Raw genomic sequence first — 142164 nt, 5'->3', positions numbered from 1 at the left:
GGGGTTCTGAATAGCTATCATATAGACCTCTACCTTCTATATCCTCCTCATTCACCATTTATAGGGAGAATCTTACTATATTTTTATAGGTGTAGTAAAAATAAAATTGGTAGTGTAACTGTAAAGTAAAACAGGTGAAAATTCGATTTTTTTAATATTTCAATGACCTATGCCCTCTTTTCACAGATAATCCAGAATTGGTCCTGCTATAATCATTGAGGTTGAGTGCCCCTACCAGGAATGGTGGTATTTGTTAGCGCATGAGAGGGGACAGAAACAACACAAATCAACTGCCAGAACATATTAAAATAATAGACTTTAAAGAATAATTGAAGTAGAGAAATAAAAGACTGATGCTATTTGTTCTGCTGTATGTAACTCATTTTCCCTCACTATAACTTCTACATTCTAAGAGAAAAATGGAGATCCACTGTCTGAACTTCACCTTCTGTGGGTTTTTCTGGGTATAAATAACAAATGATATTGAACTTCAGGGCTTCCATTATTTCACAGGCTTCAGCTTAATGGATTTCCAAATCGCACTATTTTTCATGGTGTTTGCTTTAAGTCTTTCAACCAACAAATCCTCTAGCACCATGCAAAATTTGTTCTCATGTGTAACCCTTAACATCCACACGTTTAAAAGCTTTACAAACATTACAATTCAATAGTGGGGAAAAATCTTGTTTTCCCTAAAAGCATTGAAATCTTTTTCCAAGCTAAGAAAGAAAAGGTCTGCCACCCCAGTAAAATATGAAACTGATGGCATGGCTGAAAAGTGGGCTGTTAGTTTTCAGGCCTTTCATTGTCTTCCTGCATCAGAAGTGCATGTCTAGCATATCGTTATAAAATCCCCACCAAAAGGGACAAACTTGCCTGGTGCACGAACATCTATATCCTCAGTCTCAAAATTGTGCTTTTAAAATTTACTCTGTAGAACCAGGCCTGATGAAGTGATCTTTAAAATAAATTATTTAAAATCATATGTAATCACAGCTACAAATAATCCCTGAAGGAGATGATCAGATTTTGCACTGAAGCTGGAACGAAGCTACCTGGAAACAGAGCACAGTTGCTCTACTGGTCCAGGCAGCAGATGCAAGCAGACAGACAAGTTTCAAGAAGTTGGCGAGTAAGAAATACGATGGTTATCCGTGCGCACGAGAGAAACAGGGGCTTCCAACTTCTGGCCTCCTGTTTCACCGACGGCACCTTTCCTGCCTTCGGGAGCAGGAAGGGCCTGTCAGCTCTGCAAAAAGTCAAACAGTCGTCTGGGAGACAATTGTTGGTGGGGAGGACAGATTCCTTGGTTTTGTTTTGCAAGACACCCCCGGAGGGCTGCCAGGAGACGCTGGACCCTGGAGGCAGGGACGCCGCCGTAGCTCTAGGGTTTGGGGCGCGACAGTGCCCACCCCTCCCGGGCACTCGGGGGCCATTTCTTCCCTCTGTCTCTTTCAGGTTCTCGTTTTGTTTTGGTTTAATTTCCCGCACCCCGTGCTCAGCTCCCGCCCCAGTGCTGGTTGCATACCTGCCTAGGCGGTGGCTGGGGCCCGCCACACCCTGCAAAGGGGAGGCTCACCTGCGCGCTCGGCCGCTGCAGGAAGACAGGCAGGCAGGCGAGAGGCCGGGGCGGCCCGACGGGGCTGCGTGGGAGCCGGACCTGCAGAGCTGCGCCGAGCGGCCGTGGGAGCCGAGCTGGTGCGGGGCAGCCTCGCCCCCACGCCCCCAGCGCGGGCGGCAGCGACCACCTGCGCCGCGGAACGGGCGGCGTCCAGGCCCAGCCGAGCTGCGGGCGTCGCGCGCGCGCCCAGCCCCGCGCGCTCCCGCCCCGCCCTGCCCCGCCCCCTCCCCCGGCGGAGCGCGCGCGGCGCAGGCGCCCGAGGTCGGCGGCCCCCAGGGGTGCGCGGGGCCGGGGCGCGGGCAGGAAGCGGCCCCGCCCTGGCGCGCGGCCGAGGGGGCGGGGCCTGGGCGCGCGCTTGGCCGGCGCCGCAGGTTTTCTGTTCCAGGCGCCGTGGGGTTTGGGCTGTCACGCGGGGCGGGGGCGTTAGGCGCTCACGATCCCAGGACCTTTGGCCACCTTCTCGTCTTCCACCGAGCCCGGGAGTCGTTTATGTCCTTTCCCTGCTTAGCCCGTGTGTCAGTCACAAGAACAATGGGAATGTTATAAGCATTTGCCGAGGGCCGATTGCTGCGTAAAATGCGCCGTGGGCTTTGCGGGCTTCGCTTCACTTAACCTCACGTTGCGCAGCCAGCTGGATATTATTATCCGCGTTTAGAGACGAGGGGCTTCCACTTGCTTAATTTACAGACGAGGGGGCTTCCACGTGCTTAATTTAGACACGAGGGGGCTTCCACGTGCTTAATTTACAGACGAGGGGGCTTCCACGTGCTTAATTTAGAGGCGAGGGGCTCCCACGTGCTTAATTTAGACACGAGGGGGCTCCCACGTGCTTAATTTAGACACGAGGGGGCTTCCACGTGCTTAATTTACAGACGAGGGGGCTTCCACGTGCTTAATTTAGAGACGAGGGGGCTCCCACGTGCTTAATTTAGACACGAGGGGGCTTCCACGTGCTTAATTTACAGACGAGGGGGCTTCCACGTGCTTAATTTAGAGGCGAGGGGCTGCCACGTGCTTAATTTAGAGGCGAGGGGCTGCCACGTGCTTAATTTAGAGACGAGGGGGCTCCCACGTGCTTAATTTAGACACGAGGGGCTCCCACGTGCTTAATTTACAGACGAGGGGGCTTCCACGTGCTTAATTTACAGACGAGGGGCTGCCACGTGCTTAATTTAGACACGAGGGGGCTCCCACGTGCTTAATTTAGACAGGAGGGGGCTCCCACGTGCTTAATTTAGACACGAGGGGGCTCCCACGTGCTTAATTTACAGACGAGGGGCTCCCACGTGCTTAATTTACAGACGAGGGGCTTCCACGTGCTTAATTTTGAGACGAGGGGGCTCCCACGTGCTTAATTTAGAGACAAGGAGGGCTTTCACGTGCTCAATTTAGACACGAGGGGGCTCCCACGTGCTTAATTTAGACACGAGGGGGCTCCCACGTGCTTAATTTACAGACGAGGGGGCTCCCACGTGCTTAATTTACAGACGCGGGGGCTCCCACGTGCTTAATTTTGAGACGAGGGGGCTCCCACGTGCTTAATTTACAGACGAGGGGCTCCCACGTGCTTAATTTACAGACGAGGGGCTTCCACGTGCTTAATTTTGAGACGAGGGGGCTCCCACGTGCTTAATTTAGAGATGAGTGTATCCACGTGCTTAATTTGGACGCGAGGGGGCTTCCACGTGCTTAATTTAGAGAGGAGGGTTTCCACGTGCTTAATTTGCCTGACGAATGGCCGCTAGTGGGAGCCCCGCGGTAGAGGCGGCCCGTGGGTGGGCAGCTCCTCGTCCCGGGTCCTTACCCACCGTGGATTCTGCCGCCGCCCCTCCTGGCCTCCCCGCTGCCCGCTCCACCCGTGTCCAATATGAATAACGCTTCGAGTTTCAGATCTTCCCTCCCCCCACCGCACCCCGTTTGCAAAACACTTTCCTCCCACAATCTTGTTTCGTTCTCACAGAAGCCCTTGGAGTCAGTGGAGCATAATTACGCTCATTTTACAAAGTAGTAGGACTGGGGCTTTCTTTGGTAGATATTATTTTATTATTTATTTATTTATTTACAAGACTTCTGGACCAAGCCTGGGAGAGAGCCTGTGGTCCTTCCCTTAGTCCACAGAGAGGGAAACAGACACAGAACAGGAAAGGAATTTGCCTTAACGATGTGCAGTGGGAGGAAAATCAGATCTGCCCCGCCCGCCCCGCCCCCTCGGAGTCCAAGTGAAGCAAATAGAAGGTCAAAATGAGGGAGGCAGTGTTGTCAGGCACTTAGCACCTGGGGCATGATCCTGAACCATCAGAAACTTATGTCCAAGGATCTCCCCATCCCCCCAGCCCCCGCCATTTATTCTTCCTGTTGTTTCTGTTGCTTCCAACTTGGCAGCCCCTGCTCCCCACCTTGACCTAATCCAGTAATTCTCTTTCATTTACTTAACAAATATTTATTGAAACCCACTTCTTCCGTTAAGGTCACCCTAAGAACCACAGTCATTTTTCTTCTCTAAATTCCTCTAACACAGCAACTTTAGCAAAAATCGAGTTTTTCGGTCAAATGAGTTTGGAGACTGCAGCATTCTGTACCTGTGACTAAGGCTCCATGATGCACATTAACAGAAATGGCTCTGAGAAGTGCCAAAATATAAAGACTGGTGTAGCCTTAACTCAGAGGTTCCCAGAGGTATTAGGCCCTGTGCTGGGCACTGGGCTTGCAAGGAGGGTGAGGCCGAACACAGATCTACCCCTTCAGGTGCTCACAGCTGGGGGAGACAGGTAAGTAAACAGCTAATTGCAATACGATTGTATACATGCACTCATAGAGGCATTTGTAAAGTGCTGACAAAGCAGAAGAGGAAGTGAGTTCTACCTAGAAAATTAAGGGAAGGCTTTGCAGTTGAGACTGAGTAGGAGTTTTCTAGATGGAGAATATGGGAAAGGGCATTCCATAGAAGTAACAACATACAGCATATTTGAACATATAAGTATACCTTTGTGTTGGGCTTTGTGGTATTATATATTGTTCAAGTTTTCATTTGTTTCTTTTGCATGCAATATACCACTCAAACTGGGTTAAGCAACAATGGAATTCATTGACTCATGTAACAGAAAAGTTATGGACTTTAGGCATGGCTGGATCCAGGGGCTTAAATTGTGACATCAGGATGTAGTCTTTGTTCTCCATTTCCCGACTGTTTTCTTTTTGTTGACTTTTCATTCTCAGAGTGCCTTTCCCAATGAGATGGCAGGATGGCTGCTTACAACTTCCAGTCACATCCCTACCAGCAGAAAAGGAGTTTCTTTTCCTCGATGCTGTCAATAAAAGTCCTGGGACTACTACTTATTGGTCTAACTTGGTTACTTGTACATCACTACACCACTGTCTTGAGAAGGGGCATGGAATATTCTCACAACCCAGGCCTGGATCATGTGCTTACCTCTGGAGTTGGGGTGAGGTCAGCAGCTCTCAGTTCTCATGGGCTGAGAACTGGGGAGAGGTAGTGTCCTGTGCAAGGCATTTTATGTTGGTCCCCTCAGATCTACTCTCCACCCTTTTCCTTCCTGATTTGTGCCTTAGGAAGCCAGTCTGCACGGATGGCTTTAGTTGGTGCCTCTGGCTTACAGTTTAATTTATCCAATAGAGACATCTGGAGGGGATCAGAAGGTTGGAGGAAGAAATAAGGGGATTATTCCACAGGCCCCCTCCCCTTCCGAGGGACTCTGTTCATCCAGGTCTCTGTCCTAGTCGGATATAGCCTCCCGTCTCTTGCCTAGAGGTGGTGATGGCTCCTCTGTGTTGGAAGCTCGGTATCATACCATTATTCCTCCTCGTTTCCCTCAACCCTGTCCACACATTTGTTAACCTTTACCAAGCTCCCCTCAGATTAACCTTCTGCTGGAACCCTGATGGCAACACTTATCAAAAGCAACTCAAGTTTCTATTACCAAAAGAAAGGGAAATGATAAAGAGCAGACACCAGCAGTGAGGCAGCAATACTGGTTTGGTAGAGCTGTTGTAATAATGCAGACCAGAGATGACAGTGGCCTGGACAGCAATCACAGGGGAGGAAGTGGTGAAAAATAGTATGACTCTGGCTATGTTATAAAAGCAAAGTGAACAAAATTTACTGATGAGTCGTATGTAAGTTATGGGCATTTGAGAGGAGTTGAGGATGGAAGTAGTTGGAAAACAGCTCTGGAGCCTAAGAGTGAACTCAGCCCAGGTGTAGTGATCAGGGAGGGAGGAGTGGTGGGTAGTTGAAACCATCTCCGATGAGATGACCCGGGAAGAGCATGTGGAACAGACTACAAGAAGGGCAAAGGGCAGAATCCAAGAGCATATCAATCTTGACATAGTGGGCAGAGGAAGGGTTTCCATCTTGTATCCATCAACTGGGCTATGAGAAACTCGAGAACAAGAGTGGAATCTTCCACATCTCTCCTCTTCACCACTGTGTCCAGCAAAGTGCTGGGCACACAATGTGTAATAAATGCTTGTTATGAATGAACTTTACACAGCGTCACATTTCTAACCCTCCCTCCCTCTCCTCCTCATCACTGTGAGGTTTGAGTTTCAGGCAGAGAGAAAAAGAGACAGAGAAATGGATCCCTTGTGGCTTGATCCACTTGAAAGCTGTGCCAAGGTTGATAAGTGTTTTGCTGTCCTGGAAAACTCAAGTAGAACTTGTCAGATGATGCTACAGATCTTGAGTAGCTCATCTCTTGCCTTTCAGGAGAATTTCCAGACAGGTGATTTCATTTCAGATTTTGTCTGTCTTATTTGAGTAGATTTAAAAGCCAAGACTTTAAAATGTCAGTATTAGATTTGTGCTAGGGAAGTAATAGAAGTGATAAAAGATCTCCATCTCACATTCAGGCGCTGCCGGTGGAATGAAAACGGAGATGACCGTTTTTGGAAACTGTTTGCCAGTTTATCAAGCTAAATGTACACCTACCCTATGACCCAGAAATTCTACTCCTAGATATATACTCAAGGGAAATTTAAGCAAATGTCCACCAAAAAAAAAAAAAAAGTTTTTGTACAAGAATGCCCTTTATTCATCATATCCTCAAACTAGAAATATCCCAATTGTCCATCAAAAGAAAAATGGATAGACCTGGCCGGTGTGGCTCAGTTGGTTGGGTGTCATCCTGTGCACTGAAAGGTTGCTGGTTCGATTCCCAGTCAGGGCACATGCCCGGGTTGTGGGCTTGATCCTGGGATAGGGGGAGACAGCTGATTGATGTTATGCTCTCACATTGATATTTCTCTCTCTCCCTCTCCCTTCCTCTGCCTCTAAAAATCAATAAACAACAAAAAAAGAATGGATAAACAAACTGTTTATTCAAACAATGGAATACAACACAGCCTGAAGGAGCTGCTCTTTAAATGCTGCAATCAGCAAATTTGTTAGGAGGAGATATTATTTCCTAATTAATTTGAGCTACAGATGGGTTGAAAAGAGCCAAATGACCAATCAGGATGGAAGGGGTGCAGAGAGAGCCAAGGAGAAAATGGAACACTAAAAATGGGCAGCTGGCTTGGCTGATGTGGCTCAATGGTCGAGCATCGACCTATGATTCCAGAGATCAGGTCTGATTCCTGGTCAAGGCACATGCCCAGGTGTGGGCTCGATCCCCAACAGGGGGCGTGCAGCAGGAAGCTGATCAATGACTCATCATTGGTGTTTCTATCCCTCTCCCTCTCCCTTCCTCTCTCTGAAATCAATAAAGACATATTTTTAAAAAGGGCAGCTGTATGAATAGCCCAGGGATTCAAATTATTTTGATTTTTCTTGACTATCAGTCAGGATTGGGTCAGGAGACAGGAATCACACTGGTGATTTGAACAGGAAGAATTTAATATAAAGAATTGTTACCTAGATAGTTATAAAGTTATTAACTAGTAACTGAACAGGTAAAAAGAACTCTGAGGGATGATGGAGTAGCTACCACTCCCAGGAGGAAAGGAACCAAAGGAAAAGGTTGCAATTATTGAAACTTTAAAGATAAGAGGCTATTCAGCCATAAAAAGGAATGAAGTATGGATACATGCTCGAGCTTGGATGAAATGTGAAAACATTATGCGAGGTAAAAAGCCAGACATACAAGTCCACATGTTGTATGATTCTATTCACATGAAAATCCAAAATGGGAACTCTATAGAGACAGAAAGTAGGTTAGTGGTTACCAGAGGCTGGGAGGGTGGGATGGGGGTATAGGGAGGTGATAGCTAAAGGGTGCGGGGTTTCTTTTTAAAAGATGTGGTAAAATATACATAAAAGTTCCATTGGACAGCACTGCTCTAGAAAGTATTAGCCAACTAAAAGACACAAATTCAACAGATATCACACGGGTTGTTTTAAAATTAAATACCACTTTATAATTTTATTTGCACCTAGCACACACATTTTTTGAAAACTAAGACATGCCCTATTAGTCAAGAAGTTAACAAAATATAAGCATCCACATAGAATATATTCTAAGGTGACTTCATTTACATAGCTTCTCAGAGAAACACACAGTAAATTCTTTTTGCTTATAGGCCAGTGTTGGACCAGATTTAGAATTCACAAGGCTGCGGGGAGGTTCCACAACACTACCCTGATGGATGACTTGTATCCACACAGCACCATCAAGCCGGCTGGTTTCCACCAGAAAACTAATGGAGCTGCTGGTCCTCCCTTCCCTACCCAGCATTCATTTCCATGCTGCAAAAGCCCCACAGGATCTGAAGCTTAATGGGATGGCATCATTAGACCTGGAGCTTCATGCGAGGGGTCAAGGGAAGGGGGTGCTGAACTTTTGTCTAAACCGGCAGGCACCAGTCTTCAAAGAACTGGTTCTAATATCTGATAAGGAAACCCAGAATCCCCTGAATAGCAGCGAAACTGGATTTTAATTCCCGTTTTGTGTTCTGTTCTTGCAGGATTGCAGCTTGGCCTTGAAAAGGGACATTTATTATCCCTCCAGATCTTTCCTCCATACTGCATAAGGCCTCCTTTCCAATCAGTGCTGATCCTGCTATTCTCTTCCTCATGAGCCATCGATGACTCCCATGCAATAACTTTAAACCCCTCCGCCAGGCATTCGAGGCCCTCTGATTCGGCTTCCACTGCTTATTTTTCCAGGTTCATCTCCCACCACCCTCCCTGGCTCTCCCTGTGATCTCCCCCTCTCTATTTCTGTCTTGCAAATGCTGCCTCCTCTGCCCAGGGGATGGTGGGGACGGTGATCACCTGACTTTCTATGCTTTGTCCAAAACTTAGCTAGATTTGCCACTCATCGATGAGTGGAGCCAAAATCACTTCCATTTTGAACACCTCGTTCTGGGCTCAGGGCCTGACCTTGAACAGGACCTCCATAACTGATATTTTCTGTGGTCCACTATTGCACTTGGCCTGTCCGGCCAGTTTCCCTCCCATTTCTGGGTATTTGTGTCTCCCTGTGCTGGCCTAGAGGGCAGGAACCATTCTTGTTCTTCTTGCCCTCATCATCCAAATGCCTAACAAGTAGTAAATGCCTCATAAATATTGCCGCATTGAGTTGATACCTATCCTGAAGGGGGAAGGTCACTCAGTGTCTGCTGCCTCTTAGGCATGTAAGACACAATACACAAGTGGTTTAGATACAATACAGAAATGGTTACCACAGGCAACAGAGTCAGTTTTGAAGTCAAGGTACTAAATCAGTATTAAGCGCAATCCATAAAGGTTAATGATTTATCAACACTGATCTACTAACACTGTTATCTTGCCAGTTAGTTAAAGGCTGTCAAAGGCTGTCGAGGGAAGCAGTAAGTGTAGCTCTAAGTAGTAATCAATGAATGGAGAGGTGCCTTTGATCCTATGTGACCTGCCGAATGAACCACAGGGAGGAAACTAGGAATGGTAATTCTAACTTCCCAGTAGGAGTGTGTCAGCCCCTGGGGGTTTTAAAGCAAACCGGCTCTCTCAATTATCAGGTGTCTCTCTCAATTACTAGGCTTTCAAGGTGTGTGATCCTTGGGTTACCTGCAATAGCATCACCTGTGCTGTAAATTAAGCATGCAGACTCTTGGGCCCTGCCCCCGTCCCACTTAACCAGAGCATCTGTGGTTGGGGGTAGGAATCTGCATTTTATATAAACTCCCTAGGGGATCTTTATGCTCATTAAGGTTTGCAAACCTTTACCCGCCATTCTTGAAAATATAGTCAGTCTAGGGGAAGGAAGAACGCAGCCAGAAAGAAGGCAGCAGCTCCACTTCTGAGGATGCTTGTGTCTCCCAGACATATGTGCAAAGGGATGGGACCCAAACAGTCTCTACTGACTCCAAGAAAATTAACCAGTAACTCAGGCTTGGGTTGTCGACCTATAATGGAGAGAATGGAGGGGAGGGGAGCAACTCGGTCTCTGGAATGAGCACCCCTGATCTTCCCAGAGGGCAGTGGTGTGCAGGAGACTACATGTCAAACAGCCAGACTTCCTGTCTAGCCTAAGTGATGCAATCACCTTGTATAAGATGCGGTAGGTTTCTTCCTCCATCATGGGCTGAAGTGTCAGCATCACTCTGCCCCTGGCCTTATTCTCACCCCTCTTCTCTTAACTTCCTAGTTCCTTTGGGGGCTGGGGGGAAGCAATCAAGTAGTTCACGGAACCAAAACCAAATCAGAATTCAGAGTAGATCCAATATAAACACATCAAGCACATCTTCACTGGGAGGGTGCAGACAACAGGAAGGCAGAGCACATTTCCTACAGGCAAATGACAGAATGTTCCACCCACAGCCGGCCCGCTAGGCAACGTGAAGGCGACACGAATGTTATCTCAACTAGGGAATCACGAGCGAGAGGGGTAGGGATCAGGCCTGCACGTGAGGCGGGGAAGACCAGACTCGGCGGCCTCCAGCCTTTCACTGGATTTGGAGAGGACAAGCAGAGTCTCTGCCTGGCTTTAGCTCCGAAGGACGTGGCAACCTTTGGTCGCTGAGGAAGCTCAGTTACCAACGTCAAGGGTGATAAAGGCTTTCCCAATCTACTGGGCCAACCAGGCAGAGGCTGGGTTCCCAGCTGGGACACTGCTTTCGTCTTCTCCCTCAGCTCCACACCTGAGATTTCCAAGACCAAGATAGCTTATCCTCTGCCAGAGACAAAGCCTTTTTCAGATCCCCATCCAGACAATTCTCGGTTTAAAAAATAAGACTTGAAAGGCAAGTTTTAAAATTAAGAATTGAACCACCGTCCAGCCAGTATGGCTCAGCAGTTGAGCTTCCACCCAAGATCCAGGAGATCATGGTTCGATTCCCGATCAGGGCACATGCCCGGGTTGCGGGCTCAATCCCTAGTCGGGGGCCTGCAGGAGGCAGCCGATCAATGACGAGACGACTTTCTCATCATTGATGTTTCTATCTCTCTCTCTCTTCATCTCCTTGAAATTAATAAAAATATATTAAAAAAAAAAAAAGAGTTGAACTACTGTCTGCACGCTTGAGCAGCTGTAAGTGGAGGGAAGGTGAGTCTCCTTCAGGGTGCACTCATTCCTTTTTGTTGTGTTCCAGGACTCGGTAGGGAACCCCAGAGGCGCTTCTGGAGCTGTGTTCTTCTTGCATGACAGGCAGTGTGGCCGGAGCATAGATCTCAGAAATGTTGTCATTGTTTTCCAGGGCCCCGTAGGAAAAAGAAGCTTTGAGGTCGGGCTGGACTACCATCCCTTTGTCATGCATGTTCTGCATACCTGAAATGAAATCCATTTTCCCCAAATCATTATGTGGTGAGGGGGCCAAAGGAGGTGGCACTTTTCTCTATCCCGCCACAGACTAATTATAGTGCTTGAGAGCTAATCATGTGCATTGTCAATTTCCTGAATGCTTTAGATTGAAAAAAGAACACCCATAAATATATACTAGAAATGTTATATTATGGTTGCTAAGCAAGGAGGGAGGCATCTTCAGGAAATATGCACACAGACCAGCCACTATCAAGGGAAACCATCGGTTGGCCTGGAATGTGGTGGGAAGGTCTGTTTGGGCCACAGGAGGAGTAGAACCAGTGCTGTGCCTGGAACATGGTAGATGCCATCACTTTTCTGCTGACTGAGATCAGGATCTAGAAAATGTCACTATATTGTTGACAGAAGAGGGTAAGTTTTGTGTCATGGACACGTCACGGTGACAGATGCATCACGACGCTCAGAGGGAGCGTTTTGACCTTACCATTAACATCCCCGATTCACATAAGTGGTGAGGTGTGACTTAGCTTATTACTTCTGGGCACACTGATGTTTGATTTCTACTTACATTTGAGAGGAAAACTTTAGTCATGAATTCCTTTAACCTTACTCGACAGCTCCCCTAGTCAGGTAGGACCTGGTCTTTTCTGAGGCCAACTCTTACCATGTAGGAATTAAGACTCTTCAAAGTCTCTTGTCCCCACGCTGAGTCATAAGAAACCGAATGCAAAGTGTTTTCTAGGAAAGCCTGATGATGATTATAACAGCTGACATCTCACTGCTTAATAGGCCTTCGACACTGGGCTAAGTGCTTTAAAAAGTAATAGTAACAGCAGCAGCAAAAATGATAATAGCTGACTCGTGCTGAATGTTTAGTTGGTGGCAGACACTGTTGCAAACAGCTATAAAGTTTTATCTCATTTGATCCTTACAGCTAGCAATAAGGGAAACCAGGCAGTTGGCGGTCACAGAGCTATGAAGTGGCAGTGCCAGGATTCAGGCTCAGGTGGCTTAAACTCTGAAGCCCACACCCGTACCTGGAATGCTGTGTGGGCCGCCCTATACACCTGCACTCAATCTCCAAAAGTCCTGTGACAGAGAGACGCTACTATCCTCATTTTCTGGACAAGAAAACAGGTTCAGAGAGGTGAGGTGAGGTAACTTGCCAAGGTCACACAGCTAAGACAGAGCTGGGTTCGGACACCAAAGCCCGTGCTCTTATTTACTCTGCAAACAGGCCAGGAAGACCCAGTTTGTGGAAGGCCCTTTGCTCCCACATTGCATAAGCCTTAGTTGACAGTCATTTGAAGGATACAGCTTAAGAGTCTGCGCTTTGATTTTTGGTCGGGGATGGGGGAAGATGAAGGGATGCTTTTTCCTCAGGGAAGAGACTTGCCTTACTGGGCATAGTTTAGCTTCTGGATTTTTAAATTTGGGTTTACTGACTCATTGCAATGAGGGAGATGGACACCATGGGGAAGCGTGGGGTGTTTCAGTAAAAAAGTATTAAGTTAGAAAGGACTTACTATTTGGGTTTGCATTAGGTGATTTGGGGGAAGGTTTAGGGAAGCAGGGCTTTGCTTTGGACTAGATGCCGTAGGGAAGTGGGGATAGTTCTATAACTGAGGATCTTAATTGTTATGTAGGAGAGAAGATCAGACTGAGGCTAATCTGTGATTGGTAAAGAGCAGCCATCACTCATGTTAGGGGGATGGATGGTTGGCTCTTTGTGGTCTGGACAATGTTCATGTGTCGTCTGTGTTCAGGCATGATTCTGGAGTGGTCCTGTTTGTCTTGATCCATCAGGGTCACAGGGTGGCCTTGTCTGAGGTGAAATTGTTTATGTTCAGCCAGGGACACCAAGGCACAGCTCCCACCTATCAGGGACTGCTTTTCTCTCTCATTCTTTAGAAGTCTTTTAGATGCTAGAATTACTTTAAACCTCTCCAAATTGTGATGTGTAGTAAATTTGGGGGATTTGAATGCTCTGTGAATAGTATGGTCCTGGTCTGTTGTGAAGATACCAGTCTAGGGAGACCAAAAGCAAGGCCCTGATGCAAACCAGGGAAACCAAACAGCTAGAAAAGCTACTGTGTTTAAGCAGTTTTATTCTTCAAATTCTACCTGGCATCAGGTCAAACAAGTGTTTAAAATTTCCGAAGCTTTTTTTTTTTAAAGCAAAAGGGAAGTGAAACCAAATTTAACCAGGCATCTACCACGTCCCAGACACTGTGCAAGGGGTCCTTTAACACGTTATCCCACCACCCTGAAAGGAGTCCCAATTTACAGGTCACGGTCAGAGTCCGTGGGAGGTCCAGGCCCAAGGTTGCTGAGTGGGTAGCGGGAAGAACTGGGACTTGAATCCAGATCATCTGAACTCTAAGCCCATGCTCTTCATAATGCAGTACACAGGTCTACTCGGAAGTGTCTGGCATGCCACAGCAATAGGGCGGGGTCTCCTTTCTTCAGCACCCACTTCCCACTGGTCACAGGGTACAAAGAGGAAGCAAGAGCCACATCCACAAACAGGGCAGAATGCTGATCTTTAGGATTCCCTTAGGTTACCTTCTATTTTCTACCAGAAAATACATCTGTATATGTGCGTATACAAATAGTTATACAGGTATAAACACATACACAGTTTGTCAACACACAAACACACAGATACATACACATACTTGCACACACACGGGGTTGACACCTCACCTATCTGGAACTCAGCTATCCAGCGCCCTCATCTATCCGGAACACAGCCGAGACCAAGGAAGTAAGCAAAAAAGGCATCTGAGCAGCCCGGTTAGATGTTTAAAAAGTCCATGCACTAAGGCTCATGCACGTAACTCCTAGGAGAAACCTGAAGGCCCCAACTCAGAGCTTATGCATTTTAATTTCATACACAAGTCAAACAGGTTGGGTCAAATGAGAAGACTGACACGGTGTGGCTATGCTGGTAACAGCAGAAATTGCAGGCTAGAATGACACACAACGGCTTAACAGCAAGAGATAGGAAATAATGTGAAAAGTAGACACGTAAACAATGGGGTCACTTGAGGCAGGAGAACCTCCGTCAGCTCTGAGAACAAACCTACATCACAGAGTTATGGATTAAGCAGCACTCTATGCCATCAGTGTGATTATATTTTGTTCATTAGACTGTCTTAATGAAGCGTGGGAGAGTTCTATCTATTATATTGAAAATAAAAATTGTGAGTTAAAGAGGGAAAACTAGTGGTCACCGGCAACTCATAGAATTTAGGTCAGCAAACCTAGCCGGGGCTGGCCCAGTGTCCTAACTTTTCTAATCTGGATCCCTCAGGCTGGACAGATACTCTCCAGTTCTCCACAGGCCCCACCACTCCCTTTTGTGCAGTACTTTGCTGATTTGCACAATTATGTTACTGTTAGGCCTTAAGGGCATTCGAGCTTGTGCTTCTCAGCATGAACCCTCAACTCCCTGGGGGAATTAGGCTTTCCAGAACAATCCACTCCTTTGTGGCCTAAGGAGTGAGGTTAGAGTACTTGAATTTCATTCATCCTACTTTCCTTCCCCTCTCTGATCACTTCATTCCAACTAGACACATGGGTTTTTCCTTTTGCAGGCATGAAGCCTGGGGCTGAAGACCATAATTAATTACATCCATTATGAATCAGGATTGTCTTTAAAAGATCCCAAAATAGAAATGGGGACTGGCACGATGTGCTCAAAACCAACTGAGGTTCTTCAGCCATTGCCTCCTCTTTTGCACACCAAGATTTAAAAAAGAGAGAGAGACAGAGAGAGACAGTCACACCATAATGGCACAGCACACCTTCCCTGTTCAAACCCAGCAGCTGGCCGTCTCTTTTTAAACAGGAAGCAGTCATTCTATATGGATGAGCTGGCCGGCTGGAGACACGGGATTTTAACGTTACCTGGCATGGCATCCATGGAAATATAGGGCTCGAATGGAACGGCCTTCTTCCTGTTCCGTGTGATCAAGAAGACGCCCAAGAATGCGATGAGGCACCTGAGGGACAGAGAGAAGGGAGGAAGAGATATGAGGCCAGAGTGAGGCTGGGAGGGGGCCTTTCAAACCCAGGGAATGGAAAAAAGGTAGAAAGAAGGCTGCAGGCTGCAGAGGGGGGCATTCACTGCGGAGCAGGCCTAAGGGGCTGCTGGGTCTGAGACCTGCGGGGCGCAGACGTGACATGAATAACAACATCCCCACGCGCTCTCCACTCTGCACAAGTCTTAATGGGAATAAATTAGGCTCTCCCAGGCAAAACTCCACGGTCCTTCACTTCCACTTAGCCCGCGTCTCAGAACTTTGCCTTTAAAAATATGTTTCAATTTAAAATGTTCCTTATAGTCTACATTTAATCAATGCAGGAGTAGAGAAAGTAAAAATTGGAAAGTCCCTGTACTCCCCCAGTCCTACTCCTCCAGGGAGGTGTATATTCTTCCAGAGTCTTTTTTTTTTTTTTAAATCCTCACCTGAGGATATTTTTTTCATTGCTTTTCAGAGAGAATGGAAGGGGGAGAGAGAGAGAGAAAGAGAGAGAGAGAAACATCGATGTGACAGAGACACATCAATTGGTTGCCTGCTGCACACGCCCAGACCCGGGCCGGGGACTGAGCCTGCAACCCAGGTACATGCCCTTGGCCGAAGGGTCCTGGGCCGACCCTCTAACCACAGAGCCAAGACAGCCAGGGCCCAGAGTCTTTTTTGTTGTTTTCTTTTCCCTGGATCTTAGATAAACAAGCTCTCTTTCTAAAAACCGAGGCATGATTTTCATGTAGTAAAACACACAAACCCTAGATATAGATGTCCATGAATTTTATCTGTGCACACACACGCGTGATCGCACCAGGTCAACAGAGAAGACGTTTCCATCCCCTCCACTCCAGAAAGTGTCCCTGGGCCTCTTCCCAATTCGCGCAACCCTTCCCCAGAGGAAGCCATCATTTTGACTTCTCTCACCACAGATTCGATTTGCCTGTTTTTGAGCTTCTTGCAAGCTACAGCATAGTGTGTCTGACTCTTTTATGGCTAGCTTCTTTCACCCAATAAATGTTTTTATGATTCATCCACTTTATTGTGTGTATTCACTATTTTTTGAAATATGTTTTTACTGCTTTCAAAGAGAGGAAGGGAGAGGGAAAGAGAGATAGAAACATCAATTGGTTGCCTCCTGCACACCCCCTACTGGGGATCAAGCCAGCAACCCAGGCATGTGCCCTGATGGGGAATCGAACCGGGACCTCCTGGTGCATGGGACAACTCTCAACCAACTGAGTCACACCCACCAGGCATTTTAGTTCATTACTTTTAATTGTCGTGTTGAGTCCATTGTCTGAATATAGTATAGTTTGTTTTTTAGTCTCCTATTGATAGACATTTGGGTTGTATCCAGTTTGGGCATATTATGAATAAAACTACTATAAATATTAATGTATAAGTAATTTTGTCAATAAATATACTCATTTCTTTTGGGAATAGGTCCATAGGTGGAATTGTGAGATCTTAGAATAGACTATACATTAAAAAAAAATAACTTTTTCCATCTAATGTATCCTAGGCATGTCAGTACCTACAGACTGGCCCTAAGGTATTTTTTTACACAAACATGCTATAATTTAACCTGTTTCTACTGCTGGGCATTTACGTTGCTTCCAATTACTTGCTTTCTAATTAGTTTTAAAATTAGCCTCATACATGTGTTTTTGTGTCCCATTTCAATTATTTTCCCAAGATAAATGATTAGAAATAAAATGCTACATCAAAAATATGCTCATTTAAAATTTTTACTGCTATGGCCAAACCGTCCCTTTCCACATTAAAGAGCTTCCCAGTCTTCCCATCCTCTTGCCAACATGGACTATTATCAATCTATTAGTTTTTGTAAAATGATGGCATCTCATGTAGTTTCAATATGCATTTCTTTGATCTGAGGTTCAGGATGCAAGGCCTTTCATGTGTTAAAATGTGATTTTTTAGAAATGACAAGAAGTTAAAGCCCAAGGGGAAGAAAGGGGAAGGAAATAAAGCCCTTGGAGGAGTCAAGTGCTCACCTCCGGGGACAAAGCTCCAATCCCGGCTGCTCCACTGGCTCTCCAGGGTTGCCTGAGAGGCCGAAGCAACAACGGGAAGGGAGGCAACCCGCCAGGAACTGTGCATGCAAGGCCCTGGGACCAGAGAGGAGGGCAGGACTCACCCCAGGGCAAACATGCAGATGTGCAGCGCGTCCTCTGCGATGAAGTCCAGGTAAAACACTGCACCTGCAGCAAATAACAGAAAATTTCAAACCACCTACTTGCCAGTCTGTCTGGGACTTGGCTAAGCTCTCTTCCCTGCAGGAAACCGAGGCGATCAAAAAATATTATGACCACACCTAGTAAAATATTAGAACGGAATCAAAGTCATTTAAGGCAACAGACTGTGTCTTCTTTCTCCCCCCCACCCGGGCTCCTCTTATCGCCATCTTTTTTTTAACTTTGTATTTTGAGATAATAGTAGACTCACAAAAATAGTACAGGGTTCCCGTGCACGCTTCCCCCAATGAAACAATACCATGAACTCAACTACAGACGTATTTACCAGTCTTTTACATACTCCTTTTCCTCATCTTTTTTTGGACATAGAAGCTACACTTTGTGTTTAAGCTGTCGGAGCGTTCAGATGTCAAGCCTGGGAGCCACACGGGCCTGCCACCCTCACCCTACGGCAGCATCTGTCTGGACTCAGGCAGAGTTCCTGAACTCCTGATTCCCTGCCCAACTTCTGACTCAACCATGGTGTTTGCTCTTCCTTTCAACCGTGGCTGGACCGAAGTTCTTGACCGTGATGTGTCTTTGCTTTAGGATAGCTTTCAGGCTGCTCTGGCCAGTGCCCCACTCGATCCCTGGTACCGCCGAGAGCACAGGCCCTGGTGGGTGTGTGGCCCTGCTCCTTCCTACCTCTGTGAGCGGGACTGGGGCACCGCTCATCTAACATGCAGTGCAAAGCATACGGCTTCATGGCCAGGCGTTCCTCAAAGGCAGGCACATTGGTTCTTACTGGCCTTTTTTACTCTGAAGGTTTTAGTCGCCAATGCCACTTAAAAACAAACTCTGCCCTGGCTGGGTGGTTCTGGTTGAAGCATGTCTCATACACCAAAAGGTTGCAGGTTCGATCTCCAGTTGGGGAGTATAGGGGAGGTAATCAATCAATGCTTCTCTCCCACATCAATGTTTCTCTCAATCTCTCCTCCCACCCCAAAATTAATAAAAACATATCCTCAGGTGAGGATTAAAAAAACAACAAAAACAAAAAAATCTCTGACGTGCTTTCAGCCTCTAAAGCCACCTCAGAAAGAAAATGAAAAAAAAAAAAAATTAGGGGTGGAGTGGAAGAAAAGGGGAATATAATAATAATAATAATCATTGACTGACTCCTACTATCTTGTAGATGCTTCATATACTCATGATCTCTAAAATTTATATAAAAGAAATCTGTGGTCAGTTGTCCAATGGAGGCTGTGGAGCTAGCAGGTGACGGCAAAAATTATTAAAGAAACCTTGCATCAGCTCTATAAAGTAGGGGCCATTTGGGTTGTACATACTTCAGTTTTAGGAGGTAAGTGTTATTACCTCTATTTTATGAATGTAGAACTCAGGCACAGAGAGGTTAAGTGATTCTCCCAGAGCCACAGAGTTCTGTGTCTGTGCTGGGGTGCAAACCCAGGTCTCTCTGCCTCCAAAGCCTGTGCTTTCTCCACAGGCAGAACCAGTCAGTGGAACTGGCCTTCGGACCAAGGTGGAGCCTCCTCCCTCCACCCTGGAGTACTGTCCCTGCTGCTAGCACTCGGCCACCCTTACCTGCTGTGATGGCGACCGTTGTGGATAGAATGTAGCCCACACTGGCAATCAGAGATGAGTCGTACATCTGTGAGGCCTGACTTAAAAACCTGCAGTACAAAAGCACTCCGGTCAGCGGGCTGTGGGGGTGTCGGAAAGGCCGAGGTGAAAGCCTGGTCTGGCCAGGGTGAATCAGCCGCATGCATCACACTGAGACCTGTGCAGTTCACCCTCCTGTCCCCACACAGGATCGTCACATTCCCTTCCAGGCCCACTGCTGGGCACCAGGTCTCAGATGTGAACAAGGCCCAGGCCTGCCCTCAGACCGGTTACTTCTGACTTAATTCTTATGCTTAGAGAGAGAGTGATCACCTTGCTCTTCCACTTGGGGAGATTTGAGAGAGATTTCTTGAGGACACGAAATGACACTGTTTTGTTTTTCACCTAGCTGACAAAAGGGTGCCTTGTGGGGATGGCACAACTCGAGTCCCCGAAACAGACGCCTGCCTCAGAGCAGACGGGAGGTGAGGCAGCCTCTGATCATGCATTTCTCACACTGTGACGCAGAGGGTCAAACACACCCACTCCAGGCTTTGTCTCTCAAGCAACAAGCCCCTACACGGGGCAGCTCAGCAAATTAACAGCCCCGCTCTCCACAGCAGGTGCCGAGCCCTGGCAGTAGGCTGCACCCGAGTGCTCGGCCTTCCCTCGGCTTCACAAGCAATGCAGCGAGGCCCAGCAAATGGAGGGGCCCCACGTGCCAAGGCCCAGAAGGAAAAGTACTTGCAACTCACGCGGCTTGATAGATGGCAGTTGCCACCATGCACACGAGCATCACGTAGAAGATGGGGTAGTCCAGCTGCAGGTTCCCCTGGATGGACAAGACAAGCATCCCGGCCACTGCCTTCACCGTCACCACCGTCATCGAGCCTGCCAAGGGTGGACACACATGCTGGGGCCTCAGGAACATGCAGGGAGTCAGACCCCGAACGTCAGTTTATCACCCCAAAGCGCTTGGGGAGAAAGGATGGAGGGAACCCTGGCACAGTCAACCCAGCGATTCATGTGGTGAGCGGGCGCTGTTTGTCCCGGATCTCTGGGACCTCTCCCTTGAGCTGCCCGCTGTCTACGCTGCTACGTCAAGGACATGAGGAAAGTAAAGCCCTGACAAATATTTCCAAATGTTGCTTCAAAACTTCTAAAAGCAATGGGTTCAGGTCCCTGTGCCTGGAACACAGTGGGCCTATCTTTGAATGGATAAATAACCCTCTTTTGAGTATCATTCTCATGGCAATCACAGGAATATCATGTAATGGGCAAAGAGCTCTTTTTTAAGATCTCAATTATATTTTTAAAAACATGTCTCTGGCCCGGCAGGGCGTGGCTCAGTGGTTGAGCATCGACCTAGGATCCAGGAGATCGCAGTTCGATTCCCAGTCAGGGCACATGCCTGAGTTGTGGGCTCGATCCCCAGTTGGGGGTGTGCAGGAGGCAGCTGATCAATGACTCTCTCATCATTGATGTTTTTAGCTCTCTCTCTCTGTCTCTCTCTCTGAAATCAATAAAGATATATTTAAAACAACAACAACAAACATGACTTTGGACAGATGTCCCGAAATGTTTTGGAACCCTACCCCTAATGCACATGCACATGCTTTTCCAATATACATATGTGCTTATGTATTCTAAAATAGAGTCATGCAACACTGCGTTTATATGTATGTACATTATGAAATGTGCAGGAAATACCACTTAAAAGGGCACTTGTACTTGTCTCATTGAGTCCCCTCCCTCCAAGATCTGGGTGCTCTCTTAGGCCCACTATTAGAGGACAGTGCAGCTTAAACAGGGAGAGTCCTGGGAGGCAGCAGCAGGGTTTCCCTGACCCCCTCCCTCCTTCCCCGGGAAGCACAGGTCCTTACCAAAGCTCTAGTTAGTAACCAAACACTATGCGGGGTTAGAGCCTTGCCCCAACCTGATTTAGGAACCATTTTCCCCATGGCACCCATCCCTCTAAAAGGAAAGGAAACTAAAGAGAGAACAAGATCAGTTCTTGCCTTTGAATCCAGAATTACTTCCTAGACTCTGATTGGTTTTGCACGGACCCTTAAGGACTCAATTGCTGAAACCTCTGACTTCTCTGAAATGACATCCTAACCCTCCTCACCCCTCCTCTGCGCTGTCCTTCCTTGCAGCTGTGTATATAAAGTACTCGTCCCCTTGCTAACTGCCATTTCCTCCCTTCAGAATGGGACACCCCGGGGGTCAGTCTGTCCTGTGCGTCGCTGTAGTGTTTCCAGCACCACTCCTGGCACTTGGGAGACTCAGTATTTGAACACGAGCACTGAACGCAGCCAGCAGTGTGACGGATCACACGCAGGGGAACCGCCTCCAGCCAGCAGGGACCTCCGGGCGCTCCTGGGGACGGCAGAGCTCTGCCGCCCAGACCCTCCCTTACCGAGTAACGCCACCAAGAGAAGAATCACGACGATGTTGTTGGTGCCCTTCTCCTTGTAGAAGTACAGCAGCAAGCAGAACAGAATGATCTCCACGAGCTACGGAAAGCAGCAAGAGGGGGTCAGCGGGGGGCAGAGACAGGGAGACCGGAGACCCTGGTGGGCTGGGCTGGGGGTGACGCTGCTGACTTCATTAGTCACAGACCGTCGGAGCTGAAAGGGCATTGAAACACCCAACACTCCCTGAACTACTGATAGGATCCTGTGGAAAAGGAGGGAATACTGCGTGGTTCTCTCAAATCCCCAGACAACACTGAGAAGGAGTTTGCTTCGTGGCTGAGCTTTGAGGGTGAGGGGCTGGCCCCACATCCACATGGACAAGATTCATTAGGCTGAGACAATCTCTTCCTACTTCACTGCTCCATGGGTAACCCCACTAAAACTGGGGGTCGGTCAAAGAGGGAGACGCTTGTTCACAAAGAAGAGCTCCTTGGTGAAGCAGACAAGTGCACACGCCCCTTGCCCCCTGGCCAAGCCTCCAATGTGTGCGGCTTAGTAGAGCAGGGAGAACAGGACACTAGAGTCAGGGAGGCCCAGGTCTGAACTGGGATCTGCTCTTAAACTAGTTGTGTGGCCTTGGGCAAGTCACTTAACTTCTCTAAACCTCAGTTACCTCCTCTGTGAAATAGGGATAACAGTAATTCTTACCTTATAGGGCCATAATCACAGCTCAAACTTAACGAACACATAAATAAGCCAGGTACTACTCTAAGCATTTTATCTATACTCAAGTAATTAGATCAGCACAATAATTCTATGAAATAGGTACCGTCACAACCCCAAGCTAGTAAATGGCAGGATTTGAACCTGGACAGTCTGAGAAGCTCCCCCGACTTGGATCAACAACTCATCTTTTCTACGCCTTAAAGGCCCAGACATTGGCAATACTTCCCCAAGAAGTGAAGCCAGCCCCAGCCGCCGGCAAAAGGAAAGCAGAAAAATCTGACAATGGTTCAGCTCCGTTTGCCTACCCCAACCTTCTACCAATGTTTATTTATTATAAAAACTGATGCAGAAACATTAACGGGCATCTTGAAAAGAAAATTTTAGAAAATGCCTCATAATGAGAGACCACAAAACACAGCTGCTTTCATCTCTGTTTTTGTCGCAGTGAATACATATTTTATCTATTCGTCATCGTTGCCAACGCACAATTTTGCATCGGGCTGCTTTTAGTTACCATAAACAATTTTTGTGTTTTATGAAGTTGTCATAATTATCTCTAATGGCTGCAGAATAGTCCATCAAGCAGATGGACAGTTATTTATTTAACACTCCCAACCATCGGGCGTGCATCCAGGGGGGCCCCATTTTTCAGCCATTCTTCCCGATGCCTAAATGCTGCCTGGAACAGCACGTGGCGTTCCCATGAGATGGCTGTGTAGAAGCTGGTGCCTCCTGATAGATCAGTTCTGTGAGCACGTCTCATTTATTTTTTTAAAATCCACAGTGTCTGGCATATAACAGACAAAAATATTTATTGAATTTGATTTGGCCAGATCTCTCTAGCTGGCAGCACTGTCTCAGTCACAATGAAAGAAGATCAGCTGACTCGGTCACTGAGCATCTTGCCAAGTGCTAGATGGTTTCCATGTCACCTTGTGCCTCTCCAAACAACCAGCCCAGGTCCAGTGACTCCCACCAGTTTAGAGGAGGCAGAGCTTCCAGTTAAGTGACTTGGCCAAAGTCACACGGCATATAATGGATTTGAAACTTTTCCTAAAGAGCTGGGTCTCTGGCTCTGTCCTGCACACATTCCTCCATGTCCATCAGGTAAATGCTGGGGCTGGCTGGTGGTAGGGAGACGACATAGCGCCCAGCTTGGGAAAGCTTTCTTCTGCCTTGTGGGTAAACTGAGGAAAAGCATGTTCCAAGGCCTCTAGAGCAGTCTGAGCTGCTCACATCAGAGGGGGCACAGTGAATACCTGTGTCAGTGGGCCATGGTGAAGGACGGTGGCACTTGAGGCCAGGCAGGCCAGGCTTCAAGTCCAGTTCTGCTCTCATGGGACTCAGAACAAGTTAGCTAACCTCTCTAAGCCCTGGTTTTCTCATCCAGAAAATGGAGAGAAAAATACTTATAGGGTTGTTGAGAGAATACATAAAAAAGTGGTTAGCACAATGCCAGGCATGGAGCAGGACTACCCCTGTAGCCTTAGCCAACACCTTGCATGTTTCCCTTGATTAGTTTGTTTGCAGACCTAACACTGGATGTAAATGGGGCAGAGGGAGGACTGACTTCTCGCTGGGTGTTCAGGAGACAAAGTTTCCAGTGTCTACTGTGTTTCTATCAGCTGTGTGATACTGGGCAAAAATAAGTAAATAACATTTTATAATTGTTTAAAATTTCATCTTTCCTTCTTCCCATAAAAGTGATAAATGCTCCCTGTAGAAATTTTGGATGATACATAAAGACAAAGACAAGATAAAAACTCAGTCATAATTCTATCTCCTAGAGAAAACTACTGATGGAACGTATTTTTACATCTAGTCTTTTATAGGTACATTAGATGTGCATGAACACCTCTAAAAATAAATTTATCACATTCCTCGGTTTTAGACATTCCTCAGGACCTAAGTGAAGAAAGCACCTCCCTGTGAACTATGTATCCTGCACAAGCATGGTCTTCGGTGCTATGAAATACATCATGGTTCACATGCATCCCCTAATGCTGGGTATTCAGGTTTCTGGTTTCTAAGACTCGATCCCCCCTCCCAACATCTCAGGAGGAAGGACCAGAGGCTTCTCTTACCATGTACAAGAGAAAAGGCCAGCTCACGAGGTGCTTGGTGATGTTCTCGCCAGTCATCTTCTCATGGCTGTTGGGTGCGAATGTCACCAGCAAGTAGGTGCCCACAATGGCCAAACTGCAGCCGACAAAGGACAAGACGTAGCGCCCTGCAGGGAAGGGAAGCTGTCACAGGCTGAGGCACAGGCCCTGGGCCAGTGCTTGCTTCTAGTGTAACACAGCTGACTCGTTATAGTTTGTATTTTTGGTTTTCCTTTCTTAAAAAAAAATAGATTCTCTTTCCTTAATGTTATTTTTTAACGAGATATAGCAGGCACACGAAAAACTGCTTGATGAATTCTCACCAAGTGAGCACACTCATGTAACCGGCACCCAGATCAAGAAAGGGAACATTGCCCGGCCGGGCGTGGCTCAGCGGTTGAGCATTGACCTAGGATCCAGGAGATCGGGGTTTGACTCCCGGTCAGGGCACGTGCCTGGGTTGAGGGCTCCATCCCCAGTCGGGGGCGTGTAGGAGGTAGCCAATCAATGACTCATCACTGATGTTTCTATCTCTCCCTCTCCCTCTCCCTCTCCCTTCCTCTCTCTGAAATCAATAAAGATATATTTTTAAAAAAGAAAGGGAACATTAGCAGGACCGCCAAATCCCCTCTGTGTCTGCTCCCAATCGCTAGATCCCACGCCCAGGGTACCACTTTGACGTCGCCAGCACTAAGAATTTGCCTGGGTTACTCTTTATACAAAGGTGCTCGCGCAAGATGATGCCCGTGAGATGCGCCTGTCTCGCAGGCGCAGTGGTACGTCCCTCATTCTCGCCGCTGGGCAGCGGTCCACTGTGCTCATGGGACACAGTTTACCCATGCTACTGCTGATGGGCACGTAAGCGGTCTCCAGGCTCGGGCTATAACACACACGGTGCTGTGAACATTCTCGTACATGTCATTTGGAAAACATACCTGTGTATTTCTGCTGGGTATAAAACTAGGATTAGCATCCCTGGTATGTGAATGCTCCGTTTAGTAGTTACTGTCAAATGGTTTTCCAAAGTGGCTGAACCAATTTATACTCCCACTAGCGGAGGACAAGAGTAGAACTACATGTTTTCTCTTCATTTTGGCCATTCTGGTGTTGCGCTGTGGTTTTAACATACATTTTACAGGGAATATTTTATTTTTTTAAATATATCTTTATTGATTTCAGAGAGAGGGAAGGAGAGGGGGAGAGAGAGATAGAAACATCCATGATGAGAGAGTCCTTGATCGGCTGCCTCCTGCACGCCCCTGACTGGGGATGGAGCCCACAACCCTGGCATGTGCCTGGACCAGGAATCGAACCACGATCTCCTGGATCCTAGGTCGATGCTCAACCGCTGAGCCACACCCGACTGGGCTACAGGGAATATTTTAAACTAGAATCGCTTTATGGGCAAGATAAAAAAATCAAATAAAACAAAACCTCAAAAGCAAACCTTCAGAGCCAACCACGTACCTTTAAAAATTACCTCATCCTTTCTCAACTGGCTTTTTAACCTACTCCCAAAGAAGCTTTCTAAATACTATCAATAGTCTAACCCACAGGCCTGTCAGAGACTGTAAGTGGCCCAGCAGGCATACTCAAGGGGAAAGGACGAGTCTCGTGACTCTTCCCCAGGGTCTCGTCGCAATCCAGTTGAACCCTGGGAAGCTGGTGAAAAGCCCAGGCCTAGGCAAGTGCAAAGGGCTGTGAGTTCTGAGCTGCACATGTGGTGACCGCAGGCCTCTGGGTTTTTCTGGCATAGAACTAACTACACCTATTTCGTTCCTGCTGTCTCTAGAAAATGTGATACTGTACTGCATTCAATGTCTTTTATTTTCATTCGAGGCCTCATAAGGTGCTCAAAATCCAGTTGAGCAACTGTTCCATGAATGAATGAACCACGGTTAAACTCCACAGAGTAAGTTCTATGCTGAGATACACAGCCTGCTGTCTTAAGTTTCTTTCAGGCAGGGACAGGTCTTACTCATTTCCAAGCCTGTGGTATCCAGCACAGGTGGCGCTGGGTAAATGTTTGCTGAATTTAATGGCGCTTTAGGCAGGGCAGCCATGTACAGCTAGATGTGAGGTGGACTGCAATCTAGCCCGTGCTCTGCTTACTAAGCCATGTGCCCACACAACCACAGATGCCCAGAGGAGCCATGGTTTTCCAGTCCATGTGGGGCACTGCCTGGACCAGTGTGCCTCTCAGTCCAGGACCTGGAATGACCCTGGAAGGAACATAATGCAGAACTGTCCCCCCCATCAGGCCTACTGCAAATCACTATAAGTCTGTTGGTCTTCTTGGTGTCATTTGTTTGCTAAGTAGTACTTTTGCTTTTTTTCAGTGTAAGAGTCTTTCCTTTTCCAGCCTCCTGGCCCCATCTTGCTGTTATGCTACACCAAAGATTCAGAACAGTGGTTCCCAAACCTCCTTATGTTTCTGCAGCATCTTGGGAGTTTCTTCTCCCTGACATCTTCTTTTAAAAAATTTGCAGATGCACAGAAAAGTTGAAAGAGTTGTATAGTCAGTATGCACTCTTCCACCACCTAGATTCTAAACTGAAATTTTATTATACTTGCGTTATCATATATCAATCTGTTCTCTTCATCCCTCCATCCATCCCTCAAGCCATTTTATTTTTTTGATACGTTTCAAAGCATGTTGCAGGCAAATATACTTCACTCTGGGTAGCTTGATAAGAATACAAATGCCCAGACCCCAGATGAGATTCAAAGTCTCCTGGGATAGAGCCTGGGCCACCATCGTGTTACTCCTGAACTCCTTAGCACAGCTTATAAAGCCTTGCACCACCCAGTCCTCCATGCCTCCCTGCTCTCATGTCCTTCCCCCTTTACTCATCTCTCCAGCTACACTGGCCTTACTGATACTGGACACACCAAGCTTATTTCTGCCCCAGGGCCTTTGTACCTGCTGTTCCCTCTACATGGAACACTCTGCTCACAGATCTTGGCATAGTAGTCTCCTTAGTATTAGGTTTGGGCTCAACGATCACCTCTTCAGAGAGTCTAACCCTGACCAGTCTAGGTAATGTATCACCCATTTCCCCTATGCCTCATCAAGAAGCATTCCATTTTCTCTGAAGCACTCACTAAGATTTAGAATTATTTTGTTTATTAGTTGTTTACTTGTTTATTGTATGCCCTCCCCCCAACACACACACATATTAGGCTGTAATTTCCATGAGAGCAGGAACCCCATCTGTCCTACTGTTATATCCCTGGCACCTAGAACAGAGCAGGTATTTTGGGGGAACATGTCTTCCCCACTCCTTGGGTTTCCATGTGGGGGGGCCTCCCATGGACCGACACGTCTGCCTCTTGCCCCACTGTCTGCATTTCTCAACTGAGTGGAGCCAATCTATCAAAAGGATTTACACACTGAGGCTTTGTTCTTTTTCCTTCCTTTTCTGCCCCAGACTACGTGAGGCAGTAATTCTGGGTAAGGGTTCCATTCTGTAAAACCAAATGCTTTCTTGGGAGACTGGCCCAAGGTCTAGCTGGGAAATGGGGAGAAAGTCCATTTGGCTGCACACCTAAGCTGCATGCTCCAATTTAGCTTTTATTGGTAATAAAGTGCAGCTGCCGGTCTCCTGTGTTTGACTTCTGTGTTTATTTCCCACTGCTTTAGAACGCAGTTAGGGAAAGTGGGTGCCTTTTATTAGGCTTTCTAAAATCCCAACGGTACATGCTCAACACATATTGACTGAACGGCTTGGGAACCACTGACTTCAAAACCCAGCTCTCAAGATGGGAGTGGAATATAGAACCGCTCTGGGGAGCTGGGAACAGGCGATCTCTAAATTGGGGCGTGCTGGTTTTATAATGAGAAAAAGCACAAGCACAATGAACAGCAGGGGTTCAAATCAGTGAACTTACTCAGAAAGTCCTTAGGTTTCCATTTTTCTTTGATGAAAATGATTCCTATGATGGCGCTAGCTATGAAAGGAAAAACACAGGAAAGGAGACTTGAGGCCGCCTTCAGTCAAAAGGAGTCCCTGCGCCCATGCCCTTTGGGTTGGCCCATCTGCGCTGGAGCTTCTGCTTCCTGTCCTCTCACTCGGGCTCCCAAGGGTTCAGTCCCTTCTGGTTTCCCTGATATTCCATCTCGGAAAGGGAGGTTCCTCTCCCAGCCTTCCTGAGGATTTCCTACAAGCCCAGGAGCACTGTGTGTTGAGCACTTGCCGGGCAACAGGCAATTTACTCAAGTTATTTCTGGTATGTTTACCCTTAGAGGTGTGGTTGCTATTTGTTCTCATTTGAAAAATGGGGACACTGAGGCTAAGAGAGGTAGGGGACCCACTCAAGATCATGCAGCTGGTAGGCAAAGGCTAGACTTGAACCCACGACTGTGGGAGGCCAGGGCTCTATCTCTTTGTCTTACAGAGTCTGATACTGTGAGGGAAAGACCAAGTTTGAGGACCTCATTCATGTTGCGGGCTGCTGGTTTACCAAGCCTGGTCAAGAAAACGAGGGTCTTATCATAGGGTCAGCAAAAGCAAGTAGGTTTCCACTCCTTTGTCAGCTCCTAGTAGCTGGCAGTGGCGGCCTGAAGCTCTGAGAACTCTGAGGGCCCATCGAGCCTCTTAGGAAGGAATGCCATGACTGATTAACGACGTCTGCCTTGGGTGCAGGAGGGCCTGCAGCTGCCATGCATATGTCATCCCTGGTGTAGAAGAGGCCCTCTTAATTCCTGGCAGGATTAGATTAGAATATGACTTTTTCTTGGAGAGCAGGGAGGAGCTTCTAGGCAACATGCACTGCTTGCCAGCCAGACGGAAGGAAGCATTTCAAAGCAAGTTCATTGTCCTTGCGCCTATGTACAAAAAAGCTATTGACCAATAGGCTACTAACATCTTTTATTTAAGAAGGAAAGAATTATTTTCTATTTTACTCGTGACCTCACGGATTTTAAAGCTCCTTTGTCTTTTAGTTGGTTCAAATGTTCTGAGACACTGGGTCAATGATTACAGATGTCATAGAAAAATGGCAGGTGAGAAAGTTAATGATGTTTTTAAAGTGATATCAGTTGAAGTAAAAAAGACCAGAGAACACGCTGAATTTCTTAGACGTGTAAGATATCTGAACTCTATAAAAGCTTAATGATCTTATGATGTTAGGGTGAATAGGTTAAGGTTTATCTTCCTTCCCCCAGGAGGATTAGAAAAATTAATATCTGTAAAGGGCTTACAGCAGTACCTAGAGTGTACGAAGCCCTTTGTTAAGTGCTAGCTTTTATTATCAAGGCAAAAGATGATAGGTTTAACGTGCATCTTTGATCCTGGTGGTGACACTGTGGTCACACAGGCAGCTGAGTCCCAGGGAGGGATGGGGGACCCTGGTCTTACCTATCACGGAGACTGCGCTGAGAGGCACGATCAGTGAGAGTGGAGCGAAGGCATAGGAGGCAAACACTCCGAGCTCGCCCAGCAGCATCAGGAACAGGCCCAGCCACCATGTCTTGGTCTTGAAATAGGCCCGGGGGTCCTTGGAGCCCGCCAGCCGGATGTGACAGTATTTCTAGAACAGTAAGTAAAGCAGAGGAGGTGTGGGTGAAGCCTGGAAATGTGCATTTCTAACCCACATCACAGGTGTGTGCAGTCTGGGGTGGGAGCCGTGGTCTCAGGACTCCCACTTTAGCCTGGCCTCAGGCTGACCTTCTCCCTCTGACTGCAATGCCCAGGAGTCCCCATGTTCGGGGTGCCTGCTCGGCTACACCCTCTTCTGTAGGAGTGTCCGCAGCTCTGCTGGGCAGCCCTGTGGGTATCAGTGGGCCCTGCCCTCTCTCGGGTGGATACTTGGCCCAACTATGGCTGATATCCTTTGCTCTGGAAGTGTGAATTTGGGGCACAGACACTGAGGCAGTGACTAAGGGACACTAAAAAGGCCACACTGCCTTTTGGGTAGGATCATGAGCGGGGCTCCAGAGGAGTAGATATGCAAGCAGAGATGCTGGTCTGTAAAAAGAAGAGGCATGAACCAGACAAGCAGCTAAGAGATCATGCTCCTCAGAAACATGCCCACACATATGTGTACACGGGAGCCGAGACGTACATGCCACCACCAGGGAAAGGGAGTTGGCCGCCCTGCTGCAGGATTATTCTGTCCACAGATGTCTGTCAAGTCTTAGCCTGGGTTTCCCAGAAGCAGTCTCTGAAACAAGGGCTTGGGAGCAGGGAGGTGGTGATTTGGGAGGTGATTCCAGGAAGCACTAGTAAGGGAGTGGAAAGTGAGACCGGGAAGGGGGAAGAGCCAATGAGGAGGGTACTCATGGGTGAGTTAGTGCCTGAAGCAAGTGGGGCTCAGTCCCACTGTGGACCCTCTGAGAACCCTGTGAACTCACCACAGAACCATCCCACCCGAGGATGGAAGCCTGGAGCATTAACCCACTGATTCCATCCCCCACTGGCTGAAGGCTGCCCCCAGGGGCATTAACCACCACACCACAACCCAGTGCAGCCACCAAGCTTCCCAGTTACACCTGCATGCCAGAGATTTTTAAGTAATGGAGAGCGTTGGTCATCAGAGTTGAAGGATGATAGGTGGGTCAAGTTGGGGCAAAGAACCAAGAGATTCTGGAAAGACCCACAGGGTATTGTCCCAGGCCCTGTCCAGGGATGAGTGGGCAACATCACAAAGAATGGAGGCAGCGGGGCCTGCACCAGACACCCGGGCTTATCGGCTGTGCCTCTGCCCCATACAGTGTTGGCGGCTGAAACTCACCTGGAGGTTAAGCGCAATGCTGACCACAAGGTGCCCGAAAATTGCCAGGAGGGCGCCGATTAAGTTTTCCTGTAAGGAAAGTTCACAGAGGCAGATATAACTGGGCCCAAGCTAAGGCCCCAGGACCACTTCCCAACTGTTTGAACTGGTTCTCAATACTTCCAGATAAAAACCAAAACTTGCAACAGAACTGATGCTAAACTCTCATTCTAGCAAATTGTAATATTTGTCTTGAGTATTGAAAGAACAGCCCCACTCTTCTCATTCAGATATTCATTCCTAAAGAATTGTTACTTTTTACTTAATAATCATTGCAGAACGTTATACTGCATTAATCAATCGTATCAATTAAAAAACTCTGGATCCAATCAAGGTTTATGAACATGCTATCAAAGGAACTTTTTAAAAATGAAATTTGATTACCTACTCTACATTCTTTCCTGCATAGCAGCATCATAGATGTTCATAAAATGTTTAAGTGTTAAAAGATAGACACACATTTGTGATAAAATTCTGTGGGGGAAACAGAAAAACAAAACAAAAACAAAATCAAGGAGAAAAAGAAATGATATAAAATTTCCACCTGTTAAAGAAGAGCTTTTCCAGAAGGCTGATGGTTGGTATCAAGTGGTCTTTATGTTTCACGGACTTCAGTTAAGTGCATAAGAGGGTTTTTGTTTTTTTGCTTTTTAAATTAGTATTTAGATGTGCCAGGAATGACATACTTTGCAAATATTTAAGCTTGTAGTGGAAAGTTCTAAGTTTTAGATGTCAACTTGTAACAGTATAGGGACTTGGGCTCACGAGTGAAAATATCCCTGGTGGCCAGGAAGCCAAGTTAAGGCCAGGTGGCCAGAAGGAACACTGGATACACTGACCACAAGAATGTCACCACCTCTCCACTCCCTGCTTTTTAAAAATGCAAAATTTTATCTCCTTTTTAACCGCTTGCTTCTCCTACCCTGATGTGGAAAATCCCACAAGCCTGCTCTTTTTCCAAAAGGCCCGTGTCTTCTGCAAGCCCGCTTTACCCCCAGCTTATAAAACAGCCAAGCAGAGCCAGCCCTGAGCAAATTCACTGAGGACCTGCCTTTCCTCTGTGCTGCCTGCCTTGTGCTCAAGCATAAGCTTAATGAAATCTGTCTGGAAATTTCTCTGGGGTTTCCTCTCGACTTCTATCTTGGGGAACCCATGAACCCCAATGCCGGTAACCAACTAAAAAATGTGAGGAAATACACAGTACTTCTTTAGAAGGTCTGGCTTGAGGACCTCAAAGGAAGCCCTTCATTAAACATGCACCTAAAAAGATACAAAGCAAAAACCTCAACCTCCACCTGCTGAGGGGCAAATAAATGCCAGGTGACCAAGCATGTGCTCCGCCTAGTAATTTAGTATACTTATGCTAATAAGGAGGAGACATTGTTAAAAAGAGTTAACTAGTAGATTCTACAGGAACTGCCTTGGGCAGGTAGGAGACAAAAGGACTCTGGTTCCAGTTGAAACAACTCAAAGCTGCTTTATCATCTTTATGGCAGGTGAAGGAGAGCTGGAAATAGCCTCCAGGAGTTGTACAAAAACCAGAGACCTGAGCAAGGGCTTTTCAAAGAACCTGCTGGGGTCTGGGGTCATAGCCAGGTGAGATTTGCTTGCTTCAGCCTAGGTTCCTATCTCCCTGGGGAATGACAGGGCCCCTCAGGATTGGTGCAAGAACTTCCTGAGATAATCTAGAGAAAGGTCTTAGTATTAGGGCAAACCATATGAAACTCAATATTCAACTGTCTTTGACCTATGGTTCATTCAACTTACAACTGGTAGCTGCTCTATTATTTTACCCAGAGAGACCGAGCTGATGCCTAAATCCACCTGGATGCCTGAGCGCGTGGTGTTAACTTGCCAAGTGGAAGTGAAGAGATGCCGGGAAACAGGCTGCCTCGTGGCCACATGGACAAATGAAAACTATTTCAGGGAGGGGTGTGTGAGGGGGTGAAACCTAGAAATGAAAACTGTAAACTTCACAAGGATAAACCAATCTAAGCAGCAAAAACAGTGTTAAAAGGTTACTATGATAATAAAGGGTGGTATTTATGGAGCATTTACCTATGTCTGGCTTGGCGCTAGGCCCTTGCTATGCATCATCACCCCTGGGCCACAGACAACCCTCTGAAATGGGTTCTACGATAAGTCCTGGTTTTTTGTTCATTTGTTTGTTTTTTAAAATATGTCTTTGTTGATTTCAGAGAGAGGAAGGGAGAGGGAGAGAGAGAGAAACATCAATGATGAGTCACTTACTGGCTGCCTCCTGCAGCCCCCTACTGGGAGTCAAGCCCGAAACAGGGCTTGTGCCCTGACCGGGAATCCAACTGCGATTTCTTGGATCCTAGGTCAATGCTCAAACACTGAGCCATGCCGGCTGGGCTGTTTTGTTGCTTTTTTACAAAAATTATATTTTATTGATTTCAGAGGGAGGAAGGGAGAGGGAGAGAGCTAGAAACATCAATGATGAGAGAGTCATTGATCGGCTGCCTCCTGCACACCCCCAACTGGGGATCGAGCCTGCAACCTGGGCATGTGCCCTGACTGGGAATCGAACTGTGATCTCCTGGATCCTAGGCTGATGCTCAACCACTGAGCCACACCGGCCAGACTGAGTCCTGTTTTTAGCACATAAGTTGAAAGGAGTTTATAGATGAACAAAGTAAAGTTCAGGGAAGTATAACAACTTCCTCAAGGTGAGGACCAAAGGATTTGAAGCTGGAGGTCTGACTTCCAGTCTCCTGGGGATACCTAGTCCTCCATGCTGAGGCTTGAAAATAAATTAGGAAAAAAATACACCACCCCCCCCGGGTAAATGCAACCTTCCCACTAATGACACTGCAGCTGAGGTGGCTTTAAAAAGCCATGTCTATAAGCACATTAATCTCTACAAATAATAACTGGCTAAGGACATGTTAGTAACAGCGCAGTGTAACTAATGCCCTGTCATCCAAGAGGTTCAAAGGGCTTCATCAACACTAATTAGGCCCCAAACCCTTGTGAAGTGGTGGCTGGTACAATTTTACGAGAATTTAAAGTCAAGCAAAGAAGTTGCCTCGGGCCCAGGGGTTACAGTTTGAACATACACCTATTAGCCGCCCTCCAGTGTCTGGCAAAGGGCAATTCTGAGCGGAGGCAACAACCAGCAGGACTCCTGGCATTGAGTTCCTCCTCCAAGTCTCAGAGCTTGAAAACTGTAACGTGGGGGTGTCCAGGTCTGCTGGCTGGAGGGAGGTGAAGGGCGGTGCCTGGGCAGCCTCCACCCCTGGACACCAGTGGGAACTTTCTCAGTCTACACTGCTCCTCTTTTTGGCTGAGGAATACTCTAGGCGTTTTCATGGGAGTTATTTAAAGTGTTAAGTGTTCCTAAGTAGACACAGGGATCTGACCCTGGAATCAGTGACTCTGTCCCGTAAGAAAAGATGAGTGAAACAATGGTGGTCCCACTGCCGGCAGGTCTCGTGGCAGCCTCAGGTCACCGTCTTCACCTGCGGTATCTTTGGTTCCTGAGTCCTGCAGCCACAATACCAGATGGAGAGGATTCTTCTGAGCAACACCCAGTTGGATATCAATTGAGGTGGAAGGGAGGGGTGGAGGGGAGGAGGGCTGCCCTCATTTTGAAGGCAAATACCTGGGTGGGTGGGGGGAATCTCAGTTACCTAAGGCCCAAGACTCAGCCAAAGTGACAGAGTGAGCAAGTGGCAGGACCAGACCTGAATGCAGGTCTCTTAACACTTTGGTTAGCAATACGTTATAGGAGAGGAGGTAGTGAGGCCTGCCAACTATCAGGGCCCTCATATTTAGGATATATCTAGTCCAAACCGGGATATTTTAAGGATAGGGGGCTTTGCTAATACACACAAACATGAGGCACAAACCAGGACTTTTGGTCACTGTACTCATAGTGCAGTGTCTGAATGGGGAGTGTTACTGGTGAGGGAAGTGGGGTGAGGGCAAAGCTATGCGCAGGCAGCTGGATTTCAGACTCAGCTGTTTCTAACCATGGCATCAATAGGCCCAAATATCAAGTGGGGTGGGGAACCAAAAGCCACTTCTCTCTTTGCTTCAGCTTCCTTGTGTGGGCTTTGAACTTTGGAAAACAGCAGACCTGGGCTGGGGTCCCACCTCTGCCACTGACTGCTGTGTGACTTCAGGGAAACTGCCTTAACTCTCAGAGCCTCAGCTTCCCCTCTGAAAAATGGAGCTGACTGTAGACCCTCATAAGATTGTCATGTTATATGAAATAAGGCACATGTTGAAACAGTACATGACATATAATAAACACAAAAACAATTCTAGCTGTTACTATTATTTTTACAATTTTCATTTTTATTGTTATCATTATGATTAGCAACAGTTCTAAGGAACCTACTGGCTCTGATATTCTCTGATCCAAGAATTGATCTTTTACCAGCTACAGCTCTGAAAGTAAACTGTTCCCAGAAAAGCAGCCAAAGGTCACAGAGGCAGGAAACTTTGCTTGGATATTGGTATCCAAGTGAAACCTCAGCTCCAATCTTCTGTTCCCAGGTCTGCTTTACATTTGCCAACAACAGCCTTTATTCAGATCCCATGATGACAAGACCAGCAATCACTTGTTATTTAAACTGAATTCCCACAATCCCTTGGACTTAAACTGCTAACAGTTGAGTATAAGCATTCTGGCTTGCTCTGAGGGTTACTCACATTCAAATACAAGAGATACAGCAGTCCGGCTCACCAGGCTCTACTACACCTGCAACCTGGTTTCAGGCCAGCGCCTGTCGCTTGCCTTCTCCAGCAGGTGAGGCGTTGCCATTTCAACACTTAATAACCAGTGCCAGGGACAGAAGGGGCGTCCCAGAGTGCAAACATAATGCAGGCAGCAGGGAGTGGTGCATAAAACCAAGGGCCTTGACAGTGCACAGACTCCATTCGAACCCCAGCTTTCCTATACCTACTGACCGTGTGGCCTTGGGCAAGTTAATTAACCTCTCTGTACCAATTTCCTCATATGTAAAATGGGATTGTAATAGTAGCTGCCTTATGGGGGTTTTATGAAGATTAGCACAGTCCCTGTCATAGTAAACACTCAACAAATGTTAGCTGCTGTGATGATGACTACGGTATTTGTGAATTGGCTGTGGAAGTGCAGATCAAGGACCAACTGTTTCTTGCCAGGAAGACTGACAAAGGCTTCATGGAAAAGGTGATACCTGAGTTGCAGCTGGGAGGATGGGTAGGATTTCCAAAGGAAGAAATGGGATGGGGCAGGTAGCTTCAATTCCCTTTATAAATACAGGTCATCCTCATAACCACCCTATAGGATGGATCTAAAACTGACCTGCAGCCCAGATGGGCGTGGCTCAGCAGTTGAGCATGGACCTAGGATCCAGGAGATCAAGGTTTGATTCCCAGTCAGGGCACGTCTGGGTTGTGGGCTTTATCCCCAGTAGGGGGCGTGCAGGAGGCAGCCGATCAATGATGACTCTCTCATCAGTGATGTTTCAACTCTCTCTCCCTCCCCCTCCTCTCTCCGAAATCAATAAAGACATATTTTAAAAATAAATAAATAAAACTGACCTGCAGAGGAGTTACATGGCTTTCCCTAAATTAAAATGCTAGAAAGTGACAGAGCTGGGATTTGAAGCCAGGTATCTCTGATTCTAAAGGCCATGTTCATAATACCCTGTTATATCTTTATTTTGCACAAAATTCTGTTCTGAAGGGTAGGTACTCGTGGAAATAGCTTCCCCCACCTCCCTCTAGAATGTAAGCTCCTTCAGGGAAGTGGTAACTCAATAATATACACAGCTCCCACCGCACCCAGCGCAGGCCTAGATACAAACGCTCAATTGAAATGCCTATTTGCTAAGTGGAAGAAACTGAGGCCTGACTTTTCTGGGTTGAGCCCCAGCCTCCAATGTCAAGGACTAGATGCCATGCTGCCTCCTGGGAAGCTCAGCCTGTTGGTCTGTCTTTCACAGACCACTCTGCCCCAACAACCAGAATCTACTCCCCATTGGGTAGGGCAGAGGGCAGGGCTGCAACTCCAGGCAAACTGCTTGCTCCTAACTTCATCCCACTGATCAAGCTGGACTTGGAGCCTCTTAATGCTTTCCTTGCCCCAAAGGAAAGAGAGGACTTGAGGGCAGCCTGCCCAGCCCACCTGACCATTTCTCTCTGAGTTTCCCAGTGTGGAGCCCCAGAAACCACATTGGCTGGGTGACCCCACCCTTCTCACCACCACTGATTGGACCAATGTAGACACCTGACCCAAGCTGGGCCACTCAGATCTTCCCTCCTTTGAAGGTAGATGGAAAAGTCTAGCACCTCCCAAGCCCCACTGCCCTTCCTGCTCTTGGGTTTCATGAGCTATTCTGCCTCATAATAATTTCTCCGTTTGCCTTAGCTTTTCTGAAATGGGTTTGTATTCCTTGCAACAAAAATAGCCTAAACAAAATCAAAGGAAGGAGACAGCTTCCCTTAAAGCCCCTTTTCCTTACTCTCAGGCAAAACTGACCACACCTTCCTCGGCTCTGTGCACCTTAATGTTCTTTGTGACCATGAGGCATTTCTGAGTTAAGCACCTCCTTCATGCCCAGTACTGGGCTGGGTGCTCTTTCATTGATCCACACAGCCCTGGACGGGTGAGGGATAAAGGGAGGTCTCACCATCACCACTCAAAACATAACAGAAGCTCTGATGGTTAAGCCATTATGTCCAAGGTCACTTAGTTAGGAAGGAGCAGAGTAGGGACTCGAACCCAGGTGTTCTTCCATTTACCCTACCTGGTACTTTGGTTAATTCAAACCTCTTTGTTCATATGCTTGTCTCCCACCTTAATTCTTAAGTACTTTGGTAGAATCACCATAAATTATTTGTTGCTGCTCTGGCACAAAGATTTTTCTATAATAAGTAACTGAATTAATTTGTGATTAAAATGGAAGCTGATTAGAAGTCTCATCAGGGAGTGTTGTGTTTTCTTTGGTTCTGCATTTGTCTGTTTGGCATCCACTCATTATGGGGCCAACTGCATCTTATTTTCTTGATGCTCTGGCATTTGTGGCCTCTGTCTAGAGACAGTCTGCCTCTCACAGGCCTAGACAATTCTTAGCATTGCAAAGGAACACACACTCTAGGATGTTCACTGCAGTACTGTTTACAGTCACCCCGGGTTAGAAACAATCTGAACATCCAATGAGGGGGGATCTGTCCAGGGAGTTTTGATATAGAAGCTCACCAGATTATTAGGCAATCATTGCAACAGCATGCCTTCAATCACTACTCAGTGACATAGGGAAATACTCCACAAACAAGGTTAACTGAAACAACCAAGATACAAAACTTCAGGACGATCGGACTACAAATCTGTAATGCTGGAGAAAGACAGGAAGCAAATAATACTGAAGTAGGAACCAAGGTTGTGTATGAGTAATGGGATAGGTGATTTTATAAAAAAACCAAACCTCCTAAGTGGGACTGCATTACTTTAAAAATATTTCTCTACCTCCCTACTTTTGTATCTTTTGTATTTGAAGGAGCGATTCTTTTTTTTTGATTACACATTCTCCTGTCTGTGGGGAGGGCCTGCCCATGTCTGCCAATGATAGGCATGCGGACCCTGGACATCTCCGCCAGCCAGTGCTGCGCTGGGTCCCTCTCTTGTTAGAGAAATACGAAATTCCCAAACCATAAACAGCTCTTGCCTTGTAGGAGAAGGAGCCCTGGCTCCCGGAGTCGGCGCTGCTGGTGGGCGGGAGCTGCTGCAGCTGCAGAGCTGCGCCCGGGGCTCCGTCCATGGTGCTTCTAGGGGCACATGCCGGGATGGCTCAGGGGCTGGGGCTGCGCTCGGCGGGCCCGACGCGGGGAGCCATGCTCCCTCCTGGTGTTCCCCTCCTTCCACCAGCCATCCGTCTTACGCCGAAGCCGGACTTCAAGGCTCTTCTGGCTGATTCACAGACTTTTCCTCATCTTCACTCAGAGGAGTGCCAATCTGTGTCTCCCAAGCAGACACAGGGATGCGGTTTCTGATTCTTGTGGTGCTCTGGGGGTGGAGGAGGGGGGGGACATTAAAAATGCATGTACACGGAGACAGAGCCCAGCTTCCTTACCTGAGAATACCACTGGGACAAAGGACAAACTGCCCTGAGAAGTGAGGCCGTTTAAAAAACTGTATCATGCCTTTGGTCCCCTTAATAAAGATCTGGCTCATTTACCTCAAAATCATTTTCCTTGGCCCTTAAAAATCCCCTTTCCTTTGCCCCTCTGCTTCCTTCCTCCCATCATATCCTAATTTAAGTCCTACCTTTCCCATAGGCTCCTCTACCTAGTAGAATACTGCTTATGTCTACTTTTCAAGGCCTCAAAAAAAAAAAAAAAATCCCACTGCCAAAAAAAGGGAACCACCTGCCGTTATCCTCATGGAAAAGGGAAGAACTGAGCTGCGCTGGAGGACTGGGATGTGGAAGATCTTTGTCAGCAGATCACTTAGCCTCTGGGAGACTCAGTTGCCTCATCTGTAAAGTGGGGGTAATAATTTGACCTCGACTGAAACCAGCAATGATGGTAATTCCTGTTAACTTCATTGGACTGATATTTTCAGTGGTTTTCAAACTTTTCTACCAAATAGAGAAGAGGAAGTATGCCCTCATGTTTTGGGAGGCATGGCCTAACCCCCACTAACACAAATGTTAAGAGTTCTTTGAGGTCCTCTTATATTTAATAAAAAAGTCATACAAATTTGGATTGTACGGCAAAATCTAGGGTTAGGGTTAGAAAAATATTTTAAATTGCTTTTGATCTGCCGTGTGCTACTGGTTTTACCTTGGGCAAGTCATTTAACTTCTCAGCCAGTTTCCTCTGCTGTAAAACAGAGATAATAACATTCTTACCTCACAGGACTGCAGTGAGAATTTGCTGAAATCATGCATGTAAAATGCATGTGCAGTGAGTGGTCAATGAATGCCAGCTGTTATTAGTATTAATTTTACTCTTATTAGTTTAATTTACCCATGAATAGTCCTTTATTTCATGTATTCATGCAACAAATATTTATTGAGGGCTTACTATGTGCCAAACAGACAGAGTCTCTGTCATTCCTCCAGGCTTCAGAAGGCTGCCTCTTGTCTTTTCTGTAGCTTCCAGTTTCCTCTGTTATCTAGCCCTAGGCCCAGGAATGCTGGTTCCTCTTGTGAATAGCACAGTCATATGTCACAGGGCTAATGCTGTGTCCAGCATCTAGGAGATACCAGATGCAAGACTTAGCACAGGGGCAGCCATGAACACCATTTGGCTCAGGTGTCACTTTATCAAAGGGCCTTCGGATGGGAGAGATATATATAAAACACTCATCAATTTTATAACTTACATCCCATAACCAGACCTCCCAGAGTGTAAAGCCCTATGAATGTTTGTAATCTTGTGAATTCATAATTATTCATCATTTTTATGTATGTGTGAAAAGATTATATTGAATTTATGTATCCCAGTTTTAAGGTTTTAATACAATAGCTTTAGGAAGAAAGACTGGCCCAGGGCTCTTTCTACCTCTGCAAGACCCTTAAAGGCTTTCGCCCTGGAGCTGAAGGGGCACTGGAGCACAAACTCTGGAAAGAGATTTGCTGAATCCCCTGTTCAGTTGCTCCCTCCCCAGATCTAGTCCAGACCCTGGCACAGTGACCTCTGGCTACATAGGCAGGCCTATTAAGCATCTGCTGCAAGGTGGCTGTTTCTGGTCAAGAGTGGTCAAGAATGGTGCACAATGGCAACTCCAGAGATTAAACAGATACACCCAGCCCCACCCACAGGATATCATAGAAAGCAAACAGGCCTCGGGGAAACGCCACAGGGGTGATGGGAACCCAGGCCTGTTAACCTCCTCTAGACCAGCTGGTTTGCCCAGACAGATGTGTTTTTGCTTTTGTTTGTGGTGGTGGTTGTTGCTGTTATTTAATTTGCTTCTAAAAAGCAGCTTCCCTCTCTGCCTCAGGAACCCCAAGGCTTCTGAGGCATTGCCTACAAAAATAGGCTCGCTCTTAGCTGGTAGGGATTTGGACTTAAAAGCCCTGGAAGGACACATTGCAAGTTGTCCTTCCTTATAAGGCACACATTCTTTCCCTAATGACTCTCTTTCCCTTACTTCAAAGCACTTTCCCAGGACTAACAGATACCCAAGAGGCAAGTAACCAGCTCTGTGTTGCCAACCATCCCTTAATTCTGAGGCCCTCAGTCACTGGTGAACACAGGGTCCCTGCTCAAGAAAGGAAAGTTAATTCCCTAGGTGCTTTTCACTCCACCCCATCCACCTTATCTCAGAGAATTATTTCCCCAACCCACAGAGCAGGTTTTACAGATGAGGGAACTGTAGCTCGTAGCTGATAAGAGTAGGGTCTGTATTAGAAATTGGCTCCGTCTAAAAAAAATACAACACGCCTGTCCCGCCTGACGATTCAGCCCCTTGCTGGTGAGCGCCAGTTAGGTGCTAAGCGCCTTTCCTCTCCTGGGCTTTGGCTCACTAAAGGGTTACACTCCCACATCCCCTCCCACTGAGCTGGAAACTACAACTTCCAGCAGGCAGCGTGGGTCAAGGGTGCTTCCTCGGTTTCCACCTGCTAACCCACCGCCTGCTGTTGCCAGCAAGCCCGAGCCGGCGTGCAGAGGAATGAGCCTGGCAGTCACTCCATCTCACTTCCTGATTTGATAAAGCCTGTCGTCACCTGTATTTAGAGGAAACCCTTGCCCCCGTCCTCTCACCCTCGATGCAAAAATGGAAAAAAACATCGGAGGCAGCGAGACCCACACTGACGAGCCTGGTGACAGCAAGAAGGAAGGGTATTTCCACTAGGGGACCCTGGATGATTACAAATGCATTCGCTTTTCCAGAAATGAAGGCTGAATTCAAGTCCCCACTCCCTCGGCCTCAATCATACTCACCGGTGGCGTTTCCTCTAGGGCCCACCTATCAGGTTTCTGAGAAACGACTTAGCGTCTTCGCGCAATCCGGAGGCACAGCCTCCTTAATTCCTTCCCCAACTCCGTGATGCCCCCGGTCCGGCTGTGTTTTGCTTTCAAAGGCCGCGACTTGATTTGTCCGGCCGCCTGCCAGTCAGAAGCTGGAGGGCACTTCGCTCAGACCAGTGGCTGCGAGGAGGGGGGGGTAGGCGGGACATCTCTGCTATTGGCTGCGCCGCAAGGCTTGGTTGAAGCGTACGGGGGTGGGGGGTGGGGTGGGGAGAGACTTGGGGCGGTGACACCCTGCAGGGGCGTTGCGCTTGCTTTGAGCCGGTCCCCTCTAGCGGCCACAGGAAGGCCTTGGGACACACCCTGCTCCCCGTAACCCGCTGCCCTCGAGAACTCAGGTGACCGCTCACCTCCACCTGCCGGACAGGTGGGCAGCTTGCCAGGTGTTCTCCCTCGGTATCCACAGAGCCACCCCTCGGACTTGGCTCCTGCTGTGCGCCAACCCCACGCTCTCCCCACGGTTCAAATCCTACACATCCTTAAAGACCAGGTTCCCCCCCCCCCCCCCCAATTCTTGAAGGATGTGCAGGATTTGAATGGTCTGCCTGCCCTCCCCCAACACCTGTCGGGTGCACTATATACCCACCGTCCCAGCACGTCCACAGCTCAGCAACTCTCAAGGCCTCCGACGAGCCCAGCGCCCACGTCTCCCTAATGCACGGCTGTAATAATGAACACGAGCATGGAACTTACCCTTTTTCACTTAACACGCATGTCATTTTAGATCCTCAACACCCCTCTGAGTGTGAGACCCTGAGCTCCTCCCATTGTACCGATGAAGACATGACATTTGGGCAGAGGCCTCCGTGATGACAAAGCCAGTGATTGGGGGGGGGGGCTCAGAGGGAACACCTGGGAGCAGGTCGAGGCTGCTTCCTATAGGGGCTGCCCACAGCCCCGCGTGGCTGGGGCGAGAATCTTCCGGAGCGTGGGTGGGAGGAGCTGCCTTTAGAGGGCCGGGGACGACTTCTGTTAAGACGTTTGGGGTTCATGGTAAGTTTAAAGGGAGGCTGGGGGGGGGGGTTTCTAAGCAGGGGGGTGGCGAGAGGACCGCGACCGCTCTGAAGCGGGTAACGAGGGGCCCGTGGAACTACAAGGCTGATTTTGTATAGGCGCCGGTATCAGTCTTTTTTTTTTTCTTTTGTTATTATAAACAAGAGCTTGGGGGGGGGGGGATTGTTAGTTCTCTAAGGTTTGCTCCTTGAAGTAGGATTTCTGGGTGGGCCAAGTGGTCAGCCTTCGGTCTATCACAGGAGCTTTGAGGCGCCGCCTAGATAAGCCCCTAGGAAGTTTCCCGGCGGGTCCTGGGCGCTTAAAGCCGCAGCCGAACATCCTGGCAGCTTCCCAGCAGCCTTTAAAACGCCTCTGACTATTGGCCAACAACTTATCGCGCTAAAGAAACAGAGGACGCCATTGGCTGGCGCTACTCTCGCGGACTCTACTGTGTTAGGCGCTCGGTTGCCATCGCGACGGGGAAGGTTGGGCGCGGCCAGACCCAGCCCAGGGGGACCCGAGGAGGTAGGAGGCAGTTCCTGTCGGGACAGCGGTCCCGGGGTCATGGGAGGACGACCCGGCGCACCCTGTGGGACACCCACTGAGACTCCGTCCTGCTGGGTGCTGGGTACTACTAGGTGCTGCCCTGAGCGCGGGAAGAAGCCGCCGTTGGAGGCGCCCCTCCCTGGAATTGTGCCCTCAGAGGCCCCCCTGAAACACGGTGACTATATCCACGGCCTGCCTCCCCCACGGAGCCTCTCCCAGGGGCGCGGGCACCCGACTCCCCTGCCTCAGCCCCGAGAGCGTGCAAACGCCCAACCCTAGCTCCCCGGGCGTCCCTCTGCCAGCAGCCTTCCTGCTCCCGCCTCAGGTTAGCCGCCTGTGAAACGAAAGGGTGAGATTGGAACCTAGTGGGCATAGCCGGCTGGGAAAGTTTCTGACATGTTTTTTTTCAGTTTATGAAAAATATCAAATGGGCTATTTACCTGAGACTGCTTTGAAAAATGTAAAAAATAGGATGTACTGTAGCATTATAACTGAATGGATAAAAAATCTTAAAACAGTCAAAACCACTCATGCAAACCCCATAAACTAAGAGTATACATGGTTTATTATATACTGATAAACCCTATACAGTAACGTATGTATAAATGCATAAAATATGTGATGATAACTATAACATAAATGATAAAGCTTTTTTTAAAAAAACATAGAATGAAATGAAACATAGGCAGAATGAAAACATGCCTATAGCTGTAGTCATGCGAGGTAACTCTTTATAGAATATAGTTCCTGAAGGAAAGAGTTGTATTATGAGTACATCTATATACATTATTGCAAAAATGTGAATGAGCATTCACTCATTCATTCCACAAATATTTATTGAGTAACTACTATGTGCCAGGAAACAGACTGGGGATTCCATGATGAACATTCTATTGGGGGAGATCATAAAGAAATACACATAAAATATGCTGTAGGGTAGTGAAAAATGTTATGAGAAAATCAAGGCAGGGTCCCGGGCTAAAAAAAAGATGGAGTGGGGCTTTTTGAGTGGTCAAGGAAGTCACCCTTAAGGTTTGAGCAGAAACCCAGATGAATCCGGTGACAGGGCCAGAAGATGATGCCTACTGTAGTGAGGGGGACAATCCCATGCAGTAAGGAGGTATTGCAGAAGATGAAGAGGCCCCTTGTGGAGAAGAGGAGTCATCAGTAGGTGGTGGGGTATGACAGCTGCCTCCAAATACTCGAAGAATAGTTGCATAGAACAGTGGCTTTCAAATTTTTTGACCAGGGTCAGAAATGCAGCACACATATGTATATAACAAACAAGCTTAACAAAAGACTACAGGCTGTGGTGTGCATTTTATTTTATTTTATTATTTACTTTATATTTTATTATTTTAAATCCTCACCTGAGGATACTTTTTTCCCCCATTGCTTTTTAGAGAGAGTGAAGAGAGATAGAGATAGAGATAGAGATAGAGATAGAGATAGAGAGAGAGAGAGAGAGAGAGAGAGAGAGAGAGAGAGAGAGAGAGAGAGGCAAAGGGAGGGAGAGAGGGATCAGCTTTGATACAGACAGGGACTTTCTACCAGTGAGAACTACCTAACCATGAACTGCCTCAAGAATTTTCAAACTGAGTTCTAGGGAACCCTAGCATTCTGTGAAAATTCAAGACAGCCTCAAATATTAACAAAATGAAAAGACAAGCCTCAGACTGGAAGAGAATATTTCCAAAACATATATATGATAAAGGGCTTGTATCCAGAATATATTAAAAACTTTAACAACTCCATGATAAGGTTTCTCAATTGTTTAAAAAAGGGCAGAAGATTTGAACAGAAAGATACTTTACCAAAGAAGGTAAACAAATTGCAAATAAGCACATGAAAATGTACAAATGAAAATGACAATGAGATATCACCATAGAACCACTAGAATGACTAAAATTAATCAGATTTACCAGACAAGTGTTAGTGAGGATGTGTAGCAACTGGAACAAACTACTGATACATGTGACAACACAGGAGAATCTCAAAAGCATTGCACGAAGTGAAAAAAGACAGGTACAAAACAGTACATACTGTATGATTACATATATATGATATTCTAGAAAAGGCAACTATTGTGACAGAAAGAGCGGCGGTTGACAGATGCCAGGGTTGGGAGGATGTTGACTGCAAAGAAATACAGAAAATGTTTTGGGCTGCTGGATATATTTATATCTTTATTGCAGTGGCATTCAACACAATTGTAAACATTTGCCAAAATTTAGAATTGTACATGTAGAACTGCTGAATAACGTATCGTATGTGAGTTTTCTCAGTGAAGATACATTTATAAAATTCAAGCCTTTGACAGCTCTGGAAGCAACATCAACTATGAACACTCACAAAGTTCCTGCTACAGGCAGTGAGAGCAACGTGCTTGTGACTTGAGGTCCTAGATTCTGGTAAATCTCAGCCTCTACCCACAGGATTTCTTAGTCTATCTTGCAGAGAGAACAGAATTCAATCAACATAATTTTAAAAAATGTGAAATGATCCCTACAAATGCTGTATTTTGCTGTTTCAGGTGCTTGGAAGAACATGTAGTAGAGTTTTTCATCAAACAAATGAAACACATCACAGAACTTTACTAAGATGGACAACTCTGCACGAAAAGACCAACAGGCTCGCAAAAAGTATTCCAGAATTGTCAACCAAGTACAGAGAGGTCTAGTGAATTTAATAACAGATGTCTTTGTGGGGAGGACTTAAATTTTATATTTATGTCTAAAGGTATCCATTTATATTCACAATTCTATATTTTATATTTACCCACACATTTACTATTTCCAGAGCTCTCTATTCCTTCATGTAGATACAGATTTCCAACTGGTGTCATTTATCTTCTGCCTCAAGGACGTCCTTTCACATTTCTTATCGTTCCAGTTTGCTGGTGATCAGCTCTTTCAGCTTTCGTGTATATTTAGAAGTTTTTGCTTTTGTTTTTGAAAGGTATTTTACTGGGTACAGGATTCTAGGGTGACAGTTGTTTTTTTCTTCTCTTACCTTAAACATATTATTTCCAATGGTAGTCTGCTGTCTCTGTTTGTTCCCTTTGTATATAACATGTCTTTTTGTGTGTGTGTGTGTGTGTGTGTGTGTGTGTGTGTGTCTGCCTGATTTTAAGATTTTTCTCTTTATCACTTAAAAATTGGATTATTTTATGTGCCACGGATATGGTTTCATTCTTGTTTCATGTGCTTGAAGTTCATTTACTTTCTTGGATCTGGGGCCTATAGTTTTTAACCAATTTGAAAATTTTTAATTTTTAATTTTTCCCCTTTCCCCACATCTCTTCTTTGGAGAGCCTAATTGTGTGTATATTAGCCTCCTGGAAGTTGTCACGTAGCTCACTGATGCTCTATATTTTTTAATCCTTTCTCTCTGTGTTTTATTTTGGATAGTTTCTATTTCTATATCTTCAAGTTTACTAGTCTTCACCCCCTCCCCCCACCAACCCTGCAGTGTCTAGGCTACTGTTAGTCTCATCTGGTGTATTTTTAAATCTCAGATGTCTCAGTTTTCATCTATAGAAGTTTGATTTGGATCATTTTTATATATTCCATGCCCCTACTTAATATATGTTAAGCTTTTCTCTAGCTTCTTGAACTTATCAAATACGGTTATTATAGCGATTATAATACTCTTGTCATTCTCATCTGTATCCCTTGAGTTGGTTTTGGTTATTTCTCCTTGTTATAAATTGTCTCTTCTTCCTTCTTTGCATGCCCATGACGTTTCCATTGGATGCCAGGTATTTGAACTGGGTCTCTATTTTTTTGTAGTCCTATCAGTTCTTGTGCTTTGTTCTGAGGTGTCCTTAAGTTACTTGGAAACAGTTTGATCTTTTGAAGTCTCACTTTTGAGCGTTTTTTCTTTGGAACCAGAGCAGCATTTACCCTAAGGATAATTTCACCCTGTTTCTGAGGCAAAACCCTTCTGCATACACTACTCTAGGTCCTATGAATTATGAGGTTTTCCATTCTGACTTGTGGGAACAAGAACTATTGCTGGCCCAGTATGCACTTCAGGTATTATCCACCCTAATTCTTTCAGTTGATTCTCTCCCCAGCCTTGGGTAGTTTTCTCCTATGTATGTGATGACCAATACTCAGGACACAGCTCAAGGGGGAACCATGCACATCCCCGGAGCTCTCTCTCTGTGTCACTCTTTTCTGGTTCTGCGTCCCGTGAAGTCTAGCCATCTGACCTTCCTGGGCCCTCAGATCCATTTCCTCAACTCAGGAAGACCGCCAGGCTCTACCTGTGTTCCTTCTTCCTGTGCTGTGGCCTGGAAACTTCTCCAGTAAGCCGTAAGCTAGGGGCAGTCTTATTGCAAATCCTAAATGTTTCCCATCTCCAGGGATCCCTAGCCTTTGTTGCTTGATGTCCAGTGTCTTGAACATCATTGTTTCATATTTTTTGTCCATTGTTAACTTTTTTTTTTTTTTTTTTCAGTTAGGAGGGCAAATCCAGGCCCATTTTGGTTGGAAGTTTAAGGTGTTATCCAGAGTGCTTTATAAAAATCCCATTTTTAGGTGGTTCGCATAGAGTGTTTCTTTGATACATGCCATTCCACCACAGCCAGAAGCCAAAGTGTTTCATCTCCTTTTTAGTCAAGGACAAACCTTTCCTTCCTTCAGGGGAATGTCCTCCCCTTTAAAAAAAAATAACCCCCCTTTCTTTACTGCCTTCTCTGCAAACTCTGTTATTCTACTGACTTGGGCTTTTAGAAACAAAGCTAGGAAGCCTTGCATCTACTGTTTTCTGATTTGCTGCCTAGCTCCCTTAAAGAAAAAATACATAACCATCTACCTATTTAAATGGGGAGGGAGGGGAGATGGTAGGAAAAGAAGAAATCTGCCATCGGCAAAATCAACCCAGGAAAATTCGGCTAGAATGCCCCCCTCCCCATCATTTCATTCATTTGTTTATTGAGTCTTTATGAGCCAGGCTGAGGAAGAGGGAGCACAGCTTAGAGTTTAAGAGCCTGAGCTCATCAGACAAACTGTGTTTGAACCTCAGATGTTGCACTATTAAGTGTTGCTGTGAGATTTACATGAGCAACCTAATCCTAAGCCTCAGTTTCCCCATCTGTAAAGCTTGTTGGTAATAGTACCTCTTGAAGGGGCCCCTGTTGGCAATTGGGCTTTCCTCTCTGAAAAACAGGGTTTTTTTCTCAAAAATTTGGAGACTAAGAAATGGGCCTTAAAGACAGTTGTCATGTGTTAGCCTCGCCCCCTCCCTAACACATCCCTTCTTCCTTCTCTTGGTTGTGCTTTTCCACTATGGCACACATTTTCCCTCTGTGGGTGAGGACACCGCTATTGAGATAACACTTGGCTCACTGCAGTGGACATGTGGCAGTCAGAATGGACCCCCGTCCCCACCAAATTTGGCTTGGATGCCAAGACTGATGATGCCACACACACATCCAGGGGCTGTAATCAGCGGGTGTGCAGACAGATGCTGCCTGAGGAATCAATACTGTTGCCATTCTCCCACATGCGGGGAGTGGAAGGAGGGAAAAGGGAGATTTCATATATCATTTATACATCACAACTCAGATGTATAAAAATTTAACTTGATTTCCTATAAATGATGATTTTCCCTGAAAAGTGAAAGCCCCACTCTGGGATTTCCCTGCCTCTCTGGATCTTTATGGCGCTTTGCTGATGTATGACTCTGGGCTGTAGATGAGTGATGGTTTTGTGTCCAGTTGGCTTTGTGTCCACCTTCCCTGTCAGATCCTCCCCCTTCCCTGGGACAGTTCAGTTCCATTGTGTTACCAAGTCTCACTAGTTTTTAGAGCTAGAGGGGGAAATCCCAATAAATCACCAAGAGGGAAAGAAAATAAAGCGGGGAATAGTTTTTTAAAAATCCAGCTTTGTGTTTATCTCTTGTCAAAAGGCAAGGTTCTCTCCTATTCCATTTCAGATGAAATGTTACTATACAGCTCTGTGTTTTCTGCATTTGCTAGTTCTTTGTTCGGTGCTACATTTTGTTTTATTTTTGTTGTTTAGGTTTTACCGCTGCATATCCAACACAATCCAGCATTCCTTATAAATATCAGTCTGCGAAATTTTCAGAATCAGAAAAAAAAGGATTTAACAGTCAAGCCAAGAGATTTTATCATAAAAAGGTAACGACATTGTCTTAGAGATGCTTTACTTTTTTTTCTGGATTTTTAGCCTCATGGACAGGCAGGTAAGTCTGGCTGGTGCGTCTGTCCCTGTGACCAGTAGAGGGCGGTGTTAACCAAGCAGCCAGTAGAGGGCAGTGTTATCCAAGGAGCCACAGCAGCCTCTCCAACTGTGCTCTGGATTGTAAAAATGACCTGAAATAGTCTTAAAGACAGAGACAGCCAACTGGTGGTGACCAGAGGGCAGGGGGTTGGGGGACTGGGTGAAAGAGGTGATGAAGGGATTAAGAAGTACAATTGGCGGTTACAAAATAGTCCCAGGGATGTAAAGTTCAGCATAGGGAATATAGTCAATAACATTGCGATAATTATGTACGGTGCCAGGTGGGCTATGGGAATACCCAGGGCGGGGGGGCACTTTGTAAAGTATATGATTGTCTAACCACTATGCTGTACACCTGAAACCAATGCAAAATAATATTGTAAGTAAAAAAATTTAAGAGCTTTTTTTAAAAGAAAGAGTGAGCTAGAAAGTTATTAAATCAAGGGGAAAACAGCATGTCCAGATGGTGCTACACTGAATCAAAAAAATTTTTTTATAAGAAACGTATTTTTTAAATTATTATAGAAATAGAACATTAAAAAACTCCCAGGGATATAAGTAAAAGGTAAAAATCTTTTCCTCTTTCTCCCCCAGCCTCACTCCTTATAACATGAAAAGAAATAACAAGGCTTTCTTCAAATAACATAAAAGGGAAATTAAGAGTCCAATAAATTTTGAATGACCTTTGTGATGAGGGCCCCCTCCTTTTTAGACTTCTTTTAACAATGTGTTATTACTGTTCCTGTATGTTCTCCATTCTCACTAACTCCCCCAACTATCTGTGTCTCTTTTCCTCTTTGATCTGGAAAGGTTCTGCTTGGCTCCTGAAGGCTCCTCACCTCCCTGGGGATTTCAACTGCTCAAGGCTCAGGGGCCTCACCTTCTCCTCTCTCACCAGCAGGGGGCGCAAACAACTCGCAAACGTTTTGTGTGTCTTTTAAAATCTTTATCCCCTCATTCGTTTAACTGAGACTTTTAGAATAACATTCTTTTGGAGTAATCATCATCTCGGTTACCTTTTGCTGCATTCTAAAAATGCTTTTCATTTTACCACCTTGCCAAGACGGTGGAGCGGGAATGAGATCCAGGTCCCAGATGCATGCACGTGGGTCAGGAAGGAGCCGAGGGGCCCTGGCCAGCTCCTTTGCCCCTTGCCTGTTCCTTCTTTGTAAACAAGAATGCTGAACTAGAAAACATTTAGGTTCCTTCCACTTCTGGTATTTTAGGATTCTAAGAAAGCAAATAATAAAGAATATAGTGTGTGTGAGACACACTCACACACACACACACACACACACACACACACATTTAATTTCTTGGAGGTTTTCCCCAAAGATGATAAATAAGATATTTGCTTAGGAGCTTTCTCTCGTCTCTCTCTAGTTTCTCTGTTTTACCTGTCCATCTGTCTCTTTTTTGTCTGGTTTCCCATTTGTAAACTTAGTGATAATATATTATCCATCTGTAGGATATTTGCAGTCCAGCCTCCAATAAAAATAATAGCAGCCTCCATTCACTGATCCCTACTATGGGTGAAATCATTTTTAGACCACATCTCTAATCCTCAGAACAATGCTAAAGGGAAGGGTTTATTATTTTACCAGAAGAGGAAACCGAGGCTTAGAGAAGTTCAATGACCCGCCCAAGGTCACACAATGCAGGGTTTGGCACATAAGAGGCCCTACGTAAATATTTGCTGAATCAATGTTGAAAGAATTAGACCTCAAACCTAGGTCTAGCTCATTCCGCAGCCTCATGCTCTTTCCACACACTGCACCATACCTCCCTTTGTGGCCTGCAAAGCCATAAATGTGATCTATGAAAGTCAGAGAGTATGTTTCTGTAAAGGACTTAGCAAAACAGACTAAGCTCAAGATAGAGGAAGACGCCAAGTAATGCGGGCAAGGCTCCATTCTGCGTGACCTAGTGCTGAAGACAAAGACAGAAATGGAGTGGGCTGGCTTTTAAAGTCAGCATCTTAAATTACTCTTGGCTTTCAGAAAATTTTCTGCTGAAGGAACCAAGGTGACAGCCAGCCAAAGCTATAGGCAACATCAAATATAGAGAGAAATAGCTCAGAAATTCGATTCGTACTTTTCAAATGTGGCTGCATTGGTCTGACAATGTGAAAACTTTCACCTAAGTGTTTGAAAGCATTTGGTAAATAAGTATGGAATTTTGTGGGAAGGGCAAGGACTCCCTAAACCAGGTTTCCTATGTCCTGCTCTGTTACTGGCTTGTGTGCCTTTAGTCGCTGGACTTTTCTGGGCTTCAGTTTTCTCATCGGAAACATAAAATTTGGGTTCTATAATTTTATTAGGTTCTTCAAGCTATAAAAACAGGAAAGAAAAAAGGTCTTGTTCCATGCTCATTGTTCAAATTTTTCCTGAGGGAAATGGGCATTGAGAAGTTAAGGATCTCATGTAGCATCACCCAGTAATTTAGTGAGGCAACAGGAATTAAAAACAGATTTGAAAACTCAGTGTCTCACCACCCTTCTTCAAACACTACTCGCACACACCCTAAGCCTGATCTCATAACTTGGATGTGGCCTCAAATTAATTCTGTGACCCACTTAGCACATCTGACACTGGGGCCCTTTGAAACGTGCACTTACCTTATCAGCGTAACTTTGTAGGAAACGCCAAGGCCTTGCTGCCCAGCTCCCATCCCTCATAAGAATCTGACTGCTGGGTACGAGGAATCCTTCACGGAGCTCCATCTCTGGACGGGCAGTTCTGGCTGCTAGAAATGAAGTCTGCTTCCCCGAACATTTTACAGTTGTTTACAGATGTTCTGGTGACTCTCACACATGAAGAGACATGCCTGGTCTGAGACAGAGCGTAGCCCAGTAGCCCAATGGGCACTTTCTTCCCCCACCTCCCCTCTTCTGTCCCAGTTTTACCCTGCACTGTGGTTATTGTTTCCCAAGCGGTGTAACATGAAGGACACCCACTTGATGCCTTTGTATCCCCGTTTCCTCATCTTAAAAATAAGGTTGTAAAAATGCATAGGCCCTTTCCAGGGATTACTGCTCTATGTTTCTAAACCTGATTGACCCCTCCAGGCTCAAATAAATGAACAGTGGTAGGGCATGGGCACCATATCCTCTGGATGGGCACAGTTTAACACTACATGTTAATTTCATACATAGCCTGACAGTAAATCTACCCTCTCAATGGTAAGCAGGCCAGTGTTTAATTTGTGGTGAAACTGTACAAAGTTAACACTGTTCACTTACTAACTTGAGAAGGCACTGGACCGGGGGGATTTTACATGTCAGGGATATTTCAGTGAAAAGAAGCTCAGTTGGCACAGACCATGTACAAAGGGAAATTATCCCAAATGTGCGCTCAGTTGCTTGTCTGGACCACACAGCAGGGTCTGCCTGACCTTCCTGGTCTAGGAGCCTGACTTCTCCATGTCAGTCACCAGCACCCTTCCCAAGGGTCTGCAGGACGCATTCCTGGAAATTGCAGGCACTGGCTGGCACTGCCAGCATGCCAGGCACCCCTGGAAGATCTTTGCATTCATTAATTCACTTAATTCCCATAATTGCCTGTGAGCTAAATCCCATCATTATTCCTACTCTTCAGATAATGACCCCGAGACACAAAGAGAGGGTGAAGTAACTTGTGCAGCCAGGGTCAGGCAGAGTGAGGAAGCACCCAGGCAGCAGCTCCTGGTTTCCAGACACTGTATCCCTGCGTCTCCCCTGGGTACAGGCAGGCACACCCACCTCTGCACTCCCAGGGCCAGTCTAATGTCCCTGACCTCCCTCTGCTGGGCCTGATGGTAATGGGTGTGCACATCTTATCTCTACCTGCCTGGGAGCTCCTTGGAGAGCAACAATGGCTGTTCTTTCCCAAAGCCCCTCAAAAGTGGACTGAATGAATGACCTGCATTCTAGTCTCTGCATATCTCATTCAGTCACAGGGACACATCCCATCCAAGCTGCAGTGTTTGGCTGTGTCTCCTTTGTCCCACTCCCGGGACTGCTGAGCTGCGTGCTGGTTGTGCCTGTGACCTCGAACCTTATCTCAGGCCCTGGCCCACAGCAGGTTTCAATATAAGTCTGTGGAATTGAACTTTTGTCCGTATCCCACTTGGGATTTCAGGGAACTGCTGGTAGGCTGATACCAGATTTAAGGAAGTGAAGGGCTCTGGAAAAGAGGAGCATGACACTCGTAGAGATGGCCGATTTAACACAGACCATGAAAATGTGCCTTAACTTCTCCTGTCTGACTGTGTTTCCAACTTGGCCAGACCAGCAATGGGCAGACACCTGGGCCCCGTTTCCATCTGCTGGGGTGGCCAGTTATCCCAGCTGCCCTTCCTTTCCCCACACTTACTCTTCACCTGGGTGACTAAGAAACACTCTCTTCAGGGAAAGTCACCCTAGTTTTCCTGGGTGCTCCCCTTCAGGCTCCCAGGGACATTTCGTTTCTGACAACCTCCCCCATTCTGAACAAAAAAGTGGTATTGTTTGGAGTGCTTGCACTCTCTCAATGCCTCTCCCTTTTCTCCTGAGATCAAAGGTGTGACAACTTTGATGCTACGCCTAAGTGTAAGGGGGGGAGGGCAGGAAGGGGGGTGGCTGGAGAGAAAGGAGGAAGGGCATCTTATAAGGGGCAGTTCTCAGAGTTGTAGAGAGTGTGAACTGGAGGGGCTTCAGTGGCTGGACATATTGTTTGAGACCCTAAGACTAGAGGCATTTGTGAAGGGAAATTGCTCCCCCAGGGACCCCAGATTCATGTGTGGTTTTGCCAATGGATTGGCCATAGGACAGGGCTCTGTTTCCACCTCGGGCATGCCCTCTTCCTGTTATGTACCGCTTGCCGTTAGCAAACTCCTGGTTTTCATTCATCTTGTTCAATCCTGAGAAGCAGCAAAGCAAGGTGAACCTCTTTGACGAGTCAAAAAGCAGCTCTAGCGTGGTCTTTAGCCAGCGATCCAACAGAGACCACATTTTTCCAGCCAAGAAACAGTTGGACAAACGTGGATTTGACAAGCCTGAAAGTATTAATTGGACAGAATCTATGAAATCAGGACTAGAAAATCCAGGCTGTGTGCAGGTGTCCCGGGCTCCAGGCTGTGGGACATTAAGCCCTATCCTAACCTCTGGAGATCTCTGTGGCGAGGAGCTAAGTGCCCTGCCCCGTCTCTTCCCCTCCTCTCCTCCCTCTCTAAACCTGTCCCAAGGTCAAGTGAATGTAGGTCTGTGTCCCACCCTTGGCACATGCAGAGGCTGCCTGTTTGGGACTTTAATCCTTCCAATGAGCCCTCAAATCACATTTCAATCAAACGTCAGCCAGATGTGTATTTGGTGGGGGACGGGAGCACATCAGCCCAGCATCCCTTCTTGCTCAGTGCCACTCTGAAGGTCTGTAAAGCTTAAGGGGAGGTCCTGGCTCCATTGAGACTGTTGTGGGCAATGCACAGAGTAGTGATAATGATGACAGTGGCTACACACACAGGCACTGCTGTAACCTCTCTACACACACCGACTGGTTCAATGGGCACCCTGGGGGGCAGGCCCAGGAGACAACAAGAATAACACCTGGTGCTGGGCTTTCAGCAGAACGCTCAACAGGCAGGCAGCAGAGCTCATCCCTTCTCTCCCCACACCCACTTTTATTTGCTTATTTGTTTTTTCCCCCCTCGGGGGTAGTCGTGGCCAAGAAACTCAGGGGCGGCTAAGCTCACACCAGTGGCAAGTTGAACTCTTGCTTTGCAGGTTGTGTTCTGAGATACCTCAACTCGTCCAAGTTACGCAACGTTAGTTGCATGAACTGATATCCCCGAGGTGAAAGGTCTGCATTTTTATTGACCTGCCAGAGAGCCACCCACCACCTCTTGCAGTTACAGGAGAGGGCTTTAATTCTCTGCAGCTGGAGATTTCCCTTCGAGTAGCTTAGACGCCTACATGGGTGTCACCTGAAGGTAGCAAGGGGTGTGCTGGTAAACCAGCTCTCCCCTCCACCAAGAAAAGCTCTAATGTATGTAGCATTTGCTGATTTCTTTGGTGTAAACACTCTCATTCCTGAATTGTTAACAGTCGCCCTCACAGGCTGCCACTGGCCAGTGCCAGCATACTTGCTGCCTGGAGGACTCATCTTGGACATTCATTAAGAGCAAACAGGCCGCACTTTCCCTTCCAGGCTATGAGGGACACTCCTCTTCTTATTTGGCCTGGACTCAAACCAGTTTGCGACATGGCAGAATTAAAATGTGATTAAGGTCCAGTAGGGTTGCCAGATTTAGCAAATAAAAGTATAGGATTCCTAGTTAATTTTAGAATTTCAGATAAATAAAAACTATTTTAATATAATTATGTCTCAACTAGTGCATGGGGCATACTTACACTGAAATAGCTTTTGGTTGTTTATCTGAAATTCAGATTTAATTGGGCAGCCTTGCAGGTCTTGTATTTTATCTGGCAACCTCAGCTCCTCAGACACATACAGGTGCCCAGGAAATTCATGCGAGCTGATGGCCATGTTGAGAGTGTGACAATAGGCTGGGTAGAAATGTGCATCTTCGCTAGTCACTCTTTTAAAATTTAATTTAATTAATTTATGTATATTTTTAATATTATCTTAATGGATTTCAGAGAGAGGTAGGGAGAGGGGGAGAGAGAGAGAGATAAACATCAATGATGAGAGAGTCATTGATCGGCTGCCTCCTGCACGCCCCCCACTGGGGATCAAGCCCGAAACCCAGGCATGAGCCCCGACCAGGAATCGAACTGCGATCTCCTGGATCATAGGTTGATGCTCAACTGCTGAGCCACACTGGCTGGACTGCTAGTCACTCTTTAAACCTAGAAGAGTCACAGTTGCATTTCCTATTTGAGCTTTCCCTTGTTTAGAGACTGAAAGCTAAAAGGCACCCAAAGACATTTAGTCTAACATCTTTGATTTACAAATGAGGAAATTTAGGTCTAGAGAGCTACCTGGCTCAAGGTCACCTAACTAGTAGCAGCATTGACAACAACAATTCCTGATTCATAACCCAATGGAACTTTTTTCTTTTATCTTACACATTTACTGGTGAAAAGTAGACTCTATACTCACACTGCCTGGGTTCAAATTCTGGCTCTGACAGTTACTGGCTCTGTGACCTGGGCCCTGTCTTCTCATCTTTCAAATGGGGATTAAATGAGTTTGTGTATGTAAAGTACTCAGAACACAGTAACCACTCAATAAATAAATGCTGGGCCTGTGTACACCCCCTAGAAAAAACTCTTCCCTATTTCCCTGCAGCGCCTCGAATCTGCAACCCACATGCCAGGGTTCTCCTGCCCTTGGCCTGTGGTGCTCGTGCAGCTGGTTGGGCTGCACCTTTCATGGCCGGCCTCACTCCCCTTGGCAGTCAGCTCCTCCCTGTCCACCAGAGATCACCCTCATCTACAAAGCAGGAATCGGCTCCCCTGCCCCCCCGCCCCCCGTAAGGCTCAAAGGATTCCCTGTGTTTAAAATCCAGCACAGAAGAGCCTGTTAATAGCACCGATGACCTGTCTGTTATATTAAACCATAATCACGCACTTCTTGGGCCAGAATGGAAAGTCCTCACTGGCCCTGATGACACCTTAAGCTTTCTGCCCCAAGGAAGGTAGTAGAGATGGTGGAGACAGGGTGAGCCTGGGTGGCAGAGGTTGGAGAGAGCAAGCTCTGGACTCGTCACTTAATAGCTGTGGACCCAGTGTCTCTGGCCTCACTTTCCTTAAAATGGACTTGTGTACACCATGCTCTCTGTGCTGAATTCAGGTGCTGCCTCTCAGGGCATCGGGGCCGTAGGAAATTATCCTCTGCATGCCTCTGTCTCTCTTCAATGAGGGCAGTGATCCCTTCCGCACTGGCAAAGCTCCTGGCACCAAGAAGGCACCCAGTAAACAGAGACAGAGGTGCATCCTTATCATTTCATGCTTCTTGCTTGGCCAACTTCTGTCAACATTTACCTCCCCTGGTAACTAGCATGGGAAAGGAGACGAAAGTCCAATTAGCGGCTGCAGCAGAGTCAAACTTTTGTTTACTCCCCTCTAACACACCTGCATCGTCTAGCCCCTGAGCCCCGTGCGCCCGCCTCGTTTTAGAAACGGTCCCGTTTGGGATGAAGGTTGTTTTTGTTTCATTTTGCTTTATAAACAGAAACACTCCCGGATTTCTCCCCTGAAAGGCTGAGGAAGAAGCTGAGTCAGGTGGGGTGTGGTGAACTTGAAATCGGTCACCCTGCCCTCCCCGTGGGCTTGGCTTACCCAACCGATGTGCACTGGCCTGAATATCAGCCACACTTAATTTCCCATTTTATGCCCATTTCTCCAATGGCGTGACAAACAGCAGCATTCTTCCGGAGTGCGGAACGGCACAGAGTGAGCAGGGAGAGCAAGGGCTTTGGGGGTCCCAGGCCCGCGTCGGGGTTCTAGCCCCCCACTCGGTGACCGACTGGGCAAGTTAGGAGATGGCAGAGCCACGCAGACATCCGGGAAGCGGCGGTGGCACCTGCCCCGGCGGATCATGGTGAGGCTTAGCGTTAATGGATGTGAAGCTGGTGGAAAAGCGCAGTGGGACTGAATGTATCCTGATAACGCCAGGTGCTCTTCCCTTGCAGGATGACATCCCAGGCCCTGGGTTCTACAACGTCATTCACCAGTCTCCAGTGTCCAACAGTGTCTCGTTATCTAAGAAAGGGACGTGTGCTTTTCCCTCCACGGTGAGAACCCCTTCTCTTGAGTGTGGGCGCTAACTGACCAGCCATTTCCTCCCTTCGTTGCATAATCACATATTGGACATCTGGTCCCTTCTCTCCAAAGGTCCGTGGTTCTAATTAGGAGAGAAACCGTCTCCTCAAAGTTCATGTAGGTAAATTGGAGCCTGTGCCTTTAACCTTTCCCCCCCGTCGCTACACGTTCCCAAAGTGGAAGGAGAAGCTAGAGGAATATTCAGAACCTGGTCACCCCAAACCAATTTTGTCATCATGGAGTAGACTAAGCAAATGTCTTCCTGAGAGTTTTAGGCATGCCAGGAAAAAGTTATTATTAGACATCTCGCCCCAATATGCTGTTTTACACTGCTTAGGGTCTGATTGGGTTCTTCAAATTATTGAGAAATCTGATGGGATCAAAAGAGAGCAGGCAGCAGGCCTGGAATTTAGCGATCTCCCTCTTTCTCTTCTTTGTAAGATGTGGCTCTTTATCTTTGTGGAGGGCTCTGACAGTCAAGTACACAGGGTGTCCCCCCAAAATGTGTACACACTTTAACAGCTGATAGCTCAACTCCTGCTGCTTTCTTTTCAGATTTAACCCATTGGAATTAATAATTACTCAAAGTGTGTACACATTTTTGGGGGGACTCCCTGTATCTGAAGTGTCAATGTCCCTAACCAGGCTTGGGTGAAGACAGTTTTTATTTGAATATTTATAAATTGACAAGAAAAAAATAGTTTTAGCAAGGGCAAAGGGTCAAACTAGGGTAAGACTGGCTGAGGTACAAAAAAGTAAAACAGAAAGCAAACCCAAACTCCAGCATTAACAAAACACATATGCCATCTGTCCCTTTAAAAGTTGTAATAATCTCTTGCAAAAATGTATTATGATGCCTAACATTGGAATTGATTTCTGTTTTTTTAAAAAAACATCACACAAAGAAACCATTTAAGGCACACTGAATGCGGCCGCTTATTGGAATTCGGGTTTGGCAGAGTTGTATCCTCAAGGAGAGAACCGACTCTGGAGCCGTCTCCCCAGTAGCAAAGAAGCTGAGGCTGCACATGCCCCCGTGAATTCACCGAGCAACCGCACCTCTACCTTGTTTTCTGCCCCAAGCCCTGGGAGTAGACTCAAAGACAATCAGCGAAAGAAGCGCCTTGTCTTACAATGTCCTGGCACAGGTGACAAGACTTAAGACCTAATCCTGACTCAGCTGTGGATTCCCGATGTGACCTCAAGCACATTACCCTCCTGTGTTCCAGTTGCCTCATGAAGTGGAGACTCCCTGGAGGCTCTGAGCATGTTAACCCTGCAATGAGTGAAAAACGCTTTGAAACTGCAGAGCCTTGTAAACATGCTAAATGTTATGATTGTTACCACCTGAGTCACAAACAACCCTTCCTGCAACACCTAGGTTTTGTCTCCGTGAACTTTTTTCCAAATAGTGGCACTGCCCATTTCTACTTGGTGCCAAAGAAGGGGCTGAATCAGAGCACACCACGCAGTCGATTCCCTGCCAGGCTCTACGTGCAGTAACTTCCCCCAGGACGAGCCTGCGCTGTCCAGAGGGGACTGGGCCCAAGTGAAGACCTGAGTATTACAGAATCAAATCAGGCCTCTTGGGTCTTTAAAAATTTCAGGCCAAGCCCAAAACAAGGCAGACAATGAGTTGTTCAGGCTTCCTCTCCCCTCCTTGATGGATGTGAGAATTTATATTTGTGCTTATAAGCACTTAAGTTTCTGTATCCTTGGGCAGGGGCCTAAGTGGTTGATGGAGATCTGTCAGGAGGTTCCCCACATCTTACTTGGTTCCTTTCTGAGCTGGATGTGAATTTCATCCTTACACCCTCTGTTAGTGACTTTCACTTTTAGCACCTCCTCCACTTCTGGATCTGAAGACGCCGAGGGAGTTAAAAGTAGCCCTCATCAGAGACAACCGTGCCTTACACTGGCGTGACCAGGAGGAGGGTGACTGTGGGCGAGGCTGACCAAAAAACTCTGTGGGTCTATAAACTTGAGAAACTTCCTGATGACTATTGGAACAGCTACACCCAACCTTTTGAGAGGACCTGTCATCTCTCTAAGTCCAAATTATATAAGCTTCATTAATGCATCCCGAGTCTTTGTTCCCCAATTATTCACAGGACAGACAAGGGAGGCAAATGAGGCAGGTGGAAGGAGACTTTGATGGCCTTTCTACATTTGCATGGTGTCAGGAGTGGATCTGGAAAAGTCAGTATGTGCTGGAGAGAGGTTCATAAATGCAGTGTGTGGCCAGATTGACCACAGGCCAGGCAATTAAAAGAAAGCCAAGGGGGTAGGGAGGGTGGTGAGTGAGTGTTACGTCAGCTGTACACTGAGACAAATTCTATTACAGTGCTTCACGAAACGGTGCTTCTGATTGGAGATTTTTAGTACAATTTCCCCCAAAATGTATGTGAGTAGGTTTTCTAGGCCAAAAAGGTTCTATGACCCAGTAAATTTGAGAAAGCCTACGCAGGTTTCTTTATTGCAGACGGTCTCAGAGCATTTACTGTGCCAAAGTATATTATGAATCCTCACAATGGGACCATGGTATGAGACTTCTCAAATGTAATTTGCCTCTGAAGCTCTCCCCCAACTGCCGCCACCACCAACACCACCTTATCTTAGAGAGCTGGCACTCCAAGGAACACACATTGGGAAATGGTGCTTTAGAAAAACATGTTTGCCCACTCTGTCTAGTGGCTCAAATGGCACCACCGAGGAAGGTTTGACCTCATCACCCTTCTTCCATGGAAGTCAAAAGAAAGAGCAAAGGTGCGCCTAGACCACGGGGCAGAGGAGATACAGGGTAGTATTCGTCTTGAACTAGAGCCCCCCATAGTCCTTTGTCAGCCGCTCATCCTGTCCTGGACCCATTCCTCTTCATACTGGAAATCTGATCCATGTCACATCGTGGAGGCAGGTTGCCGGGGGAAGAAGGTTGGTTCCACCACTTGACTAGCTGAGGAAGTTCAGTTTCCTCGCGTGTGAGGATAACTGTCATATCTGCTACCCAGGGCTGCCATGAGGATTAGACACAACGACCCATGAAAACCGCTCAGTTAGCCATTGCCCCAAATGCAAAGGCAGAGTGAGTACAAGGCTGGGGCGGCCTTACTTCTGGGAACATCAATGAGTCCACACAGTCTGGAGAAGGCAGAGGTAGGACTCAAACCAGCATAGATTCCGAACAGCTGAGATTCTGGACAAGAACCCTCCTGCTCCTGGCGGCACATCCACCCATGCACTGTGGTGGCCCATAAACCAGATGTTGAGAGCATTGCCTCCAAATATAGAGTGAGGACTTGGGGGAGGCACTGGCGCCTTCCCACAGCCTCCCCCCTTTCTGTGCTGGGTAGTTATTGACCCTTCTCAAGCTGAGGAAACCCAGGGCAATGTTCCCAAGCTCTTAACCATAAAACAATGAGAAATACCTGGTTTTATCAGACTCTAATACTTGCCATACTGTCCCAGGGTAAAGTGATGTTATCACCTCGTTTCTGTGGCTTTTGACCCTTTTCCTTTGGCAAACATTGATTCTGTTTGTTTTTTGAACTAAAAGTAGTTTATTGTGGCTTTCTGGAAGAAACAGAATTGGTTCTGTTGAAACAGCAAAATTACTGTAGGGTTTTATGAAATCAGTAATTATGGAGCCTTGTACCTAGAAGACATAAGAGGCCAACTTGTTATTCAGATCATTTAACCTTGGAAATAAGATGTGCTGTTTCCTTCTGAGTAGAAAGAAAGCCTAGGATGGAAGAAAGTCTAAAGCTTCCATCATGTAAATGCCCCAACAGCTGATGATGAGTCACGTGTAAGTGGCTTGAAACAGGATTGGGTGAAAATGTGTTTATGGTGAAATTATTGATGCCAAGTCCCAAACATAAGATGAGTAACTTGAGTTTACAGAAGTTAAAACAGGTCGGAACTTGAGTTTTCCGAGAGGGAATCCTCAAAGCCTGAGGTCAGTTTATTATAGTTACTGCTAGAGCTTCGTCTTTTATGAAATGCTCTTAGACCTGCTGTTGGGCACCGTCTCTTTGGCGTCTGTCCTTTGGAGCCACAGGTGACGTGACAATGCTGATTCCTCTGGTTTCTCCTCGCAGCGTGCCCGATTGGACACCGTCATTTCTAAATATCCCGCAGCAAATGCATACACTCTCCCGTCGTGCTTTGTTTCGAAGAAAGACTTCAGTAATTCCTGTTCCAGCATGTTCCAGTTGCCAAACTTTGCGAAAGGCCTCAAATTCGAAACTCCTGCACCAAACCAATACAATGTAAGAACACTGCATATGCTTACAAAATATATGTTGAATGAGTGGTTTACTAAAATATAAGAAAGGAAGGGGGCACTTGGGGAAATAGTACTTTAAAACTAGTTAGCATTTGTTGGGTACCCAATGGGCACATGAGGCCATGCAAGACTCTTATAGGGAATTTGCAGAACCTAGATTAAAATATGGGTGACAAGGCCAGTGTGGAGCAGTGGGAAGACCACTGCCCTGGAAAATGCTTGCTGTAGTCCCTCCTATCATGTAAGCTTTCCCAGACAGTGTTCTTATCTCTAGCAATGAGTCTATTACTTGCCACTTTATCTGCAGACAGATATTCATTTAATTTTTAGTTTCTTACAGGCAAAATAAACTGCTATCTTTCCATATCAGACAATGGGGTTTTTAAGAGTAGTCTCTGCCAGTTATGATCACTTTGTAGTCGCGGAGGCAGAATTAATGGTTAAGAAATGGAGTCAAGTTCAAATCTCAGCTCTGCCACTTTCTAACTGTGTGGCTCTGGGCAAGTCCCTTAACCTTTCAGGACTCAGTTCATTCATCTGTAAAATGGGCATACATATCTAGTTCATAGTATTAATGCAAATATTAAATGAGGTAACCTATGCTGGGTGCTTAGCATGAGGACTTTACCGTCCATGGAGATGTATAGAGCTGTCTTTGGGGAAGACAGTTATCTCCTGAGTCTCAGTTGTAAAATGGAATTAATGATACTTGCCCTACGGGGTTATTATAAAAAGCGAATGAGACAATGGGTGCGAAAGCACTCTGAAATACATAAGGCATGAATGGTACATAAGTTATTAATACTGTTATGCCGTATTTCAAAGTATTTTGGTCTTAGACACTGTATTTTTAATGTCCTTTTTCTTTTATAATATTGTAAGTATTTATTTTTCTGACTACAAAGATCCTGCCCACCTTCTATGTTTGATCCGATCTGTTATAATGTTCTCAAAGTAATATAAGTGCCTGCTCGGCCAACACTGTCCAAGAGAAATATAATGGGAAATTAATTTTAATAATATATTCTGGGGCCCGGCCTGGCTTGGCTCAGTGGTTGAGTGTTGACCTAGGATCCAGGCGATTGGGGTTCGATTCCCAGTCAGGGCACATGCCCAGGTTGTGGGCTCGATCAATGGCTCTCTCATCATTGATGTTTCTATCTCTCTCTCTCCCTCTCCTTTCCTCTCTCTGAAATCAATAAAGATATATTAAAAAAATAATAATATATTCTGTTTAACCCAGTATATTCAAAATATCATATCTAATCAATATAAAATTATTGTTAATTAGATATTTTATATTCTTTCCATTATACTAAGTCTTTCAAATTCAGTGTATATTTTATTTTCAAAGCACATCTTTTAAAAAAACATTTGTTTTTAATTACAGTTGACACACAGTATTATATTTGTTTCAGGTGTACAGCATAGTGGTTAGACATTTATATAACTTATGATAAGTCTATATCATAACACCCTATGTCATGACACCCTATGGCAACACATCTTAATCTGGAGCAGCCACATTTCCAGTGCTCGACAGCTACATGTAGCCAGTGGCTGCTGCATTGGACAGCACGACTCTACATAGTCTTTCCCTGAGATAATCAGAGCCTGACAGTAATGCCGGTGATGATGATGAAGCACTTTTCATGGCCTAAGAGTTATGTATTCATCTTATTTCATATTCACAAGAATCCATGAAGTGGGTTATTTTATTCTTAGTTTACAGAAGAGGAAACTGATGCTCAGAGAGGTAAAGGGACTTGCCCAAAGTTGCCCAGCTTGAAGGGACCATTTGCACATCAGTAAGCACAGGCAGGTGACTGAGGTATACAGCTGGAGAGTGAGCAGAGTCACCGTGTTCCAGTCCTGCCAGTGACACAGCTGAGATTCCAGTGGGGAACTCAAGACAAGAACTGGTAAACAGACAAACAGTAATGGCCAACTGTGGCCAGCTTTGAGAGAGAAAAACAGTGGAGCCTGAGAAAGAGAGAATATGTGTAGGGCGGGCAGTAACATGTACTGTACACTGGGAGGTCAGAAAAGGCTCTGAGGCTGAGACCCAAGGATTGAAGGAGAGCCAGAGTTGGGGGAACAACATATGCAAAGGTCCTGGGACAGCTAACAGCTTAGCCCATGGGGAACTACAATAAGATAAGCAGCATTGGCTGGAAGGAGAGGGGATAAAGGGGATCAGAGGCCTGCCTGTCAGGGCTCTGAAGACTCTGGGAGGGAATTTGAATTTTGTTCTCTGTGTACTGGGAAGCCCTTGAGGGGGATGGGAGGTATGGGGTGATGTCATCTGATGTACTTTTTAAAGACTTTCCCTCCAGCAGCTGTATGGACTGCAGTGTGGGCAAAAAGGGTGGGTTTTGGAAAACCAGTTAGGAAGCTGTTTATGTTAACAGGAGAGAGGTTGAGGCCCAGGCCAGGAAAGTAATATGGAAGATTCTCAGTCATTGCGTCTTCCCCATTCCTCAGAGGTAGTGTTTCTGTATGTCTGTCTCCCGCCCACCATGTGCTCCTTCACCCAGCTTCACCTCTCCAGTGCCCAGCACAGGTCCTGGTATTCAGCGAGCATGCAATAAACGTTGATGCTGTCAAAGGAGTAACTCCCCAGTAATCAGCATACAGTTCTTAATCTAGAAAAGACCGTTTCCCAAGCCAGAGCTCTGTCCTTCTGCTAACAGATCAATTTTAGGTGCTTGCTTTTGTTCATTATTGTTTTAATGTGGCTCTGAAAATAATACAAGTTTGTCATAAGACATATTCAAGCATTATAGAAACCCACCAACCAGAGAGTGGAAGACTTTTACAATTCTGCTCCCCACAGCAAACCACCATCAAACACCAGGTGCAGTTTCTTCCCTACTCTCTTCCTCTCTCGGGCCCTCCCTCCGGTACGAGGATTACGTTGTCCACGGTGCACGTGCATTTTCTACTTAACTGTATCTTGGGTTTTTCTCCCCATGCAATACAATTAATCGGCTTCATTCTCTTCTGACCTGCCCATGGAGTTATTTTCCTAGCGTGACGGTGAAATCTTCCGGGGACGCGCACTCAGCGTGTACAGAAATGCCCTCTTTTCAGTAGCTTTTCCGTCTGGGTGACGAATAAAGCTGCAGTAGTGTTTTGTCTACAGGTGGCTTTTCTCAGGCCTGGGGAACAATGGCTGAGTCAACCTGCGAGGAGCAGAAATGCGATAATCCTGTTAGCCACACTGCACCGAGGTCTGCCCGGGCCTTTCTTTGCTTTGCTCACCACGATCCCCGCTTCTCCATTCGAACCCTTTTCCTTGGTCCCATGTTATTACTTCCTCTCCGGCAACCTGGCTCCTCTCTCTGTGTCCAGTAATTAGCCTGTTCCATCTGATCTTTTTGTTTGCCGTCTCGGCAGGCAGCCTCGCCATTAGGACCCTGGGAAAAGCTAAATTCCTCCACCTTTGTCAACACGAAATCAAAATGCCATCTGCATTTCTTGAGAAACATTTTTCTGACAAAGGAGTATCACAGAAAAATCAAACCATCCTGACCCCAGCAAATATTTTCACTCATTCAGTAAATATCCCCAGCCTTCCCATGTACAGTGTTTATGCATCTTTTATCTAATGAATGCAGGAGGCTGGCTGCAAACTGGCATTTAAAATATGTATGATTCACGTGTGACATGGGAGTGATCTTGGGGTTCTTTCTTTCCTTCTCTGTTATTTTTAGAGTTCCCAACACACTGGACACTCTCAAATGTATATGGTGTGGATCGACCAAAATTCTTAATTTTTGGTCCGTCCAGAAAAATCAAGACAAGAGAGTGCTTACAAACGTGATTGTGATCTTAAAGTACATGATGCCTCTTTACGCCCCAAGTCCCGTGTTTATAGCAGGACCGTTTGAGCAGCCAGGTATCAGGTGGGGATGCGTAGGACCTAGTGTTCTGATCTGAAAAGAATAAAAATGCAGGAAAAATAATGAAAATAATTTGCATGTACAGCATTACATGGTTTTTTTATTTAAAAATTTTGTTTTAAAATATATCTTTATTGATTACATAGAGAGGAAAGGAGAGGGAGAGAGAGAGATAGAAACATCAATGATGAGAGTCATTGATCAAGCCCGCAACCGGGCATGTGCCCTGACCGGGAATCGAACCCCGATCACCTGGATCCTAGGTTGATGCTCAACCGCTGAGCCACGCCTGGCCGGGCTACATGGTTTTTTTAAATAACACTTCACTATAGATGATTTCCATTGACCTCCTGCCCCCAACCCCACTCAGTCAAGTAGATTAGGGATTATCTGAGCCATTTTACAGGCCAGAAAACTCAAGTTCAGGGAAGTGAAACCACTTGTGCGGGATCACATGCCTGGGGTGCAGGCTGTCTCTCTAGGACACTGTCCTCTGTGCCAGACGCTTGCTGGTGGTCCCGAGCTCACAGACTGCTCCAGCTGGGGTGACAGTGAAGGCACCATTGGGTGACCTTTCCCGCTCACGTCAGTTCATTTTCTGAGAAGGACAAGTTTAAATTTGATTTTGTACCCAGATGTGACCCTTGTCCAGGCACAATGACAAAGAAAGGGAAGGCGCTAGGCACAGCATGCTGAGTTTCTCTCCCTAGGCCTCCGCCTCTTGCTGCGAGCAGAGAAACAACGTCAGTGCCCGAGCCGGGTTTCTGTCCAAAACCCAGAGAGGAGTTTTCATTAACACTGAAAATGGACCTGCCCCAGGTAAGCAGCGCCTTGCACTGGCCTTGACGTAAGGGTTCATGTCTAGATCTGATCTGAGGGCACCCATTCCTCCACCGGGCGTCCCTGGAAGGACTTAGGTTTTGGGGAGGTGGGAGTGGAGGCAGGTATTGAATAGAGAGAAGGGTGAGGAAAAGGCCAGCTGTCCTCCTTTGGGGAAGAGTGGCTGGCTTTGGAAATGTCCCCAAAGCAGCCCTGTTGGAGGGGCAGTGACTTCTCACCTCAGAAGTGTGCACGTTCCCACAGCCCAGGAGCCACCACAGGCCGCTGGGGGCACACAATACACAATGCCCTGACTCTCAGCTGCAGTATTCCTTCCCTCCTAAGCCTGGAGGCCACTCCTCCCGTCAGCAAACGATGGAAAATAGCTCCGATTACTGAGCTCCTGCTCCCTGCTGAGGGTTTCCCATGCAGTCCACACACATCTGTCCTCACAGGTCCGCACTCCTGCTCCTGTGTTCCAGGTGAGGAAATGGAGGCTCAGAGAGCTGAAGTTACTTGCCAGGCGCCACAGGGCAGACCTAAGCCCAGAGGTGCCTGACTGAGGGGACTGCTGCCTTGCCATTCCGTTGTGACTTCTGAAATCGCCAGCATTCAGGAACACACAGGGCTGGCCTGCAAGTGTCCTCCCGCTGGGATGTGCCCTCCTGTGCCCTCGGACCTCCTCCCCTACCCTGGGGTCCTAGAGAAAAGTTTCCAGAGAGGGCCATATTGCAGGAGCACTCATTCCATTAGGCCTTCCCTAAGGGGACTGAAGACCCCTTAGGTAGCCGCCGCGGAGCCCATAGGAGGAGCAGGGTTTGCCTCTGCCATCATGCCTCTAGGAGGGGGTGTGAATAAAACTGCAGCGCATGTCAGATTTAGGCAAATCCAGATTAAAGTTGAGATTAGTCTGAGGCTGAATAACAAAATGAGCCTTAATTAGGAGGCTAAGCCCGGGCTAAAGCTCCCCTGCCTTGCATCATCCTGGGCAAAGCCCCACCTTGTTTGTTTATACAGGAAAACAAAGCCGGCATCCCTGGGGTTTGGCCAGAGGCCGCACCAGTGAGGCCCTGATGTGGCACCCTCTAAGCGAGCCACAGGTGCCCACTCCCCGCAGGAAGGTCTGGGGGGGGATCCCCATATCACAGAGAACAGGAGGGGGAGGGGGCCACCAGCCTCAGTTAACTCCTACTGAGTGCCAGAGGCTTTCCATTCATTACCGAGTGCTCTCAAAGCCCCACAGAACATTTGCCCAGCCCATGATCATATGCTCAGGTGTGAGCTGATAGTATTATTTTAGCTTGTTTACAGGTGAAAATGATACTTAGAAAGCAGGCAACAAGACCAGGGTCCCATCGGATTTGAATCCAGGCCCATTGGGCTTGATGCCTGCTGGGTGCCTCAGACACCTCCCCCACCTCCACTGGCCAGGGGCCAGGGCCGGGGAACCTGCCCCTCCTCCAGAAACAATCTGCTTTGACCTTTCACCTCTGGGAAGTAAGGCTGTGGCTTCTGCTTCCCTTTGGGGGTAGAAAACCTGCTGTGGAGGGTGATTGGCATCCTTGCTGTGTCCTGCTGCTGTGTGCCCACCTCAGGGCCTGGGAGCAGGGGAGCCGGGTCCAGCCTGCCCCGCCTTCAACGCTGGGCAGAATGCTCACCTTTACCCATTTGCTGGTTGGATTTTCTTCTTTTTCTTTTTTAAAAAAATATATCTTTATTGATTTCAGAGAGAGGAAAGGAGAGGGAGAGAGAGAGATAGAAACATCAATGATGAGAGAGTCATTGATCGGCTGCAGCCCACACCCCGGGCATGTGCCCTGACCGGGAATCGAACCCCTATTGCCTGGATCCTAGGTCGATGCTCAACTGCTGAGGCACGCCCGGCTGGGCCTGGTTGGATTTTCTAAAGTTTAGATGTACCAACCACATCACCAATGTCCCCCTCTATTTTTCCTTAAAAAAAAAAAAAAAAGCTATTAGAACATGGGGAAAGACCTGTGTTAAAGTGTCACTTGAAAAATGAGTGTACAGAATTGAATCCGCCCTGTGAGCTCAACATCCTGAAGCAGAGTCCAGACGCCCAGGAACCAGTGTAACCCTGGGTTCTCGGGGCCATGGGAAAATGCAGGCCCTTTTCTTCTGCTTTTCAGCATTTTATAATCAAGTATTGCTTTAACCTTTTCTGGCAGCAGTAAATGAGAGAGAAAAAGAAACAGAAAGGTGATAGATATATACCAATATTATAAATGCTGCTAACTGGACATCTGCCTTTTTTTTTTTTTAACTTAACCATATATTGAGAACATCTTTTCAAGTTATTAAAAATCCTCCTAGAACATCATTTTAAAAAAAATATGTCTTTATTGATTTCAAAGAGAGGAAGGGAGAGGGAGAGAGAGACATCAATGATGAGAGAGTCATTGATCCGCTGCCTCCCGCACAGATCGGTCTGTAGACATGTAGGCTGCTCTTTCTCACGGTGCAGTGACCGCTCTGCTGTGCATCTTTATGATTAGAGCCCCCTGCTGGGAATTGAGCCCAAAACCAGGGCATGTGCCCTGACCGAGAATCGAACCCCCATCTCCTGGATCCCAGGTCGATGCTCAACCACTGACCAACACCAGCCAAACTAACATCATTTTTTACACGGATGTATAGTAGCCCATTGTATGGTGGTACCATAAGTTAAGGAACAAATGCCCTTGTTGGAAATTAAAGTTTTAAACTGATCACTAATATAAATGCAATGGCAGCAAACATCCTGTTTAGTTCACAACTTAGTGTACAATCAAGAGCATTTCCTTACATCAATTGCTGAAAGTGAAATTGCTAAGTCAGAAGGTATGTAAACTAAGGTTTTTGCTCTTTTTGATCGAATTGCCCTCAGTGCAGGGACAATGTGTCCTCCTGCTTCTACAAGGCCCTTTCCCCTTGCCCTTGCCCTTGCCCTTGCCCTTGTCCTTGCCCTTGCCAGCACTGGGCATGACCATTTAAGTAAAATCTTGCTAATCAAGTAGTAGTGTTGTTTTCAGTACTTTTGCAATGGAAAAGTACGTTTTCTTTAAAACAGAATCCACTCTACAATATTTAGGGAATCTGGAATATTTTTCCCACCCGGAATGTGACCCCTAATGTAATTACTTCCACTCTCCTGGGCTCCCACCTGTTTTCATCCAGACATATGCATTCATAGCTACATGTCATCATAGTACAAAGAGACTTTCAGGCTTTGCTCTACTTTCTTTTCAGAAACACGGTCGTGTGGCCGTGTGGTCCTCATATCTGTCATGTTCAGGGCTGATGCACCAGATGGGGCTGCAGGCATGTAGGCTACTCTCTCCCACAGTGCAGTGACCGCTGTGCTGTACATCTTTATGATTAGAGTTTTTCCATTATGTCGAATCATTTTCTTAGTTTCTGAGTGCTGGGAAGCCTGGGTGTGCAGACACCCTCAGGCTTTTGCCTAGACTGCTGCTAGTACTACAGACCGCCTGCGCCCATTGACAGGGCTACGACAAGTTAGGGGTGAGACTGCTCCCTCTTCTCTCCAGCTCAGATCATTCTGTTCTCCCTCGAAGCCTTGTGCACAGTCACATTAGTTTTATTCTGACACAGTTTCCTGAGACAGGGCCTGGTGAGAAAGCATGGGCTTTGGAGACAGGTGGCCCTGGGCCCACGCAGTAGGTGTTCAATAAATATTTGTTGATTGCAAAATAGCTATGAAACAACAACTATGTGCCAGGAACCTAAAATGTTATTCAACTATTATACCCACCCTGTTGTTGGGAGAATTCATCTTCTTCCTGCATAGAGAAGGAAGCCGGGCTTAGTCCCTGGTTAGATGGACGTCTTTGGGCCAGTTATTCAATGTCTCTGAGTCTCAGATTCCACGCATTTAGAATGGAGGCGATACGCCCATATTGCCGGGATGCCGGGAGCATTAACCGAGCCAGGTACTTGATGCGTGGGCCCGGGTTCTCTCGATGGTGAGTATTGTTTTTAGCTATCAGGCAGCCCTTGCATTTGTCTTGGAGTGATACTGTCTTGCAGTCATTAAATATATTCTTAGGTGTAAGGTATGGCTTTTGATGTATTTGAGAAGAGTTTCTTACTCTGTTTAAAATTTTTTTTTCTGTTTAGGGTATTACAATATCAACGAGTCCCTTGTGAAGCAGTCACCGAAGATATTAGTGTCCTGTTTTAGGTCGAAAACTGGCCGTGGACTAAAACTGACATCAATAGGCCCGGGGCCCGGCTCTTACAACCTGAATGAGCACATCAAAATTCCGAAAAAGACTCTTATCCCGTGAGTCCGGGCTATTCCGATCTTTCTTTTGAGAGGTGATTCTGGGAAGGACCCCAACGTGGGCGGAAGAGGAAGGGGTGTCGCTGCTTGTCAGGACAGTGCCAGGTCCCTTGTTGACACATAGTATAGGTGCTCACTAAATACTTACCAAGTGCATAATATTTATTGAGCAACTACTGTGTACCAGGAACTTAACGTCTCACTCAATTATCATAATTACCCTGTTGTAAGAATTATTCTTCCTGGAGGAGGAAGCCGGGTTTCCGTGAGACTGAGCCATTTGCCTAAGTTCCACACAGCTGCCTTAAGGTGCTGCTGGGAGTCAGGCTTAGCATTGTGGGGACCTTCCCACGTCCCCCATGATGTCGTGCTCTCCTGGTGCTGACTTTATTCTGTTTTATAACATAAAGCCTCCGCTGGGGTGCAGGGCATGCAGGAGCAGTGGAGCCCTCATAGTTAAAGACCTAGACCCTGAAGTTGGTCAGACCCACTGGACTGAAACTTCAGCTCTGCTGTTTTCCTGTGTCGTGACCTTGGCCACTGTACTAACCCCTAGGAGCCTCTGTGCCCCCGTGTCTGTAAAGTGGGGGTAATTTACACCTCACAGTGTTGTTTGCATATTTAAAAATATAGATTTTGCATGTGTATAGGAGGTGCAAATGATGACAATATTAACACACATTTTAAAAAAGAAGACAGGTACATTGAATGTTACTTTCACCTAAGAGGCTAAAAAAAACCTCACAGCGCTTATTTATTCCTCAAATGGTTCTAGGACTTATAAAACTAACTGCAGTTAAGGTCAGTACCATCTTAAGACCTCACCCCTTTATAGTCTCCAGGCAGGACTGGCTGGGAGGGCTGACCAGAGGGGCTGGGACTGAGCATACCGGCACCTGGGCATCTCAGAGCAGGCAATTGGGCTCAGAGCCACAGTAGGTCAGAAGCCTGGGCAGCCCAGGGAGGCTGGCAATGTTGGGCATACTCCGTCGGTCCAGGGCAAGGGGAGGGGAGTTGGAGAGATGAGCAAGACACGGTGACAAACGCAGCTCAGCATCTAGACAAGGGGTTCAGGCCTCAGGTGGAGTCCGCAGGGTAAGCTGCTTCTGCCCTCTGGTTCTGGGTTCTGCACGTTGACCCTTCACAGGCTCCGGGGCTCAGGACTAGGGCAGGACAGTCTCCAGGAACAGGCTCTCTCTAAACATCAGAGACTTCCCGCCTCCAGGTTGGCTTAGGGCACTGCTGCACACCACCTTTCCCCTACTCTGCCAGCAAAAAGAGCAGCTTAGCAGACCTGAGTGTGAGTCCTGACTCCATCCCTTGAGGACACTTCTCCTCCCTGAGCCTCAGTTTCCACATTTTTAGGTGGAGATAAGAACCTGATCTCATTGGGATTCTGTAGGGACTAGATGAGAAAGGGCTTGGAAATAGCTGTTACTATTATAGCAGCTCTTATTCCATATCCTACAGGCATATTAGGATACAGGAGGCAGCCTATGGCAGTCTCTCCAGCTGGGCAGTGGGCTGCTTCTGGCATGTCTGGGGGTATCCAGGACTCCCTGGCTCTCTGTGATGCGTTGTGAATAATGGATCCTTGGTTAATAAGCCTTGGAAACACTGCTTACAAACCCTCTGCCCCTAGGAGCATCACAGTGAGCATGGGCTTATTAAAGGCTCTGAGAAGGCCTGCAGTAAAGGAACCTGTTAAGCCCAGTGTCTCTTAAATTTGGGGGCATTGGGTCACTGAATTCCTGGGAAATTCAAATTCATCCTCTGTGAATTGGGACAAACACTTCATTAGGTGCTTCCAGTAATGAAATAAGATAAGCCACAAAGCTCACCAAGTACGGTGCACGGTAAGCTTTTATATATGTTGAAGACGGTCCTTTACACCGACTGGTGTTTCTTGAGGGGCCCCTGCAGGGTGGGTGCTGCTCGAGGGGCTGGCAGGTGGTGAGCGCGCCCTTTCTGGGCTCCTTAGTTGGAGAGCAGGGCACAGGTGTCTGCTCTGGCCACTCTGCTGACTCAGAAGCTAAGCAGATTTACCAGCTTCCAGGCGGCTTTAGAAGCGCAGAGAAGTGTCAGTCAAAGTTTCCCTTCTTCAGGCCTGAGCATTCGTCACAGTGATGACTCCATCAGTCAGGGTGAGTCGGGATATGGGCTTTTGGAGATCAAAACAGTTCCTCCTTGCTCTGCCTTCCAACTCCTGCTCGCCCGCAAGGAGGTGCAGCTCCACTGACATTTCCCTGACCCAGGCCCGCTTCCAGGGGCTCTAAGCCTCTGGCTTCGCAGCCACACGCTGTCCTGTCCCAGCCAGGGCCCAAGAATCAAGCCCGCCTGCCCCGCTTCAATTTAGGTAATTACGAGGGACCCACCTAAAGTTCCCCTGGGATTTTCAGTTAGATACGGCTGCGGCTTCCCGAACGCTGTAATCTGTCACCTGCTACCCTGTTAGACAGACACCGCGTTCCGCCCCCGGGGCATCGGCTGCCCTTTAATGAAGAGAAAAAATTGCCCCTTTGTCCTCTAGACCCTGGGAACCCCCGAGGCAGAGTGAGTCTGTGCCTGGGAGTGTCCCGAGGGTCTCCGATGCTGTCCTGGCCCCCAGTGACCTGCTGAGTCCTCCGACACATTCATTATTCCCCACGACTTGCAAACAGCTCACGTTGGAAGCCGCAAACACACGTAATCAGCTGTGGCCAACGCAGAGCCTTTGATAGATGTTTTCTTTCCACGGGGCAGGACCGCGTTGGCTTTTATAACCGAGCAATGAGGCTCATAAAAGCCCTGCCACAAAGCACCGAGGGCTGCCCTGGGTTTGATCCAGCCTGACCTTTGCCATTTGCCCAGCCCCGCCCAGATCTGGACCATGATAAAAATATCTAGGGGATTGGGGGGGCACTCAGATGTCTGGGCTCCCCCACTTGCTTCAAACCCTCTGCTCTTCTCTGCCTTTCAGCAAATGTCCCGGCAGCAATAGGGATGGGGCCTCAGAATGAACCAGACATACCCCCCTCCCCTAAAGAGCCGGGCAGGTGAGCACAGAGCACGCAGCATGTTCTCGGGGGGCAGAACGTCCAGGATGCACGGGCCCGGCCACACCGACGTTATCTGTGTCATGCCTCCCCGTCCTACGGGGCAGTTCTGTACGGAGCCTCCGCAGGTGACCTGCAGACTCGCCAGGGTGCTGGCTGGAGCGGGGAGTGGAGTCCAGGCCCCTCAGGCTCCAGAACCCGGGCTCCCCGGGAGGGGGGGGCTGTGGCTAGAGCACTTTCCCTGCTGCGGTGGAGAAGCGGAGGCTGAATCCGTTTGCGGGGAAAGCAGGTGCTCCTGCGGGAGAAACAGCGTGGCACAGGTGCAAAGCTGCCGGACAGTGTGGTGCGGTGGGTGTTTCCGGAAGGTGGCACGGGGCGTTAGGCTGGACTGAGAGCCCATAAACACAAGGTTTTCCTTCAGCTTCTCAGCAGGGTCAGAAACAAGCCAACAACCCAGAAATCATGGCTGGATTGAGGTTTGAAGCAGTCAAGGTGGCTCACCCTTTGTCGCCTTACAACCCAGTTCCTGTCACGTGGGTTGCCCTGCTCTCTCCTCTGCTGGAAATGCCCCCATTTCTACCCGAAGGGTTCCTGGGCACCTTTCAGGGCAAGTCCTCTCTCTCCTGGGGTAGATTTCTGAATTCACTCCTTTGGAATTAGCCTCTGTCTCTCTCTCTGCACTCTCAATTTTGTTTTTTTTAATTTATTTTTTAATTTTTAAATTGATTTCAGAGAGAGTAAGTGAGAGAGAGAGACAGAAACATCAATGATGAGAGAGAGTCATTGATCAGCTGCCTCCTACACGCCCCCTACCAGGGATCGAGCCCACAACCCGGGCATGTGCCCTGACTGGGAATCAAACCGGGATCTCCTGGATCATGGGTCAGTGCTCAGCCACTGAGCCACACCGTCTGGGCTCAATGTAGTTTTTATCTCTAGTCTCACATTTCATATTTTCAAAATAATAATGCAAGTAAAGCACTAGCTAATTTTCATAGCAACCCTGGGTGGCAGGTATTATTATTCATCATTTTATAGAAGAAGAAACGGGCATGGGGAGGTGGAGAGACTTTTCTAAGGACACACAGCTAGTGACTGGGGACATTGGTCTGAGTGCAAAGCCTTACTGCCTTCAATTGTCACCAGCATGATTGCCACTGGCAGTGGACTGCCAAGCCCTCAGGAGTATTTGGGGTCTGTGTCTTAGCACAGAAAAGCCCAGACTCCCCAGAATGCCCACTGCACAGCCGCACACGTGGCTGATGCTCTCTAAGGACCTGGGGAGCTGAGCTGGCAGAGCTGGGCCATTCCTGGGCATGTGGGCGGAGTAGAGGTTGACGGACCTCTCTCACCCATTTTCGCCAAGAATGCTGACGAGACACTGACCTGGCCTGCTTAGCCTCCTGCAGCCTGGATGGGAAAGTAGACACCTCATGGTCATCTCAAAGAATCGGGCTTGGGGATGACCCAGACAGTGTGGTGACCTCATACAACGGTTGGTTCATTTCAGACCTAATGTCCAGGAATCAAGCCTGTTTCTCAATGAGGCCAGTCACACACTCATCAAATTTCTGGGAGTTCTTTGAAGGGGTGACCGAAGCCAGAACAAGGAGCAGACAGCTTTTATTTATAAGGGGAGAGGTGGTTGATCACACAATATAACCAGTTCTTCCATGCCAGCTGGAGGGGAAAAAGGAGGCTGTGTTTCCCCCCTTTTCCTATGGGCACCTTTGTTCTAAATATAATCATCAAAGCCAGTGGTTTGAGCCTCAGGAAGGTTTACTGTGGCTTTCAACGACCTCCCTTGACGGTGGGAGTGTCCACCCTCTGGGTGACTCTGCCTCCCTTTGCTGAGGCTCGGTTGCTCCTCTGAGACCAAGTAGGGACCATAATAATAACAATGACTACGTTTATTAAGCACTTACTGTGTGCTGGCACTATGTCAGGCGCCTTACATGCCTTTCCTCCATCAACTCCTTTATATAATGGGTAGTATTGCACCTTGCTGCAGGTGGACAGGTCAGGGGACTTGCCTGAGGTCTTACAGCCAGTGAGTGGCATGACCAGAATTCAGACCCAGGTCTGTGTGACTCGAAGATTCAACAATTCCCCTCTGCCCTGATGCCTTCCCCTAATTGTTAGACATTTGAGACTTGGGTTCTGGCACCCACATTGCCACTAATGTGCTCTGCACTGTGGGCAACTTGTTTTCTCTGGGCACTAGTTTCTTTAGCAAAATACAGAGGTTGGATATGACTCTGCAAGGTGCCCATGTGCTCTCTGAGTTTAAGAGCACCTCTGTTTCAGAAGGTGTTGTCCAGAGGGCGGCAGAGTTTTAGTGGCCAAAAATCCCAGTTCCCTCCTCTGGTCCAGTGGGTTGGCTTCCAGCTGGGCGTCTCCTGTGGTTGTACAGGGCTCTGAGGACTTTCTCTTTTGGTGAGAGACCTTAGGAGAAGCTTCAGTGTGAGGCAGGAGCAGGCAGCCCTTCTATTGTATGGCCGGGAAAGTAGTATGATTCCCTTAACAATTCCAGAATTCCCTGGGCAACTCAGTGGAGCCTCCCTGAATCAAGGCTTGATGGAACGTCACAGCTAGAAGGGATCACAGAGGTCATGTCCACCCTGCCTCATTTTCCAGATGGGGAGACTGAGGCCCAGAGTGAATTAGTGTCTGAGCTAGGGCTTAAGTACAGGTTCCGTTCCTCTTTCATTCATGAAATACTCCCTTTTCTGAAGGAGGGGGAGACAGACCTGAAAACAGACAATTGCAATGGAAGTGGTGAGTGTTATGCTTCAGAGGTCCTTTAATTTCTAACCCAGTATTTTTCTACTCCCACGTCCTGCCTTGACAGGAAGATATGTGGTAGGATTCTGGGATGGCTTCTAGAGGACCTACTAGTCTCAGGATAGCAAGTCCCCAGAATTCAGGTTGCCTGTTTTCTTTCCCTGGCCATGGCAGACATCACAAGTAGATCACCAATGCTCTTCCGAGAAAGCCCAGGGAAGCCTCAGTTCTTTACACAGAGCTCCAGCCAGGCACTACCAACTGAGCAGAGGTGACAGTGAGATCAGTGCTGTCTGCCATTCCTGATTAGCTCAGTCACTTCACTGCAACAAGGCGAACTGAGCTCTCACTTGGTGCTGGGCTGTGTCTGTGTTTTACGTACCATCTCATTGAACCCTGACAACAGGCCTGCAAGGTAGGTACTATTATGATTACCGTTGGCAGATGAGGAAGCTGAGGTCCCGCCCCCAGGTCACTAGCAGTGGGTCCACAGGAGGAAACGGGTCTCCCAGTGCATGTCCAGTCCTCTTGCAGACGGCTTGGTGCTGGGCGGGTCTTGGCTACGTCTAAAAAGTACCATTTCCCCGATAGACTGCTTTAGTGATACCTTCACATTTTGTCTTTTCTAAAGGAGACACCCCATTCTGAACTTCTCTACTCAGCCTTTGTCTCAGCCCCTGAAGCCACCTCTCCCAGGCCCTGGTCAGTACGAGATCGTGGACTACACTGGGCCCCCCAAGCATTTAATCTCCAGTGCATCGTTCGTGTCCAACACCAGACGGTGGACAGCGGCGCCGACCCAGCCAGATCTGCCCGGCCCAGGTCAGAGGACTGTTTGAAATGATTGTAAAAACTGAATCTGGAATTGTTTGTCATTCCTGGGCCATCAAATGCCACTGATTTATAGGCTGTTTGCCAAACAGGTTATAGGGGTTAGAGTGGATTTAGGAGACTTTTCAGCTTATACTTTCAGAGTATGAAAAGTTTTCTTTGTTATTATTATTTTTTTTTAAAGTGAAAGGGCTCCTAGAGATGACCCAGGCCAGGGATTCATAACCAAGGACCGTGAACATCGAGAGGCTCCGAGGCAGGCTCTTGGGGGTCTGCGACTCTGACCTTGTCTGCAGACATTCTCTTCTGGGCAAAGGGGCCATAGCTTTTGTCAGGTTGTCAAAGAGTCCATGTTCTTAAAAATGTTTAAAGACGTAGTCTGGCCAAGTCACTCCATAGACGGGGAAGCCTAGAGAGCAAGGTGTCCACAGGCCTCAGGGAGTGAGGGGTGGGGCAGAACCCAGGCCGTCCCCCTCTGTGCCTGGTTTGTCATGGAACAGCTCAGGGACTGTTCCCTGGAACAGCTCCTTTAAGCCACCTTGTTCTGTTCCCTTTTCACGGGTGAGCTTAAGCAGTGATACCCTGTGACCTCTGGGATCTATCTGTGGGATAACAGCAAGAGGGACTCACTCTGGTGGGTGGGCTCTGCACCCCCCAACCTATTTGTAGCCCCTTAGCTACTTACCAGACCTGGTGGCCTGGGGGACTGACAGGTGTGCACGTGGGCAGGTGGTGTGGGAGGAAGAAGGCGGAGCTGAGGTGGCTGCCAGGCCTAGTTAAATTCAGTCTTTCAGTGAGCACAGATGGTGCTCCCACCCTGGGGAGGCAAAGGTGACTTAAGTCCTGTGCTTGCCCCCAGAGGTATCAGTCTGGTGGGGGAGACACCTTCCCTTCTAGACACAGGTGAGTAAACTGTAAGGCAGGTCAAGGAGAAAGCCATTCCCATAACTTTGGCCTTGGAAATGCCATCAAGCCAACAGGACTGCAGAGGTTTGAACTTAAAGTTGTCTGGTCAGACCAGGCGGAGCTCAGTTTGGTTCAGCAGATGCACTAATGCTCCATGTAAGTCCTGAGCTCTGGTGGGTGGTCTTAGGGGGCCTAGGGGCCTGCAAAGACCCTGGCCTGGCCCTGTTTGGCCCAGTCCACCTAGGAGCTTTCTCTCAGCGTCTTCTCTGTGCTGTGCATGGTGTGAGACACCTGGCACACGGGTCAGGCCAGTGCCTGCTGCTGTGATCATCTGTGCCCAGTGGGCTCCCCTGAGGGGCCTCTGGGCATGAGCACACGCAAACACCTGCCTCCTTGGCTTCCAGGGGGTGCAGACCTGCTGGGACTGCCACATGCCCCCCTCAGCAGCTTCCAGTTACCGACAGAGGCCGCACATGGCCCCCGTTAACCAAACCGGCATCAGTGTGAGAGTTTCCTGTCACCCCGGCTGTGGTTCCCAAGCCCTGTGGTCCCAGTTGCTGGTTCCGTAGAGAACAGCAGGGTCATGGCTTTTGCTTTTCTGGAAATTTTGGAACTAAATCAAAACAAAGCCCCACCAAGCTGACACCTTGCTTCTTTGAGTATCACTTTACTCAAACTTTTTTTCCCCTCAAATTTCATAGAAAGATCTTTTGTTAATTTTCTGCTGTTGAAGTTAAAAGGAGCTAAAGAAGGTAGGAAGCCAGAGTTCAAGTCTTGCCTCAGCCTGTTAAGAGCCAATCACCTTGGGCCAGTCCCTTCCACTGTCTGTTGCCTGACATATATGGTGCAGGGTCTGAGACAGGAGTCCCCCTGGCCTTGCCAGCTCTGATGTAAAAGGAAAGGGACTCCAGCCTGGCCAGGTGTGGCTCAGTGGTTGAGCATGGACCTAGGATCCAGGAGATCGCGGTTCGATTCCCAGTCAGGGCACGTGCCTGGGCTGTGGGCTAGATCTCTGGCAGGGGGTGGGCAGGGGGCAGCCGATCAATCGAGACTCTCTCATTTATGTTTTTCTCTCTCTCCCTCTCCCTTCCTCCCTCTGAAATCAAAAAAATATATTAAAAAAAAAAAAAAGGAAAGGGACTCTAGCTACTGGCCTTTGCTCTCTTACTGCTGTCCCCCTCTCCCCTCACAGCCACGTACAAGCCGGAATTCCCTGGAAAGCAGTCCTTTCTCTACAACGAGGACAACAAGTGGATTCCGGTGCTGTAGCGACCGCACGGGCACGGGAAAGCCCTGGCCACCAGCTGCCCCACCCAGCTTCCCCAGGGCTGATGATGGGGGCAGGGGGCAGCTCTGCCACTGGGCCTGGCGTTACAGCTGGGCTGCTGCATTTGTCTTGATCTCGAGCTGCCTCCCGGAGGTTGGGCCCCCACTCCCACTGAGCCCTTGGTTTCTGAGAAGCAATGAGCAGACAGAGCCTCCCTCAGTTACCTCGTCACGCACCTGCCCAGCGTGGCTTCTGCACGCCTCCCCTCCGACGCAAGGGACTCCTGAAGCTCGGACTCCAGGGAGCAGGCGGCCGAGGGCAGATGCCCTGCCTAGCAGCTAGCACCCTGTGCTGACCAGGGATCTGGGCCCCGAGTGCATCTGCAGGGCGGACAGAGCATCCTTCTGGCCTTGGCTTCCAGACTTCTCCTGCAGCTCTAGGAGCCGGGAAGGCTCAGAGGTGCTTGTGACAGAGACGTGAAGGGCTTGCCTGGGCCCCTTGCCCCTGGCTAAGCCTTTGCATCTCACCTTCAGGAAGAGTGTGGCAGCCAGTCCCCGTGGTCACCTGTGCTCCTCACCCACTTTGAGGAGAGGCTGCGACATCCAACCTGTATTCAACAGCACGGGGGGCAGGACCCTGCTGGAGCCAGAGCCCTGGAAACAGAAGTGCTGGGGCGCACGGAAGCCACGTAACACCCTGAGCCTGCAGGTCCTTTCTTTCACCCGACCTTTCTCCTTCCTGACCTCTTGCTCAAGTTTGACACAATCGTTGATGTATCTTTCCCGGCCTGTCAAATCATTTCCCCTGGACCAGAGGAGACGATTCCCGAAGCAGCAGGAAGAAACAGAAGTAACCACACCTCCCTCCTTCCCCAGATACTGGCGCTGTCTTTCGCTTTGTCAGTGGAACTCTCCCACGCTTCTGCCCTCCGATGCCCAGTGCAGACGAGGCCTCTCACTTCACTTTTGCTCCCTCCTTTGACTCTTCTCTGTGAATGTTACATCCTGGGCCTTCCTGTCAGAACTGGCCGCTGATTGGCTCTCCGTTTCAGGAGGGGTTGGAAGGATGGAATAACATCCAATTAAACTGAATTCTTGCTTCTCACAAAAGCTGGCCTTTATGCGACCCTCAGATTCCTGCCGGTGCCCCATTGCTTTGGGGTGCATGTGAGGTGGCTAGAGCACTAAGTGAGGAGCAGCAGAGGTCTGGAGCTAAAGGCAGCCCTGTGTTCCCCTCCTCGCAGGTCATTGAAAAGTGGGACCAGAATTTGGGGGCTCACGGTCAAGGACTTCCAGGGGTGGGTGAGCAATGCATGGAGCAAAAGAGGTGATGCTGGGATGGGGGTCTAGGGGTCTGGGGGTCTGGGAGCTGAGGCTGCCGCCTGTCTAAAGGGGCATCCAATACGGTCCAGCAAATTGTTGCCAGGCCTGCAGATTTTTCAACAGAATCTGGGAAATCTTTAAAATGGACAATCTCTTGATTTGAGATGTTTACAGCCATATTTCAATTTAAAGTTTTTTGTTTGGGCTAAAGGAAACTCTTCTGTAAGCCATCAGTTGTCTACTTGGGTGCTAGAAACCCTGAAAGATGCTTTCAAAGCTGACATTTAGAGCCGTACCTTTCTTTGATCCCAGGCTCTTGACAATGGGGCCAGACCCCAGGGCCTTGGTGTTTAGGTCCCTCTGACCCTGGGGGACCTTAGCAGGCCATTGGGCTGGTAGGAGCCGGCTCCAGGGAAAATGACTTTAGCTAAGAGCACAGGGGCAGAGTTGGCCCAAGAACTCAGGTCACATGGCTCCTAGCCCTGGGCTCTGCCCACTGGCCCCAGCTACAAGGTCCTCAGCAAGGTCATCCTGACCCTTCCCAGGACTTCTTCATGTCCAGTCAGTGAGCCTAAGGTCATAACATCCAGCCTGTGGGCCCACGCAGGACAGAGACCTGGGCGTCAGGATTCTGCTGCCCTCCGGGTGCGGCCGCCTGCTTTCCCAGCGCCCAGCACTTACCGCTGCCCTTCAAGTCCAGGGCAAACGGCTCACAGGATGAGGAGGAGCGAGGCCTTGTCCCCTTCACCCTCTCTTCCGGGCAGACTTTCACAAAAGGACCAGGTGTGGCATTTGAAATAATACATAGGCAGAATTTTATTACTAAATACTATATGAGTATACAAAATGCATAATTGAACAACTAAAAAAATAGTCCAAGAAATGTGAAATACACATTTTTTGAAATGATAAAAATGTATCCATGAAAAATATAAAATGTTGCATATATATACAATATATACTTATATATATGTATATAACATAAATGAAAACTGTAACCGGGAAATGTGTACAACAGCGAGCAGGCATGGTGGTCGTTCACGGAGCAGCCACTTGGTTCTGGCCGATCAGCTCTCTTATTTACATCAGGCACGGAGGAAGTCCACGAGAAAGAGGTGCTTCCACCATAGTGTCCTTTAGAAGTCATTTGCACTGAAAATCAAGTGTGTGCAAGTTAACTGACCGAAGGGCGAGAAATCCTTGGTCTGGAGTTGATGGAATAACCAAGAATGGGAGCGGACAGTGGTCAAGTCAGCTTGGGGAGCATGGGTCCACCTCCGCCATCCGGACAGGCAGCCTGCAGAGCGACTGCGGAAGACACAGTCTGTCGGGTATGCTAACCAAGACGACACTGTCTCTGGCTGAGCAGGCACTGGCAGGAGTGCAGAGTAGATTCAAGCATGAGGTGGGGGTTCAGATCAGGACACCTCCCAGGTCCCTTCCTGGCCCTGACGTCTGGGACTCAGGGGCCTCTTCCCTCTGGGAAGGCGTTCAAGTAACAGCACTGAGGCATGAGGAGAGGTTGTGTGCGGCTTGGAGCCACTTCAGCTGGCTCCTTGCCTGGAGCTCACCCCAAGGGGAGCTCACAGCTCCTTCAGGGTGATCTGAATCTTGCCGTCGAGCTCCCCCATGTCCAGCAGGAAGGCGACATGGTTGCTGTAGTGCTGAATGATGTTGTTGTCCATGTTGACCAAGATCCTGCAAGAGAAGAGATGCAGCTAGGCTGTGGGACGCGCCTTGTTCTTGGGGCCCCCTATGAGTGACAAGGGTGATGGTGACGGTTCCCACACGTGGGGTACCCACAACATTTCAAGCAGCTCACGGACTTTCTCTCTCACCCTCATAACAACCTGCAAGGGGGTATTCCCTGTCCCACTTTACAGGGGAGGGCACGATGCCCAAGTGACCGAGCCACAACTCAAACTAGGCCTGCCATTACCATGCCTCCTGCTGTGTCGGTGCCTCTCTCAATACACAAGCATGGACACTTTTGAGCAACTAACAGGTAGACTTGGGGAAGATACAGTGCTCCTTAGTCACCAGGCCAGGCTGAGGCCTCTGACACAGAGTGTGGGTTCAAGTGCAGGAGTTGTGGGGAAGACCAGCATGGTTTAGGCTCAACAGGAGACTGCGACGTGTCACTCAGAGCCAGAGGTGAGTACCACACGAGCCCGCTCTAAGTCCTGTCACCATGGAGCTGAAATCTCAGGGATGGTACAGTAGGCTCGAGGAGCTCGGCCTTCTCTCTCCCCACAGGCCTCAGGCAAGGACCTGGGCCAACCTGAGGACAAAGCCTCCATGGCTGGGCTCTCTGCAGGGTTGAAAGCCAGAGCATGGGCCAAAGGGCACCCTCTAGGAGCTGCTTGCCTAGTGAAGGACCCGGGAGACGTGCCAACCTGGTCCTCTCAGCTTTTCCTTTGTAATGGAACTGAGTATGTTCACCCGTCCATCCATCCTCCATCCATCCATCCATCCATCCATCCACCCATTCATCCATCTGTCCCACCTCATCCACTGAGGTCTTTCCACATGCAGGGCCTTGCTCCAAACAAAAACAAGGGCCACACAGAGACCTGAGATCCTGTCCTCCAGTTTAGAATCTAGCAGGCAGGCCCGGGAGAATGAAGCCTTGTAAGCCTATAACTCTAGTTCAGGATGGGAAACTGAGGCTCAGAGAAGTCAAGTCATTTGCCTCAGGCCACACAGGCAACAGATGGTCCAGCTGAGATTTGAGCCCAGACTTTTGTCTCTTTCCACTGCATCTTTTAAACACACCAAAAAACCCCTATAAATACAAGTTAGAAAGTGGCATATATAAGGAAGGCAAAATCCAGGGCTGGGGGAGAGTTCAGATGAGGGTAAGATTAGTTTAAGAGGGGCAGGAGAGGGGGAGGTGAGAATCCCAGACCACGTTCCTGGCATGTAGCTGTCTCCCTTCCCGAGGGCAGTTGCCTTGTCCCCACCATCTCCAGGTCCAGAGGGGCAATGGAGACGGCAGTGAGCCGAAGCCTACAGCCTATGTCCAGTTGTCCCTGCAGCAGCATCAGGGAGCTGCTGCTTTTTGGAAGGTCTGGGCTCAGGCTGGGGCCTGGTGCTGACTGCCTGTGTCTAATGACAGGCTCCCACTTCCTCAGGTCCTGCTTGCAGTTCCTTTATTTTACAGGGGGCTCTTCGGGGATAGCAGGAGGCCAGGGCCGGGGTGGAGGGGTGGGCACTTTGTCAGCAGCGGGGTTTTATTTCTTTCATACGGAGGCATTTATTGGGTGCGTCTAGGTGCCGAGCACTGTGTATGTGCTCAAATTAGAGATGCCTCCCTCCAGCTCCCAGGCAGGGCCTCCTGGTGGACCAGGCGCACACCTGTGCACAGGGATCCCAGACGGGCCTATGGACCCCTTCCCCTCAGAGGACAATGGCATCTGGCCCTAGAGGCAGGGGATATTAAACGCTGCTGTCCCAGAACATGGGCCTCTCATCACTTGCTAGCTTCTAGCTGTCTTCTGTCCTGGTTCGCATGAAACCCCTGGCCAGCTGCCAGCAAAAACAATGTATTTGTTAATCTCTCAGGCGTTCAGTGGGGCTTGTAAAGCTGATTGTATCTACCTTTGTCCAGAGGACTTTCAGGAGGGTTCTGTGAAAATAAACTAGGCCACTGATTAGAATTTCCTGTTCCTCAGATGAGGAGAGTTCAACTCTTAGGGAGGTGATAAATGAGCCTGGCCTCTCCCAAGAGTTTTTTTGGGGACTCTTCTCATTGGGCATCACGGGCAATCTTAGACCTGAGGTTTCCATGGTTCGGGGTGTGTAGGGTGTGGAATGCGTCTGAAGGGCCGCTGAACGATGCCCTGGGCTATGGGGCTGGCCTGGCCACAGCCTGTATTTGCTCATTGCTTAGTGGTTAGAGGAAAAAGCAGGAGGCAAGATAAAATAGTGGACGTGTGCCCAGGCCAGGATTCTTTCTGCCAATTACTAACTCTGGGACCCTGGGACTATTCAGAACCTCAGTTTCCTCCTCTGTAGAAATAGAGATGATCACCCAAACTCAAAGGGTCAAAGAGATGATCCTCTGAGTTATATAGCCCAGCACCTGACATGTACAAAGTGCTCCACAAATGGAAGTTATAATAATTATGGTTTAACTAGCTGGCTGGGCTTAAGGGAAAGTCTTGCAATTCATCCAGTGAGGCTAGGGGCTGGGGCAGCCTTATAAGCATTACCCCCAACCCCAAATCATGCACAAAGGTACCTCCCAGCCCCAGCCCAGCTGTGGTGGGATCTGTGAGGGAGGCTGGCCGCAGGTGGGGCTGCAGCCAGGGGTGTGGGCACTGGAACTGAAAGGGGAAGTGGGGCTGGACTTGTCTGGGCAAAGCAGAGCCTGCCCTCTGCTGTGAGCTGGATTCTGCTCCAGAGTGTGTGAGCCCCAGTTTGAAACCGAAACTTGGAAGAAAAAAATACACACAAAAACCCTAGACACTCATACAACCAAAACCAAATGGATCCTTTCCCAGGGGCGGCAGGGCTGAACACCTTCCCCTACTCCGCCCTTCTATGGGAAGCTGGGTAGAAACCGAGGAAGGGGGGAGGGAGGCAGGGCTGGGCCTGTGAGGAAGGCGGCTACCCCTGGGCCTAACTGGATGGGGCCTCAGCCTGAGTCCAGAACCTGCCTCACTTTGCAGTCTTCTAAAGAGGACAAGCCACAGACATAGCCGGGGGACAATGCCTGCATACTTCCAGGGGTGGCCAGTGAGTGAGGCTGGAGTTAGACTGCCCAGGGCAGGAGGAACAGTTGGAGCTATGGGCAGTGGGGCTGGGAGTATTTCCCAGAGCCCTGGTCAATGGCAATTCCTCACTGCCTGGGGACCCTGTGCGACCTGGTGAGGTGACCTAGTTACCAAGGGCTGCAGAGGCCCAGCTCATGGGCTCTGACCCGGAGACTGAAGCCTTGGTGGGCAGTCACCATGTGGTCCTCCACCTTCCCCCTACCAAGGGATCTCCTGGGAAGATAGCAGAGAGTGTTGCAGTCCTTAACAAGAATCCCCAGGAACCCAGGTAGGCCACAGGCACTGTCTGGCCTCCTGGAGGGTAAAGCTTTACTCCCCTCATGCCTCATGCCAACCTAAAGATGGAGGGGGCCTGGGAGCATCCCTGGTGCGGCTCCCTCAAAACCACACCCATTACAGTCCCCTTTCCAGGCGCAAGGCCAGCCACTCCCTCTGGGCACCCTGACTCAGCAGGTAGCACTGCTGCTGGGCCCTTCTGCCTCTGAGACTTGACTCTGCTGCTCCTGCCCCTGAACACTGCTTATCACCTCTGAATCTCAGTTTCCCTATTTGTGAAGTGTAGGTAATGGCATCCACCTCATAGTGTCACTGTGAGGGTTAAATGAGATACTTAGCACACTATCAGACACATAGTAGGTGGTCAAGTGAATGGTAGTCACTATCATCATCATCACAATCAAGTGACTTGATTATCCAGTGGCCTTGGGACTTGAACTTGAGTCTTCTGACACGTGGCCCTGCACTTCCACTTCCCCAACCTCCCACTCCTTTCCTTCCCAATAGTGATCACTGTCTGGTCTTTGCAGGTGGCCTTGGCCTGACCAGGGGCTCTCTGCCCAACTCCACATCTAGTCCTCTCCACAAAGCCAAGAACACACACCACTCAGCACTGAGCAGCAGGCCTATGCTGGTCAGAGTAGATCTGCTGGGAGCTCCCTGAGCCAACATTTTAGAGGGAAAGGGGCAGAGTGGGGAGAATGGGGAGGGAGAGCTGTCCTGGGCACTTACCCCCGCTTGCATTTCTTGTAGACTTTGTAAATGTTCTCTTCGGGAAACCCATACTTCTCAGAGATCTGGAAGACAGCGGTAGGGGATTCATTGTCTGCTGCCCAAAGTGGATGCATAACATTCTTTTATATCATGACTTTAAATTTCCTAATTATAAAAGGAGTATATGTCCAGCCCTGGCTGTTGTGGCTCGGTTGGGTGGAGCGTCATCCTGTCCACCGAAAGGTCTCAGGTTCTCTTCCCAGTCAGGGCACATGCCTAGTTTGTGGGTTTGATACCCAGTCGGGGTGCATGCAGGAGGCAACTGATTGATGTTTCTCTCTCTCCCCCTCTCTCTCTAAAATCAGTTTAAAAAACACATACATACACACACATCCTCAGGTGAAGATTTAAAAAAAAAGTAATCTATGTCCAGATTGTGGAAAGATACAAAGAAGAAAATTGCAATCACCCATAATCCTGTTTCCCAGAGATAAACACCATTAACATCTGGGTGTATTCCTTCCCATCATTTGGCCATGTATACGGGTATTTTTATATTCCACATAGATAGTTTTACTTATCATTGTATATTATAAGCCTTCCTACATCACAGCAAACCCTTGACAAATATCATGGTTTGTGACTATAAAATATCCCGAAGGGCATCACCGCTCCCCTCAGCCCCTGCCTAACATCAGATAGTTGGATTGTTCCAGTGCTGAAGGATCCCCTCCACCAGCTGGCCAATTTTGTGCAAACTACTCATGGAGACAGTTACAGAGCCTAGCTCATTCGGTTGCTGGAAGAATTAAATGAATTGGTTCACATAAAACACTTAGGACAGTTCATGGTATGTACTGAATAAATGGTCAATACTTGAAATGGTCATTGTTGTTAGTTTAGAAGTGGAGCGATAAGGAGGCTCTTACCCTGTTGGGTAAGGTGGTACCCCAAACATTTCCCCCTTTAAGCAGGGATTATTAACTCCATTTGATGGGTGTGGATGCTGAGCTCGAAGAAGATAAGGTACCCAAAGCCTAGCCTAGGACGCAGGTTTCCTGCCCCTACCACACTCCAGAACACTGATTCTACAGATGGGGCAAGTGCAGCTCAGAGGCTTGAGCAAACCTGCCTGCACTCACACAGCCAGGCAGCCATTTCTCCCCAGAATTCAAGTTTCCTTTGGGCAGATACAGCTAGTCTGGTCCCAGCTCTGCCACCTGGAGTTGCAGAACTCTTACTTTGCTGAGTCTCAGTTTCCTCATTTGTAAAATGGGTGTAATAATGGGATGGGATGTACACAACAGGGTTGTTCTGCACATGAACAGAGACAATGATGGAAAGGGCCCAGCCCAGTGCCTGTCCCCTGGGAGGGCTCAGTCAAATGCTACAGGTTAGTGTTACTGACTGTCAAAGTGGCAGCGAACCTCAGGCCAAGGGCTTCTGGTGGAAGCTGTCCTCACTGAGCCTTTCAAGAGGAGGGTCTGGTTCAGCTCTCAGTTATTCTCTGCTCTGACAGGGATCCCTCCAGGCAAGAAAAATTCTCAGACTATTTATCTTAGTGGTGATGTGACTGGAAGCTATCAAGAGGAACTCAAGTCAACGTAAGCAAGAACTTAGGAACTTTCTGACCACAAAGACAGCATAGGCTGCCCCATTAGGTAATGAGCTCTCCAGCCCTGAAGTATACCAGGTTAAGAGTGGGCATGCACTTGGAAGAGCTACTGGGGGGACAGCTCAAGCACTAGATGGGGAGCTGGCCCTGTAAGGGTCTATCCAACCCAAAGATTCAGTCTGTATTCAAATGACATTTAATGGTCTTTTGTGAGCCCAACTTCCTGGGGCTGATGCCAAGCAGGGCTGAAGATACGTGAAGAGAACAGGAGAGCAGAGCAGAGTGGAGAGAGCTTGGGCCGGAATCCCAGCTCTGTCACTTCCTGTAACCTTGAAAAGTCACCTGAACTCTGACTGGGAGGCTGTCTCCTTGTGGGAAATGAGGAGATAACAGTACCCATTTTTCAGGGTTGTTGGGAATGTGGTGAGTAGCAAATGCAGTGTGCCTGACAAGATGCCTGGCACATAGTAGGTCTTCAAAAGGTACACAAAGTTAGGACCTGATTCCACAGCCCAAGATCTTGGAACCACGTGGCTTTTCGGAGTGGGCTGACCTTTAAGCACAGCTGGCCCCGTGAGGCTGTTTGTGCAGTTTTTAGCTGAGCCACAAAGCTGCTGTGGGTTTTGTTCGGGGCTGTTTCACCTGCTCTCTGGTGGTTTGGGGGGGGTTGGGGGAGTTCTCCTTGCCCAGACACACCTCCAGCCTCCCTGGCCAGTGCCCCATCCTCCCCCCGCTCCCCGCGCGCCCCCCCCCCCCCCCCCCCCCGTCCCCCGCCAACCACAAGGTACAGGAATGAGGATCCTGGGACGGAAAAAAGTGTCTCTGGGGCCTGGCCTTTTTGGGTTTCATTCCCATTAAAATAGAAACAGGTTTACAAAGCCAACAAAAAGCTCTGGCCTGTCAGACAGCAGCCATCAGATTAAGGAGGATTTATGGTGTGTGCGACTCCCAGGGTGGAGCCAGGGTTCTGGCCGCAAGATAATATCACAGAGGCTTCCCCCCCACCCCGCCCGGCCCAGCGGGCCCTCCCAATGGGGTGACAGGTGGACAACCGCTGCTCTGAGGCTCCAGTACATTCCTTCCCAGAGCCTCCTGTGGGAAGTCAGGACTGTGTGGTGCAGAGTAAAGTATGTGCACAGGAGCACAAAGGGAGCTCTTACCGCGTTCCTCAGCCCCTTCAGGTCCGGGGTCTTCAACATGAGGGCGTCGAACACCTCCTCAGTCTCCCTCCGCACATACAACAGAACTGAGAAGCAAAGGGGGTGGCTTTCAGTGTTGTGAGGGGGATGAATGGGCTGTGGAGTACCTCGGGGGTAGGGGAATCTTAAAAAGGATTACTTCCTTTCTTAACATAAGATTGATTTTGGCAGAAAAAAACAACCCTTGCTGAGGGGCTGAACCCCCGGGCTCTGCAGGTCCTGGGCACCTGCTTGGACTGTGCTGATCTTGGTGGGTGTGAATCCCCCTCTCCCACCTGCCAGCTATGTGACCTGAAGAGGTTCTTCTAACATTACTGAGTCTCATTTTATCCAAATGGAAAATGGAGGTGGATCCACCCCTATTGCACAGAGTTGCTATGGGAATTCACCATATGACATTTGGCAACACCAACTGCAGGGCAAGGCTAATTCATGGTTGCAGGAACTTTGGATCTTTGCTGCTGGCTGGTGTCTCGCTGCTGGTCAACTACAGCCCCAGAGGCTCGGGCATGTCCTTCTCTCCCAGGAAATCACTGATTTAGAGTGCCCAAGTGAGAAAGCCAGCTATGGGAGCCCCACCTTACCCCTACCCCTCCCTCCACAACCTCTGCTGGGATGGGTGCTGCCCAGGCTCCTTGGGGCAGGATCAGTGATTGAGGCTTTGGGGAGCCCTCATGGGGTGCTGGGGCGAGGTGGGCTCAAACAACAAATGGGGTGGGTATGAGGCTACCTCTCTGCAGATCGTCTTCCTTGGCCTGTTTGGAGGGCAGAGGCTCAAACTCCTCAGCAAAGGGCAAGCAGGCACGCTTCAGAGGCAGCCTGTGGGAATGGCAGAGAAAGGCTCATCAGGAACCCAGGGGATCCCAGAGTCCAAAGGGCCCCACTGATCCTCCAGAGGCCTCAGAGGTGAAAGAGACCCCATGAGGGTATGCACAAAAGCAGTGGAGCAGTGGTTAGAGTAGCAAGTTTTGGAGCTGGACTGCCTGGGTGACTAGGGGGGAGTCTCAGCCTCTCAGGGTTCCCATCTGTAAAATGGGATGACAATAAAGTAATAACAATATTTCATAAGGTTGTGAGGCTGGAGATGATGCACACTACTGTTGAACAGTGTGTGACCCACAGTAGGGCCTTAATAAATGTGGACTATTGTTTTATCATCATTATTATTTTTTGAAAGAGTCAGGTTGGATGTGAGTCAGTGGGAGGAGGAAGGGTTGTGGCATTTGGAGTAAGGTGGGATTTCCATCCTGCCTCTGTTACTTAACAGCTGTGTGACCTCAGGCAAGTCACTTCACTTCTCTGAGCCTCAGTTTCCCCTTCCATAAGCAGAGCGATAACCCCTGCTTGTCTGCCTCACTGGGGCTGCTGTGAGGGATATGTGACATAATTTGGTGGCTAAGCACCTTATAAAAAGTACCTCTTGTTTACAGGGAAAATATTTACTGATATTGACAAACGATCTTCTAAAGGGCTTCCCATTCACAAAGATTCCATTTATACTCCGCCCTCTCCTAGCAGCCTCATCCCCATAGGTCATTCTTCTCTTCTGACAGATTTCTAGGCTGAGGCTGAGGGACGTGAAGGGGTTGTGGCTGACAGAGGGCGGAGGCCCTAGATTGAAGGGCTGAGGGGAGGAGAGGCTCTGATCCCCCAAGTCCTCCAGCACAGCTTCCCTCCTCACTCTACAAATCTGCACCACCATCTCTGAGGCTTTTTCTTTCCCTTTTTACAAGCAGATGTCTCGCCAGAGATTCGCCAGCTTTTCACATAAAACAAACCCATAAAAACTCAGGCAGTTTCAGTGAGAAAGGAGCATGAATCTAGGAGCTTGGGGGTTGGGGACAGAGTCCCATGGCTGCTTCCTCTGGGCCCAGCCCTTGGCTTGGGGGGCAGGGAGAGCAGGGAAGGGAGGACAGGTAGGGAGGTAGGCCCTGGGCTGCTTGTCTCCGTACCTGTTGGAGCTGCCCTGTCCTGCCGAGGATACTGCCTGCAATAAAGAGAAAAGACATTTTCCATCACATGCAAGAAGATGAGAGGAGCCCCTGGCTGCTGGAGGATTCCTGGCAGGGACAGCTTTTAGCTGGGGAGAGAAGGGAGATGCAGTTTCAGTGCCTCTCCTGCCCATTCTGCTCAGATAACAACCCTTAAGTGAGAGATCTCGAGTTGAAAGGAAGCATCCCGCCCACGTGGGATGAGTCAGGGACTCAATGACACACAGGAGGTGCTAGAGAAGTGTTGGCAGGATCAGGGAGTCCCACCTGAGCCCCAGCACGCCCAGACTGTCCTGCAGCAGGTGACTAGGTGTGGGAGCCGAGGCAGAGGCGGTGAGGGAAAGAGCACTCCCTCTGCCCCTCCTGTGCGCCTGGCACTGCTATCTGGCGAAGTCATCGCCAGTCCTATTCGAGGAGACACTGAGGCCCAGAGAGGGCAGAGAGCCCCTGGGTGACATCCAGCAGGATGCAGTCCAGATTCGGACTCCTAACTCAGGTTCTCCACTCTTTCTGCTTCCCCGGCGTCTCCTTTTCAGGCCACATGTGCGGAGTGTTCCCTCCCTTCCCCCCCCCCCCAAATTAGCTGTTAAACTGGCCGCAGGGGCCTTAATCATCTTCCTCCTTCACCTCTTGCTGGGGGAAAAGAGTGGATTAATGCAGCAGCCGGTGCTCTGGAGCAGCGAAGGGAAGGTGGCCGACACAGAAAGGGCTTTAAAGTGTGCCCAGGGCGACACCAGCACTGGCTGCTCTTCCAGCCCCGTGACCTATCTAAAGGCTGCTTTGAAGACACTCCCACCTAAACAGTGGTGAGCTACGGCCTCAAAGGAAGGAAGCCTTCCAAGTGTTTAATATGGAAGCAGACTAGCAGACAGGCTCTGGGGCCTTGATTCTGCCGCTAACTTGTTGTGGGACCTTGTCTGGAAAACAGGATGACCAGTCTCTGCCTCAAAGGATGGCTGTGATGGGGAAAGAGACAGCATGGCAAAGGGCCGGGCCCACGTGCCTGGGATGTCCCACGTGCCTGGGATGTCCCAGGAGCTCAGTAACTGGCTCAGGGCTTCAGCAGTGGTGAAGTCAATGGTATAGGGACCGTTTCTGGAGACAAGTTGCCTGGCCACTTCCTGTGTAATTTTGGGAGGTCTCTGTGTCTCAATTTCTACCCCACAAATCCGGAAGAATAGTATTACCACTTCACAGTTGTGTAGTGAGGGTCAGAGGCGGTGATGCATGGAAAGCACCAAGCCTGGTGCACGATGCGTGCTCACAGTGCCTCTGTGATGATTATTACCCACCTTGCTTGGAGGACGCTACAACTGAATCTGGGGCTCAGATATCAGAAACCCCCTGTGTGTGTGCCAACCACAAATATTCTGATGGCTATAGAGTCCATTTCCTTATTAACATTCTTCTCTTGAGTAGAAAAACTCACAGAAGTTATGTGACCATATATATACACATTTAAAACAATTTCCTGGGATTCAATGAAGGTATTTTCATTTTGATATAAAAAATATTAGGACCCATAAACATCTAAATGGGCCTGGATTGACTGAGTGGCAGGTTGCTCCCCACTGGTCTGTGCTAAGGCAGGCCCCACCCAGGGGCCAAGACCCTCTCTCAGCCCAAGGCCTTACCCCTCCGGGACGCTGTAGACCAGAGAAGTGCACGTTGGGGATGAACAGCACCGGTGGGGTCTCCAGGTCAGCCTCAGGCCTCAGGTAGGTGGTCTCATTGCCCCTGAAGCCGGACAGCAGGCAGCCCTTGATGCCTGCTGGGAAAAGAGAGGCATTGTGACCTGAGGTCCCTCCATCCATGCCCCTAACCTCTACCCTCTACTCTCTTTTCCCCCTTCACCCCAACCTGGCCCAGTCCCCCCTGACTCTCCCCACTAACCGTTGTTGCTGGAGTCAGGGCATTTGACTTTCCTCCGGAACTGCTTCCGCTCATCGTCCCGCATCTTCCTCTCAGCCCCCTGTGAGGGAGAAGGGGAAGGGGGTCACCGAGTGTCTTGGGGGGGGGGGGATGGCTGCTTTGCGTCTTAAATATGGCCAGCTTTCTGATGCTGCTTTCTTCCCAGAGTGAGACCAGGAGATAGGAAAGTACAGAGAGGAGTGGGAGGGGGAGAGGAGAAATGGAGTCAGAGGGAGAGGAGGAAAGAAAGAGACATGGAGAGACATTTATAGAGATCTGGAAAGAGGTCTTCAGAAACAGAGGAGACAGGAATGCAGAGAGACAGAGGAAATATACAGAGAGACCAGGCCAGACAGATGACAAGCACAGATACAGAGAGAGACAGGCACACTCAGAGGGGCTCCCTTTCTCCCTCCCCGGGCCCAGCAGAGGGTCTGTCTGCCCTCGTCACCTTGTCACAGAAGATCTTGATCTGGCAGACAGCACGGTGCACCAGGCGCTCAGTGCCCAGGCCACAGTCATAGGTATCAATCTGCAGATTCAGGGGAACACCCTTTACCCCCTTCTGCGAGGAGAAGTCTGTGCTGAGGCAGTTGACACCAATGAACACCTGGGGACAGACAGGGGAGCTGAATAAACAGCCTGCCCAAGTCCCCAGCCCTGCTATCCCTCAATCCCCTTTATTGAGCCTACTGTGTACCCGGTGAGTGCCCTTAATCTCACACTGCCCTGAAGGCAAACATCACCTCTCTTCCCACGCCAAGCCCCCAGTTTCAGAAGACCACTGTCCTGCTGGGCCTGGGTCACAGAGTGAGACACTGCCCCTCAGCACCCCAGCCACCAGCTCTAGCCAACACCGAACCAGTCACCTCCATTTTACAGCTGAGGAAATAGAAGCTCTGAGTTGATGTTTCCACAGGCAGTGAGGGAGGGTGGCATAGCGGAATGAGCCTAGACGTGGGACCACCCAGACCTGGGGTGGGAAGCTCGGCTCTGCTACCCATGTGACTTTGGACAAGTGCTTTAACCACATGGAGCTGTTTCCTTATCTGCAAATGGGGACAATTAACCCTATCTTGTGGGGCTCTGGGGCTGTGAGGATCACCCAGCGGCCTTGGCATGTAGTGATGCTGGACATGTGTAACTGTTGTCAGTGGACAGCAGGAGTCTCACCCCAGAGCCTATGCCCAACTGAGGGCAGCCTGGGCCAGTCTCAGCTGGGCAGTCCCTGGCAAGCTTACTCCTCCATGGAGTGCCAGGGCCAGACCCCACTCCAGGCTGGCTCCTGCTCTTGGGGACATTTCCCTTGAAAATGACCTGACCTGAACAATGGGGGTGGGATGTGGTGCCTGAGCAGACCCCCTTCGTTCCCAGGCTGAGGGGGCCCTGGGCACATGCCAGACATACCTCCCCCTCAGCCAGCTCAGCCCTAATGCAGCCCCCACCCAGCTCACACCTGAGAAAGACCCAAGCCTGGGGGCTTAAGAGGCTGTGAGAAAATCCCAACCGAAACCCACCTCTCCCTTCCCACGAAACTCTTTCCCCACCTCCCTGAACTGGAGGCCCCAGCTCCTCCTCCTGCCCCTGGCGTCTTCTGTTTGAATAATAATAATCCCTTCTTTTGTGCCTCCCTTTGTGTTTTCAGAGCCCCTCACCTCCATTTTCTCTGGGATCCCTGGACAGGAAGGGAGACAGGGATTAGTTCCCAGTCTGTCCAAGGCCAGAAATACTCCTGCCATGGCCTGCTCTGATGGAGTGAGCCGAGGCCAGGGAGGGGAAAGGACACACAGGTCACCCAGCCCCTGACTCTCAGTCCAGTGCCCTTTCCATGATGCCAGCTCTCTAAACAAAAAACCAAGACACAGGCCCAGAAGCACACACAAGTTCAAGGCTGGCCTTAAGCATTAAATGGCTTAATTGCTGGTATGAAAAAAAATCACCAGAGGCTCCATTTCTCAGGCCTCCCTGATGGGCTTGGCACTGTGCCGGTCTCTTAGACATGCATGATCTCGTGGAATCTTCACCACAACCCCAGAAGGCAGATTATTGTTTCCTTTCTATGGGCTCAAGAAAGGAGGGAGCTGGGATTTCAGTCCTCATCTAGAGAACTACACAGCACTTCTCCTGCCACACTCTACAATGGCCTGAAAGTCAGGAAACCTGGTGTCATGGCAGCTTGCTATGTGACCTTGCACAAGGCTGTTTTCCTATCTGGTAAATGGGTGGACTGGGTTAATAACAACAGCCACTTATGTGCCAGGCTATTCTCTACATTTTACTTATCCCCCATGATCCTCATGTCAGCCGAACAGCTGGTGCTATGATTACATCCCAGTTTTAAAGCCATAGCACTGGTCCAAGATCACAGAGCTGGGATATGGGCCCAGCCTTTCTGGCTTCAGAGCCTGGTCTTCATTGCTCTCTATCCTGCCTCCTCCATTGGTACCCTCATAGGAGCAGCTGCCACAAGCCCCATCCTAGCCATGCCCCAGCACTGACCTTGGCCTCCTCGTTGACATTCCACACGAAGGACAGTGCATTATAGGCCACCTCCTCAATGTGTTGCACGGTGTTGAAGTTCTCTTTGCAGTCAGCTGAAACCATAGGAGACCAGAAGGAGAGTCAGGAGGGAAGGGATTTGGGGACCATGGGGAGGAGGCATTTAGGAGCTGGACCCCATTCTTGACAGGGACTTGCATCCTCTCCTCCAAGAACCAGGCTTCAATCCAGAGAGGAAACTGGTTATTGTGCCCTGGATTACAGGTGGGGAAACTGAGGTCCAGCCTGGGTAGCAGATTTGCCTAGACCCCGGAGGGAATCCCTAACTTTGCCAAGTAGGCCAAGGCCTTCATTGTTTTGGGTGAAGGTTATACTTTCATTGAGACTGTGATTTAGGAGATTGCTCAGCTAAGGCAGTAGTAACAGCAGCAGTAGTAGTAATAGTGGTACTAATAGCAGTGGTACCAGTACTACAAATTCTGAACCACTGAACTATTACTATCGAACAAATGGTAGTATTACTACCATTTAGGAACACATACAATATGGCAAGGCCTTAGTTAATCCTCACGAATGACACTATGAATATTCAACTTACACATGAGGAAAATGAAGCTCCGAGAAGTTTAGTCACTTGCTCTGAGTCACACAACTAATAAAAGGCAAAGCAAGGAGCGGAGCTCAGCTTTGTCTGGCTCTTGAACCCAGGCTCCTAACCACTCTGCGCTCTAGCCTCTCAGATAAGAATCGTCCCTGTCTGTATCATGGTCTCCAGTATACATTGCTCCAAGGCAGAGCAACACTGTGGGCAGGCAGGGCAGCTGGCCTTGTTCCATTTGACAGTTGAAGAAACTGAGGCTTAGGAAGGAGAGGTAACAGACCACACACCAGGAAGAGAGTGACAGAGCCAGAACCTGGAGACCTGAACATGGCCTGTTTCTCCCACCCATCTCAGGGCCTGGGATAGGGACAAGGTGGCACACACAGGGCCTGCTCCTGCCCCCCACCTTCTGGCAAAGCCTGCATCCCAGCAGCCTGCACTGTTATCTTAGACATCTGTGTCTCAGTCCTCTAAGGCCCCTGATGGAGAGAGCAGGCCTGCATCCCAGGGGCCTATTTATCTGACACAGCTGGGATCCCCAAAGCCCTGTTCATCCCAAAGCAACACAGAAAAGAGACCACTGCTTCCAGACAGCAGATGCAAATCCCTGCAAACTCCACAGACTTTGACTGGGAGACAGGACCAGGCAGGCAACCAGGGTCAGAACTAAGTCCTTCAGAGGTCAGAGGGGGCTGGGGAAAGGGACACAGCAAGAAAGGCCTGACTACGGGGTGTGTGTGGGTGGGAGAGAGAGTAAGGGGAGGGAGGGAGGCTAGGACGGGGCTTGGGCGGGCTCTCACCAACGTCGATGACCCGCTGCTTGGCAGTGGGCTGCCGGGAATGCCAGTGCTTCCAGAACCGCAGCTGCTCTACCGGGACCTTCTCATTGTCAAAGACAACCATCACCACACTCTGTAAGCACAATGGTTGCTGTGACGCCCAGCCTTGGGAAAGGCCCCCATGTGGGTTCCTTCCCTGAGCCTGGCTCCAGTGGCCCTGCCCTTTTGCCTCAGTTTCCCCCACTCCATTGCAATGGGCAGTTATCCAACTGAACACTCTCCCTGGGCCCCTGGCAGGCAGGGCTGACCTGACCATTCCCTTCCCCTTCCCAAGCTGCTCCAGGGCCAACGCACCTTGACTTTGTTGGAGGACAAGGCAAGGCCTTTGCCTCCCGCTGGGGTCCGTAGGGTGATGGGGTAGAACTGGCCCTTGTTGAGGTAGGCCATGGGTGACTCGCCTGACTTGATGTGGATGGCTTTGGGGGAGCCCAGGGTATACTCAAAGTCACTGTGAGGAGGAGGGAGAGGACAGTGAGACTGGGCTCCCAGGCAAAAGCATCCCAGAGGCCAGTGGGACAGGAAGCCTGAGGTTCTGCTGCGGACTTGCTGTGTGTCCTTGGTAAATCACCTTACTTCCCTGAGTCTTGGTTTCCATAATTTTGGGGGTTCTAGTTAATGGCTTTGTTGAGCCCCAGTCCTGCTGAATAATAAATACTGGAACCCAGAGAAACCTCTGAGGGGTGACAAGGCCACAGGGTACACTAGGGGCAACAGAGCCCTGGTTTTCTAACAGGGTGCTGAGATCTGAGCCCAGGAAAGGGAGGTAGAAGCCATTCTCTTTATGCCTTTTCTATCGTATAGCTTCACTCTCCAATCTTCATTCATTGATTTGCCTGCTTGGAACAGTGTGAGGCTCTGTCTTCAGCCCCCTGCCCACTGCCCAGGTGGCCAAGGGTTCACAGGGACTGAGTTACCTCTTGGGGCTGGGATAGTCTTCTGGACACGGGGGTTCCGGGGACGTTTTCAGGATATCTGGGAAGAGCAGCGACTGCAGAGAAACACAGTCAAAGGGAATAGATGAGCATGTTTGGGCTGTTGGGGCCTCAGCCAAGGCTGCTGCATGCAGCTGTGCAGGTGTGCAGCGCACAGCCGGAACAACAGGACACAGCAACCCTGCCTCAGCTCCAGGACCCTCGCCAAAGGACTCCAGAGCTCTGACTTCCCCACCATCTCTTCGCCTTCTGCACGTGTGCATGTTTCCGGAGAGACACTGAGGGGCAGAGGGGTGGGCCCTCACCTCCTGCGGGTCATCCTTGAAGGTACTGTCTGGCTGCCAGCGCTGTGTGGGCGGTACCCCATGGATGCTGTCAAACAGGGAGTTGAGGGAGCCGTTATCGTATACATCACTGGTGGGCAGCAGGTAGCTGTCCACAGAGCCAGCTTCCAGCTTGCTGGGGCCGGCAGGGAGGGGAGCTGCCTTGCTGGGGGAGGGCATGGCCACCTCCAAGCTCATCAGGTTATTCTTCTTGAGCACATCTGGGTACTCTGGGCTTCCAGACACGTTCTCTGTCAGGAATTTCATGAGGTGTGTGGGACTTTCAAGGGGGGTGAGGTCCATCTCATAGTCCATGCCATGGTAGTATCTGGGGAAAGAGAGGAGGCAGAGTGAGTGCACCTCTTCTTTCTGAGGGGGCAGGGGGTCCACAGTGGGATTGGAGGGTGACCCTCACACTGGCACAATGACCTTCTTTAGTCCGATGTAATGTTTAGGTCCTTGCATGAAAAAAGACATGGAGGAGGCCAATTTGTCATAGGGATGAGCAGGGAGGAGGGGGTCAAAAATGGAACCAAGTACAGGCTCAGGGCTGCTTTATCCATTACAGTGCTTGGTGATTTTAAAAGCTGAAAGTTCATTTATTTCTTAGCCAGGGTTAAATGTCCCCACTTTGAAACAGCCACTGTGTCATCCCCTGGGTGTGTGCGGGAGTACGCATCTGTGAGTACAGTTAATGTGTGCTGAGGAAAAGGTCTGGAAGGATAGATCCCAAACTTTAAGGGAGGCAGAGAAGCAGGATGACAGGAAACTTTTACTTTTTACATTTCTATAGAGTTGGAATATTTTACAACAAGCAAGTATCACTTTTATAATCAGGAAAGCTAACAACACTTATAAAAGTTCATTTTGAGAAAAGTTCCCATGCACCAAAGCCCACTATTCCTAGCAGTGGAGGGGCACTGTGCCAGCTGCTGGAGCCTCCGCAGTTTGGATTTTTTTGAAGGCAGAGAGGAACCTGGGTTTCCCACCAGAGGACCAGCAGGGAGCTTCCAGTGCCTACCTGGCCATACCCACAGAACATCCATGCCCTGAGGCCCTAATGCCAGGCAGAGGCCCAAGAGAGCCAGGGGAAAGAAGTACAAGAGCCCGGGGTCCCCTCCCCAAGAGGCTTCCTGGCAGAAGGTTTTGGGAAAAGCTGCCTTCAGGGCTTTTCCACTGCTATGGCTTTGAAGTTTGTTTTCAGTAAACTCCAGCCCACAAGCCCTGCAGGCAGGCGTGCGTGCGTGAGAGAGAGAGAAATAGGGCCTCTTGATTTTTGTCAGCCCTAGTCTATCTTGCCTTCACAGGTCCCCTTTTCCTTAAAAAATCTTTTACACTTGCAGTGGTATAAAAATAAATATAACCCGGGTTGGATTATATATTTTTTCCTTTTGATTTTAAAAGGCATTAAATACTTTTGTGGGTGCCCGGCTGGGTGGTTCAGTTGGTTGGAGCGTCGTCCTGTGCACCAAAAAGGTTGCAGGTCTGATTTCCGGTCAGGGTACATACCTGGGTTGCAGGTTCGATCCCTGGTTGGGGCAGGGACAGGAGGCAACTGATCCATGTTTCTCTCACATTGATGTTTCTCTCTCTCTCTCTCTCTCTCCCTTCAATAAATCAATAAACATATCCTCGGATGAGGATTGAAAAATAAATAAATACTTTTGTGGGCCCCTAAGCACTGTGCCGTCTGCGCCCAGTGTCTAAGATGGAGTGAAGGTGGGAAGGGCAGAGTGGCAGAGATGGTGGTATGAGTGAACCTCACCTCTTTCCTTGGTCGTTGCGGCCCCCCGTGCCGGAGGACAGTATCCGCTTCTCCTTGGGACCCTGAGAGGAGAGGAAGGAAGGATTATGCCTGGCTCTTGGGTAAGATCTTGCTGTTAGGAACCTCAGTCTGTTCCTGCACACTTGGTCAGGCAGGGCAGCAACCTTGGTCCCTGGGAGAAAGTCGCCAGGACTCTGACTTGGCAGGAGCCCTAGCCATCACTTAGTTTGAGCCCCAAGTTAGAGTGGGGGAAGTGCCCCATGTTGGAGTGGGAGACGCACCCCAAGGTTAGCAGTTAGAAATCTTGGAATGTGGGGGTCAGGCAGGCTTGGCTCAAGTCCTAGCTTTATCACTTTGACATGCTTTGTGTTTTGGATAAACAACTGCATCTTCCTGAGACTCAGTTTCTTCATATGTCAAATGGGTGTTATAACACCTACATGGACTTTGAATCCAGATTTCTTGGGTTTGATTCCTAGACCTGCTACATACTGGCTGTGTGACCTTGGGAAAGTCCCTTAACCTCTTTGTAGCTGACTGTCATCTGTAAAACAGGGATAATAACAGTAATACCAGCCTCAGGGATTGATGAGAGTGCTTAGACCAGCACCTAGCACACGGAGAGTACTACATAAATGTTACCTTTCATGATTCTAATTATAATATTGTTGTATCTTAGAGCATCCAGGTCACTTCTCCCTAAGGCTAATAAAGCCAGAACCAGGTCTGCAACCCAGTCTAGTTACTCCAACACCTGGCCCTTAATCACACTCCATGGAGAGCATGAGGGAAGGCGCCTGGCATAGTGCCTGGCAACCAGGAAGAAACGGTAAGTGGCAGCCTTTAGGACTATGTTGCCCAAAGCCACATTGCAGAACCAGATCTCAGACTCCCAACTTGGTGCTCTTTCCACACTGTTAGACTATCCATAGGACTGCTCTGCATCCACAGTGCTCTGGGATGCAATGGCAGGGGTGGTTATGTCTCACCAGGACACTATATTTCAATAAACCACTCCACATGTCACCTTCAGAGTCTGTACCCCCATTCTGGCCCTGGGAATGGCCTATCACCCATGGGAGGTGGTGCTGGATTTTATTTTATGGTTTAACCTTAAGCTGTAAATACCAGACTGATGTTTAAACCCAGACGTAGAATTCCGTCTCCTATCATGTCTCCAGCTGAGGCGACCAATTCAAATTTCTTTTCCATCAGCCTGGGCTAGATGCTATCAGGATGCTATTGGTCGGCTGGGGACAAGGTAAGGTGCAGGATGAGAACCAAAGCCAGAGAGATCATTTGGGGCCTTCTCATATCTGGGACCATTTCTCCCCTTGGCATCTAAAGTTACAATTTGCCTTACTTCTTGTGGGAGGGTAGATAAAATACTGCTTGGGTCAGCGAATTTGAGGACTTAATTATAAGATGGCTTTAAATCTTTAAATTCAGAGCCAGTTATCTCAACAACTAGCTATTCATATCCCCCATCCTCAAATTTGGGAAAGTCTCTTGGAGCAATTGCCCAGCTCAGGGATAGCAAGAAAGTTTGCTGTCATGTGACAACTCAGAAAACTGGATAGGGGTTGCCTGGGTTTAAAAAGATTCTGTGGTGGGGGTTGGAACAGATGTCAAGTGGAGGGGATCGATGGGGGGGAAAAGGAGACATCTGTAATACTTTCAACAATAAAGATAAATTTTTTAAACTAATTTTAAAAAAACTTGGAAAAGCTGCAAAGTATAAAAACAAACAAACAAACAAATAAATAAAAAGATTCTGTGGCTTCATGTACCTCAGTGGGAATGCAGGCTGCAGTCCTCTAGCAATGTCTGGAACTGGTGGTGGACAGGGTGGGGGTGATGTCATATGTGTTATATATTTGTGATTGCTAGCTGGTTCGAGCCCACTTATCAGAACTGGGAGGGCCCAATTCTTGTTCTCAGTAACTGACACTTTCCCAGAGTCAAGGCCGAGGCCCTGGAAACTATCAGAGATTGGTAATAAAAGATAGTCTGTCAGAAGGTATTGCAGTGCATATAATGGCAGCAAGGGTATGAGGACAGTAAGGCAGGAGAGGCAGAGGTGATGTGGCAGGATTGCTTCCAAGAGGAGGTGGGCCTTGGGAGGGGCCCTGAAGGAAGGGAATGGGTTCAAGAGCAGAAGGCATGTTTTTGGCAGTGGGATTCAAATAGGCAGGTGGGGCTGACAGGGCAACTGGGATGAACTAAGGGACAAGGGCAGGCAGAAAGAAGATGGCAGGTTGGGGGTGTTGCTGTGACAGAGTGAGTGTGGCTGAGGCACTGATCCATTCCATCAGTATGTACTGAGAACTGTGTGGCAGGCAGTATGTGGAGCTGGGGATTCAGTAATGATCACAACATAGTTCCTGACCTCCAGGACCTTCATGGGGCAGATGAAGAAATAATTGCACAAATAGCAAGGTCCTAAACACAGAGTCATGGATGATGACTGTAGTTGCTGAAGGTGTCCAGAGAAGGCTCAGAATGGGAGACCCAAGAAAGCCTACCCCCATTTCATGAATGAATGAGAGGGCATTGAGGCTGAGACCTGAAGTTGAGAGCAGGGTTTAGCCACGGGAAAACGGAGGGTGCCAGGCATAGGGAGCAGCATGTGCAAAGGCCGAGGGTGAGAAAGAACATGGTGATGGTTTCGGGTGTCACAGGCCATGGAGCCGTAGGCCTGAAAGTGAGAGTGCACGTCCCTTCAGAGCAGGGCATGCCCGGGGGCTGACGCACCATGTAGTAGTCATAGAGGAAGCTCAGGGCTGCCACGCCATCGTCATCCCCGTTGACCCTCATCATGGCTTTTGTGGCGGCCGTCAAGGGGTTTTCCAGGTAGGTCTTCCAGGCCTCGTCCTCATTAGTGTAAGGGAACTTCTGGAAGTTGACAGGGTCATTCTTTAGGAGCCTCACAGACCTGAAACTGGAAGGCAAGCAAGGAGGGTCAAATTAGGCTGTCCCATAAGAAGGTGCATGAATGTCAGCCTCAGGCCAAAGCCCAAGAATTCAGGGAGTAACCAGCCTTGAAAACATGAAACTCCTTCTACCACTTTAGGCAGTTTGGGAGCAGTAGAATGCACCTGAATTCTGGAGCTAGATGTTTTGGGCCAATACCAAGCTGGAGTAGGATGATGCTGTAATACAGAATAGTGGTCTCGAACTTCAGTCACATCAGAATAACCTGGAAGGCTTGTTAAAATACGGATTTCTGGGCCCTACACTTAGAGTTTCTGATTCAGTAGGTCTGGAGTGGCTGAGAACTTGCTTTTCTAACAAGTTCCCTGGTATTGCTGATGCGTGTAGTCTGGGAGCCATACTTTGAGAATCGCTGTTATAGAACATGCTCTTATTTGTGAGCAAAGGCATCGAGGTGGGAAAGTTCTGTTTGTGTTTATTTTAGAGCAAAGAGTATGTAAAGGACAGTGGTAAGTGAGAAGATGGGGACAGCCAGGCCAGGAAAATGGGCCCCAGAGATGAAGTGGCCACTGACTGTTCTCCTGGTCTCCAGTGCTCCCCTTTCTAGTGAGCCTGGTAGACTCACTCATGTTAGGGACGTGGGAGCAACATCAGCCGCTATTTACTGAATGGTCTCCATTCATTAACTGTGTTCCTTACAAGAACACTACAAGGTAAGGACCATTTGCTTTATTTTATAGATGAAGAAAACAGAGACTTGGAGAAGATAAGAAAATGCCCAAGATCACTCTGCTAGTCCATGACACAGCCTGGATTTAATCCCAGGCTTGTCTAGTACCGAAGCCACATACTTTCCACTAAGCCACACCGCTTTACCATAATATGAGAGGGCAGTTCTTACCACAGCAGAAAAACGCTTTAGTGGTGGGATTTCAGGCACTCTGGCAGACTGGGAGGTGGGCAAATCCTGTCACAGGAAGTACCTTCCTGTTGCCCTGCAGCTCAGGCCTACATTCTCAGACACAGAGTGGGAGCAGCAGCCAGGCTCCACCCAGGCAGGCCGTGGGCAGCAGCTCTCCCATGGGCTTCATCCAGGGGACGTCTCCCATCCCACTGGGCCCCAGGGTGCGGGCCCTTGGGCTTTGAGAGGCAGGGAGGGAGAGGCAGCTGTCACACAAAAAAGAGAAATGACAGAAACCTGCCTGCTCTAGGGGTGTGGAGAAGGAGGCACACCCCGAGTTTATGCTGCTATAAATCAAGGGCCTCAAGATGGAGAGGTGAGAAGAGGCCCCTCCTAGCTGCCTCCTGGGCCTGGGTTTAGAGGAACTTACAGAGCAAACCCAGGGTGGCTGCCACCATCCCTCCGAGCCCCAGGCTAAAGGGAGCACCCAAACCAGAGGGGCATGGGGAAACAGTGAAAGGCCTTGTTGACCCCACCCTCTTGGTCAGTTGGGACCCGCAGTGCTAAGCATTGCTCTTTGTTTGTAAAATGAGTCTAATAAAAGCACCTACCCTGTAGAGTTATGAGGATTGAGAGCACCGCCACATGAAAAATGCTTAGAACTGTTTCTGGCACATAACAAGTGCTTAATACATTTGAGCCATTACTGTGCTCTGGGCCCAGCTTAGAGCTAGACATCAAGATGCTGAAAAGTGCTACAAGACACGACCACCCTGCAAGTCAGTGGCAGATCTGGGCCTAGATCCCCAATTTGCTGACTCTAGTAGAATGATTATTATCAACTTTGATGAGCTACTGGTTATCTTATCGTATTTAAAAGTTAAATTTTAAAGACAATGATAAAGTCACATCAGAAACAAAAGAACAGACAATGTTTATTGTTTGCTTGGGAGGCTTTACGGGCCTATAGGAGTCTCCTGTATACCCTGTCATGATCCCAGAGTCTGATTCCTTGATACACAGCAGCTGCCATGCCTTAAGCATTTACCACATGCAGACATGGTGTCAACTGTTTTCCTGTGTCATCTCTTCCACACTGCACAATAGTCCTGAGAGATAGCTATTAGGGACACGGAGACCCAAACAGGTGATATTATCTGCTCAGGGTCACTCAGCTAGTAAGTGGTGGAGGCTAAATTGAACCTGGATCTGTTGGATTTTAAGATGCAGCTCTTAACCCCAAACATCTTTCTAGATGCCTTTCCTATTGTGGAAATTCCCCTCCTCTGAATACACTGAACCAATCCTCTACTGCATAAAAGGGATTTCCCAACCATATAGGGCTGGAGGGACTAAGTGAGAAAGCGAGAGTTGCTGGCCAGAAGCTGAAGCTGAAGTGTCCTGGCCCCAGTGCCTGCTCATGCCACCAATCAACTTTATGTTCAAAGATTAATCACTGACTTCTAGAAAGTCTTGGCTATGGATAAGGTTAACATTGCCTTATGTGCCAAATCCTGAAATCCAAGAACCTGTTCTCTTAAAAGTTGGAATTAAGGGTTGAGGGCCCAGTGGGTAAGAGCCATGAAAAGGGTTCTAAGGAGTGAGACCTACTCATGGGTGACAGAGCCAGAACAAAGAGGGGAAACCAGATAACTCCCATTCTATGCGGCCTCCACAAATTCTCTGTTGGTGTCCCTGTCCAAGGCAGAACTCCTCAGCTATCAGAAGGTAAAAAGGGAATGAGGTAGAGGGGATGGGGAGAGGACTTGGCCCTGGGCAACCTTCTTGACATCAGATCTCTAGCAGGGCACAGCACCATGGGAGGAAGTGGGACTAGAGTCATAGCCTGACAGACCCAGGTAACTGTGTGTCCTCGGGTAAGGCACTTAGCCCCTCTGTGAGCCATTTTTCCATCTGTTAAATGGGTCTATAGAGTGTCTTCTGTGGGCCAGTCAGGGACTCCTCTAGGCACTGGGGAAGCAGCCAAGAACAAGACAGATAAGGCTCTGCTCCCACGAAACTTAGTCTAATTGGGAAGACAGACCATAACAAGTAGGTAAGTAAGTTAATTTTAGTCAGTGATAAGTGTTGTGAAGAAAATTAGCACACAGTCATATGATGGAGTCACCAGGACTGGCTACTTTAGAGTGGGGCTAATCTCAGGGGTTGTTAGGAGAATTAAGTGCATTAACGTAAGAAATGTGCTTAGCCTAGAGCCTGCCCGAGAATAATCGCTCAGTAAATAATAGCTATCGTCACCACCATCATCATCTCAGAACCCCCAAATGGGAGTAAAGGGGAGACTCTGCCTGAGGTTCTTAAATTAACATCTTCCCCAAGCCTCCTGTGAACCAGGTTGTGTGTGAAAAACAAAAGAGACATGTAATAACCCCTTGCCTTGACTTTCACATTCATTATCTTGTGGAGCCTCTCAACATGCATGATGTATTATTATCTCTATTTTATAGACCAGGAAATAGACAACAGGTCACCTGTTCCAGGGTACTGGCCAATGAGTTATAAGGCCAAACCTCCTGGGTCCTGGCCTGGGAAATAACTCCATGACTAGACACTTTTCCATCAAACCACTAGTTTCCAAGAACGGATGTAGAAGAGAGGAAAAAAATAATAATTCTGGTAGGCATCCATTAATCTAACCACCCATCCCTCACTTTTAACAAACAGTTATCAAGTTACTACTATGTGCCAGGTCTTGTCCTAGGTGAACAAGACAATAAAGCCATTCCTGCAGTCACAGATATTGCATTTTAGTGGCAACATGACAGACATGACCACAAAAACAAACAACTAATATCAGATAGGTGAAGAAAGCTATGAAGAAAAAGTAACAGGAGGACTTCTGACTCCCTGAACTCTGGGGAGTGACTGGATATTGGTTGAGAAAATGGCAAGAGGGGCCCGGCCAGGCATGGCTCAGTGGTTGAGCATCAACCTAGGATCCAGGCAATCAGGGTTCATTCCCGGTCAGGGCACATGCCCGGGTTGTGGGCTTGATCAATGACTCTCTCATCACTGATGTTTCTATCTCTCTCTCTCCCTCTCCTTTCCTCTCTTTGAAATCAATAAAGATATATTTTTTAAAAAAAAGAAAAAGAAAAAATGGCTAGAGGGGAAGAGGGAGCATGGAGGTGAGTGGGGAGGACTTTGGATCTTCCAGATGAGAGGAAAGGCAAGATCAAAGGCATAGGCCTGGACAGCTCCCAGAGCTTATTCGCCTATTATGTGTCAGGTGTGAGCCAGGTCCTTTGCATATGTTGCCTTGTTTCAAGGCAGGCCAGCCCACTGAGGAGGAAACCCAAGTCTGAGATTTGATAATCCCTCACATTTGCATAGCATGTTATATTTTTCAATGTGTTTCTCATACATCTGTCATCACCTCTGATCCTGCAATGCCCCTGTAAGGTAGGGAGGGAAGGTATGACTACCTCCATTTGATAGTAGGAAAGACTGAGCCACACAGAGGCCACTGGCTTGCCTAAGGTCACCCAGCTGGTATCTCATGGCATCAAGCCTAGAACAGAGGTCTCTGGCTTCCAGCCCGAGAACCTTCACAGGCTACTTCCTCAGATTGTCCCTGGTCTGGCTTCTCTTCCAAGAGAGGGTTGAATACAAAATCAAGAGAGAGGAGCGTGGCCATCTACCGGACAGGCCTCACTTCCTGAGGCCTCCTAGCTTCAGCTTGTGAAAATGTGCAAACTGCCCAAGCAGGGGCTCTAATGTGGATGCAGCCTCTTTCCCCCCTGAAGTTCATTCCGGACCCACAGCACTGGAGGCGTGTGGTCCATGTCCAGTCATACTCTTAGTCTCAGACTCCAACATGCATCAATCTAAGCACCAAAGGTCACCTACATGGTGAAGTGGGGTTTCATCCCAACAAGTCCCTTTGGATTCTAAATGCCCACTGCTTTCTGGCTGAGTCACTTAAAACTCCCAGTAAGACTAAGTAAATGTCTCAGCCATTAGTTGAGGCCTTTTGGTTTCATTTCCTTTTGTTAGAATCCTAGCAATTTAGGGAACCGAGAGACCTTAGAAATCTCATCTCAGAGAGAAGGTGTGACTTGCCTAAGGATATAACAGGATTGGTTCTCAAGTCTCTTAGCTTCCTATCCAAGTACTTAGTTCAATCACTGCTGTATCTCAAAGCCATCTCAATGATTCAGAGATGGAAAAGGAAAGACTCTTACTCAATTTTGCAGGAGGAGGAAGAAAACTCACCACCAAGGGGGTGGCCTCAAGCCCCACCCAAGGAGGTCCTGGGATAGGACAAATCCAGCAAGTTGGACCCCACCGCCCTCCAACCTGAGGAGGAAGAGTTCCAGGGGTCACCTGAGCTGGGTGTTGACACACAGATACACCCAATGACTTGCCAAACCCTGTTGTGAGCCACCCAGTCTCATCAGCAGTGATCAATCACACTCACTAATTACCCACAGGGAGGCCCTGGCACAACTGCTCAAAGAGGAATCATTTTTCAGTCAGCCCCATGCAAGGTGTTCCCTGAGCATGACAGGAGTGCTCCAGGGTTCTCTGGCCCATCTGGTTTCTGGGTGCACAGGTTGTGAAATGTGCCTTGTTACATGCTAGGGGCTCATGTGGGGTCTTCAGTGAGGAAATGGCGAAGCATAGAGCATGGCTGTGCAGTGATTCCAGTTTGAATGAGATGGTATCAATTCATGGTTATGGGGGGCAGCCCAGAGCTACACAGCCCCAGGGTCCCACTTTGCTATTACTAGCTGTGTGACTGTGCAACTTGATCTCTCTGTGCCTCAGTTGTTGTTTTTTACCTGTAAAATGGGGAAAGATGAGAGTACTAACGTCATAGAATTATTATGATAGCTACTGTTCATTGAGGGTTTACCAAGTGCCAGGTGCTGGCTCAACAATTTCTAGTCATTGTTTTATTTAATCTTTACAACAACTCTGTGAGGTATCGCTTGGAAAATGCAATGAGATAATGCAGGTAATCAGCATAGTGCCAGCACATAATAATGTGAACTATTATTATTATTACGAATACTTTGTGGGGTAGCCCCCAGCATATTGCATGGCAACTCGCTGCCTCACTTTCTCCCACCTATAAATGGGATCATCTCTTCCTAGTGGCAGGAGACCTGATGCTTGGAGATTCCTAGATAAGAGGGGCAAGCACTGCCAGCTTCATCATCTGGATCCAGGTGGGCAAGTTGACGGCGGTCAGGCTCCAGTCAACGCTTCTAGTTGCATGTAGATTAATTATGTGCCATTTTCTAATTATACAAGAAACTCATTTTCCTTTTGAAAAAATCTTTCTATGGGAATTTTTCTTTTGTGCTCTATTTTCCTCTTGGTTTTCTGTCCAATTTTCCTATTTTTTTCTCTATTGTTCAGTAAAGTTGTGAAAGGCGTTGAAATCTACCTCTAAACCCAGGATGCCACATCCTTTCACTCATTCACTCACTGATTCATTTCAAAACATTCACTGAGGGTTACTCTGTAACAGGCCCTGTGCTGGGAACTGGGACACAAAGGTAAATGCCACACTGTCTCTGCCCTCAAAAGTTCCCAATTCTTGCTGACCTCCTACGAAGGCCCAGTGAACTAACCCCGAATATTGGGGAGACAATTTCCCTTCAGAACCTTCACTAGATTATTTGCTCTGACCCTTTGAGGAGGCAAAAGGAATAGAGAGAGGGAGGCAGCCAGCTAAGATTATTTGCTCCATTTTACAAATGGAAAAGCTGAATTTCAGAGAGGGAAGGGAAGACAAGGGAAGGAAAAGGAACATTATTTAACAGTGTCAGGCCCTGTGCCTTTTCATCATCATACATGCCCATGGGAGCTGGGTGCTATTACTGTCATTTTACAAATGCAGAAACTGACACTTCAAGAGGTTAAGGAGTTCATCCAAAAGTCACCCAGTCTATAAGTGGCAGAGCTGGGCTCAAACCCAGTAGCCAAGTTCTCAGCCTGCTGACTCAGCAACTACACTGCAGGTCAGCGGTGGATCTGGGAACCTCCTAACTCCCAATTCTCTGCCAGGTCTTCTAGACTAATGGTTCTTAAACTTGAACATGCATCAGAATCACCTGGAGGGCCAGTTAAAACACATATTGCTGAGTCTTACACCCAGAGTTTCTGATTCAGTTGGTCTAGGGTGGAGCTGAGAATTTGCATTTCTAACAAGTTCCCAGGTGATGATGATGATGGTCCAGGGACCACACTTTGAGAATACTGTTTTTAGGTGAACCAGTCATTTTCTCTTTTAAAAATTACTCCCTCTCCTCCCCCTTCTCATTTCAAAAGTAACACAGGTTTGTAAAACACAATGTATAAAATGTGGAACAGAAAAACTGGAGGTAGACACTAGAATTCACCTGTATTCCTCCACTCAGAGATAACCACTGCTAACAGTCTGGCATATCTTCTCTTTTTTCCAACTCCTGTGCCGATAGGAAGCAGGGTGGTATATTGGTGTGGAGCATCCTTATGGCCCCTGGGTTAAGATCACAGCTGTTCCTAAAATCCTGGGCAAGCTTGAGGCAAGCCTAAATCCCCTTCTTTGCAAAATTGCGTTTATACTCCCCATCCCTCGGATTGTTGGCGTGGTTAAAGGAGATAATGTATTTATCAGGCGCTGGACACTGTCTGCTGTGGAGTTCACGCTCAATAAATGGTCGACTGTTACTTTTGTTTTAACCAAGGTAGAGCTCCGAGTATGCTAACTGCGCTTCAGCCCTGCGGCCCTTCCTCCCCCTCCTTTTCTTGTGTGGGCCCTGAAGACCCTCTGGGCACAAGGCACCGGCCCCCGGGCCCTCACTGGGTGAGAACGATCCTCGGGCAGCAGAAGCCTCCGGAGTGTCCCCGCGCGCCGGGGTCGCCAGCGCCGTTAGGGTTGTCCCAGCCTCTCCGCCCGTCCGCCTGTTTTACAGCCCGAGCTTAATGAGGGCTTTTAACTTTTCATTCACCACCAGCGTAACTCCGACTTTTAATAACACACCTTGTGCACGACAAAAATTTGCTCCTGGCAATCACGGTTTCGACCACAAAACCACAGCGGGGAGGCGTTCCTGGTTAACTCTTTCAGCGCTCCAGGCAGTCTGGAGCCCGGCGCTCCTGGAAATCTGATGGAGTCTCGCCCGAGGGAGGCCCGCGGTCGCTGACGGGCCGGTCCCGGCCCCCCTCCCACCCGCAGTTGCGTCTCTCCGAGGCTCTGGGGAAGGAGAAGACTCCAGGTGGCCGGGTGGTGGTGGTGGGGGGGGGCAGACAGGGGACCGACCCGGGGATCTTGTAGAGGCGAATTCTGGTGGGCCTCGCTCACGTCCCTCTCCATCCGGTGGACCTACTATGTGCTCATCACTGAATCTCGTAACTTCGCTTCCTCGAGGGGCAGGATGAGAGGCGCGGACACATTACACACAAGACTCCCTAGGGTCCGGGAGGGCCCCGTGACGCCCCGGCTAAGGCCCCGGCTAAGGCAGTCGCTCAAGTAGCCCCAACAGACCGGCAGCGCGCACGCGCCCACCCTTTTCCCCTCGAAAGGAAGACTTCCGGCGGCGACTTCCGGCGGCAACTTCCGGTGCTCCCTCTACCCCAAGATCCCTTGCGACGCGCTCTCTCCTCCGGGCTGCGGAAGGCCCCGGCTGGAGGCAATGGCTGGGCTGCAGGCAGTGGTTTGTGCTGGCGGAGGGCTGGAGGCTGGCGGACACTGGGCTTCCCAGCGGGCTGGGCCCGGCCACATGAAAGGCCCCTGCGCTCCACCCGCCAGCTGCCTGGAGCGGAGTTCTCACTACACCGCCCTGGCCTCCATGCTCCTCAAGACTTGGCCTTGGATGTGGGCCTCCCATTGGAGGCCTAGTAATCGGCTCGCGTTTATGGAGCTCCTACTACGGGCCGAGTGGCCCACACATGGGAGCTCATTGTTCCCCTGCCAGGTAGGTGTCTATAGTCCCTATCGGACAGAGGAGGAAACTGAGGGTCAGGGAGGAGGGAGAAACAAATTCACCAGGAGCCGGCATTTGGTAAGTGGCAGAATCTAGAGTCATATGCAGATCCTGCTTTCTGTCGGGGTTGGGTTCGAGATGGACTCCAGGGCCAGTCTTCTTCACTCCACGTATTTTAGGGGAATGTGGTAGCAGCAAGAATGTGGCCACAGCAGCACCAGCAGTAGCCACTCAAACTTGCAAACCAAGCACTTGATGCCCTGAGTGTCCCCCCCCCCACACACACCCCCCAGTGAGGGCAGCTGAGCCCCCAGGCACTGAGGCTCTGTCATTGTAATCTTAAATGGTGGCTTCAGAGCCGGTCTGCAATTACTCTGCAGGCACAGGTCCCCTCACCCCACCCCAAATGGAGAAGCCTCAACTGTCAGCAGAGCTGACTTCAAACTCAAATCATTAAGGAGAAAAGCAAGAAACCTTTCCATTGCAGTAACCCAGCTTCAGGACACTTACCCCCTAAGGGGCATCAATGAATAGATTCTTCTGCAGCCTCTGCAGTTTTAAGCAGCAGATCTAAGTGGACTAGAGTCATCACAATTCCCCCCCCCCCAAAGTGTGGATAAATAGAAAGAGGTTCAGAAATGTTCATTGACAGGTTAGTTATATATGAAGTACCAAGAGTATGATTAGCTTGCTCCTTACCACGTTTTAAATTGATCACTTTTTAAAAGTTGTTGGATTTCCCCAACAATTCCACGAGGTGGTACACAATTTACAGGTGAGGGAACTGAGACTCAGAAGTGATTTGCCCAAGGTCAGACAGCTAAGTAGTGGCAGAGCTGGGACTTGAACCCAGGCATTGGTTCTAGTTCCCCCGCTCTAATTCCAGTTGTCAACACATTGTCAACTCCAGGGAATTCATTCAAGAGAAATCTGATGCCTAGGATCGTACTATGAACATAGTTGGCAAACCCAGGAGAACCCAAGAGCTAGCTGGTATCATAGAACTCTGTCTGCGATCAGGACCCACCAACTGTTCTGCCCTTAGGTCTTAAAGTTTTAAAAAAAATCTATTGAGTAGCTAGACAAAAAGATTGTTCAAACTTTGTCTCTGCCCACTCACCTCTGAGGGTGGCAGGAAGAGGTGTGTTTTAGAAGTCTGGTTTCTGCCAGCTCCCTGAAGCCAGGCTAAAGCAGCCCAGAATCCTAGCCTCATCCCACCTGTTCTGAGGTCTGGACCCCAAGCAGGGGGCCCAGATAAAGGTCAGCCTCAGCCAGTAGGAAATTCTAAATTCCGTATGTGGGCAGGAAGGCACCTGAATCCTGCCAGGCAGTAAGGATGACTTCACTGAAAAACCACATCTCAGTGTCCTCAGCCTTAGAACTGCCTTTGAATAAAATCAACCACATTTTATCGAATGCATCTTTAGACCTTGACTCTTTGCTAAGCATTTTACAGCCTGTATCACATTTAACTCTTAAGAATTCAACAAAGCATTATTGTACCCATTTTTCAGATGAGGAAAATGAAGCTCAGATAAGTTGAATGACTTATCCGAAATCACACAACCCATGAGGAGCAGAGCCTGGATTTGAACATAGGTCAAGCAGACTACAGAGTGTGTATGTTTAACCATAACATTGTAACCTTCCCACTTGAGACTATTCCAACCCAAAAAACAAGTCCCTTTGGAGAAACCCAACTCTGCCTAAGACAGCTCTTAGAACCACCTCAGAGAAAGTTTCTTTTGGCAGGAAGATAGAAAGCCTAGATGGAATTGGTGCTATCTCTGATTTCCAAGGCCCCTTCAGAGTATCAGAACGTGGTACTGAAAGCCGTCAGTTTTAGTCCTGTGTTTCCCTACCTGGTTCGAAACTGCTCAGCCGAGAGGGAAAGAAAAAAAAACAAAACAAAACTATTTTCCCAGGGAAACACTCAGCTCTCACTTGAGACAGTGCTTGCCTCTACACGCCAAAGTGAGATCCTCAGCCCATTCATTTACCCTTACAAATTGCTCTGTGAATCCTGGCGCCGGCCTCCCTGCTCTTTCCCCTTCTGGAAATCCCATCCAGCCTCCACGCTCTGAGAGCGCCAGGCATCCACCGATGTTTACTCACTCAAGTTCATTCGACATCTTCCTGCTCCCAGGCTCCAACGACAGGCACCAGCACCGAGACTCTGCTCACTGCGCTTGACTCTATTCCTTGCCTGACACAGACATTCCCTGCCCAGGGAAGTGTTTGATTTATGTTGAGGTTTGAGTGTCGGGATTTTGCTGACAGGTAGGTTCCTGGCAGCGCTGGTGCTGATTGGCTACAGGTACAGGTGCCGGGACAGCACGTATACCTCAACAGGTGCAGCAGTTAACTCTTGGCCTGCCGAGCTGGGGGCGGAGCCATGGGGGCGGGCGGGTGGAGCTGGCCAATTCCTTCCTTGGTGAGGGGGTGGGGGGTGGAGATGAGGGAGGAGAGAAGGAGGGGAAAAATGTTGGAAAGAAGATAGCTAGAGGAAAAGTACAGGGACAAACAGATACTTGGCTGAAGGAAATCTCAGTTCCTGTTTCTAGTTAGTGTTCTGGATACCCAGGAACTTACCCCCAAATTCTTTTGCCCCCCCCCCCCACCCAGCATCACACACAGCCACTGGAGAATTAAAGGAGAGCGATCTTCTCCCTGGTGGGTCTCTGTATAAATTCCCTTTCTTTATTTTCAGATATTATCACCTTAACAGGTGAGGAAATGGAGGCCAGGGAGGTAAAGTGACTTGCCCAAGGGCACAGGCTAGTGAGTGTCAAAGCCCAGATCTGAATCTTCAGTCACCTCACTCCAAGTCTGGCTGTCCCTTTGAGCTGTACTCAGTGGCCTAAGTTCAACAGACATTCACTGAGCACCTACTGTGTGCCATGCCCTACTCTGGGTTCTGGGGAGACAGAGGCCAAAGAGGCAGGATGACTGCTGTGGAGGAGTTTACGATCCGGGGTGTGCGTATGTGTTGGTGGCATGGGGTGGGGGAGTAGGGTGGGAGGCAACCTTTTATTTGCTGTGATACAGATCTGAATGAGATGTAAGCAAACCACATACCTCTGGCCAGAGCAGAAGGGATGGAAAAGTTGAAGTCAGCCACCTCCAAAGCCTTAGCAAGCTAGTTGTTTCACAAGCTCTAAGTGCTGTCTTCCGCATTGGAAACAGGAGAAATCAGGCGCCTGTTAGACTAAGTAACTGTGGAATAATTGCCATGAGCTGTCTCTGTAAAGAACAAGGTTGGTAAACCTAGAAGATCCACAAACACAAACAGGAGAATGCTAGAGCTTTTTATAGAGCTTACACCAGGATTAATTTGAAGTTAAATCTAAGCCAAAGATCTTGGCATCTTCCCCCCCCCCCCCCTTCTCTCCTTCTGTTCCCCTACCCCCATCCCTCCTCCTTTTGGCAAATTATTTCTTTGCTTTGCCTTCCTGGGAGCCTTACCTTGGCCCACTCCTTTCTCTCGGGGAAAGGCGGGGTTTCAGGTACTCCTGCCAATTTGACAGAGGTGTTCCGGGTAAAGTCAGAATCCAAAGGAGCCCTCTTGGGGTGGGGTCAGGCCTACAGAAAGTGGGTACTAGGTCTGAGAACTGTCAGAGGTAGGTTCCTCACTGGGGGCTGTGTTGGGGGCAGCCTACGGGGGCCTGACAAATAATAGTAAAGAGTAATGATAATTGCTAATAAAGCCACCTACCTCCTCAGAGCCAGCCTCTCCACCTGCCCTGATTAAAGTAGACACTTAGTCATTGTATCGCACCACTTTATTTTGGTTCTCTGCAAAGCCCATGGGACTTTTTGATAGTTTTCTAATTATTTATTGTCTGTTTTCTCTTCTGTAATGTACGCTCCATAAGAGCGAGGACCTTGTCCGTCGTGTTCACTGTTGAATCTCCAGTGCCTACTGCACTGTCTGGCATGCAGTAGATGCTGATTATACCATCCTGTGCCAACCCTTTACATATTTCGTCTCACTTAATCCTTACAACAACCCTTTGAGATAGGGACTTTTATTATCTTTGTTTTAGAGGTGAGGAAAATGAAGTGCAAGGTGATTGAATAAATTCCTCAAGCTGCAGAGCCTGGAGGTGGTAGAGCTAGAGCCGGGATGTGATCCGAGAGCAGAGCCTGGGTGTTCATAGAGGTTATTGGTGGCAGGAGGGCCATTTGGTGCTAACTGTAACTGCAAAGCTTCCTGCAGCCCGAAGGATGGCACACTTGTCTGTGTACCTGTCCGCCCACCTCCTGGAAGGCTGTGGAGTTTCTGTCAGCCATGTTGCAATTCACAGGTACAGGGCTGTGGGGGTGACTCATGCTGGCTGGGCTCAGGTGGAGACGGATTCAGGTGGCGTGTCTGTGCTCGCTGGGCTTTTAAAAATGGGTCCTCTCCCTCTACCTCTGGATCTTGCCTCTTTAACTGCCTGCACCCATCTGCAGAGATCAGCAGAGGCCCAAATCACGGGGCAGAGGGTTTCTGTGTCTCCACATGCAGGAATGCTCCAGAAAGCGCCCTGGATGGGATGGAGGGACTAGTGGTTTTGGGTAGGACTAGGCTGGGTTTGCACCTCTTCCCCTTCTTGGATCGGCTCAGTTCTCGGATTTTTGGCCAAGAAGATTGAAAACAGAGACCAGCCAATCACATGTCACAATAATAACAGTAAATAGTGATGGCTACTGTTATTTCGTGTTTGTACAGTATAAGCACTGTACTGGAAGTTACCTATGTTATCTGAGAGTATTGCTCTGAAACTGACAGACCTGGGTTTAAATCCCAGCTCAACTGCTATGTGATGTTGGGCAGATGACAAGTCTTTTTGAGCTGTAAAAATGGATATAAAAATAGTATCTTTCTCATAGGGTTATTGAGAGTAAATGAGATAAAGGATATAAGTTGCATTGTGCAGTGCCTGACACAGAGCACCTAATAATTTTTAGGAAAGTTGTTTTTTCTCATTTAATTCTCATTTAAGCCTAACAAGGAAGTGGTTACCCCATTTTACAGATGAAGAAACTGAGACTCGGAGAGATTAAATGATTTGTTTAAAGTCAAAGGCTAATAAGTGAAAGAGTTGAGATTTGAACCCCATCTTTCTGCCTCCATTCTTGTAGGGCTAGACCAAGGTAAGGATTGTCCCGGGTTCAAGTTCTGCCTGACCACTGGCCACTTGCTAGCCTCGTGACTGGGTAAATCTTTTCTCTTGGAGCCTCCTTTTCCCTCTATATGATGTAAAACAAGATTAGTGAATCACTATAAGGGCGGATTTGCATGTTTTCTTTTCTAGATTACTTCTGGAAAAGAAACGTTCTTCCTCCAGACATCATGGTCTGCTCCCCTAAAGGGTGGCACAGTCCTTCAGCCCTCCCTCTCCTTCCCAAGACTATGGCTGCCCGTGAGCCACTGTTCGAAAGGAGTGCGATACCCCTGGCCTATTGGGAAGGAGTAAAGGTTAGGACCACGAAGGAAAGTAAGTGCTAAGAGCCAGGGCTGTTGTACTTGTCTGTGAGGGTTGTGCACTGCACAGTCACGGTGCCATCGATAGTGCGGGACTTGCACTATTGGACACAATGGCCCTGCTAACAGCCCTTCCTTCTCTAACACTGTAAGGTTTTCTGATTATCCAAAACGTAATGAGGATCCACTGAGCTATATGAAACTGCTGAACGACAAATACCCAAACGTCATTGGTGCTTCTCTGGGTACCAAAATGACAGAATGTAGATTTTTTCCTATTCCTCTCCCCTACCATGTTTTCTACATCAGTCTTGTATTGCTTTTGTAATGAGAAATTCTATACAAAACCCCAGCTTAAATGTCATTAAACCAAAATAAATGTCTATTGACTAAATGGTCATCGTGTCCCTATTTTTCCTGGAACACAGGTGCAGATAGAGATAGTCAAGATCCAGGTCCCTGGCTCAGAGCTTCCCCATGAAGCACATGAACAAAGAATGGAGGCTGCCCAGCCTGCAGGGTCTAAGGGGTGGGTTCAGGGACCAGGTCTGATCTTGACTTAATTAAAACAATCATTTGTTGAGCACTTACTCTATGATACTTGCTTTAGGTACTTTATCTCATTTCTCTCTGTAAAATAGGGTCACATTATTCACCCAGATGGACTTGCCTCCTGGAGTGTTGGCTAAGTTACTGAAGGATGTGGCTCTGGAGGTGAGTGCCTAAGGCCTTGGACAAGCAACTTCACTACCTTGGTGCCTAAGTCCCCCCCTTAGAGAAATGATTGTTATGAGAAGTGAAGGAGATGACAACACAATGTCCTTAGTATGTGCCAGGCACAGTTACAGGTGCTTTAAGATCGTGGAATTCTCTTGCATCTTATGAAGAAGTTGTCATAATCTCCATTTTAAAGTTGAGAAACAGACTCAGAGAGGTGAGGCAACTGGTCACCTGGCTATAGAGAAAGTCAAACCAAGGTGTGCCTCACCACCAAGCCATGGCTATAGTCCTTCAAGCCTCCTGGATTCCTTTTTGGAACAAAGCCTAGGATGGATGGGGGGATAGAAGGGAAGAGGGAAGGAGAAAGGAAAAAAGAAAAGTAGGTTGTTGACAGGATTGGTAAGGTAGGAAGGATTTGTAAGCTTCTGCACTGTAGAAACTGCACAAGGAAAAATAAGTTTCCCATGGCACTTGTCCCAGGTCTCAGTGTAATAAGTGTTCAATAAATACATGTTGAAGAAATGAAAAATGAAGGAATGCATAGAATTTACACAAGATAATTGACATTCTAGGCAAATCAGCTGTTGCCTTCTAACCGCACCCCCCAGGGAAGACCTCCTACCGGTACTTTGAATTCCTCCTCTCCCTGTAATTACTGCATGCATTTGGCCCAGCAACTCAGTTTTGTATGTTTCAGTACAATTCCCATCATCCCTCGGTGGGTTGGCTTGAGGATTAGATTAAATACGATCTCGATGGAAAGCCAATGGCAAGTAACAGGAGCACAGTAAAAGACAGCTGGCGTTATAGGTGAGCACCAAGCTTAGGGGGCCTCAGCCATCACCTGTTCCAGCCTCAATACACAGCTTAGTTCACGGCACTCAGCACTGGAGCTCCCTTACAAAACAGCCCCTTCTGTGTGTAAAGTGTTCCCTATGCTTTATCTGGCAGGGGTGGGGGGGATGTATTGTTGGCCCCATTTGATTGATAAGCGGGTTCAGAGAAAGCATCCCTACTTAAGCAAAGGAGTTTGGATCAGGACCGTCAGTTTTAGATAAAGCATCACCCTAGATACCATTACAGATCCTATTGGGTCCAAGAAGAACCATCCTGGGTGCACACCTAAAGCTCTGTAAATATTTCATTGGCATCTCTCCCCTGTCACTGCACTTAAGTGGAGGGAGAGGCCACACACCCCACATAGAGAATATGGCCCTCATGTAAGGCGTGGAAGGGCCTGGAAGCTGTGCTTGTGGAGGGTCAGGACAAGGAGTGGGCAGCCTCTGGGCCCTTTTACATTCTGTACTTTAGATTTTTATCAGAGTCCTGCCAATAACACCACCTACATTCCTTCCAGAGGTTCCTGGATGTTATGGGGTCTAAAGTCGTCCTAAAAGCTCCCTTAAAAAAAAAAAAAAGAGTCTCCCAATACCCTGGAAACAAGCAGCTTTTTCATTTTAAATCAAGATAATAAGGATGAAAGAAAACGCTAAACCCCAGTGCTGGGGCGGGTGAGTGGAAACCGCGCTCCTTGCTGGAGGGAGTGTGAATCAGCCCAAACTTGGGCTTCAGATTTATAGCTCCTCCTTGGATCCAGCAACTTCACTCACAGGAATTCAGTCTAAGCAAAGAGTCTCTGTGTGCAGAGAGTTATCTGCAAGGCTGTGCCTCAGAACACTGTCTATAATCCCTCCCAAAAAGTTAGAATTAATATAAATACCCTTTAGCAGAGGCTCAGCAAGATAAGTTAGGATACCTGAATGTAGCTGCACAATGAGCCACAGTTTAAAAGGATGCCACGGACGGCCCCTCGGCGCCATGGGAGTTGTTTCCCGAGTTTCCAGCACAGTCAAGAAGCATTTATGGGTCCTTACTGTGTGTGAGGCATTGGGCTCAGTGCTTAATTTCATTTCCTCCGCAGCGACCCTGCAGGGGAAGTACGATTAGCCTTATTCTCAATGAGAAAGGTGGGGCCCGGAAGACAAACTGGTGACCCATGGCTATTTCCAGGGAGTCTCTGAGTTGTATCTTGAACCTGGGTCTGATTCCCTACCTTTACGTCTTTCGCCAATTCACCTTCGGTAAATTGGTCCATTCCTATTTAAAAAACCCATTTATGTGACTAGAGAAGGTACGGGAAAGACATGCACCAGAATATCATGGATAATGGGGCCGGGGCTGGGGGGGGGTGGGGTGGTGGTGGATTTACACTTTATTATTTTTGCTTATCTGTGGACACTCTTTCTTCTGTTACTAGGAAAAAAGAAACCGCTTACGGTTATGAAACAGTAACAAATCAGGGAAGGCTTAGTCCTGAGCTGGGAAGGCACGAGCAGCCACAGTGCTGTCTGGAGACTCTTTCTCTGTTGCCAGGAACCAGCCAGAGCAGGAGGCAGCCAGAGAGAGGACTGCCAGGAAGAATGCAGCCTCAACCTCGGGAGGAGAGGGCCCCCTGGAGAGAAGAGAGTGCAGCCGGCTGAGCCCCAGAGGCCCGCTCCTCCCAGGGACCCGGCCTGGGACCCTAGCCCACCCACTGTTGTGGGCCATCACCGGTCTGTATCTTAAAAGGGCCAGTAAATGAGATACTGCCCACTTCCAAATACAAGAGGGCTTCACTGAGGAAAACTTACTTATCCCCCAACACTACCATGGCAAACAACGCTAAAAACACATTTCCCCCCTTTCATCTATCTGTAGGGGACAAACTGGGGGCTTGGAGGGTTCGAATGAGGGTTTCCATGAGGAACTACAGAGGAAAAGTGCCCAATGCCTATCCTGGACAGGGAGGGACCTGGTGCCCCAGTGCTGAACAGGAGGAGTGAAGTGTCTGGGGTCAGCTGCCTTCCTAGGTTAGAGCAAGGTGGGGTAGGGCAGAGTGGGGGAGGGCAGGGCTGGGTGGGGCCTGCTCCAGGCTCAGAGAGGCTCAAGTAGGCACAATTAACCCATAAAGTCCTTTCCTGTTCCTTCAAAGGTTGCCCCCGATGTTTGTTTAGATCTGATCTCACTGGAAGGGAGAGATTTGCTAGGGCCTCTGGGCCACACACCTCAGGAAGGCAGAGGTCCTGTGGTCAGAGGTTAAGTGCTCGACCTTGCACCTCGGACATTCAGGTGAGGGTTTCTCTAAATCCACGGCTGGGCCGCTAGAAAGATTTTTAAGGCCTTAAGTTTGGGGGCAGGTGGTTGAGCCATGGAAATGAGAAGGGGCGAACTCAGAAGCTGGCCTGGAAGAACCGTGTTTTGCACCAAGATGAGGCCCCTCTGGCTCTCCTCCCAGGAAGGCAGCCACTCAGAAGTCACCACCAGTTTACCACCCTTCCGTGCCCCTGCTCACCCTTTCAGACGGTGCTCTGGACAGGCTGCCACACTGCCCGGACACATGCCACACTGGGTAGCTTTCCCTCCCATTTATTTGGTTGCGTCACCCCCACCTTTCACTCTGCAGTCGCCCTGGGATCTCCTCCACCTCAAGACCCAGCTGTCCATGTGTCCTCACTGTTCACTTCCTCACTCACCAATGGAGAGAGTTGTTAATTGTTAACAATTATAACGGGAGCTCTCTTTTTTGAGCATTTAACTGTGTACCAGACTCTGTGCCAAGACTCCGTACTTGACCTGTCCTGTTCCAGTCAATCCTTACAGCTGCCTGAGGATTTAGGTTCCACTCACCACCTGTTTTACAAATGTGGAAACTGAAGCTGAGAGGCTAGAGAACCTGGTCGGGGCAAGCTGGGATTCACCCCGGGATTCACTTTATGTTTCCTCAACAAGCAGCTGGTCAGTAAACAGGACCTGCCCTGGTCAAGTGTCTGTAGCACAGGCTGCAGAAACGAATAGGGCATATTTCTGCCCACAAGGAAGCCTGGTGGGGGCGCCTGGGTCAACCCCTCTAGTCTGGAAAAGCTTTCCTCCTTCACCTGCGACTGGATTTCTGAAAAATTCATTTCATTTTCAAATGTCACAGATTCTCGTGTTGGAGGATTCCACGAGAGTTCTCTAATCTCACCCTCCAGGCGATGCAGGAACTTGTAGTGCAGAGCTCCTGCCCCAACACACACGTGCCCATGCACGCGCGCACACACACACACACACACACGCTCTTCTAGTTGAGAGCTTGGATTCTGGACTGAACTACTTGAGTTCAAATCTTGGCTCTACCATTTACTGCTTGTGTGACCTTGGGCAGGTCCTTTGATCTCTCTGAACCTCAGTTTACTCATCTTTAAAGTAAGCATAGCTTCTACCTTGTAGGGTTTTTGCAAAGATTAAATGAAGTAACACATGCAAAGCATTCACACTCCTCTTGCTCACTAAGTCCGGATAGTGTCAGCTACTGTTGTTATCACTAGGGATGGGCATATCTTGCCTCCCCAGCGAAACAGTGAGTTCCTTGTCTCTTCCTTTGTGACCCAGGACACCTGGCCCAGGGCAGATGTGCCTGGTGATGGAGGTTAGTCACCAGGTTCCTCAGCTTCAGGGGGAGGCGAACATGAGTGCCCTCTCTGCCCAGCCTCCTTCGAAATCTGAGTCATGACTCCACTACTCTCCCTAAAGAGCCTCAACCCTCCTCTCCCCTTTCACAATAAGCTGTTATTCGCACGCTCCTGCATATTGAGGTCACACGCAGACACCCTAATATTACCCATGGCAGGGCCTTGGGGAAACCTCCAAGAACGTAAGAGCCCTGATAGGCAGATGACAGTGACTTGACTCTCTAGCAGGTGGCTTTGGCTGTTTGGCCATATTTCAAAACTACTAGTAGCCTCTGAATTGACTGATGACCCGGTATTGGGTCACAGTATTTCATTTGGCTGCCCTTGGACTAAGTGCCGACTCAGACACAGCCCCACCTGGATGGGACAGGTCTGGAAGCCTTTTGTTTCACTCCTCTGCTCCAGTCCCTGGGGGTTCCTTAAAGCCTGTGAGGTGATTTGGGGATGTTGAAAGTTAAGGCCCTCAAGTTAAAAGGCTTAATGTGCGTTGGATAGTTTAGTGTTACAGGCTTCAGGGTTCTAGACAGACCTAGGTTTGACACCCGGCTCAGCTTTTTGTTTGCCGTGACCCTGAACTTTATCATCTGTTTCTCTGAGTCTGTTTCCCCATCTGTAAAATGGGGATAATAGTATTTCCTTTATAGGTTGTGAGGATTTAATGCAGGTGGAGTGCTTAATACAGTGCCTGGGACAGAGCTGTAACCAGTACTATCCTGATGCAGTGGGAGAGAGGGCACCGGACCAAGAGTCAAGAGGCTGGGTTTGTGGCAGCTCTGCTGCTCTTTGGCCGTGTGACCTGACTTCAGGCAGGTTAACTGCCTTCTCTGACCTTGTGTCCTTCAACTGTGAAATGAAAGGTTTGGGTTTGAAGGTCACTCAGGTTCTTTCCAGCTATCTAAGATCTATGACTTTGAAGGTGCCCTCCCCTGCAAAAAAAAAAAAAGAAAACAGAAGTTAAAAAGGATCAGGACCTGATGCCTTTATTTGCCAAGATCACATTTCACAAACCCCAGGGCCTTGACGCCACCTTCTGAAAGCCCCATCCTGAAGCTTCTAGGCAGATCCTTCCCAACCCCACAAACTGTTTGCAAGACCCCAAGAGGCTTTCTGGAGCCACACGGAAGCCTCAGGGAAGGGGTGAGGCTGGAAAGCAAGCCTGCATGCATCACAATGAACCGGCCAGTCCCAAACAGGGATCTCACCCTTTGGTGCCTTGGGCAAGCGTCACCCCCACTTCAGCAGAATGGATTAGTTTATGGCAAGGGATGTTTCTTCTGGAACCTGAGAATGTTCTGATCTGTTGTAAACAGACCCACCAGGGAAATAGAACTTTTTTTTTTTTTTTTTGCCTAGCGACCTCTGACCACCCCCTTTGTGGCCCACCAAGCAGCCTGAGTAACCCCCAGCAGGAGACCAATGCTGGGAATGGAGGAGGCGTCCAGTATCCCTAAGAATGAGACGCCTTCCCGCTAAGAGTCTCCGTTTAGGCAGAGTCCCACTGAGCTATTTTTATGCCTGGTTTGAACTCGGGGATAATATGGGTGGGACTTACAGAAAATAAAAAAGAATTGGTTTCAACTAGTTTTACCAGTTTTGACCCCCTGCAGTAAAACATCACTTAACCATTTTAATGTAACACATTTCCCTTTACAGAGATAGTGGGGTTTGGAGAAATTTATTGGTGTTAACGAACAAGCACAGGTACCTTTTATGAAGCCCTTAGTGTCCAAACCGCGCCAAATATTTTATACCCATTAACTGATTATTTTAAAAATTACTATGATTTTCATTTTTTAGGCAGGAAAACTGAGGCCCAGAGAAGTGAAGTGATTTGCTCAAGGTAAGTGGTAGGGCTTGAACCTGGGGCCCATGTTACTCCAGAGTATCAGCTGCAGCCATGGCTTCGTGCACAGACTAGACTGAAGCCTTGTTGATGGAGCTTTGCCCAGACTGTGAGGAGACACAGCTCTGCCCACCTGTCATGAAGCTCAGACTCCACTTTCTGGAGACCCACCTGATCGTCTCCCAGCCTTCAGTTCCCTCTGGGGACCTGAAGCATGGTGAGGGGAGGGGACGTGTCTGGGCCACATGTGAAGGAGGCAGAGCTCAGTGGTCTTCACTCCTGCCTGTAGGAAAGAGGCCAGCGTAGGGGTAAGATTGTGATGCAGGGCCCCATTTCCCAGTCACCATCGTGTCCAATGGCCAGTAACCGTGAACTTCTCCCTTTTTTTCCTTCTGTCCAGCAATTGCAGGGTCTAGATGCAGCCAGTCTTGAACATAAAGTTTCCGTAGGAATTCTGCAATGTGGATATCCTTTCTAGGCCCCAGTCCATCCAGCCCCGAGCCAGTTCCCTTTTTAGCTTGGAAGTTTCTTTCCTCTTCTTACTTTCTTGCAACTGCCAGACTCAACTCAAGGCCACTTCCTTCCCCTCCTTTCCCTGTATCTTCCTGAGGAAGTAGCTCCCTCTTCACAGCTTTAGGCTCTCCCTGCTTTGTCTCAGCCTCCTTGGGCAGCTTGCTCCTTAATCCCCCTGGCCCCGGACCATTTCTGAATTCCCAAAGTCATGTCAGCGAATCCCACAAGTGCATTCTGGATGACACAAGAAGGCCCAAGCATGCGCCAGGCGGAAAAGGTTCTGGGATCAAAACATTTGGGAAAAGCTTCACACCAGGCCTCCTCCTTGAAGTTAACAATGCACAGTCAAGTCTCTGGAAAGTCCTGCAGTCAGGAAACCTGTTTTGTTTGTGTTTTTAACCCAGAGTTTCCCAAACAGAGATGACCATGAAATCATCTCCCACACCCTCACCAATGTCTATAGCAACCCGTATGCCCAAGGATCCACTATGGAGCACACTTTGGGAAGTGCTGCCCCCAAGCCCTCTACCAAAGTATGGAGTTGACCTTCCTTGAATTAAACCTTCCTGTTTCTCTGGGCTAATCTCACATACAAATGACCTAAGGGGATGCCTGCTCAGTAGGGTCTTCAAGAAAAATATACTCAGCAGCAATGAAGATTTTCTTAATGAGACTTAATGAGGATACTATTAGAAAAGATCAAGGGTTTTCCAGAATTTGGGAAGGGGGAGTAGAATTGAAACAACCAGGGTTCACCAAGCTTTTATTTGCTTCACACTTTCATTTGCTTTCACCCTAGGGATGGAGTGTAATGGGGAGTAAAGTCCAGAGCCCAGTGTGAGGCAGATACTTTTCGGGTGAATGAATGGAATGAACAGACTATCTGGTCAAAAAGTTGGGAGACTGGCTGAATGATGTTTCTCTCTCTCCCTCCCTCTTTCCTTCTCTCTCTAACATCAATAAACATATCCTCGGGTGAAGATTAAAGAAAATACACCGAATTGTCCATTTAAGACCTGTGCATTTCTCTGTATTGTAAATTTAATCTAAAATAAAAATCTTACCGCTTAGGTCTCCCTGGCAAGGATTCACCCCTTTGTCCATTACTCACCCACTCAACGCGCTTTGTCTGCGCTGGCAGCACATCACTTACGCGGGCCGACGTCTGTGAGAATTACTCATGTCCACGTCTGATCTCTTCCCCTGCTGCACACGGGCTGCCCCCTCAGCCCTCACCCAGCAGGCGTTTAACAAACGTGAGACTGAGTGAGCCCAGATTCATAAAAATAAAGGGCAACAGCTATCATGTGTTAAGTAGCCACTGTGTGCCAGGCTGTATGCTAAGTTCCTTTCACACATATTTAATTATATAAATGCGTGTGTTTATACATACAGGTATATACATACACAGATATGTACACACACACACACACACACACACACACACATATATAATCCCCATGTGATAAATACAGAGTAGCCATTAAGTGTGAAAACAGGCAAATATGCCTAACAAATATGAGTGATTTAGCTATATTATATTATCATATAGGCAAAATAATAGTGTCTTTGTTTCCAAACTTTATGGTCCCTGTGCGATTGTGTGCGCGTGTGTATGAATGTATTATCACCGACCTCTGTTTTACGTTGAGAAAACTGAGGCCCATGGTCACAGAACCGTGGTGCTAGAAGGAGATGCAAACCCAGGACGGCTGACCTCCGTCAGAAGCTGCACTGCCTCCAGAGACGCATCCCACGGATCCGGAGGGGGTGCCGTGAGACCTCTCTGGCCAAGAGACCTAAACACAGCAGTTTCCCTGGAAATGAAGAGAGAGTGTGTGTGTGTGTGTGTGTGTGTGTGTGTGTGCGTGCGCGCGCGCGCATGTGCACGCACTGTGCATCTCTGAGAAGAGAAAAGGGCTGTTTAGAGCTTCCATGGCTCCAGGGAGAGGAGGGCTGGGTTTATAATCCAAACTGCACCATGTGTCAGCTGTGTCATGCCACCTTGGGAAGTTATTTAATATCACCCAGCCTGGGTCATCCCACCTTCAAGACGGTCTTAACAACAGTGCCTGCCTCATGGCTGTTCGAGGGAGGAATCTATGAGATCATGCACATAAACCTCTCAGCACGTGTAAGTTCTCAGTAAATGTTTGTTGAGTTTATTATTATTACTTCACTATTTTTACTATGATGACAACTCCCTGGCCTCCTCCACCTCCTCCTCCCACCCCCAACAGTTCTTTGGCCTGCTCCCAACCCCTCCCTTTCCTCAGAGGGTAGAAACCCAGGATATAGCCCTTGAGGAGTCGTGACAAGCAGTTTCATAGTGAACACTTATCACAGCACCCAGCCAGGCCAGGGAGGGAAAGGAGTCAGCTGACTTCCTGCTGGGTGGTCACTCTAGGGGATCCCTAGATGATCTGGGGGGACCTTTCCTTATATTTTTAATTAATCTTTGCCGCCTGTTTTGGGCTTTCTCCTTGCCTAACTCATGCTGAAATGAGGTGGTTGGAAGCCTTAACGACACCATGAATGGGGCCACTGTGACCTGAGTGCCCACCTTTGAATTGCAGGTGAAGCCTAGGCCCGGGAATTCAGGGGTTGATGGGAAGATGGGAACTGGCTTGCCGGAACCTAGCCCTCTGGGATTCTGCCTGAGGGGGCTGGCTGGAGATGAGGTTCCCCCCCCACCCCCATTGTAGTTCTGAAGACCAGACCTTAGGGTTTCCTGCCCTCAGCCTGAAACAACCCTCTGTCAGGTGGAGAGCTTGCCAGGGAAAGCCCCCCTTGACAGTTGAAGCTTTGTTCTTCTTAATTTGGAGACTTCAACAGGCAAGTGTGATTTGAAATAAAATAATGATATTTCTTATTGGTACAGAAGCAACCCATGCTCATTGACAGGAAAAAAACACTCCAAAAAAATGCTGATAAATATAATGAAGAAAAAAATTCAACACTGATGATAATTTTCCATCCAAAGGGAACCACCGTTGCTCTCCCCTGCGTTTTTCTCTGCTCAGGGGAAGGCCGTCACCCCGGGACCGAATGCACAGGCTCTGCCGGCAGCACTCTAATGCTCGCTGCGCGTGTGAGCTAGACGTGGAAACTCTCTCAGCCTTATTTCCTCAATTGTAAAATGAAAATAAAAGAGCATCTATGATATTGAGTTGAAATAATGCTTTAAAATGACTCAGTTAGCTCTCACTCTAGCAAATATATATATTCCTCCCTCCAAAAGTGCCATCACACCATAGATACTGTTTGTAACCTGCCCGTTTCCTCGCACTAGGCAACAGCGTGAATCTCCAGCGTTAAACATTCTAGAATGACCTTCGGATGGAAGACCTGGCCTCATTTTCCAATTCCCACGGATGGGCATTCAGGTTCTATCCCGTTTCATTGTTATAAACAACGCTGCGTGAACACAGCGATGGCTCACTCTTTGTGCCCAGCCGTAATGATTTCCTTGGGGCCAGGTTCAAAGGGTCGATTGCAGGGTTTTAAGGGTACAGACAATTGTGTGACTTGATACCTGTACCAAACTGCCCTCCAGAAAGGTTCTGCCAGGTTCCTTTCCCACCAGCGAGGGATGAAAGTGACTGTTTCACCAGCACTGGCTTTTATCAGTTTTGTCCATCTTTAAACAATTATTCTTGAGCAAGGGGATTTATTCTGTCTGTCTGATTCAACTGGGAACTCCCGGAGGGCAGGACGAGAGTGTAGCTCCTCCATCTCCGTGTGGTTCCTGTGCCCAGTGCGTGCTCTGCCCACGGGAAACGCTCAAGAAATATCCGAACTGAGTCTCAGAAGCCAAGAGTGACATTTAAGTACCCTGGACAGCCAATTCTTATTCGGTGCAAAATGCAAAAACGAAGAATTGTGCCTGGTGAAATCCAGAGACCGTGCACCGAGCGAGGCAAAGGCATTGCCAAAAGCACTGCGCTGACGCTATTCATTCATTCATCAGCCAGTGATATGTTCTGAGATCAGCCTGGGCTGGGGCCACGTATCTGACAGGATCTGCATGTGTAACCTGATATCCACACTAGTTTCAAATACTTAGGGGAGTCTGAGCCAGGACGCTCGGGTTCTGCACTGTCACCATTTTGGCAGTGGCTCAGGACACGTCATTTCATCCTTTGGGGCTTGGTGTCCCCATCTATTTATTGGGGGAGCTTTATAGTGTTCCCACCAGAGGTATTTTAACAATCGTGGGGTTCTGCCTTCCTCTCCCTTGTAACATTTATCAAGGATTTATTATGCCAGCCTCCTGGTGCCCAGAGGGAAGGAAGCCGCTCACTGGGCCAGGGAGAGGAGCCCAGCAGCCTGTGGGGACTTGAGCAACTCTGCAGCCCAGCTCAGGCCAGGTGCCAGGGGAAGCCACTTTTGTCATTGGCCACTCTGGTTAATCCTTTTGTCCAAAAATTCCAGTCCCCAGCCTCCTCCCAGGGGGATATTGTCTACCACCTCCTGCCTGGACCTATCCTCTCTACAGCTCCCCTCGCTGCCAAGGCAGGGTGGCTCCAGAAGTGGCTGCTTCTGTGGCCAGGCCCGACCCTGTTCCTCACTCAGGTCCACTACTGGGCAGGGCAAGCTGCAGGATGAGACCCTGGGGGGAGAGGTCCCTGCCACCCCTCCCCCCAGCTCAGCTCATACCTGCCCTGCCTTGTTTTAAGGCTAATCTTTTTTTCTTAATGATATCTTTTATTTAACCCAATATATAAAATTATTATTTCAATGTGTAATTAATACAAACTATTAATGAGGTATTTTATATTATTTTTTTGTACATGTCTTTGAAATCTGGTACGTATTTTACACCTCCAACACATCTCAATTTGGATGCTACGTTTTCAGGGGCTAGTGGCCAAAAAGTGGAAACAACCCAAATGTCCATCAACAGATGAATAGCTAAACCAGAGCTGGTGTATCCATGCAATGGAATATTACTCAGCAGTAAAAAAAATAAAGTACAACGTGGAGGCAGCCTTGGAAACATGCTAAGTGAAAGAAGCTAGGCACAAAAGGCCATACCCTGAATGATTCCATTTATGTGGAAATGTCTAGAATAAGCAAATCCACAGAGACAGAGAGTGGATTATGGTTGCCAGGGACTGGGGGTCGGTGAGGGATGTGGAGGGGCTGCTAATAGGTATGGGGTTTCTCTTTGGGGTAATGACATGTTCTGGAATTGGTGGCGATGGTTGCATAACCTTGTGAATATACTAACAGCTACTGAGTTGTATACATTAAAATGGTCAAGTTAATGGTATATAAATTATATCTCAATAAAATTAATGATAAAATATATTAAAAATAAAATGTATTCCTACCAAAACAATAAAGCTGTCTTTAATAGGAAAGTGTTTTATACTGACTCAGTTTCCAAATTTAAATGTAAACTAGCTAAGATTAAATAAACTTTTAAAATCCTGTTGTCTGTCACACCAGCCCCACAGTTCATCTCAATAGCCACACGTGACCAATGGCTACCGGATCAGGCAATGCAGCTCCGAGGTATCGCTGCTCCAGGTACCAAATGAGGTTCTGACCGGCCATCCTTGGCCACTCCCTCGGTAAATCCCGAAGGACGGGAGGCAGATTGGTAGTAGGACACTGAGGTGAATGAATGAAGCTACGAACCCACCCCTTGTTTTCCTACCACGATGCAAAATCATACCAATTTCATCATTCCTTTCCAACGACAACTCTACAGGTGAGGAAATCCATAGACTGTCAAAATCAGAAGGAACTGACATAACCCATTTTCAAAAATTCACATAAAGTACAATCTGTGGAGTACGGCTGGAGGTTTTGACAAATGCATGATGCGTATGTCCTCTAATGCGAACGAGATCCAGACAGCCCACCGCTCCCAGGTTCCCTCCCGCTGCCCACTATTGTCTTACGCTTTTGTTTTTTGACTGCCCGGCACTTACCAGGCCCCTGCTCTGCTCTGCAGGTGAGATTTCTTACTGAAGCCCTCGGATGACCCTATGTAGTGGGTCTTCAGCTCCCTTTGCTCAAGGCCACGCAGCTCCTAGTGGCAGCACGGGGGTGAATCCAGACCCACCAGCTCCGAAGTCCACATTCTTTATGGCTTTTCTAAGACCATCTGCGCCGGGCCACTCGGAAGGCCCTGGAGGCCCAGCAGGAGGGAGCCAGCTGACTCCTGCCCGGTCGGTGGGAGGTTTCTCCCCTTCCCATGGGAAGCTACTGTCTGGGGTTTCAAAACCAGTGTTCAGGCTTCATGAGCCAAAAATGTTGTTTTACTCCCCAGAGACCTATTGTCATCTCCCAGATCTTCTAGATCTTTTTCATAAACCCCTCTCCTTCCTCAAAGTGGGATGATGCCAAGACTTTCCAGCTTTCACTTCAGGTGAGGAGGGGCCAGGCCATTCCGAGGAAGCTGAAGAGATTATAGTAACAAGATTCCCTCCGAGGCCTCGATTATCTGCGGGTCCTGCTGAGAATTCGGCCCCAGAAAGAGAAGGCTGGTACCACACCCGAAGTTCAGGTCGCCTCAACCAAGTTCAACCAGCAAATTTTTATAAACAAAGCCCAGCTGAGAACTCTACAGTAATTCTAATCCCCGGCCTTTCAGGATAAAGCAAAGGCAAGGGGAAAGCAAACATTTTAGGGCTGTGGAAAGGCAGCTACTCCAGCTCCTGTGTACTTACTTCTGTGCCAGCTCACATCGTGGGAGGGGGCCAGGACCGAAAAACAAAAAAGTGCTACAGAGCCCAACACAAATGATGAGTGGTAATTTCTCTTCAGCTTCAACTCCCTGGGCCTGGGGGGAGGTGGGCCTAAATTGCGGAAGGTGGTATAAAGGACCAAAAATAAATAGATTTTGCCTTGGCCTGAATCTAAGAGACAGTTTAAGCTAAGCTTGAACTTAGCTTAATTGCCAAGGGCAAATAAATAACCAGCAATTTAAAAACTACATGATTCCACCATTCAGTGCTAATTTTTTATTAAAGCATAGTTGACATACAGTATTATATGAGTTTCAGGTGTACAACATAGTGATTTGACATTTATATTCCATACAATGTAATCACCATAATAAATCTTCAATGCTAATATTTTAAACCTTCCAAACTATTTTTTCTGCCCATAAGTGGGGTTTTTCCACAAAAATAGAATTGTACACAAGATACTGTGTTTTCTAGACCTGCTTTTAAAAAAATAATAAAACGGTTTCAATGGTTTTTCTTTGTTATTCTTTTAAATGCCCATATCCATAGTTCCTAGTCACAGCAGGTAAATTATTAATATAACCAGAAATGATCCCTCAGCCTCCTGGGAGATGGACATGATTAAGCACAGCAACCTCGAGTGGCTTATTAAGGAGATAAACTCCCCCATCTCTTCTTGTGCAGCCTGGCTGTTAAACCGTCAGGGCCTGAGATGAAAGGGACGTGGCCTGGCCGAGTCAGCACTCTGCAGTCGCCCGCCTGCCACCTGTTTTATTAAGCGTGCCTGTGTGTCCAACGCCTCAGAATGAAAAGAGAGGCTTTCTTGTGGACTAGGACAGTGTCCCCTCACCGCCCGCCTCAGCCTAACAGCTGGAGGCTGAGGGACAAGCACTCAGTGACAGCATGGACCTGCCTCCGAAACTGGGACGCTCAAGAGAAGCAGCGGATAGTGTGTGGAGGCCAATGTCCAGGCCTCCAAACTGGAAAAGAAGTGTATGTATAAAATTTCCCCAGTTCCATCATAGTTGTATGTGTTGCGTTTGCCTCTGGGGCCAGGAAATGGGGAACCCATGGCCCTTGGTGAGAAAGAGCCCCCCTTGGCCTCAGCTGAAATAGCTCCTCTCTGTCCCTGGCATGAGCTGGGCATTTCTGTCCGTCAACCTGCCCCTAGTCCTTTCCAGAGAAGAAACCAAATTGCCTGGTACAACGTCAAACTTTGGAAGGCTATAAACGACCTATAAAAATCCCATGACAGAAGGCTCAGGAAGAAGGAAACAGTAATTAAGGAAATCCTGAATCTCCTAAGCATGCTCATTAACGAGAGGGAGCATAGTAACAGGCAAAGTGGAGAAGCTCATAAATTAGCCGCGAAGCCCAGGCTGAGCTGAGGGTGGGGCCGGGCAGATGGAGCCCGAGTTCATTTCTGGGGTTAATGGAACCCGCCTGGTCTTGGGATTGCGCAATGGCAGGCACGGTGTTTCCTTCCTGCCTCCCTGGGACAGGTGAGTAAGTTTGAGGGAGGCAATCATGGCATAGTCACCCCAAATCAGAGTGATACTTGCTCTGGGCCACGGATGGAAGTGGGTCACCCAGATGATTAGAACTCCTGCTTTGCCTTGGAGAGGTGCTCCCAGATCAGTAAATAACAGCCCCCTCCCTTTCCTTCTCCCAGTTGCACACCCTGCCCTCCCCGTCATTTATCACGGGAAATAAGGGAGAGGTGGGAAACAGGGGCGGGACTACCTGGGCTTCTAAAGTCCCTGTCCCTCTGAGAGCCCCAGGCTCTGCACTGCAGCAAAGATCAACACGTTCGACTAGAGAGGCTCGGGAACAGCAGGTTCATTGACTGAATTCCACTCACACAGCGAATCGGGGAATGGGTTTCATTTGCTTCCCATTAAGGATCCATCCTGCTGCTTGCTGTAGACCCCACAATTTGATGACTTAAAGGAAACCCCATGACTCAGGCCACATTTTCATGACTCAGGATCTAGACGAAGTTGGAAATGTCACACGAGGCACGTCCAATATCAAGAGGTTTCCTAACGTCCTGGTGACTGTGTCTTCGTGGTCAGTGATTTCAGGATTAAAGCCTACCGATAACAACGGTCCCTGAGTGGCACCGACCCTTACTGTACCCGTATCTGTCCCAGGCACATTTAGACAATTTTCTCATCTAGTCCTCACAACAAACCCGGAGGAAACCCAGGCTCAGCGAGGTGATGGAGTTGTCCAGGATCACACAGTATCAGAGTCAAGACTCAAGCCCAGGGCTGTTGAGTTCCAGAGCCCAGGTTCCTGATTGTTTGGGATAGAAACTGGGATGGAGGTTAAGATCCAGGGCTATGGAGCGAGAAAGTCCTTGGATCCTTCTTGGTCACTTCCTCTAGAGTGAGTCACTTTGCCTTCCTGAGCCTCAGTTTCCTCATCTGTAAAATGGGAAAAATAAAGCCCTTGGTGAGGAATTAAATGAGATACCTCACGTGAAGCACTTAGCACACGTGTAAGTTGTCAGTCACTGGACTGCGAGTGCCGGCTTCTGGGGGCACCCAGACGGGAGGGGCCGGGGAGGCCCAGGCAGAGGCCTGAGAGGAGCCGCAGAAAGCGGTGCCCTCAGATCCACAATTTCGACGAAACCCATAATTATAACCCCTCCTGCCACCCCTGGCCCCGGGGCAGTGATAGGATCTTCGCAGTTCTCCAGGGTCGGGGCTGATCATCGCAGGGCCGGGCAGACACAGGGTGCCGCGGGAGGCGGGTGGGGAGCAGGCGGGCCGGCGCTTTTCTGAGTCAGGCAGCAGGACACACCCAGAACCACGCCGTGGGGCACCCACCCCAACGCAGAGCTGCCGCTGCCCCTTTCCCAGGAGATTACAGGGTGAGATCGAGAGCCCTGCAGTTTCTGCCCAGGTTCTGTTTTTCTTTTGTTTTTCTCCAAGGGCTCATGTGTAATGTGCTGAATTTGCACTAAATTCATATGAAATAACAGCTCCTGTCAGTTGAACTCTTACCATATACCAGGCTCTGGGCCGGGCGCATTGTAGCTATGAACCGATTAATCCTCCTAACAGCCTTGTGGCGCGGTGTCAGCTGCTCGTCTGTCTGTAACAGTTACTCTGTCCTGGGCACCATCCTAAGCACTTCATGTGTATTGATTTAGCCAATCCTACGGGGTGAGAACTATTATTACCCCCTTTTTAGAGATAGGGAAACAGTGGCTCAAAGAGGTTAAGTAGCCCTGGCTGCTGGTCAATGAGAATTTCTTAGGGTGGGATGTGGGGGTGGGAGGTAGGGGTCCGGGGTAATGAATGGAAGCCCACAGCGGGCCAGGGGCGATGCAGTCTAGCAGGGACAGCCAGAGAGGGCTTCAAGGTGGCATCGAGGTTTGGCTCCGGGGGGGAGGGGCGGACTGCAATAGGCGGGGATGGGGTAACACACGCCGGGCCCAGGGAGGAACAGCTGCGGGAAGGGCCTGGAGGGGTGCGCGGGTGTGACCGGGAACGGCAAGCAGCTGGGCTGGGCTGGGAGCTGCGTTAGGTGCAGAAGAGTAAGTGGAAGGAAATAAGGCTGGAAAGTTCTGTCGGAACACACTGAGGAGAAAAGAGGCGCCCAGACCTAGGGATTTGGGCAGTGGGATCTGGGCACAACCCCGCCCTCATGTTACCACCACCCTGCGGGGTGTCCGCCCTCTGGAGTGCCTCTGAGGGACGAAACAATCATAGCCCAGAGGAACAGTGTCTCGCAGCGGCTAGGAGGGCAGCTTCTGGAGCCAGTTGTGTGGGTTCAGGTCCAGCTGCTCTGCTAACTAGCCCTGTGACCTTCTACAAGTTACTTTGCTCCTCTGGGGCCTCAGTTTGCTCATCTGTAGGATGGGGGCAATAATACTTATCTCCTAGGATTGGTATGAGAATGAAATAGGCACAGCACAGAGCCAGTCACAGAGCAAGAACACCTGCTGTGCTAGTGCCTGTTATAGATCCACCGGCTCATTTCAGCCCTCCCCTCCCAGCGCGGGTCAGAGGCGGGGAGCCTCGAGGGTCCCATGCATGTGCTGGTTCATCTGATAGTCTGGTCCAGCATTCCACTTCCTCCCTTTTCCTGCCCCCTCCACAAATATGTGTTGAGTACTAACTCTGTTCACAGCTTCCTTCTTTTTTTAAAAAAAGTTTCCACAATTAAAATTTTAAGTTCCCATTATTCTCTCAGCCTATTTATTCATAGTTTTATTAGAGTGAAAAAAATGTATTTGGCCACTTAGGAAGTATAGACGCACCCTACAAAGCTGAAAATATCAATAGCATGAGATACCACCTATTAAACACGCACTGGTGACAAACACTATATTGTATCTACCCTTCACATGTTCGTTGCCTTCTACTTGGTGTTGGGTGAGGTTTGGGGTGAGCAGCTCAGTTCACTTGTGGTCCCTAATTTTTCAACTCAGCCATTTCCAGGGGCACTGATCTGTGCTGGGCCCCGTGCTGAGCATGGTTATGCGTAAGCTGCAGCCCTGCCCCGGGTGAGCTGCCATCGTGGCCCTGAGCCTGAGGCTCGTGACCAGTGACTTCCATGCTGAGCAGTCTCATGGGAGTTCCAAGGAGAGAGTGGAGCCCAAGGGCTACACGAGAGGTGACAGGAGACGGGAGGAGAGGGCCGTCATTTCAAAGGGGAAAAGTCCTGATTTGGCTTGGTATCACGAAGTCATTTCATTGACTGCAATTTTCAACATTCAGATTGTTGCATGGTTTTTAGGTACAGCCAGAAGAGGGGAAGGATGGGATAAAGAACAGATGAAAAGGCCGCCAGCCTGGAGCTCTGAGCCTCTGTGTCAGGCTCTGTGCTAGGTATTGATTCTCAGCTCCGCAAGAGAAGGGAAACCGAACTCAGATAGTGACACCTCCAAGGTCACACAGCCTGCCAGTGGTCTGGTGTGGCGCCAGCAAGCTTGCCCAATGCCGACCTGAACCTTAAAACACAAGATGAGAATTATCCTGGGAGCGGATGGAAGGCTCAGGTATAACCAGTCAATGCTCGGTATTCGCAGATTCTACATTTGTGAATTTGCCTACTTGCAAAAATTTATTTGTAATCCCAAAAATCAATGCTCGAGGTGCTTCTGCCGTCACTCTCTGACACGCACAAGTGGTGAAAACGTCGAGTCGCCCGGCCCACGCATTCCCAGCTGAGGCCGAAAGGTGACCCTCTGCCTTCTTGGTGCAGCTCTCACACTGCAAACAAGGGTCTTTTTCGTGGACTATTTAAGGGGCCTGCTTTTCAGATCTTTCTGCTTGTTCTTGGGGTGATTTCACTGTTTAAAATGGATCCCTAAGCTTAGTGCCGAAGTGGTGTCCCACAGTCCGAAGCAAAAGAAGGCTGGGATGTGCCTTCCAGAGAAAACACATGTTGAGTCAGATCAGCTTCATTTAGTCATGAGTTCCAGTGCTGCGGGCTGCTAGGTCAAGGTTAACGAGTCAATAATTTGTATTAAATAAGGCACATTAACAGAAACACATAAAAGAAAGTTATGTGTTGATCGGTTCATGAACATGAGATCAGAGGCTCACAGGAACCTAACCGAGTGTTTCCCTGGGAGCAGCAGGTCAGCATTGGATAATTCAGTGTCTGTGGCGACTTTTTAGACAGAACATAGTAACTACAGCAAATAATGAGAATTGGCAGGTGTATAGAACAAAATATACATTTTTCATCAAAGGTACTTCTCTCTCGCACACACAGGTACATACATCCATAAATACATATATATACACACACATATATTCCCATTATTTAAAAAGTTTCTAAAATAATTCAGAAGAAAATACAAAGCATTGAAAGTCTGCCTTCATTGCCCCATCCTCACCCCAAGCCAATTACCCTCCCCATTAACGGTTTTATAGTTTCTTTTCAGAGTCTTAAAAAAAAAAATACTGTATACTTAGTACTTTCCCTATCAAAGTGCCATGATTTCTTAATCTTAATCAAACTCTTATATGTGTTCACTGTCATATCAAGGGACATGTACACCTACTTGGGGTTGTTTTAAGTACCCTCAGTGGGATCCTACTATCTATGTCACTTTGCAGTTTGCTTTTTTCATGCAAGAGCAGGTTCTGCAGCATTTTCTGCGTTTTAGTCCCCGCAGGCCTGCCTCACTCTCTCTAACTATCTGTGTAGCGTCAGTGTTTTCTCATTGATTTAACCATTTCCCCCTTGCATGGACATTTAGGTTGTTTCCTTTTTTCATTCTTACAATCATTTTTTGAGTGCATGATGACAGGGCCTCATACCTGAATCAGTTTTTTGTGTGCATGACAATAGGGCTTCATACCTGAATCAAGGTTCCTTCTTTCCCGAATGACCATCACGGGGAGAGACTGGGGTGAAGGTTCATTCAGATGCGGGGCAGAGCAAGGGCCAGGGCACTGGGAACCTCCAAGGAGCTCTGATTACGTGTGAGAGGAACAGGTGCCTGGGAGGGCAGGGCAGGCAGGCGGCAGGCGACGGGCACGGAGCCTCGCTCCCTGGCAGTGCGTGTGGTCCCATTCCTCAGGCCCTTGTGCAAACACCTGGCTTTGTCACTGGCTGAATGGGAAAGTCAGCCCCAAATTAGCGCTAATGTGAGGGCGTTTAACCCTCTTGTGAGGCCCTTTGAGAAAGCACAAAAGAACTTTTTCAGGGGCCAGGCTGTCCAGCCCAAACAGGTCTGACTTGGAGCCACATGCCCAGCAGGAATGCCAGGCCCTAGGGAGCTGCCCGCTCTAGGTAACCCAGCAGGTGGAATTTTGAACACAGCTCAGGGTTCTGCAGGCCTGCACTCCCAGGGGCATGGTAGGCTGTGGCCGAGATGCCAGGAGGCAGCATCCCACGGCAGGTTCACACTTTGACATTGGAGAGGCCTGGGTTCCAATCCCACTTCCGCCCTCGCAGGCTGGGAGCCCTTGAGCAAATTCATTCTCTCTGAGAGCTTCAGATCCCTCATATATAAAATGGGATGATAATAGTAATAACTTTAAGAGCTTGTCAAGCAGGTACATGAGACAATGCAGGGTCATTCTCCTGCACTGGGGGGCTTCTCCTGATAATGCCATTTTGAATCACAGCATCCCCCTGCCCAGCCCCACATTTCTTTCCTATCTTACTTTCCTCCATGGCACCGGTCACCTCCTAACGTGCTATATAGGCTACTTATTTTATTTCATTTGTCTCTGTCTTCCCCAACCACAGCTGCATGAGAGCAAAGCCCCTGACCTCTTGCTCTTGCTGTGTCCCAGGAGCCTCATGCAGTGCCCGGCGCAGAGTAGGTCTGATAAAAGGCAGCTTCGGCAGCACTGGCTGCTGTGGGCATTGTCATTCTCAGTAACTCCCCAGACATACTGACAGCCAGGTCCCCGTGGCCCTGGGTCATGGTTTTCAGGGTTCCCACCGTCCTCAGCTCATAACCGAGAAAGAGAACTGAGTGGGCCCATGAGAAACCGCAGCGGAGGGCTGACTGGGCCTTGCCCAGAGCTTGTCTCCGCGAGGAGCGTGTGCAGGCATACGTGTGTTTATTAGCGTGTGTGTCTGTGTGTTTGCCCTTCAGCACAGGGGCCCGATGGGGCCACACTCTGCGTCAGGGCTTCCTTTCTCTCAAGATGGAGACGGGGTGTAAGTGGGGGGGAGCTGCCCCCACGTTTTGCTGGGCGTGTAGCAGCCTGCATGTGTGCTGGATACCAGGCAGCGTGGGTGAGGCTCAGGGTTTGCCTGCCCCGTCGGCCTGTCTGGGCCTGCCCACCCCTAATCTGACCACAGAATCAGGGAACTGACTGAACCCCAGATTCTAGGGGAGCTCAGCCTGGGGCCCAGAGCCACGAAGCACCCCAGCCTGAACTCCGAAAGCCTTCTGCCACAGTCTCCTTGGCCTTGGCCCAAACTTTATCCCACAAGATCCCAAGTCCAAGGGCGTCATGTGGGTGTCGGAGGTTTCAGATCCACGGGCCATGTTTCTGAGAGGGACTCTGATGTTCCCTGAGTGCCAGCTGAGGGTCAGGCCTGCGGGAGGAGCTGGGCGGGGCCTGGCCCTCGGTGGAGCTCCCGAGGGCGGAGGTTAGACAACAAAGAGCTGCTTAAATCCCAGCTGTGATGAGTTTGAGGCGGAAAAGTATGAGGAACTGTGAGTGCTCCTTACCCGGGGCCCGAACTAGGCTGAGGTGTTCTCTGAACGAATAGTATTTAAGCTACAGCCAGGAGGATTGCGTTGTCAACAGGTGGAGGGGCTGCGGCAGTGGCCTGTAGAGAACTGTGTCTCAGGGGAGGGAACAGCATGTGCAAAGGCCCAGAAGCAAGCCCGATACTCAGTTCATTCCACTGAAACTTTGCAACGCCCCAGAGGAAACTCCTTGTTTTGCAGATGAGGAAAGTGGGGCTCGAGGAGGTTAGGTAACCTGCCCTGGGTTCTACAGTTGCATCCTGAGCACGTGGGGTTTTCCTGGGGACTCAGCCTGAGTCACGCATCCCTCCAAAAGACCAGTCCCATTTACCTTTGGAAAACGTTCAAAAAAGTCTCCGGGTTCGTGAGGTTTCTGGGGAGGACCGTCGTCATGAAGGAGAGAGCGTGTGAATGGGGAAAGGGAGAGTCCTGCTTCCGAGGTTACCGGGAAGGTGATTCCGGGACTCAAACCTCCCTTTCCAGCCCAGTTCCTCACTGGATGCTGTCCCATCTGATCCCCTCTGCTGAAGTGAATCACAATGCAAAGCAGGCCAGATGTGTATGTAAGTAAATAAGCTAGGCCCGTGGCCCAGTCCCTCCTCTTGGAGTCTCCAGACAAAACAGCGTATCTTGCCATTTGAGTTTAATTAATCACATCTGATTTCCCCTGTGTTGTTGAACGAGGTTAGCTCGCGGAGGCCAGGAAGACACCAGTGAGACTGGGCTCCTGGGGAGTAAGCAGAAGGCGGCCCTGGCAGTTCCTGATGGAGGCCTAAGTGAGGTGAGGGTCACTCGCTGTGACTTGCTCCACGTTTATTTAAAAGTCCAGTAAGCTGTCCTCCG

The 142164-nt window shown here is 48.5% G+C and overlaps 4 protein-coding genes across 7 annotated transcripts in view; 1 reads left to right on the top strand and 3 right to left on the bottom strand.

Moving 5' to 3' along the window:
• RCAN3 (regulator of calcineurin 3) overlaps window positions 1-1669 on the bottom strand; it is a 24759-nt gene extending 23090 nt beyond the window's left edge. Inside the window, exon 1 of one of the 3 annotated variants that reach the window (XM_087820213.1) lies at window positions 1580-1669. The gene's annotated coding sequence lies outside the window, so the exon portion shown is untranslated. Of the gene's footprint in view, window positions 1-1528 lie in introns of all 3 variants that reach the window. The other 2 variants (XM_087820214.1, XM_016216243.2) reach the window with 2 other exon arrangements.
• A 5284-nt stretch (window positions 1670-6953) lies between these two features.
• On the bottom strand, window positions 6954-31214 carry NIPAL3 (NIPA like domain containing 3). 2 transcript variants are annotated; one of them, XM_016219031.2, is made up of 10 exons: window positions 31155-31214; window positions 29780-29951; window positions 28311-28370; window positions 24402-24547; window positions 21594-21690; window positions 19930-20065; window positions 19157-19245; window positions 17515-17578; window positions 15232-15326; window positions 6956-11325 (listed from the first exon to the last, which is right to left on the bottom strand). In XM_016219031.2, the coding sequence occupies exons 2-10, from the start codon at window positions 29865-29867 to the stop codon at window positions 11126-11128; spliced, it is 975 nt and encodes a 324-aa protein (XP_016074517.2). In that variant the 5' UTR covers window positions 29868-29951; window positions 31155-31214; the 3' UTR covers window positions 6956-11125. The 2 variants fall into 2 exon arrangements, with proteins under 2 accessions (XP_087676338.1, XP_016074517.2); XM_087820212.1 differs by lacking the exons at window positions 28311-28370; window positions 31155-31214 and having other exon boundaries at window positions 6954-11325; window positions 29780-30014.
• A 14111-nt stretch (window positions 31215-45325) lies between these two features.
• Window positions 45326-80942, top strand: STPG1 (sperm tail PG-rich repeat containing 1). The gene is made up of 8 exons (XM_016216224.2): window positions 45326-46401; window positions 49757-49875; window positions 58589-58690; window positions 62816-62986; window positions 67619-67727; window positions 71868-72033; window positions 78484-78674; window positions 80782-80942. Exons 1-8 carry the CDS (start codon window positions 46329-46331, stop codon window positions 80856-80858), a joined length of 1008 nt encoding a protein of 335 aa, XP_016071710.2. The 5' UTR covers window positions 45326-46328; the 3' UTR covers window positions 80859-80942.
• Window positions 80943-83133: 2191 nt separating this feature from the next.
• On the bottom strand, window positions 83134-115599 carry GRHL3 (grainyhead like transcription factor 3). Its single transcript, XM_016216213.2, has 16 exons — window positions 115512-115599; window positions 104376-104562; window positions 101622-101683; window positions 99839-100184; window positions 99516-99589; window positions 98896-99049; window positions 98563-98674; window positions 97162-97256; window positions 95114-95272; window positions 94645-94723; window positions 94386-94519; window positions 92713-92747; window positions 91491-91579; window positions 90722-90807; window positions 87965-88029; window positions 83134-83876 (listed from the first exon to the last, which is right to left on the bottom strand). Exons 1-16 carry the CDS (start codon window positions 115526-115528, stop codon window positions 83762-83764), a joined length of 1809 nt encoding a protein of 602 aa, XP_016071699.1. The 5' UTR covers window positions 115529-115599; the 3' UTR covers window positions 83134-83761.
• Window positions 115600-142164: the final 26565 nt, after the last annotated feature.

Source organism: Miniopterus natalensis, chromosome 9, assembly GCF_054644295.1.
Source record: "Miniopterus natalensis isolate mMinNat1 chromosome 9, mMinNat1.hap1, whole genome shotgun sequence".
In the NCBI taxonomy this organism is placed as follows: Eukaryota; Metazoa; Chordata; class Mammalia; order Chiroptera; family Miniopteridae; genus Miniopterus; species Miniopterus natalensis.
The sequence above is the reverse complement of the archived record's forward strand: the minus strand, read 5'-3'. Positions and strand labels throughout refer to the sequence as shown.

What these genes read in the sequence shown, in the direction of transcription:
- GRHL3 (XM_016216213.2), bottom strand. An exon ending in CGCAACGACCAAGGAAAGAG is followed by an intron (nt 100,185 to 101,621) that starts GTGAGGTTCACT and finishes CTCTTTCCCCAG; the next exon opens with ATACTACCATGGCATGGACT. An exon ending in GACTATCCCAGCCCCAAGAG is followed by an intron (nt 99,050 to 99,515) that starts GTAACTCAGTCC and finishes TCCTCCTCACAG; the next exon opens with TGACTTTGAGTATACCCTGG.
- STPG1 (XM_016216224.2), top strand. Translation starts at nt 46,329, where the DNA reads ATGGACAACTCTGCACGAAAAGACCAACAGGCTCGCAAAAAGTATTCC. An exon ending in AGAGATTTTATCATAAAAAG is followed by an intron (nt 49,876 to 58,588) that starts GTAACGACATTG and finishes CTTCCCTTGCAG; the next exon opens with GATGACATCCCAGGCCCTGG. An exon ending in CCGAAAAAGACTCTTATCCC is followed by an intron (nt 72,034 to 78,483) that starts GTGAGTCCGGGC and finishes TCTTTTCTAAAG; the next exon opens with GAGACACCCCATTCTGAACT.
- NIPAL3 (XM_016219031.2), bottom strand. Translation starts at nt 29,867, where the DNA reads ATGCTGCTGGGCGAGCTCGGAGTGTTTGCCTCCTATGCCTTCGCTCCA. An exon ending in GGCCTTTTCTCTTGTACATG is followed by an intron (nt 21,691 to 24,401) that starts GTAAGAGAAGCC and finishes TGCTTTCCGTAG; the next exon opens with CTCGTGGAGATCATTCTGTT. An exon ending in ATCTGCATGTTTGCCCTGGG is followed by an intron (nt 15,327 to 17,514) that starts GTGAGTCCTGCC and finishes TCTGTCCCTCAG; the next exon opens with GTGCCTCATCGCATTCTTGG.